The sequence below is a fragment of the Mirounga leonina genome, unplaced genomic scaffold (assembly GCF_011800145.1).
Source record: "Mirounga leonina isolate KUSES-001 unplaced genomic scaffold, KU_Mleo_1.0 Mir_166, whole genome shotgun sequence".
NCBI lineage: Eukaryota > Metazoa > Chordata > Mammalia > Carnivora > Phocidae > Mirounga > Mirounga leonina.
Genome location: NW_023270418.1, coordinates 565,068 through 709,246, shown reverse-complemented (window position 1 = coordinate 709,246; position 144,179 = coordinate 565,068). Strand labels below are relative to the sequence as shown.

Sequence of the window (144,179 nt, the reverse complement as noted above, 5' to 3'; positions counted from 1 at the left end):
CAGCATAGGTGAAATGATGTCACGCTTGGTCATCTGTCTAGTCTCAAATCCATTTCCTGCCTTCAAAGTACCCCTTTTCTGCTCTCTATCACAGGGAACTACATTTCCCAGGCTCCCTTGCCAACTGGCTTGGCCAATGAGAGGCACTGGGGGAAGGCTGAAGTGATGGAGCAGGAGAGAAGCCAGGGTATTTCTCCCTCTCTCATGCCTGCCTCAGGTGAAACTGTAGCTCCTCTGGTGGCTGTCTTTTGATTCTAGCTCCTGCCAAATGGCCCCTCCTATGCAGTCATAGAGCTCCAGCCAGGGAGCCTCTGCCATGGTTCTAGGCAGAGGGTTCTGGTTTCTGGTCTCTGTACCACCACCATCTTACTGTGTCCCTCCAACCCTAATGGTGACAGTAGCTTCCCTGTAGCTAGTCTCTTTCTCCATTTGGCTTCTCAGCACTTCCATAATCGATGCATCCCATTTTCTGTATTATGTTTGGCTTCTATTTCCTACCTGGACTTTGCCTAATGAGGATCAAAAGCCTCCGTCACCTTCAACTGAGCTCTTAATGCCATGGGAGACCCTGCGAATTTATCACACTCTCAGAGGGAAGGACAGAGGTAGAAGATTCTAAATCAAGTGAATTTACCCAAAAGAGGCCTAGGAAACCTTTGGATGATTAAGTTTCTATAGAATTGATCAAATTAGGTAAGATTTCATATGTGTGTGTGTCTGTCTTTGTTTTTGCCACCAGGTGTAAAGGAAACTCAAAATAGAGATTTAAGTTATAGAAAAGATAAAATGACCATCTTTGCACACTTAATATGTAACTTGTGAAATTCCTACTCACTACATTAAGTGTAAACATAAAATGGATATATGCCACTACCATTAGTAAGTAAAATGTATACGCATGTGGACAAAGGCAAGGAAGGGAATAGGACAAAGGAATTCCTTATAATGAGGTGGGAAGATGATATGTGATTTTTTTTAAATTTTATTTATTTATTTTAAAGAGAGAGCACATGCATGCATGAGCAGGGGAAGGGGAAGGGGAGAGGGAGAAGGAGAGAGAGAATCTCAAGCAGACTTCATGCTGAGTGCAGAGCCTGGCATGGAGCTCAGTCTCACGACCCTGATATCATAACCCGAGCCAAAATCAAGAGTTGGATGCTCAACCAACTGAGCTACCCAGGTGCCCCAGATGATATGTGATGTTTTAAAAAATCTATGTTATCCATTTAAAAAGGTATGTTTTTCAAAGAAAATGTTTAAGGGTCACCTGGAGCCTTAATAAAACAGACATCTCCATCCCAGGGTCAACATCTTTGGAAAGTGGTAAATGTTCTTCCTGTGGAGCAGCACCAGGTGATGGGGCATTTCAGCTTTTTGGAAAAGCTGAGAGAATCTGAAGTGTAAAGTTAAAAATACAGGCAAACAGCAAGGAATAGCAGAGGCGCTAATATAGAAGCATCAAGTGCAAGTGTTAGAACATTCCTAAAGTCACATCATAATGCAACTAGGTCAGATGGAAGGCTTTGACTACAAAAGACTGAGGAGGGGTGCAGAACCAAGGCATCCCAAGAAAGTGATGGCAGTTTGTCCAACTCGGGGCCATCTCCCTGCAGAGATTAGAGGCATGGTTCTGATAACTGACAACCCAGCCCTTGGCACTCCCTTGAAAGATACAATCCTGGACTAGAGGAGCTCATCTGTCCTCCACATCCTCATACCCAAAAAGGTTAGATGAATGGTCTCTGCATAAAATTTTGAAAAGGAGACACTAAGAAGTAATGACCCAATAGGAGACAGTTCAGTATAGTGGTCCTGACCATGGACCTGGACCCAGCTTTGATCCCAACTAACTCCACACTATAGATGGGACCCCAAGACAGCCTCCAACCTTTTGTAGCCTCAGGCTCTCCATCCATAGGATGGAGATAATAATAGGACCTATGCTCAAAGATTTTTAGGAGTAGTAAATGAGATAAGAATGGTAAAAAGCTCAGCACAGAAGAGCTCAATTAACATTATCTTCCATAATTATTTTAGAAACAGAGTCCCTAAGTTAAATGTTTTAGAATAAACTAAGGTATCAAATGCAATAGATATTGAGCCACAGACCCTGCGCCAGTCACAATGGAAGGCTATGAAACTCCTGGTCAACCTCTAGTATCTAGTGTTCACTGTTGACTGAGTGGGGGGTGCACACGGGGGATGAGAAACCATAAAACCCAATCAGAAAATCTGAAGACCCAACGGAGGGCCATTTACTAGAGTGACATGGGGAGACACAAGCTGCAGGTGATAAGGGTTTTGACTACCAGGTACCTCTGAGTGTACTGAGAGGTCCTCATCTATTTTATAAGCAGCTCTTCCCTCGAGAGTTGAGACAAAAAAGGATTTTCAGGCCACTCAGAGCAAAGAGTCTGGGTCCTTGGCCATGCCACTAAGTGTAAGACAAGCTCGGGTAGACACCTCTCCCAAGTCAACTTGCTCCTGTGTTCCCTCACCCAGGGCACCCTCCTGGACCTGAGCAGATAGCCTTTGGATGGGTAGGGAGAAGGAGCCACTGGGTAATTGGCTTTTTCAGGCCACACAGACATTCTTAGGACATGAAATTCCGGATCCAAGCCTAATGCTTCCCAAGCCTGTGATTCTTAACATTTTGGAATGTCAGTACTCCTGAAAATCTGATGAAAACTTTGGACCCTTCTCCAGAAAAATACACACATGCAGATACATATACCGTTTTACACATTATTTCAGGGTATCTATGAAGTCTAAAGCCCAGAGATAAACATATAGTTCATGGCAAGACTTTTTAATCCTTGAACAGAAAAACCCAAATGCCATCTACTCAGGATAGATGATAATGTAAACACACCCATAACACACACACGATACACAAAATGCATTCTTTCTATAGCAAAGACCAGCTGCTCTCCTTACCAGAGTTTTTTGTGTGACCCTGGCAAATTTCAGAGAGTCATGTAGTAAAGCCCAATTTCCACTCGCATTCCAAAATCCAATCTCTCCCTCATGTAATGGACTTCCTTCCAAGTGTTTACCATCCTGTGACATCCCCAGGGCACACCCCAGTTGTCCCCTCCTAACCAGCTGGGCAGTCAAAGCAAGCCTCATTGCGAAACTGTCAAGGCAAAGGCAAGAGGTTACATAATTCCAATTAGCAGAAGCCCCACCGATTCTAAACAGCTCCTACCACTTCATCATCTTTCCCCTCCAAGGAAATAATCACAATTGCCACCAACATCCTGGAAACAAAAGGCGACAGAATAAACATGGTGCTCACCCGGCAGACCCCAGGATTAAAATGTAATCTCAAAATAAAGTCTAATAACTTTCCCTCTTTTGAACACACTTGGAATAAAATTAGCATATAAATCAAAGCTTAATTAGGACATTGTAACAATGAACAGCACCGGCTGGTATTAAGGGTTTCAGGCCCAATATGATGCATCAAATAAACACCGTAATTAGAGAACAAAATCAGGGCAGTCTCCTGGTAATCAATCACCCAGCTAGGTTCAAGCCTTTCAACTTGAGGGTCACCTCTGTTTTTTGTCTTGTGAATCTTGCCTTCCAGCCAGACTCTCCCCAGAGACTTCATGCATCTTCCAGGCTGCTCTCTGGCACATCGCTCTAACTCCAGGCACTCGGAGGGGAGTCCTGGCACTAAACAGGGATGAAGAGACTTGTGGGTTGCTCAGAACAAAAGCCTGCAGGCTTCCAGAATGCAGGGTGTATCTGTTATTTGGGGTGTACTAGACCTTTTACCCGCTGTTTTTATCCAATCCAGACAAATACCTGTCTGAGGCAGAAAGCCAGGAGTTCTTAAGAAACATTTCTTCTACTTTTGCTATGTTCCAGCCATACTGGCCTCCTTGCTGTTCCACGATCACCCACCCCCCACCCCCAAGGAAATGCCTGCCTCAGGGCACAAGTGTTTCTTCTCCCTGGGATGCTCTTCTCCCACATGGCTTTCTCCCTCACTTCATTCAGCTCTTTCTACTAAAATGTCACTCCTTCAGAGAGGCCTTCCTCATCCCTCTTATCACCCTGGAATGAACGCTCTTTGCTGGAAGTTTGAGGGGCACCTTTCACCCCACATTAACTCTGATCCAGTAGCAAAGTAAGGGGGAAAAAAGGCAAAGCAGATGGGAAAACAAAATGCCTACATTTCCAATTGAACTGACATCAGAAAATGAGGCTTATACCCGTGGGCAAGTAGGCTTCTGGGTACCAAGCAGCAGACCAGGTGGATGGACCACCCAACCAGGTACCGCTGGCCTGGGCACCAGAGACACCTAAGAGGTAAGGCTGGAGGAGCGGGGCGGGCTGCTGCTTGCAGAGGGCAGGTCCGCACCCAGCGGAATGGGAAGGAGGAGAGCAGGACCCATTCTGTATCCCAAATCACCAAGAGTGGACCAGCCCCTCCTCCCTGGAGGAGTGTTCCACAAGGGCAGGTGCTCCCATCGCATCTCCTATACCCGGGCCCACTTTATTTTTCTTCAGAGCTCTTATCACCCAATGATTTATATCAGTATTTGCTTATTTGCTATCTTCCCACACTAAATGCAAACTTCAGGAGGGGGATACTTTGCTGCACCCTGAGACACTCCCAGGGCCTAGAACCATGCCTGATAAACCACAGGCTTTCAGTAAACCTCTATGAATGAAGGAATAAGTGAGGGACGTTTTTCTGGCATCTTTGAAGAAACACTGTATTCTGAGGCTGCCAAGTGCCTGGGCCGTGTCTGCCTTCCATCCTGTAGTCACCAGGACTTGTCTTTAGGGTCACTGCTGAAGGATCAGAGCTTTTCCTATGACCGCCTTGAATAGTGACCTGATTTCTCACCTGGCTCAGCTTTCCTGACCTCTAATCCACCTAGCTGAAGCTCCCTGAATGCAAGGCAATGTCTGTCCTGCTCGCTGCTTTGTCCCCTGCACCACGCATGGTATATAGCACAGTAAATGGTGGCAGCAGGAGGGAAGGAGGGAGGAAAGAAAGACAGAAAGATGGATCCCCTTTCTTTCTATGCCCCCTTCCCCAGGCCTGGTCCTCTCACCCAAAGAGAACAGGGGACCCAGCCCTCTGCATTCAGAGAGAAAAGACATCTTCATATAACAGATGAGGCCAGAAGCCCAGAGAGGGGAAGTCGCCTGCCCAAGGCCACAGGGAGGAGAGGTGGGAGGGACTGGGACCCAAACCTTCGGACTCTGAAGACAGTGCTTATCATGGGACACCGGCTCTCTTAGGACCACAGGTCACGAGTGTTTAGGTCATGGCACTGTCAGTCTGGAGAAGCTCTGATGAGGGTGCCGGGGCAAGCCCTCTCCAGTGTCCAGTGAGAGAGGAGTCCCTGCGGCCTGAAACTGGGCTTGGGACCCCGGCCCCCCCCCCGGGTCCGGGCCCGCAGTGTGAGGCCATGCTGGAGCACCCACAGAGGCTGCCTGACCTGACCTGCTCCCTGCCCCATCTCCTCCCCCAAGTGTCCGCTGGCCCCAGGCCACCAGAGCCCTGCGCGGAAGCAGAGATTCCTGCCCAAGTCACATTTCCAGAGCGTCTATCTGGACTCCATCCAGGCTCTGGCTCTGCTAGGGCTGGACAGACCCAGATGAAGTGTCACAGCCTGTGCCCAGAGGGGCCCAGCTTGGTGAGGGAGGCAGAGGGATAGCCAGCTATACTCTGGTCTCCAGCTCTTCCTCTTCTGCTTCAGACTGACCTACCCACAGCGCTGTTACTGAATATCCACCAGGGGCCAAACATCCATCCGCCCTGTCCATCCACAAAACCCTATGAAGCAGGTGCTATTACAGGTCCCATTTCACAGACGAGGAAACGGAGGCTGCAAAACATTCTGCATAACGTTTACCCATTGAAATACCTGCAGGTGGTGAGTAGTGAGGTCAAGCTGCAAGTCCAGGTCTGTCTAACTCCAAAACTTAAGCTCTTCCCACCTACCGTGTCCTCTCCCAGGTCTGCCTGCTCCTCAGGCTGCCTCTCCCCATGCCGACTAAGAACAAGGGATGAATGAGCAGGACTCCTACAGGGTGGCAGCCCTCCCAGCCTCCAGCATTTTCCACGTACATGGCTTTCCAAACACACACTCTCAACTCTCCACACCTTTGCTCACGCCTCATCTCTGCATGTAACCCCCTTCCCCATCTTGCAAAACCCTGCTCGTCCTTCAAGACCCACTTCAAATGTCACCACCAGTGGGACCACTCTCCCCGTGTCTAATCCAACTATGCACGCTGTCTCCCCCAACCATAGAACATGCCTCTATCCCAGTGGCTCTCAAGCTATAGTCCTGAGACCAGGAGGGTCCACTGTACCTAGGATTTGTTAGACATGCCAATTCTAGAAAGGCTACTGAATCAGAAACTCTGGGGCTGGGGCTGGGAATCTGTGTTTTAACAAATCTGCAGCTCACCCTGATGCAACCAAAAGTTGGAAAACCACTGCCCTATTCTAACACATGAGGACCCCTGGCATGTGTCTGAGAAAATTAATAGGCTGTGAGCTGACGGGCTGGGCCTGGGTGGGGTTCAGGGTTTATCCCACAGCAGGTGCGCTGTTGACTTTCCTAGCACTCTCCAGACCTTGTGACTTAGTCATATTAGCAATGACAGGCTCTCGGGCGGGCCGAGGGTGGAGGCGTTTCGTCGAGGGGGCCTTCCTGGGTTCACTGCCCCAGGCCTCCTCCCTCAGTACTACACCTGTTTGTTGGAGAAAAGCCCCATACTTCTTCATCCATTCCTTTCACAGAAATATGTTGAGAGCCTACCAGAGGCCAGACACCACAGAGTATCAGGGACATAATGGCAAGTAAACTATAGACTCTGTATCTCATCCCCATGGAGCTTAAGCTCTAGTGGAGGAGACACGCATTCATCAAACAATCATAGCTAACTTTAAGTGGCATTTACATTTATTGGATTGTTTAATCCTCACAACTACTATTATCATCCAATTGTACAGCCAGGGAAGTGACTATAGAAAGGTGAAGCACCTTGCCAAGGTTCATGCAGCTTGTAGATGGCAGAACTGGTATCCCCGTCACAACCTGATGCGGATCAAAGTAATCACAGAACCGTATCATAAACTTTGATAATCACCGTGAAAAAAAGGACACAAGCATGCCTAACAGGGAATAGTGGTATCGTGGTGGGGGAAGGGGACAGTCATGAAAACCGTCCCAGAAGAAGCAACACCTGAGCCAGGGCCTGAAGGAGAATTTGGAGTTAATAAGACCAACGAGTAAGGGGAGGGTGGGGTATGGGTGAGGTCTTTCCACATAGAGGAGGAGATCTCGCAGAAGCCACCAGGGCCCCGGCACTGGTGGTAGGAAGTCGGGGAGGGGGTGGCAGGAGATGAGGCTGAGGTGTGGACAGCGCCAGATCAGGCAGGCGCCTCTGTGCCACGTCAACAGTCCTACCCGTGGTCCACTTTGCCGACGAAATGTTGTCAAACCAAGGGGACCAAGTGATGTACAGTCTGTTATGTGTGAAAATGTGGTTGAATTCCAGAAACCTCATCATTCGCATTTCATTCATTTGGACACATGGACTGGGTGCCCGCCATGTGTCACACACACATTGTTGTAGGTGTTGGGGACATAGCCCCATCCTCCTGGAGCGCATCCAATTCATGACCAGGGAGAGAGAACTCTCCAGTCACTGACATTTACACTCCTTCACCAGCACTGAGCATGGACTGGGGGCCAGGCACTGTGCTGGGTGTTCTACTGAAGGGTCTGGTTCACCTTTTCATGACAAAGGCAAGCCATGTTCCAAAATCAGAGCTAGAGCTCCTAGTCACCAAATGGACATCTCTTAACAATTCCATCAGCCGCTTACCGTTCAAGGGATTTGAAACATTTATTAAGAAGCTAGCAGAGGGTAAATCATTTTGGGCTGCTTCATAAGGCGAACTTTGCTAATAGAATCTATTTCTATTGAAATGAGTGTCTACAGACCCGTAATTCATTCTGCATAACATTTACACACTCTACACCACCGAAACCTTGTTAAATTACTTCAGTCAGCAAAGCTCAGCCTGAAGAGGGGGTGGAGAACTAACACAGATTGGTTCAAAAAAGGCCTTCAGAGTGTTTTCAAAATCTGTCTGCATTGCCACTGGGTTTTTCTGTTTTTCTGTGGAACGAGACAAGTGGTATCATCATGCAGAGAGCCCTGAAACTGACAGCTTGGCTCCTCGTCGCCCATGGGATAAATACCAACTCCTTTACTTTTTCTCTAAGGCCCTGCATGACTTGACTGACCCCCATTGGTGATGCTACAATTTCCTCTTTGCTCACTTCTCCAAACCGAGCTTCTTTGTGCAACTCAAATAAGCCAAGCTCATTCCTACCTCAGAGCCTTTCTTTTCCCCTTGCTATTCCTCCTCCCAAAGTGCTATTCCCTCAGATTCTCACATGGGTGACCCCTAATCTTCATTAATGTCACAACTCAAATGGCACCTCCTCGGAGAGGTACTCACTGATTACCTCAGGTCCCCTACCTTTGGCACTTGCCACCTTGGGAAATTATCTCGCTTTTAAAATGTCCTTGTTTTTTTTCTTCAGTCTATCTCCCCTTACTGAAATAAAAGCACCAGGTTGAGCAAAGACCTTGACTTACCACCAGTGGAACATGTTAACCTTGAAAGCTACATGTGTAGCTTTCTGAGTCCCTGAGTCACTGCTTGCGGGGGAACTGCTACATAATTATACACGATCATTTCAGATTTTGCATGAGATTTGGGGGTTATCTGTTACATTTAGTGAGCATTCCTTAACTAATCCAATATTTTGGGGACATTTTCTATCAGATTCTTAGCACTTTTCTAATTGACTGCTAGGAATCTTTTATATCCTGGATAGAAATCCTTTCTCTGTTATACCACTCGCAAATATTTTCTCATGGTCTGTCCCTCATCTTTTATCTTTGTTTATGGTGTCCTTTGTTGTTCAGATACTCACAATTTTTACCTAACCAAATCTGTCGGTCTTTGGTATCGTATCAAGGACTTCAGTATATATATATTTTTTAAGATTTTATTTATTTATTTGAGAGAGAGAGAATGAGAGACAGAGAGCATGAGAGGGAGGAGGGTCAGAGGGAGAAGCAGACTCCCCGCCGAGCAGGGAGCCCGATGAGGGACTCGATCCCGGGACTCCAGGATCATGACCTGAGCTGAAGGCAGTCGCTTAACCAACTGAGCCACCCAGGCGCCCTGAGGACTTCAGTATATTTTAAGAGAGCTTCCTCCCTCCCAAGATTATAAAAAATACTCTCCAATGTTTCCTTCAGGTTCTGTTTAGATTTTTTTTTCCTAAGTGGACAGCTCATTGTCATAACGATATTTAAATTACCTATTCTTATCACCTCTGACTTAAAATTCAGCAATTTGCTGAATTCCTATGTATATTCTCTATTCTGCTCCACTAGTCTAGCTCATCCTGCACCAGTGTCATACTGTTTAAAGCACTAGAAATTTATGGTTTGTGCTACTATATGGTAATGTAAGTGTGCTTTTTCTCTCAGAGTTTCTCAGCTGTTCTTTCATATTTATTCTTCCACATTAATTCTAGAATAAAATTATCTACTTCACCAAAAATATCCCATCGGGTTCCTTATATTAAGTTAAACTCACGCACTAATTTGAGAAGAATTATTACCTTTATAATGTTGAGCCTTCCCACGCAGAAACATGGTGTGTTTTGCCATTTATTTAAGCCCTCTCGTGCACACATAAAGTCTATGATTTTCTTCATACTGGTCTTGAAATTTTCCAGCCAAAATTATTCCCATGTATTTCACAGACCATATCGTTGAGAACATTTTCCCTGTTGTGTTACCTAACTAAGGAGTACTAATATAGACAAAGTGTATGTTGTTTGTAGATTTCGCTTGTACCCAGCACTTCAACTAAAAAATTTTTCAGATAAAAAATACATAATTTTTTAAATTGAAGTATGATTGACATATAAATATCCTATTCATTTCAGGTATACATCCTAGTGATTCAATATTTTTATACATTATGAAATGACCCTCATGATGAGACTAGTTACCATCTGTCACCATACAATTTTTAAGTTATTACCACTAAAAATTCGTAATAGTTGATCTTAGATAGTTTTGCCATATAATCTTACTATGTTCAAATAATTATAATTTTGTCTCCTTCCCTCCAATATTTGTACCTCTCATTTCTTTCTCTTATCCCATTGCTTTGGCTAGGACTCCAACTCCAGTACCATCCTGACTAATCCCAGAGACAGTAGGTCCCTCATATTGCCCTTGTCTTTAAGAGACCTCTAATATTGTACCACTAAATATGATGTTTGCTGCTCACTTCTTATACTCTTTCTATTTTAAAACTTTGCTCCTCTTTAGAACTTAAGTTTTAATTAGGAAAAGATGCTGAATTTTCTGAAGTAATTTTCAGCACTCATTGAGAAAATCATATGCTTTTTCTCCTTTAATCTATCAGTAAAATTAATTCATTAATGAATTGCCTAATGTTGAGCCATATCGTCTTCCCTGGAACAAAACCTTACTCTGTCGTGGTGGTTGTGTTTTTAATATTTTTCTGGATTTGATTTGCTAACATTCTATAGAGAAGGATTTGCATCTGCATTCATAATCATAGGTAGCCATTTGGGGCCAGTCCTCCTGACTGTCAGAAAAACATCATATGGAAAATTAGGGATCCTTATGAATTCGGTGGTTTGTTAAAAAGATACACGGCAGAAAGTTACAACATTTGTAGGCATATCTGAGCCTGGTGGCCAAGTGTTCTGCCAAGCCAGTCTACTCTCTCACTTTAGAGGTGTTACCCTGACCTGCCGAACCTCTGGGAGACTGGGAGAGAGAACTGGAACATGTGAGAGATTTGAGGTTTGACGAATTTAATTTTGAAGGTGAAGAGGTATTCAGTCACTTCAATAAAAGCTAATAGAGGCTAACGTGACCAAAGAAGAAACCCAGATGGTATCCACTTATCTGAACAGTCCCTCTCCGGCTGGGAATGGGCAGAAAAAGAAATTGCAGAGAAGGAAATTATGGACCCTTTCCCTTTGGGATTTTATATGCAAAAGGAATTTCGTCTTGAAATTTAATTTCTCAGTGGAACCTTAAAATGGAAGAGAGTTCATGTTCAAACTTGGAATGTCTCATATTAATTTGGTTCACCGTCTATTTTTCTGCACTGGAGTAGATGACATAGCTGGGCAGAATTTAAGATGAAAAATATAAAAGCAAATTTTTAGATGATGTACGCTTACTTGACATGTTCCTAAGAGTGACCCCAAGTTAAAGAATGATCAGCTTTGATGCATTTCAGAGGCTGCACTGCCCAGCTGGTCCCAGCAGGACAGAACAGAGCAGTAGATTTCAGGTGAGCAGCCACACGGAGGCGAGACTAAAGCCCTCCTGGTGAGGACAGCTCTGGCTGTCCCTGGGCCTGCCTGCTAAGACCAGTGGATTAAGACAGAACAAAAGGAGAGGAATGTGGAGGAAGGGGACGCTTTGGCCCCTGTGCCCATGAATCCGAGCTCTGCCCACTCCCTTGTCAGCTTCACTGCTGACTACCAAAGGGGCTGTCAATTGTTGACTTGATGGGCCTGAGCCCAGAATCTTCAGTGGAAAATTTTTTGATGCAGTTACTTTTCTTTAAAGGTCAGTAGCTATTTACAGAGTTCTCTCTTCTATTTCTCACCTCCGAATGGGGCTTCCTATCCTGGGGAAAATCTGACCATGGCTTTCTTTTTCTCTATCATCTCTGCACTGGCAAAAACAATTAGGATGGAGTCCATTCTGCAGGCTGCTTGTTTTATCTATCCATCCATCCATCCATCCATCCATTCTCCTATCTATCAATCCACGCAATTCAACTTTTACTACAACACCTGTCTGTGAACACTTGCACAAATATTGGTAAGGTTATGCTTTGATTCTCATTCCTGTTTCCAGGTAGCACAGGTATCCTCAGTTGCATAAGAACAAGTCAGAGTCTAGCTATTGTCTGACTCTCCAATCATCTAGGACCAAACATCTCCAACTGCAACAGGACAAGAGCCAGGATTTGTGCCGAGGCCTGTGTCCCACCAGGGTGCACTCTCTCCATGACTGTGTAAGACCACAGCCATGCTTTGTGAGTTCCATCGCTCTTGACTGTTTCTTGTACGCTTGCCTTCCTCCTAGTTGAGTGTCTTGAACTAATTCTTTTCCTACTTAGCTGGAGAGCTTCCTTCTTTTTTTTTTTTTTTTTTAAGATTTTATTTATTTATTTGATCAAGAAAGAGAGCATGAGCAGAGGGAGAGGGAGAAGTAGGCTCCCCACTGAGCAGGGAGCCCAATGCGGGGGTCAATCCCAGGACCCTGAGATCATGACCTGAGCCGAAGGCAGATGCTTAACCGACTGAGCCACCCAGGTGCCCCGGCTGGAGAGCTTCCTTAAGGAATTATCTTTTAGGGGCGCCTGGGTGGCTCAGTCGTTAAGCGTCTGCCTTCGGCTCAGGTCATGATCCCAGAGTTCTGGGATCGAGCCCCGCATCAGGCTCCCTGCTCCGTAGGAAGCCTGCTTCTCCCTCTCCCACTCCCCCTGCTTGTGTTCCTGCTCTCGCTGTGTCTCTCTCTCTGTCAAATAAATAAATAAAATCTTAAAAAAAAAAAAAAAAGGAATTATCTTTTAAAGGTTAGGTGGGTGGCAAGCATACTTTGAGTCTGTCTTATATACTTTTTTCTCATGCCTCCACATAATAACTTGAGTGGTTATAGATAGGGTCCCTATATTTTCCCCTCTAACTCATATTCTAGCATTTAATGTTACAGATGAGAAATCCGCTGTACTACTGTGACCTTTCCTCCTTTGTAGCCAATTTACTTTTCCTGTTTAAAAGATTATAGGATTTTTCTCTTGGTTAGAACTCCAAAACTTCAGATATATACCAGTTTGTGCCTTGATAAAATTGAGACTTTTCAATCTAGATTCATGTATTTCTTCTATTAGGAAAATTTTTTTTTTCTGTTTCCTTGATTCACTGTTTTCTACTTCAGTATTCTCATTTTGTGGATCTTGGAACTGCTAGCTTAATTTTATATGTTTCTTACCATCTGTCATCATAATTCCCATCTCTGTCTTCATGCTCTGTATTCAGGAGAATTTCTCTAAGGTGTCTTTGAATTGAACCAATCCTATTTTCAGCTATAGCCCCTTCTGCTAGTCACTATTGACTTTTTTAAAAAAATTTTTTCTTAGAGCACTCATGTTTTCTGATTTCCTCTTTGTTTCAGCCTTTTCTTTATTGATTCAGTATCTTTTAAAATGTCTCTAAGAGGGCACCTGGGTGGTTCAGTCGGTTGGGTGTCTGCCTTCAGCTCAGGTCATGATCCCAGGGTCCCGGGATAGAGCCCCGCATCGGGCTCCCTGCTCCGCGGGGAGTCTGCTTCTCCCTCTGCCGCTTCCCCTGCTTGTGCTCACTCTCTCTCCCCTCTCTCTCTCTGTCAGATAAATATATAAATTATCTTTAAAATAAATAAATAAAAATAAAATGCCTCTGAGGATATTCATTGGACATTTAAATTTTCTCTTCTGTTTCGTACATTAATTCTGTTTCAGTCAGAAATATTTGCTCTGATTTTTCAGCCTGATCCCCCTCCTTGGAGTTGCCAATTCTCCTTGTAGTTCTGATGTGCTCTTTGTCTTTTTTGTAATTCTCAGTGAAGACCTATGCTGGCCAGGACTGGTAGCGGACCTGGATTTTGTCAGCTACTGTCCAGATCACTACTTGAGTTTCCCGACAAAACTCCCAGGTAGAGTTAGAAGGGATGGGTTTTGAGGTGGGCCTCTCTTTGGGTCACAGGACAAGGGCAGGCCAGTAGACAGATGACCCCCTTTAGACTCACGAATGGCATGAGCGACCCCCACCGAGCCCCCGCCACGAACAATAGTGTTCACACCTTGTACAGCCTGGGCATGAAGGCTGTGGCCAGTTTCTCTGTGCAAGGCCAGCACGAACCCCCAAATTCTTCAGCGTGATCCCTATTTCTGCACAATGACACCCTCGCTTCCCACTTCCCACGCCTAATGCTTACCCTGAATTTCACAGTTACCCCACACCCACCCTCAATGAGTGTGAGCCAGTCAACACGGACAAGCCATCTGACTCATGCAGCAGCTGACAGGCTTGGGAGGGAGCAGGAAAGCCACAGGGAGATGCTCAGTCTTCTCGCCCAGACAGTGGGTGTGACCCCAGGAGACTGTGGGCCAGTGGAGAGCAGACGGTGTCTTCTCTCCCTCCTGTGTCTAGTACCTAGCACAGTGCCCCCACGTGCTCAGTCAATGTGACCAGATGAAGGGCATACACTCCCAAGCCCGCAGGCTGTTGTTTCAATTTTGCTGTCGTTTGGCATGTCCTTCCCACCCCCGCTGTTGCTCACTCTCATGCCCAGGCTCAACCATCTTTGGTTCAGACTTCAAGGTTCAGCTCAAACAACACCTCGAAGGGACAACGTCTCTGGCCCTTCCCCTGTGCCTCCATCGCTCCTATCCCAGCACCTGCGGCACTCTGTACATGTGTAACACAGTTACTCAGGCTCGTGGCAGGTGCCACGCAAATGTATAAGGGATCAAATGCACAAATACGTCAATCCGCAGTGAGCTGTGGGCGCAAGGCAGGGATCACATCTCGTTCAAGTTCACGTCACTGGGGGGAGGGGCACCTGGCACAAGAACAGCCAAATATTGTGTAATGGAACTGAATGATACCCAGGGGATTCTTATCCTCAAAGTAGGGTATTTCCATATGATTATCAAACTCTAGGAGATCAAAAATTCCTAAGGGTGGAATCTTAGGCACCATAATCCCCCTGGATTCAGAAAGGGGAATGGAAGGAAATTTGTCACTGAGCAACTGAAAATCTGCCAGGCACTGTACCAGGTGCTCTCATCATCATAAAACAGGACCTGATGTTTACCGAGTGTTTACCTATTGCCAAACAATATTTTTTTTTAAGATTTTATTTATTTATTTGAGAGAGAGAGAATGAGATACAGAGAGCATGAGAGGGAAGAGGGTCAGAGGGAGAAGCAGACTCCCCGCCGAGCAGGGAGCCCGATGTGGGACTCGATCCCGGGACTCCAGGATCATGACCTGAGCCGAAGGCAGTTGCTTAACCAACTGAGCCACCCAGGCGCCCTGCCAAACAATATTTTGAGTATTTTACACTTGAAAGTGTTATGAGATAGATAATAATATTGTCTCTACTTTCCAATAGAGTAACTCAAACCAGGAGGCAATTAACTTGCTCAAAACTGCAGAGCTAGTAAGTGGCAGAGCTTGGGTTTAAACCCAGGCAGTCTGGTTCTAGAATCTGGCTGGGTCCCTGACCACTATGGTACATCACTTCATTCATTTAGTGTCCACACCAGCCCTGGTAAGTACTACTCCCCTGCTGCATAGGTCAGGGGACTGAGGCTCACATGATATCCAGATGACATTTACTGAGGTTAGACCCTGGCACAAGTTGGGAAGCCAGGTCTCTCTGACTTCTAAACTGATACCACCTCCAAACCCAGCCTCCCTGAAATGGGGGCACAGAGGGCAGCCTCCTGGGTGAGCATCACACCACAATCCCCACATGCTTTCTGTGGGATAGTGCCATGACAGTCAGGGTGCCAATGGCATCCCTGCATCCTAGGGAGTCCTGAGCAGATGGGGGACTGGGCACGTAGACACTTAAAAAGCCAGTGAGCTGAAGACTTGCCATTAAAAATGACTTCCATTTCCTGAGGGCTTGCCGTGGGCCTGAGACATTATTTACATTTGGCATCTCTTAATTCTCTCCACAATCTGCTGTGACAGGTATTACAAACCTACCCCCCCCCCCCATTTTACAGCTAAAACTAGGGCTAGAAAAAAGGAAGATCATGCCCAAGTTCCCTCGGCCAGTGAGCAGGAGAGCTGGATTTTGATTTCACGTGTGTCTGCTGCCAAAGTCGATGATCCTGACCAGGAAGAGTAGCCCGATTTCCCCTGTACCCTGAAGACATTACCCTGCAGACCTGGTTCAGAGCTGCCAAGTCTGTGGAAGTTGATGGGAAGAACGGGGAGGGGGTTCCGATTTGGCTCAGAGAGGAGTTAAAAGGACATCTCAGTCAAGAAGCAGGAAATGATGGGGCACAGGGAGAAGAGCTGGGGAGAGGCACAGAGTTCACAGGGGAATGGTGTGCATGTGGGAGCTTCCCAGGGCCATCTGCCTGTGGGAGGTGAGCAAGGGAGGGAGATGGGACCTAAGGGAGCCATGTTCCGATGTCTCGAATGCATAGTGAGAGCCTGCTCCTGGGCGCAGGTAAGGAGTCAGTGCCACAGGCCTTCATGCTCTGTGCAGAAGGAACCTCCCAGGTCTTGGGTTCAAGGTCAGAAGTCGGCAGATGTTCAGGCTTGCAGCTTGTTCAGAGCTTCTGCCACATAGCCCATGAACCCTGTTCAAAGGCTCCCTCGCAGGGACCACAGTGGAAGCACGGTTGGTGGGGGCCCTGGCTCCAACCATGCTGGGGGACACACATAGTCACGGAACCGCAGCCTGACCTCCAGCCCAATCAGCTGGTGCCCCTGGGACCAAGAAAAAATGAGGCATGCTCCTGACAAAGGAAGGCCACTCACCAGGAGGTTACTGTTCCCCACTCTCCCCAGAGCAGACACCACCCCCAGGCTGACCATTTCCTCCCAGGCATCTCCTCCCCCAGCCTTTACCTGGCAAAAAGCTGATTTAAAATCGACACACAGCAATTTACGGAGCAGTGCTGAAACGCCCAGCGTTGTGCAGCTTGCAATTGGGATAATCAGGGTTTAAGACATAATCCCTGCCCTCAAGGAATCTGCAAAGTCTTGGCACGAATAAAACCCACAAAAACAGCCACAACAATAGAAATCGTTACCATTCAGTTAGCTCCCAACTACTACACATTAGCACACATACTTAATCATTAAAAAATTACAGCAGAGACAGTCACCGGGGCTTCATGCCTCAGCGTTCTTGTCTGTAATGTGACTATAAGTCATGCTCAACTGATATCAGAGTTGCAAATTAATGAAGCATCCAGTCGCTTAGTGCCCCAGCAATCAAGAGATGGTAATCTGATAGAGGCCAAAACACTAAACAAATGAAAATAAACATAATTTAAAAATTAAAAACACCTGAAAGCCCTATCCACCCTAAATTAAGGTGAATCAGAAACCAAGCGATATAGAGAAGGTAAGCAGTAGATTAGTAAGAAATGCCTGCATGAGACTCACGTCACAGCTGGGTGGCCTATTGCATGAACTGATGCTCAGGACCCAAGAAAGATGAAGGGAGAGCAAACGCCAGGACACGCAGCATCAGCCAACCCAGGCCATCGGGGCCAGAGGCCTGTGGAGGCTCCTGCCAGCCCTGACTGGTATTGCTGAGATCAGTTCAGAAAAGCACACTGCAGCCGTCAGCCCTGGGAAATCATGGAGACAGCTGAGAACTTCAAGGGCTGATCCGTGGGAGCACCTGGCCCCTGGAGGCTTTGCACTGTAGCCTACCTCTCCATGACCCTCTCAGGGCTTCAGTATCTTCCCCTATAGGACAAAGGAACTAGACAATACCAGCAGTTCTTTAACCACCAGAGGTGTATGGATCCTTTCAGGAACCTGAAAGTTATGGATTTGCTCCTCAGGAAAAAAATACACATATATCTGGCATAAATTATCAGGGATGTTTCTGGCGCCTTCCACCCTACCCCAGGAGCCCAGGTAATAACCGTTGGGTAGGAGATCTCTAATGATGACTTGAGGTCTAGACAAGTCAGTTGAAGTTCTACTGCTAGCAGGCCTCGAGTGCCAGGCTCAAGCTGGGTTTAGGGCTCAAACAGTAGTAAGCCATGGAAGGTAATAACCAGGAACAACGTGATCAAAGTATCCACTCATCCAAGTTCTGTGTCTTCTTCACTAAGGACCCAGGACCAAGCAAGCTTCATTTACAACTGGCAGCAGGCAGATGCCCGTTTACTAAGGAAGCTGGAAGAAATCCTTGCTGTTGATCTGAAGTGACCCAATGGGCCCAAATTCCCCCAGAAGAATTGCATCTTTCTGACCCCACAACAGCAGGTAAATAACTCCATCTCACGGTGCTCACCAGCAAACGTGGGCACCTTGCCCTTTAGACGCAAGATGCTTCTTGGTTCTCTGGGCAGCTTGTGGATGCATATGCTTACCTGGCTGTCCTGCTCAGGAGACATCTGTCGCTCACCCCAGTCCAGACTGCCAGTTGGCCTGAAGGGTTGGAACAAGAATTCAGGACCCTGCTGACACTGAGAATTAGGTTTTCCACTTCCTGCTTAAGATATCAAGTCAGAACTGAAGTCTAGTCTTCGTGGAAACTCATCTCTCCTTCGGGATCATGAGGGAAAGGGGCCTGTGGGCTTCGAGAACAGACTGCAAGAAAAATCCCGTGTGGGGCGGGAGGAGGTCTCAGCCCATGGTTCTCACCCCTGGCTGCACGTTAGCATCACCTGGGGAACTTGTAAACTATACTGATGCTCATTCACGTGGCCAGGTGAGTCTAACTCTCTCCAGGTGAGTCTCATGTGCAGCCATGGCTGAGAACCACTGTCCTAGGCAATCCAAACATGGACTAAAGTGCCCTGAGGAGAAGCAGTCAGGGGTGAATAGCACGAGCTCTGTGCATTGCCCGGGGACAAGTTCACTTCCCACTTGTGAAGGGTAACAGAAAGGCTTCTTGGAAGCTGGGTCTTTCCACAGGCTGAGAAGGTGGGGGAGGGCACTGCAGACTGAGGGAATAGCTCAAGCAAGGATCCAAAGTCGGGAGAGCCTACTGGGAATCGAGGCCCTTTGCTCTTTTTGGGTCTTGTCTCACCAAATATACTCTAAAATGCCTTTTATAATAAGCCTGGCCCCACAGCTCCTACATTCTTTGAGGCAGAATGTTCCCACCTCCGTGCTTACTTCTTTGTTCTTATAAAGGACCGTTCTGGAATGGAGACTAGAGGTGAAAGAGGATGGGGTGGTAGATTTCTGAGTAATTTTACAAGCATTTTCACAAAGATTTTTTTTTTCATTCACTCCTGGGAAATCCCTGGGATGTGGGCAAGAGAATTATAACCAGCATTACTGAAAATTACAGATGAGGACAGGAGGAGAGGTCAGGTCTGCTGCTGAAGGCCACGCAGGCAGCAGCCAGAAGAACAGGGTCCAGAGGGCACCTGAGGGGCTCAGTTGGTTAAGTGGCCAACTCTTGGTTTCAGCTCAGGTCATGATCTCTGGGTCATGAGATCGAGCCCTGCATTGGGCTCCACGCTGGGCATGGAGCCTGCTTAAGATTCTCTCTCTCCCTCTCCCTCTGCCCCTCCCCCCACTCATGTGCTCTCTACATAAATAAATAAATAAGTAAACAAACAAACAAACAAATAAATATAAATGATGCTTTTGAAGAATACTTATTGACATTAACAAATGCTCCCTCTATAATGGTACATAAAATTAGATCTGAGTGCATGGCATTATGGATTAAATTCACTCGTTCTACAAGTGTGCCAGGCATTGTTCCGGGCACTAATGAATTAGCAGGGAACAAAACATGAAAATCCCTCCTCCTGTCAAGCTTCTTTTCTGGAAGGGGAGACAGACAATAACCACATAAATAACAAAAACATACGGGGTATCAGACAGTAGTAAGTGCAATCACGAAAAATGAATCAAGAAGGGAGCATGATAGAAGGGGATTTTTTTCCCCTTTATGCCTTAATATATTTTCTAACAAATATTGTATTTATGATCAGAAAAAATACTTTAAGAAAAAGCAACACCAAAAAAGTGATGGAGTTAGGAGCTGAAGTTAGCTCACAACTTGGACCTCAGCTGGGATTCAGCCACGTAGGTTCTGCTGGTAGACTGCTGGGTAGGGGAGACAGACACTGGCCGGCCAAAGAAGGCAGGCAACTGGTCTGGGGTGACCCAGGGGACGGGGCAGTTACTTGAGGCTGCAGCCCACTTCCTAGCGCCAGGCTTGGACACAGGAATGTGGCATTAGTAGAGTTCTCAGAATTGGGGGCAGTACTGACAGTAAGACACCCCTGGTGCCAATGCCCCCAAGTCACCCCCACAATTTCAAATGTGCATCAATATCCTCCCCTAAGTGAGGCCAGGCTGGATTTCTGAGCCCAGGTGGAGCTGAGCCTGCAAGGGGTGAGTGGGGTTCTAATCCCTGTTCTGCCCCTGTCCTTCCAAGGTGACATAACTACCCCCCAAGTGGGTGATGAAATCAGTAGCCTCCATGATGAGCAGTTCCTTACAAGTTGGAAGGTCATACAAGTTTCTACAGTCTTTCTTCCTATCTCTTTCTGGGACTGTCTTTGCCGTGGCTCCAGTCCACACACGGCAGATTAATTATTGAGGCCACTGAATATAAAATAAATGGATGCACAGGATGAGGGACATAATTGAACAAATAAGAGCTTCAAGTGGGTCAGAGGTAGGAAGGGGGTTCTAAGAGATGGCCGGCTCAGGGCCAAGTGCTTCCTACTGGTACTCTGCTCCTTCACTCACCCAACTGGAGGACTTCCTTGGGTGGACGTGCTTCCTTAAGAATACCAACTCACTGAGAGATTTCACTCCATCAGCATCACTCATGGGCATCCTCACTGTGGTCCAGCTTCTCACCCTGGCCCTGCCTGGGATGGTGAATGGATCCATAAGCCAGTGAGGTGGCTAAATATGGTGGGGTGTCCAAGGCCATCAGGAGAGCAGAAACAGCACCACAAAGGCTATTTGCTTTTTCTTAGGCCCAAAGAACTCCCCCAGGGCATCCTGATAGCATGTTTCTTTCCTGCCTCCTTCCGGGAAAGGCATCATAACTCAGAGGCTTGAGCAGATGAGAGTCCAAATTTTAGCTCAGCCCCTCCTTAGTCATGTGATCTTGGGCAAGTTACTTCACCATTCTGGGTCCCCATTTGCTCATGTGCAAATAAGAGGTTCATCTACCTTGAGTAGTCTTTGAGAAAGTGAGTACAAAGAGCAATCACTGAGGGCCTGACACCTTATAGGTGCTGAGTAAATAGTAACTGTCACTCACTCTTTCTTATTCTTTCTCCTCCTTCCTACTCTTGATAAGGAAAATCTGTGTCCTACGATGGCCGATGGAGCCAGTGAGAGTCCCAGTCCTTGCCCTGGGGCTCTTCCAGCTTCTTCTCCCTGCTCTGCTTCCCACGTGAACCAATCCGGGTTCTTCTCCCTGCCCCACTTCACGCATGCGCCAAAAGTGCCAAGTATGCGGAAGTAGAAATGTATAAATTGTCCCCTTTGTGTGTGCTCAGGGCTCAGATCTTTGGAGACCACTCTTCTCTGAGCCCGCCGGTATTAAATAAACATCGTGTCCTCCAAGATCTCCGGGTGCCACTTTGTTCTTCTGTTGGGCGATCCAGTCCAGGTTCCGTAACATTTGGTTCCCTGATTGGGAAACACAACCACGCTGGCCCATTGTTGCTACCAGAACGGAATCATAAGGGAGAAGGCGCACGCTGCCTAATTTTTGGCAGTCTCCCACCCCAGTCACCTCAGGCTGGTCCCGCTCCGCTGTTCCCACTGAACTCGAGGAGACACAATGTTGAGACCACTACGGCTAAGCCTCACCTAAGCTCTTCAGGATGGCCAGACAGGCATCTGATTGGTCTCCTCATCTCAGGAGGCACCCCCCCTTTGTCTGTCTCTGTGCCACCACACATGGGGACATCACCATGGGGTCAGGGCAGAGTAAACCTACAGTTCTAGAGACCATGATCAAAAATTTCAAGAGTGGGTTTTCAGGAGACTATGGATTCAGGATGAACCCCGGCAAGTTGAGAACCCTATGTGAATTGGAATGGCCCACCTTTGATGTCGGATGGCCTTCAGAAGGGACATTGGATGTCCTAACAATTCGTCGAGTATGGCGAGTTGTAACAGGAGAACGAAGACACCCTGACCAGTTTCTGTACATTGACTCCTGGCTAGGAATTGCTCAGACCCTTCCCCGCTGGGTCCGATTTGCTTGCAATAGTCAGGGACAGGCCAGAGTCTTAATTGCCTCATCCAAGTGACCTAAAGAAAATCAGCAAAAGCCCCAGTCTCCACAAATCCTAGCAGAGATCCCAAGGATGAACCAACCCTGCCCCCACCGTATGTACCCCCAAGACCACCTATACCTGGCCCTTCAGCTACAGACACTCTGCCACCATCCCCAGGCCCAGAGGATCCACAGGCACCCCCAGGCCCAAAAGATCCACTTTCTTCAGGACCAGCAGCCAGGCTGCACCCCAGGCTGGGTGCAAGCACCCTCCAAATGCCAGTATGAGAGACACAGGAACCCAAGAGGCACGATGAAGATGGGACGGTCCAACCCGGCCATTCCATGATGTATTATCAGCCCTTCTCCACCACCGACCTCCTCAACTGGAAACGTAATACCCATCCTACTCTGAGAAACCACAGGCAATGGTAGACCTCATAGAATCCCTCTTCCAGACTCATCGGCCAACCTGGGAAGACTGCCAACAGTTATTCCGCACCCTGTTTAACACAGAGGAAAGGAGGAGAATAATGAAAGGTGCACGGCAGTACCTGGAAGAGCATGCACCAGTGGGAGTCATCAACCCTGCTGCCTGGGCTAATATGGCTGCACCCGAAGAGCGCCCAGCATGGGGACTTCACCACAACTGAGGGACAGGCCCACATCCACCAGTACCCTGAGGCCCTCCTCTGGGGAATCCGGGCAGGAGCTAAGAAACCCATGAACATGACTAAGGTATCCTCGGTCACTCAACAACCAGGAGAGTCCCCCAGGGACTACTATGAAAGACTATGTGAAGCCTACAGGATATACACTCCATTTGACCCCCAGGCACAGGAAAGCCAACAGATGGTAAACACCTCCTTCATGGCTCAGGCTGCCCCAGACATCAGAAAAAAATGACAGAAACTAGAGTGTTTTGCCGGGATGAACATCATGCAACTAACAGAGATTGCCAATAAGGTCTATAAGAACAGGGAGGTCGCAGCCGAAAGGGAAGCCAACAAAAAGATGAAAAAGAAAGTCAGCCTCCTTGCCACCTCCCTGAAAGAAAAGAACACAAAGATGGAGAGACCCCAACAACTGAAAGGGGGGAAGCCCAGAACCCCCTTGGCAAGGGATCAGTGTGCCTACTGTAAAGAGGAAGGGCATTGGAAAAATGAAATGTCCCAACTGGGGAAAGGCTCAAAAGCCCAGCGGCTACAAGGAAGAACCCCGAGAGGAGGACCTCATAGGCCTTGTGGGAATGGACCCAGACTGAGGGGGACTGGGCTCTTTCCTCCTTGGCCCCTATGAACCCACGGTCAAAATGAAGGTGGGGGGCCAACTAGTGACTTTTATAGTTGATACTGGGGCCAAGCACTCTGTTGTCACCTCCCCAGTGGCACCTTTCAGCAAAAGGACTGCAACCATCCTCGGGGCCACTGGGACGTGGGCGATACAACAGCCCTTTTCCCAGGCTCGCCAGTGTGAACTCGGGGGCCACAAGGTCTGACACGAATTCCTTTATCTGCCCGATTGCCCCATCCCTCTCCTGGGCCAAGACATACTCTCCAAGCTTAGGGCTCAGATAACCTTTGAGCCCACTGGACACACCAGCCTCCAGCTGAACCCAAGGCAAGAGGAGATGGGGTCCCTAATACAAGCAATTACTATGCCAAGGGAAGAAGAATGGAGGCTATTCTGTGCCCAGGCCCAACCGAGCAGCCCGCCAGAGTTCAGACTTGCCTTCCCTTCAGTATGGGCTGAAAACAATCCACCTGGACTAACCCAGAACAGGGCCCCTATCATTGTTGGACTGATCCCAGGAGCCCAACCTCAGAGGCAAAGCCAATACCCCCTTCCACAGGAAGCTAAGATCGGCATCCAAGAACATCTGACCAAACTCAAAGAAGCAGGTATTCTAGTCGAGTGCCAGTTGGCCTGGAATACCCCACTCCTGCCAGTCAAGAAGCCAGGAGGGGGATACTGACCAGTTCAAGACCTGCAGGCCATCAGTAAGGTGACCATCACTCTGCACCCAGTGGTCCCGAATCCATACACCCTCCTCGGCCAAATCCCAGGGTGGGCCAGATGATTCACTTGCCTAGATTTGAAGGATGCCTTCTTCTGCCTCCACTTAGCTCCCCAGAGCCAGCCACTATTTGCCTTTGAATGGACTGAACCTGATACAAGGCGCCAGATGCAACTGACTTGGATGCGCCTCCCGCAGGGGTTTAAAAACTCACCAACCCTCTTTGGGGAAGCGCTGGCCGCAGACTTCACCAGCTTCCCAAGAGAGGCGGCACGATGCACCCTCTTCCAGTATGTGGATGACCTCCTCCTCGCCAGTGACACACAAGAAGACTGAACAAAAGGCACAAAGGCCTACAGCTCCTGTCTGACTGGGGATATGGGGTCTCATGGAAGAAGGCACAAATCTGCCAACAACAGGCCCTATACCTTGGTTTCCTCCTTACCCAAGGGAAAAGAGAACTAGGGCCAGAGAGGAAAAGGGTCATCATCTCCCTGCCACAACCCCAGACAAAAAGGGGCCTACACGAGTTCCTGGGGGCTGCAGGATTCTGCCACATCTGGATCCCTGGGTTCTCGGCAATATCAAGACCCCTTTATGATCTCTTAGGGGGACCAGATCAAGAACCCCCTGTCTGGACTGAGGAAGCAGAAGCCGCTTTCATAGAGATAAAGACCGCCCTGGGGTGGGCTCCAGCCCCGGGCCTACCAGATGTAGAAAAACCCTTCAATATCTTTGTGCATGAAAAGGAAAAAATAGCACTCGGGGTACTCACCCAAACTGTTGGACCCTGGCAACGGCCAGTTGCTTACCTGTCAAAGAAGCTGGACCCTGTGGCAGTGGGATGTCCACCGTGCCTCAGGGCTCTGGCAGCCACAGTCCTACTCATCAAGGAGGCAGACAAACTTACCCTGGGGCAAGAACTTAACATCAAGGTCCCTCATGCATTTGTGTCCCGCGTGAACGCACAGGGACACCACTTCCTTTCCAACTCTCGACTAGCACAATACCAAGGGCTCCTCTGTGAAAACCCGCGCTCACCCTCAAAACAGTAAGGACATTAAATCCAGCAACCTTTCTCCCCACAGAAGAGGGGGAACCAGACCATGACTGCTCCGAGGTGACTGATGAAGATCTGTGGGATCAAGCCATAAAGAATCCAGAGCTCACACTGTTCAGCGATGACAGCAGTTACCTACAGGAGGGTGCCCTGAAAGCGGGTTATGCAGTAACCACACCACTGAAGTCCTAGAAGCTAAGGCATTACCAGCTGGATGGTCAGCTCAATGGGCTGAATTATATGCCTTAGTCCGAGCCCTCACCCTCGGTGAAGGCAAGCAAGTCAACATCTATACTGACTCTCGGCACGCCTTCGCTGCTGTACATACACATGGAGCCATCTACAAGGAAAGGGGCCTCCTAACCGCAGCAGGAAAAGCTATCAAGAACAAGGAGCAGATACTGAGACTCCTCAAAGCTGTCTGGCTTCCAAAAGAAGTAGCAATCCTGCACTGTAAGGGATACCAGAAAGGAGACGACCCCATAGCGCGGGAAAATCACCTGGCAGATGAGGCAGCCAAGACCGCAGCCAGTGAGGACATGGACAAAGCCCCTTCCCTCACCATGGCCCTAACACCCCCAGAAGGAGTCCCTCTGCCCAGTTTCACTAAAAAGGAAAAGGAATGGGCCATGGCTGAGGGAGCCACCCTGACTGAAAAGGGATGGTGGATGATGCCAGACGGGCGCATCTTTGTTCCAACAGCAACTGGAGGGCATCTAGTCAAGGAATACCACCAACTCACTCATTTGGGACAAACTGCATTAGAGGCCTTTCTCAAGAAGCACTACTACGTCAGTCAGCTGCCACCACAGTGCCGAGCAACGAGTGAACGATGCATAACTTGTTCTAAAAATAATGCTCGGTCTGCACCACAGCCCCCACCAGGTGTCCAGAGGATGGGAGCAACCCCCTTCGAAGATCTAGAGGTAGACTTCACAGATGTGCAGCCAAGCAGGGGGTTCAGATATCTTCTAGTAATAGTGTGCACATACTCTGGTGGGTCGAAGCCTTCCCGACTAGGACGGAGCAAAGCCGGGAAGTAGCTAAAGTCCTCTTGTGCGAGATCGTGCCCTGGTTTGGCCTGCCATTAACAATCCATAGTGACAATGGACCCGCATCTGTGGCAGACATTGTACAGGTCTTGACCAGATCTCTCAACATCACCTGGAGACTCCACACCGCTTACCGGCCCCAAAGCTCAGGGAAAGTAGAGCGAATGAATCACACCCTCAAGGGAACCTTAGCAAAGTTTTGTCAGGAGACTAACCTCCCATGGCCAGATCTGCTAACTCTAGCTCTCCTGCATGCTCGCTGCACGCCCGGGACATCAGGTTTCTTCCCATTCGCATTAATATATGGACGGCCTCCCCCGTGCTTGGGAAGCCTTCCAGGAAACTTCCATCAGGTCGGAGATAAAGGGATAAAGGAGCAGCTTCAGGCCCTGGGGACCACCCTAAATAAATTACAAAAGTACACCATTGAGAGGGCTCCAATTTCCTTAGGGTCTCAGGTACACTCCTTCCAGACAGGGGATTCAGTTTGGGTCAAAGATTGGAAGAAAAACCCCCTTAAGCCACAGTAGACAGGGCCCCACACTGTTGTTCTAACCACTCCTACTGCCCTCAAGGTCTCAGGTGTCACCCCGGGGGTCCACCACTCCAGAGTGAAGAAAGCTCATCATTCAGACGAGGAGCCGTGCCAGTGGAGAGTCTAGCCGGACTTCACAAACCCACTCCGGCTTCACCTTCGATGAGACCCCACGGACTGATGGACACCTGCTCACTGTGGTTCCTGGCTCTCATCGGCGTGATTTCCCTCAACTTGGGAGTCGGACTCTATACTGTTGCCCCTCATGACTGGACTTCCCCCCAGAGGTTACTATTGTCACTGCTTACTGGGTGTCCCTAGGGTGTATTACTGCACTTACTTGTCCACGGGTTTCATCTGCTGACAGGTTAGCCACGATGGCTCCCTCTACCTAAGGTCATGGATCCCACTTTTACTGGCCCTCTGCTGTCTGCTCCTGAGTGCATTTCACCATAGTTTTTTCCAGCTTATTCCCCTCAATCCTGCACTAGCACCCCCACTGACTTCTTCCACCCGGGATGGGCACACACCAAAGGTTAACCTCCATTTTGATGGATGCCAGCTTCTTGATACATCCTGGGAACCTCATAGACGGTGTTCCTACCATGGCCCTCACTCAGGTTACCAGCTGGTAGATATCTACATCTGTGGGGCCCCCATGCCTCAACAGCCAAACACCTGCCCTCAGTTCTGCTCATAAGCCTGGGGATGTGAGTCATGGGTGGCGACTTGGCCGGGAATGGAACGATGGTCCACCAGGACAAGGAAATCCGGATTTCCTTGTCATGCAACGCCACCCCATCCTTTTGCCCTAACAATCACTGTATACCACTCATCCTCTCAGTCTTAGAACCCAATGCCACATCATGGGCTACAGGAATCATTCTCCTTTTGGGCCAATATCACCCTATGGGGACCAACCCCACGGCCAAATTTATGATTAAGTCCATGTTTGCTCCAAGCCTTACAGTCAACCTCCAGAGTCAGACAGAAAATAACTCGCCCTGGCGCATCCCTGGGTCCCCCATCCACATGCAGCAAGCATCTATAGTGTAACCGTTAGGTATGATTAACGCCTCCCACCAAGTGCTTAACCACTCAAATCCACCTCTAGCATCTGACTGCTGGATCTGTATGAAACCCAGTCCCGTCCAATACCTAGGTGTCATTCTCAACCAATCTACCATGTCATCTCCCACCTCAGCACTAGGGACCTCAGATTATCCCTTTCTGGCTCTGGTACCACTGTATGGCAACCCTTCCTCTCCCATCATGGGCCACAGTTGGGTCTGTGCTCCTAACAACACTTTTCTGGCTTGTGATCAAGATGTATACATCTGCATCACCCCGCACAATCAATCATGCACGCTGTCAGCCTCTTACCTGATCTTTCAGTCCTCCCCAGGAGCAATGCCCCACTCACATGGAGACCTCCTAGCCCCCCTGGATGTTCCCCCGTGGCCATCCCTCTTATCGTGAGCCTGCTGGCCGCATCAGGCATTGTCCTTGGCACCATGGGAGTCGGGATGTCTCAGGTGCAGTACCAGGGGTTAACTCAAGAACTTACGGTGGATTTTTCTGCCCTCACTCAGTCGGCCCTGGCCCTGCAGCGCCAACTCGATCCACTGGCCTCAGTGGTCCTCCAAAGCAGGTGCAGGCTCGACTTGCTCATGGCCACGCAAGGGGGGCTCTGCCTCTTCTTACAGGAGGAATGTTGTTTCTATGCTAGTGAGTCGGGGGTGGTCCAAGAAACTCTGACCCAGTTACAGGAACGAGTACCTCACCGGTGGGAAACACTCCAGCGGACAACTTGGTGGGATACCCTCTCACAATGGTTCCCTTGGTTCACCCCCTCATCGGCCCCCTCTTATTGCTTCTCCTCATAGTAGCATTTGGTCCTTGTATTCTTAATGCCCTTACTAGGTTTATCACTACTCAAATTGCTAAAATCAGACTCCAGTTACTCCTTACTCACTATCATCCCTTAGAAGATGAAAATGATGCCCTCTATACTAGGTGTTTAAAGGGGCATCAAAGGGGGAAATAAGGAAAATCTGTGTCCTAAGATGACTGACTGAGCCAGTGAGAGTCCCAGTCCTTTCCCCGGGGCGCTTCCGGGTTCTTCTCCCTGCTCTGCTTCCCACGAGCACCAATCTGGGTTCTTCTCCCTGCCCCGCTTCACGCACGCACCAAATGTGCCAAGTATGCGGAAGTAGAAATGTATAAATTGCCCCCTTTGTTTGTGCTCGGGGCTCAGACCTTTGGAGACCACTCTCCTCTGGGCCCTCTGGCGTTAAATAAACCTCCTGTCCTCCAAGATCTCCGGGTGCTGCTTGGTTCTTCCGTCAGGTGATCCCGTCCAGGTTCCGTAACACTCTCAGAGCAGCTTGGCATCCAACAAATGGATTTTCTCCACCTGAACCACGAAGAAAGTCGAGCCCTGCCTTGGGCCTTTCTTGTTGTGCCCTTGGACCACACCACTGTATGGATAACAGTTTCAGCATTGTGAGTCCACAAGGATTCTCTTTCCAAGGGAGAAGAAGATTGGAACAGTTCTCCTGGGGCCTGGGCTGCCAAAGCCAGACTGGCTCTTCTCTGCTCTCTGCTGCCCCCTGTTGGTTCAGAGCCTGAAGAGCCAGTTGCCCACTTTGCCCATGGGGTTATTGATACCTTTCACAGAGATGATGATGATAGAAAGGCAACTCCAAGCAGTTAAAAAAAAAAAAAAATTAACAAATAAAAAAACTCTCGAGGTCTGCAGACACAAGTCTCAGAACCAGTCCTGCCCAGTTCTGCTTGGCTGCTTTAGGGTACTAACCACTCAGGTACCCCCATGATCTGAGGCTTTGACATAAAGGGGAAACCACTTTGCTTTACCACTTGGGGTTCCTCACTACATCTTCCAGAGAGAAGGAGTTTGAATAAGTTCTGCAAGAACCTGGCAGGAATGTTGCCATTTCCTCCATGGTCAGGCCTGTGTCAGGCATTATCAACTAATGGCTTGCTTTCTTTCCAGCAGAACACAGACCCAGCCTCAGGATCCTTCTTAGCACTGCTGTACTCCAGCAGCCAGTGCTAGTCATTGCATGAGATTAAACCTGTTTTACATCTTGGGGTTTGGAGCTCGAGCCTGGGCTCTGCAGCCACGGAGTAGATATGGAACAGACTTCCTGCTATGGGCACACCCGCTCCTAGGTCACCTTTCTCCAAATGGGCTGAGTACTTTGTAGTTGCCACCAGAGCAGCCTTGGACTTCTGTTCTTGAACTATACTAGCTGTTTTATTTAGGAAATTTACTAAAAGCAAAGTACTAGTAAACTGACACTTAAAAGCATAAATGAGGGGCGCCTGGGTGGCTCCGTTGGCTAAATGTTCAACCCTTGATTTTGACTGGGGTCATGATCTCAGGGTCATGAGAACACCCTGCTCTGGGCTTGTGCTCAGCAGGGAGTCTGCTTGGGATTCTCATTCTCTCTCTCCCTCTGTCCCTTCCCGCCCCAAGCCTCCACCCTCCCATCCCTGCACTCAGATGTGCACATGCACCCACTCTAATAAATAATTTTTTTAAAAAAAGCATTACTGAGCCTAGGAAAGGCAAATAAGTGGGCATGTGGATCATATTGATGGATGGATTTCCGCTAGTATTTCCAGTTATCCCATTGGGGTAGCTAAACAGGAGCACGAGATACTTGTCGCCTCCTGGCTGGGTGACTACAGCAGAACAGAGAAGCAGGGCAGAACGGTAGGGCCAGATCCTTAGTGTTCGAGCTTCCAAAAGCCTTCAAGGCTCTTGAGTAATGAGACCTGGGATTTTGAGCAACAGTTACCTGAGTCTTGTAAGAGTCAGAGTGTAAAGTTTATTCTGTAAACGACAGATCTGGAAGAAAATGTGACCAGCCCAAGCCACTCCTTACCACTCCCCATCACTCCCCAGACTAAGCAATCTCACGTGCTCTTGTGAGAGGAGGAGGGAGAGGGTGAGCAGAGAGCTCAGATTTAGGGGGACCTCAAGAAGAGCACCTGTGTCCTGTCTGCCCCCACCTATGACCCAGGCCCCAGGGCAGGACACGTCAGGCATCTGAGAGCGGAGATCCTGGAACGCACTTTCCAGGTAAAGGCCTGGGCAGGTGACAAGTCTGGCTGTGTTTTCCCCTCCCAGAACTAAGGCAGGGAAGGGAAAATTAAGTAGAAATGGTTGCAAGAAATATGACCTGTGTTTTTCTATACTAAAGTGGCAGAAACCTAATCTCAGTGAAATTTTATTCACTCTGGCGGTTTTTGTTTTTTGTTTTGTTGTGTTGTGGTTTTTTGTTTGTTTGTTTGTTTTAGCTCTTCTCCTTTATGCTGTTGATTTTGTTTGGGGATACCAAAACACTGGGGAAAGAGGTGTCTATTCTCAGTCATCACCTGGCCCCCTGTCATCCACTGGGATGCTCCTGGGCCCATCTGGTCTCTGGGTGTCAGTCCACACAAATGGCTTCTCCAGTGGCCTTGGCCCAAGGCCTGCTGGGTCTCCATGTCCTGGTGTACAGGAGCACATTCTGCTGCGTTCCGTGCTTTGTGTGAGCCTGTGACGACCCCAAGGGGCTGTCTGTGACCACTTGTACCTAACACTCACACACAGTATGACCTTAGGTAACTCTCTATGCCTCAGTTTCCTCATCTGTGGAATGGGGATAATAATAGTATGTACCTCATAGAGTTGCTATGACAATCAAATGAACACATTTTAAACGTCTACAGCCCTACAAATGTATCCGTTCACAGGATTATTTGCTACTCATAATAAAGGGGGTGATATTGGAAAGGTTCTGAATACAAATAGCAAATGTGTAATATTTATCACAGGCATTCTGATGTGATTCCTGGGTGGGAGAGAAAGTGTGAGGCTGGGCCGGGGCTTTAGGAACAACACATCACGTCATACTGGAAAGTGCTGATATTCCAAATGAGACCCAACAGATCTGTCCTAGAGGTTGCCTCTGCGCTGGGCATGGCTTTCAGTTGCTGGATGAAGACGACTTGGAGGTCCTGATGTGAAGGGCAGGCGGCCACATCAGTAGGAGGGGAAAGAAGAAGTGGGGACCTCCAGGGTCTTGGGACACTGGCTCTTTGATCAACCAAGGTTAGATCCTTCCACTCTTTTGCAGCCAGCATGGCCTTACCCATGTGAGCTGGCTAGCTCCCTGCCCTGGCCCCGGGCAAACCCACAGGAGTGTCCCGTGTGTGTGAGCTCCATTGTCATGAGGCCAGACCCACCACAGAGAGCGGGAGGAGCAGAGGCTTGTTACCCTGCCCCATGGCTGGATGCTCGGCCAGGGTACCAGGTAGAGAGGGCACAGGCTTGAGTCCAGGTGGCCCCAGATGTCAGCCAGACCAAGTACCCTGAAGCCAATTTAGCAGTCCCCTTAGCGCAAAATCAGAACCCAGTCTGAATAAACTGGAAATGGGGCCTGTCCTGGATCAGCCGACCGCCTCTGTGGCTCTTAGATTCCACAGTCCTCACACCCAGGTGCTTCACCGGCTGAGTCTTACCTTCTGCACTTTGGTTTCCATTTACAGTTGTCTGTTGGGTCACATCAGCTTCTGGAGGAATGCCCCAGTCCAAAGATGGTAAATAGGCCTTATTTTTTGTGCCAGCTTGTATTGATTGATAGTACTTGCTTGGGATTCAGTGTTTGGACCATGGCCAACTCAGGGGGACAGGATCATTTAGCACTGACTGCCCCAGGGTCGGGGAGCAAGAGAGGCAGTAAACATGTGGTATGCTGGTCATCTCTGCCCCAGGCCCATCTTTCCAAATGAGGATTCTTCACCCCCTGTTGGAAGCATGGATAAAGAAAAGAGAAGGGACAAAATTGGGCTCTGGGGGGCTCAGGTTGTTGCCAGAGGTGGGTTCACAAACTCTAGGTGCAATCACCAGAGCCTTTTTGGGGACCATTAGCAATTTACCAGGTGGTAGCCTAGGACCACCTGTCTGGCCCCATTAGTCCTTAAAGGTGGGTTGGCCAACGCCCCAGCTGGCCTAGGACTGTTCTGGTTTGAACACTGAAAGTCTCAAATACCAGGAAACTCCTCAGGCCAACCAGGACAACTGGTCACCCTACAGACAGGCGATATAAAAGCTTTAACTGCACCCACGGGGCTGAACTGCAGCTTAGTAACCAGGAGCACACTCTCTTTAGAAAGAAAGATGTGCCAGGTACCTTTCAAGAGCTTATGCCTGGATGCACCCAGTGGCTCTTACATGAAGTGTTTATCCAAGGGCCTAAAGACTTTCGATTCCCCTGAGGCTTCCTTGTGAATGAAGATGAAGTACAGGGGACCTTGGAAAGAAAGCCATCTGGAGCCAGTATGCTCAGTGGCTCCTACCTTCTCCAGGAAATAAGACCTATGAGACGCACCCACACAGCACCTCTGCTAGCGACTGACTCATCACAGAGAGCACAGATAAAATGCCAGGTGCTCTGGCCACGGACTTGGGCATCCTCTCTCCCCTGCAGGGGGAAGACACTCTGAACCTAGCCTAGTTTCACTAATCTGCTCCTCCTTTCTCCAGCTCTGTTGAGCACTAGGAGACCTCCCAACGGCTCACACCAATAAGCCAGCTGCAACTAACAAGAACGCTTTTCAGGTGCTCACAAGACCTCTTTCTGTGGCATCCAGGAAAGAGGAAAACATTCCTTCTTGCTTGTCTCTAAAAGTGTACTTTTCAAAGCCAACAAAGGGGAAAGAGGGAGGGGGAGGGGTGAAATCAGGGCACAGAGTAAAATCATCTGCTTTGGTCAAATTTCAGAATTAGCTCTCCAAAGGAAAGGAAGAAATCTGAAAAGTAACTACGGCTCCCTGGTTTGTGTCCTTTCCACCTGCAACTTGCTGAGCAGAATCTGCACTTGTACTGGGCTATGTCTGCTCAGGGTGACATCTGTCAACCTGGGAGTTTAATTGTTGGTAATAGTATTTCCCTGTTATTCAGGCACCACACAAAGAGCATAAATATGATTTAACTACCCTTGCCAGAAATCACAAATTTGTGTCGTGCATGCTGAACGCTAAGGCTGATGAGCACAAAATTTAATTTTCGTTAATATCAGCCCAAGACAAGTAGAGCATGAAATTAACCTGATGTGTTAATACTGTGCTTCACAGTTCCCACTGTATCCTGTAGATGCTCTCACTGGAGACAGGTGCCACTCTGCATGGGGAAGCACTCTAGCATAATCAGCGCTGTCTAGGGGGGAGCAGAATGAGCTGGCCGGAGGTGGTGTTTCCTGCAGCCGCAAGGAGCTCAGGAAGATGCAGGATGCCAACGCAGGGAGGCACTAGAGGGCAGGTGGCTATTATGGTGGAAATTAAGGACTGGGAGCCTCTGCGGTCCTTTCCGATCCTGGGATCCTGGGGCTCGGGGAATTTAAATCTTAAGAGAGCTTCCACAGGTTGGTAGTATCTAAGACAGGGATTGACAAACTGCAGCCTGTGGACTACGTCCAGCCGGTTGCCTTTTTGCACAGCCCATGAGCTAAGAATAATTTTTACATCTTTAAATAGTGGGGGTGGGGGGATCAAAAGAAGAATTTGTCATGACGTGAAAGTGATATGAAAGTATCCATCCAGATGGTGGCTACACTTGCGGTGAGCACAGCAAAATGTACAGAGAAGTGAATCACCACGTTGTAAACCTGAAACTAATATAACAGTGCGAGTCTTCCATACTGAAACAAACAAAACACTTTGAAACACAAAGTTCAGTGTCCGTAAGTTTTGTTTGAAACTCAGCCATGCCATTCGTTTTTCAGTAACAGCAGAGCTGAGCAGTCACTGCAGAGATCATAGGAACTGGAAGGCTCTAAATATGTACTCTCTGGCTCACTACTGGAAAAGCTTGCTGACTCCTGATCTGAGACAATAATAACTTTCAAATGGGCCCTTTGGAGAATGGATCAAGGGCATCAAGGAGAAGTGGGGCTCCAGGCTTTAGCTCTTTATCAGTCATACCCAACATGCTTTTGTTTGAAGAAAAGGATTACAGCTAAAAGTGGTTCAGGATATGGATGAGAGTTCAAAATGTTTTCCCTTTGGAGGGGAACGTGTGGCCTGTGAATTATGGGCTGTAGGTGGATCTCCAGATCTCCAGAAGATCCCAGACTAGGCCAAAGTTGTGTGTGTGTTTGCACACATGTGCACTCGTGTGTGGACATGTGCATGAATGCATGTGTTCCTCCAACCAAGGAGTTTGGAGTCAGGGACAAGTATACAATGAAATACTTTATAATCCTCATGAAGCACATTCCAGGATTTTCCTGTATACACAGACTTCCCTTTCCCTGTGCCTAGCAAACACCTACTTAGCCATTTTTCATAAACTGGCACATATTATTAATTCAATTGAACCATTTGTGGTAAGCAAATGTCTACATCAAATCCCTGAAACCTGTGAATGTTGTTGTTTTTTTTGGAAAAAGGGTCTTCACAGATGTAATTAAATTAAGAATTTTGAGATGAAGAGATAGTCCTGAATTATCCAGGTGGGCCCTAACTGCCATCCCAAGTATCCTTATAAAAAAGAAACACAGAGGGGTGTCCGGGTGGCTCAGTTGGTTAAGCGTCTGCCTCCAGCTTGGGTCGTGATCCCAGCATCCTAGGATCGAGCCCTGGCATCAGGCTCCTTGCTCGGCAGGGAGCCTGCTTCTCCTTCTGCCTGCTGCTCCCCCTGCTTGTGCTCACTCTCTATACATAATCATGAGGATTATAATATATTTCATTGTATACTTGCCCCTGACTCCAAACTCCTTGGTTGGAGGAACACATGCATTCATGTACATTCATGATCTCTGACAATTAAATAAATAAAATCTTTTAAAAAAGGAAAAAAACACAGAGAAGAAGGCAATGTGACAACAGGGGCAGAACCTGGAAAGTTGTGGCGACAAGCCCAGGAGTGCCAAGCAACTGGAAGCTGCATTTTTCTCAACAACCTGCCAGCCTCTTCAGCCTTCTGCCCCCCAAAACTGTTGGAGAATAAATCTGTGTTGCATTAAACCACCAAGTTTGTGTTCCTGTGTTACAACAGCCTCTGGAAACTAATACACCATTACAAAAGGGTTTTATTGTAAACAGTCCCACAGTCCTGAAATAATTATTTTCCTTACATTGCATTGAATACCCACATATCACTCAAAAGCCCATTCAAAGCTTTCCTGTCTTATAAATTATGGCACAGGAAGAGAATGGCAGGACGAAATGAGGGAACTTATTGAAAGCACTTGGCACACACTAGACCCTGTGTACCTGTGAATTCCCTTCTTTCTGTTCTCCCAGCAGAATCAGTTGCCCCTTCCTCTGAGGTCCCATAGCACTTCATACGTATTTTTGTAATTGAAGTATAGTTGACAAGAAATGCTATATTAGGGGCGCCTGGGTGGCTCAGTTGGTTAAGCGACTGCCTTCGGCTCGGATCATGATCCCAGTGTCCTGGGATTGAGTCCCACAACGGGCGCCTGGCTCAGCAGGGAGCCTGCTTCTCCCTCTGACCCTCTCCTCTCTCATGCTGTTTCTCTCTCTCTCTCAAATAAATAAATAAAATCTTTACAATAAAAAAAATTTTTAAAAAGAAATGCTATATTAGCTCCAGTGTACAACATAGTGATTTGACAATTATATACATTACAAAATGCTCAGCACAGTAAATGTAGTTACCACCCGTCACCATAGAACAGTAGTACAATATTATTGACTATATTCCCTATGCTGTACTTTTCATCTCTGTGACTTATTTATTTTATAACTGGAAATTTATACCTTTAATCCCTTTTATCCCTTGTGCCCATCCACCACCCACCACCCCTCGGGCAACCATGAGTTCTCTGTATTTATGAGTCTGTTTGGGTTTTTTTTTTGTTTTGTTTTGTTCTTTAGATTCTACATGTAAGTAAAAAATTATGGTATTTATCTTTGACTTATTTCACTTAATACCTTCTAGGTGCATCCAGGTTGTCATGAATGGCGAGATTTCATTCTATTTTATGACTAATAGTCCATTGTGTGTATATATATGTATGTACATATATATGTGTATTGTATATATACATATGTATATATATACCACATCTTTATCCATTCATCTATGGACAGGCCCTTCATATATATTTTAATTAGCATTTACCTTTCTCAACTATACTTCAGTGGGGTTTTTTTTTTTTTTTTTCAAGGCTCTATGCCCAGCATGGAGCCCACCACGGGGCTTGAACTCCTGACCCTGAGATCAAGACCTGAGCTGAAATCAAGTGCCAGATGCTTATCTGACGGAGCCACCCAGGCGCCCCTATACTTCTGAGTTTTTAATGCCAGTTACCTCACTTCCCTCTACTGGTGGGCTCTGAACTTCTTAGAAGCAATGACCATACCTCATTCTTTTTTATTGTCTTTTGTTTACTTTTTACTGAGGTTTAGCGTACCTACAGTGAAGACCCTATATCTTCAGTGTATAGTTCCAAGAACATTCAGAAACGTCTACATCTGGGGAGCCACCGCCCAGATCAAGAGATAAAACACTGCCCACACTTCCATGCCCCTGCCAGTCAATACCTCCCAGAAGAGCCGCCGCTATGCTGACTTCTTTGACCATAGATCAGTTTTGCCTGTTCTTGAATATCCTATAACTGAAGTCATACAGTATCTAGTCTCTGCAATACGGCCTCCCTCACCCAGCCTAATGTTTCTGAGATGCCTCCATGCTGTGACACAGAGCAACAACATTCTTTTCTGTTGCATGAAATTACCACAACTTACGGACTCACTGTATTGTGAATGGATTCTCGGGGGCTGCTGGCGTGACTCTCACCAGCGGTGCTGCTATAAGAAGATTCTTGTGCACGTCCCGTCACCGAAGCAAGCATTCGTTTCTGTTGGGCATGAGCAGTATGCGCACGAGTAGAACTTCTGGATCACAGGGTAAGTATATGACCAGCCTTAGGACATAGTGCCAAATGGTTTTCTCACTAGCTGCACAGATTCTCACTTACTCCAGCAACGTATGAAATCTGGAGCGATGCACCAAATCCTCATGAAACTTTGTCGGTCTTTTTGATTTTAATCATTCTGGTAATAGCTACTTCATCTTCTTTTTTCTAACTTTACTGAGGCGTAATTGACAGGCAAAATGGTAATATCGTGAAAGTGTACATCATGGTGATTTGATATACATTGTGAAAGGCTTCCCCCATCTAGTTAATTAATACAACCCATCACCTTATATATTTATCTTTTTTTGGGGGGGGGACATTTAAGTTCTACTCTGTTAACAAATTTTAATTATAAAATACAGTGTTATCAACTATGGTCACATTATATATTAGATCCTCAGAACTTATTCATCTGATAACTGAAAATTGTACTCTTTTACCAACCTCTCTCCATCCCCCCGACCCCATTCCTGGTCCCTGGCAACCACTTTTCTATTCTCTATTTCTAGGAGCTTGACTTTCTTTCGTTCTCTCCTTTTTTATTCCACATATAAGGGAGGCCAAAATTTGTACTGTGTGATCCTGCCTTCCTTCCTGGCCAATAGTGGCCAGATATAAACCTTTGGCTGAAATCCCAGTAAATCATCGGTCAACTACCAACCAACACCACCTTGCATCAAAAAGTGAGCTGGACCTCTTGCAGAAAGTAAAGCAACAAATAAACAATAGAATAGAGCACAGCTTTCAACAGGAGCAAATAAGGAAAAGCTGGAATGGCTATGATGAATCAATATAAGCCAAAGATATGAGAAATTATGAGGAAGCAGAAACAATAACAGAGAGATGATATAGGGTAAAGGGGTGGGAGGCAGCTGAGACCAGGACAGAAAGAAGCAGGTACCATGGGAACAAGCAGTGAACCGGAGCATAAAGCCCAAGGCCAAGTTCTGGGGTCACTGGAGTAGCCTTGGATCCAGAACCACCCTCCTGCCCACAGCTCCATAATGCCCTGTGATAGGGCTTGTTCTAGAATCTCCAGGGGGCACCTGGGTGGCTCAGTCAATTTAGCATCCGTGATTTCAGCTCAGGTCATAATCTCATGGGTCATGGGATCCAGCCTCGGGAGTGCGGAATCTGCTTGAGATTCTGTCCCTCTGTCCCTCCCCAACTGGTGCTTGCATGCGCTCTCTCGCTCTCTCAAATAAATAAATAAATCTTAAAAAAAAAAATTAATCTCCAGGATAATCTACCTCCCTTTTCTCACAATAAATATCCTTAGCATAAACCCCTCCTCACTGTAGTTGAACTAACATGAGTGAGTGTCTGCTTCTTGCAACCCAAACCATTCAGCTGTCACACCTGGTATGCACTATCAGTGGTGTGCTGGGAAATGTTTAACAACCACCGCTCCAGGAATGAAGAGCCCTGAGTTGAAATGCTTGCTGATATCGGTGGTGTAAATACTCTAAATACGCCTTCCATGGCCAATTTCAATCTACCAACATGACACCACCGAAAACAAATGGGAAGAGATGGGAAATAGCACACCATTAGACAGTATTTTCACCACACAGATGCAATACATGTAAATAACCTTGAAAGCATAAATAGCAGTAGAATAATTAGTTGAGTATTGCTATTCAATGTGAACATCATTTTTGTTACCTTTATTTTTAATACGGTTTATTTAGTTATAAGTCTATCTAAATTTTTATAACGGCTGCATTTAATAACTTGCTTGCAAAGTTCCTGAAAATTGGACTGTTGAGCCAGCTCTAGCATATCACTGAAGGAGATGCTCAGTCAAGGTCTGAATCTTTTCCTGCCTTCTGTGCAAAATGCATCCTAGCAGACTCCTCGCTGTGTAGGCTTCAGCCACCTGGCTCCCAAACCAGTGGCATAGCCAAACATGAGTAAAACGAATCATGTGATAAAAGTCTTGTACCTCAATTTTCCACTGTAGATTTCCACCGGTGGTATTCTAAACCATGAAAATAGACATGTCATGGCTATATTTACCCAGACAAAAGCATCACAGCTTTCTGGCTTGTTTTGTTTATGTTTTGCCTAAGAGCAGGATGAAAGAAAGCATGTACTAGAGTATGTGAAACACTCACAGGAACTTGGGACTCACCGAAATGGTTCCTGGATCACTAACCCAGCAAATATCTAAGCTTCTATATGCCTACCACAGTGTTGGGCATCATGGTCATATAAGTGAAGTAAGAGCCGTAGTTTTGCTCTTAAAGGGCTTTCAACAATAATGATGCTGGTGATGAGAGCTGACATTTATGAAGTGCCCACTGTATAACAAGATTCCTTGAAATCTTGCCATTTGCAATGACATGGATGGAACTGGTCAGTCAGAGAAAGACAAATAAATGATTTCACTCATATGTGGAATTTAAGAAACAAAACATGAGCATAGCGGAAGGAAGGAAAAAATAAAATAAGATGAAATCAGAGAGGGAGACAAACTATAGGAGACTCTTAACTATGGGAAACCAACTGAGGGTTCCTGGAGGGGAGGTGGATGGGGGGACGGTAACTGGGTGATGGGCTTTAAGGAGAACACTCGATGTAATGAGCACTGGGTGTTATATGCAACTGATGAATCACTGAACTCTACCTCTGAAACTAATAATACACTATATGTTAATTAATTAATTTTAAATAAAAATTAAAAAAAGATTCTTTTCTAAGTGCTCTATGTGGATAAATCCAATTAATTCTCACAACAATCCTTTGTGGTAGGTATTATATTATCTCCCCAATCTTACAGATAAGGAACATGAGGCATAGAGAGGTTAAGTAGAAGGCTGAGGTTAATGTCTGAACCCAAGTATCCAACTCCAGAGCACATGCTGCTACCCACTGGGCCACCTCACTGCAGGAGAATAAGATACAAATGTTGTACGAGTAAACAAAGAAGACTTCAAGAAGCTATATATAAGTATATTAGTATCAGAGAAGGAAGTGGCAAGTGTAAGCTGAATTCTTCTCAAACTTTAAAAGTTCCATTAGCAAAAAAAAAAAAAAAAGGTTTCATTAGCCATTGGGGAGTTAAAGGAGAGACTTGAAAGATGGACAAGGAAAAGGGTGCCTGAGTGGCTCAGTCAGTTAAGCGGCTGCCTTCAGCTCAGGTCATGATCCCAGGGTCCTGGGATCGAGCCCCACATCGGGCTCCCTGCTCGGCGGAGAGCCTGCTTCTCCCTCTCCCTCTGTCTGCCACTCTGCCTACTTGTGCTCTCTCTCTATCTCCATTAAATAAATAAATAAAAGTCTTTATTAAAAAAAAAGAAAGAAAGATGGACAGGGATGGGCAGACCAAGAGGACGTGGTGGGTAGTTTTGTAGGAGAGCTTAAGAGTGGGAACAAGCCCCAGATGCCAGGGAGGGTGAGGGATTCTGCAGGTGTGCCCAGGGCAGTGGGAGGAGAGGTTGAGGAAAGGGCTGAGGCCAAATGACAGAAGGGAAGGATCACGAGGGAATGTGAGGACACCTTTAGGGCAGTGGCTATGTGTCCTATCTTGATTGTGGTGATGATATCAACAAATGTATACATATGTCAAAACTTATCAAATTGTATACTTTAACTATGTACGGCACATTATATGTCAATTATACCTCAATAACACTGCTTTTAAAACTGAAAAAAATAAAGGTTACATACCGTATGATTCCATTTATGTGACATTCTGGAAAAGGCAAACTAGACGCAAAAAACAGACAATAGTTGCCAGGGGCTGGGGATGAGGAAAAGGGTCAGTGATGAAGAAGCAGGAGGGACTTTGGAGGAGGAAGAGTTAATAGATGGGATGAGACAGTCACTTCACCTCAGTGGTCTTCCCTCCCCAAAACCCATAACCCCAGTCTAAGCATCACACAAACCCAAACTAAGGGATATTCTTTTAAATACCAATACTCCCCCAAACTGTCAAGGTCATCAAAAACAAAAAAGACTGAGAAATCATCACAGACCAGAGGAGACTAAAGAGACACAATGACCAAATGTAATATGGTATCCTAGATGAAATTCTGCAACAGAAAAAGGACATAAATGGACAAACTAATGAAATCCGAATAAAGACTTCAGTTAACACCTAGTAGCGTGCCAATGTTGGTGTCTGCCTTCCAGTGGATGTTCTAAGATGCTCACAGCAGGAAAACTAGGGCAGGAGCATATGAGAACTCTTCGTACTACCTTTGCAACTTTCCTGAAAACTGAAATTATTCCAAAATAAAAAGCATATTTTTTTTACATCTTAGTGGAGGCACTAGATGCTTTTGTTCTTCTAGTTGAATCTTCTCCCAAGAAGTAAAGAGCATAGTTCATTTTTCAGCCACGAATTAATTTCGGAGCCCAAGGCGGGAGCTTCTCTGCTTGGACTCCTAACACCCTACACAGGGCAGCCCGGCGGCCGCAGGGATCCTCCAACTCCTCCCCCACCAGAGCCCCTCCGCCTTCCCCCCTCCCCCGCCCAGCAGCCCCAGCAGCAGCTTGAACTCAACAAAGGCATCCTGGTCACACATGGATCCACACAGCCAAGGGTCAGAGGCCAGTGGTGCCCTGGCCACTGCTCTCTTGAAGGCCCACTGGTCAGATCTGGGCTGGGTGGGACCGCTGCTGGGGGCAGGGCTGGGGTGTCCCAGCTGAGGCCAGGGGATTTCACACTTGCTGTGTGTGTGTGTGTGTGTGAGAGAGAGAGAGAGACAGACAGACAGACCGAGACAGGGAGGCAGAGGAACTGAGCACAGAGTAAGGAGGTTACAGGGAGTGACCTGAACCAGGCTTCTGGAAATAATCTCTCAGCGGGGAAGCAGTGAGTCCTTTTGGAAACCACTGAAGCAGGAAAGTGGTGTTGACCAGGCTATTGTGCAGGCCTTTTTTATTATGTGTAAGTAAATGAAAGGCTGACACTGTCCTAATAATCTTCATGATGCCCTGCCTCTCCCCACCCCCAGCCTCTGCCAGCCTTGGGCAACCAGGCTTCTACCTGGCCTTCTGCAATACCTCCTCTCCAGAAACTGTCCTTTTTGACTCCAGTGGTCACAGCAGCTCTCCTCTCTCCACCAGACTTTCTTCCTCTTCCTTCTCCTCTGCGCCCGTCCTAAAGGATGATCCGGCTTCCCCAGTGTGGCCCTTCACATTGAAGCCTTGGCCCTCCTTGCCCCCTGGAGCAGCCCTGGCCCTGTGGAGCAGTCAGGGGCCAGGTGGTCTCTCACCCAGCTGCTTCTGCCGAGAGTCTGCACAGGGCATCAGGATGAAGAGCAGACTCCCAGCATCCTTTGTCCAGGGCAACACTGACATCTTTGCTCATAAAATGAAGGTGTCCCTCTCAAGGGACTCATTTAGGAAAAGCCGAGTTTATATGTAGTATTGGACAGGGCCTGGTAAAAAAAAAAAAAAAAAAAAAGGAAGAAAAAGAAAAATTAGTAATTTTTTAAACATTTTATTTATTCGACAGAGAGAGAGAAAGAGACAGCGAGGGCGCCTGGGTGGCTCAGTCGGTTAAGCGACTGCCTTCGGCTCAGGTCATGATCCTGGAGTCCCAGGATCGAGTCCTGCATCGGGCTCCCTGCTCGGCGGGGAGTCTGCTTCTCCCTCTGACCCTCCTCCCTCTCATGCTCTCTGTCTCTCATTCTCTCTCTCAAATAAATAAATAAAATCTTTATAAAAAAAAAAGAAAGAAAGAGACAGCGAGAGAGGGAACACAAGCAGGGGCAGTGGGAGAGGGAGAAGCAGGCTTCCCGCGGAGCAGGGAGCCCGATGCGGGGCTCGATCCCAAGACCCTGGGATCATGGTCTGAGCCGAAGGCAGACAGACGCTTAACGACTGAGCCACCCAGCCGCCCCGAATAATTAGTAATTTTAATAGCGATAATCTGGTATAAAAAGTTGTCCACAACTTATTGTGGTAATCATTGTAGAATATATACATGTATATAAGCATTACATTGTACACTTTAGACTTATACAATGTTGTATGTCAATAATCTCGGGATAAAACTGGGGGTGCAGATGGAGAATTGTTCTGTTCACCAGGAATTGGAAAATTGAGGCAGCAAAGAGAGAATGCTGAAGTTTCACCAAACTGGCTGCAGGGAGCAGCTCCAGCTGCCACGGCTGGAGGAGCAAAGGTTGGGGCTCTAGGACCAAGAAGCAGGAAGGAGGCCCCCAGACATGGAGCCGTGACCTCCGAGGAAGACCTGCCATCTGGCTGGGGCTAGAGTCTCCAAGGAGGGACAAGGAGGCTGGTTTTGAGATTGTGAGAAAAAAATGAAACCAGGGTCAGGTGCTATACTGAAATCAACTGCCATTGCCAAGGTGAATGGGCTGATGCTGACAGGAACTGGGCGCAAACGGGAAGTACTTTTTTCCCTCCTCCTGCCTTTGGTCCCCATCTACCACCCCCTGCTGGCAGAGCCTAATAGGGATCCAGCTGGCCAAGGAGATAGGGGTTTACCAGTCCCAGCCCCAGCATCACAAAGCCAAGCATAAAAAGTAGCATTGAGACACAACAGCATTGTAATAGTAACAGAAGGAAGAAGAGATATAAACTGATACTTTATCAAGTGACTGTTCCATAGATCAAGAGTGTGAATGTACAAGCAGGTGTGAGTATATGGGTAGGAGAAGTATCTCTAATTATGAATATCCTATTTGATGGCAGCTTCCATTTCTAATAATAGTACCTACTATTTACTAAGAGGTTGCCAGGTATGAGGCAAGTGCTAAACTCTTCACATCAGTGATCTAATTTAGCACTCACAGGAACCTAAGGAGGTCGATACCAAAAGAATTCTAATTTTACAGATGTGACAATCAAGGTGTAGAGAGGTTAAGTCGCTTGCTCATGAAGATCAGAGAGTAGCAGGTTCAAGACCCTGCTTCATAAAGCCCCTGTGCAGTCCCCACATCACCCCTTACCCACTGGGCACCATCACAGCAAAATCTACCCATCATCAGGAGCTCCGGCAGCAAAGGGTTAAGAGGCTCCTCACTTCTCTTTGCTTAGATGCTCTATACAACTCCAACTCCCTGGTTCACAAAAACACAAGATTAAAGCATGTGCAGCCTGAAGCATACACACAATCACAAAACCAGAGGAACAGCAGAAAAGAGTGCTCACATCCCAGTACAATAGTTCTCCATGCAGACAGTATAATTGTGAGGTCGACACGCAGGTATTGACACGGAAAGGTAGTAATTGCTAATATTTCATGAGAGGTTCCCATGTTCTGGGTACTGTATCATGGACTTTTTTTGTATGAACATATTTAATCCTCACAACTAGATGTAGCAGATCCCATCATTATCATGTCCATTTTACAGATGAGGAAATTGAGGCACTAGAGAGGTTATATAACTTGCCCAAGGTCTTATAGCTAGTAATTGGTAGAGTCTGTATTGAAACAAGACAGTCGAGCTTCAGAGTACATGATGTTGACACCACACTATTCTGACTCCAGCAGAGTGTAAAAATGACATGACAGACTATTCAGCTAAAAAGAAAACAGATTACAGACTAGCATGTATAGTATTTTGCCATGTCTATTCCATGTCTATTTCATATATACATATATGAATTATATATATGTATTTTATTTTAATTTTAGTCCATAAGGGAAAGTCTAGAAGGGTTTATAGTAAAATATGAACAATGATTACCTCAGAGTGGTAGTTTGATTTTTTTGCTTTCTTGTTTTTAAATAACCGTGTGTTCAGGTTTTTCTACAACAAACATATTCTTTGTTGGAATAAACTTGCAATTTTTTTTAGGGAATGAGTGTCATTTCAGGGAAAATGATCTGGCGGTGGGAACAGCTTCCTAATATTTTGGGTGGATAAGGAAGGGAAACTTGTGCTCCCACTAGATGTGTACAATAGAGAAGAGATTCAAAAGCATCCACTTCATCCTGGCAAGGCAATCAAATGTTCCCTGACAGTCGTCCCATAACCTGAGTAAGCGCAGGAGCCTCTTCCCAGGCATTGTTTTCAGCATGTCCCCTTCCCCACCGCACTATATGGAGGGCTTGCAAACGTATGGAGCATGGGCATGATTATTCCGCTTTGAAACTCCAGCCTCCTAGATCCTAATCAAGATGACTCGATCCCTCTGAACATCTGACATTTGCGCACAGGATAGCATTGTTGTGGTAGCTGTGATGTTATCCCTTTGCATTGAGAGTATTCTCTCCAATTTCCCCAAGCCATGTGTTGCCTTGGAAACATCATGATTCTTATAGAGATCTAAGCAAAGGGAAATAATAAAAATAATAAAATCTTACAGTTGAAGTCTATCTTTCATGCCACCAAGGCGCGTTGCTAAACCCTTCCTCTAGATAAAAAGACAGACAGGCAGAATGGCTCATACCATGTGTCATCCCGATAATTAACAATTAGAGAAAACACATTGATTTCTGTTCTCTGGATAATTCAGGTCAAAGTGGTTTTCTACCTGAATTAAGCAGATTGTCAAGGCCAACAATTTTATGAGTAGAAAGATTTAGTCCCATATCGAAAGATGCGGGCGTGAGAGAGGCCTCTGAGCTGGGAGGCCACAAAGCCTCTTGCCATCCTGGCATCAACTCACATGAAAGAAAGGTCTGAAGTAATGTGGAGAATCTTTCCTCTTAGAGCAGCACTTGGCTAACTTTTCTGTGAAGGCGCAGCTAGTAAAAACATTCAGCTTTGTAGGCACTATGGTCTGACTCACCAACTTAACTCTATTGTAGGGTGCAAACAGCCGTAGAAAATATGGGAAGGAACGAGCACAGCCATGTTCTAATAAAATGTATTTATAAAAACAGACGGCGGGCTAGATGTGACCCCAGGGCCATAATTTTGCAGACCCTTACTCTAGGGTATAGACTGAGGATCTTCAAGGTGTGCCTGCAATAGTCAAGGATTATCCTCAGAAGAAGTACGAAGTTGGCAAAGTTGTTCTCATTCATTTATTTAACGGATGTGTATTATATTCCTTTAGTGAGCCAGGCTCCAGCTTAAGCACTGCAAGTCAGAAGTACAAAAGCAAATAAAGTCTCTAGAGTTTACATTTGACGGAGGAAGACATACTAACCCAGTAAACAAGCAAATGAAAAAATTTCTAGTATTGATGAGTTATATAAATATGATCAATAAAAGAAATAGTGAGAGAGGGGAGAGCCCAGTTTGGCTAGAGTAGTCAGGGAAGGCCTCCTGAGGAAGGTGCTTTCTAGCTCACATCAGAGTGAAGAAAAGGAGCTCACATGCGAAGACCTAGACAAAGAACAGGCCATCAAGAACAGAAATGCCAAGAGCCTAGTGGCAAGAATAGGCTCAGTGGTTTGAGGAACAGAAAGGCCTGTCTGGCCAGAATGGAACAAGCAAGGACAGTATGGTTTGGGATGAGGCTAAGAGGTAGTCAAGGGTCACAGTAGACATAGCCTTCTGGGGCCTTCTGAGCCATAGGGCCTGGCCTTGACCTCACCTTGCCATTGTCCAGGAGTCCTGGCTCTCATTGTAACCTCACCTGGACGCTCGCAGCTTCTGGACTTTGCTCAGGTCCACTGCATTTATCAGGTGTGGCAAGCCTGGAGGTATTCTAAAACTGGTATGAGCAGGCTCCCCTACCAAGGAAAACACACCTATTTTCACTGATACCAATAGAACACAGATTAAAGTAAAATAAATCCATGCAGTAGTAAGATTTTAGGCACCTGATCAAGTGACTTCTTAGCTTCCCCTTTTCTTAAAATCAATGTTCAGACCAGGAAGAATAAGGAGGTGACTGGCTGAGTGTGTCAGGGCATGCTCACAGATGAAAAAAAAAAAGAAAGCAAAATCTACTCAACTCCTTTAGTTCTATCAAGGACTATAATTTTCACACTGGAAAGCATAGAATATACATGCTTAGGAAGACACTTGAACACAAGGTAAAGAGAACTAGTAAGACAGTCTTCAGCTATTTTAAATGAGCTGGATGCACCAAGCCCACACCAATGAACCCAGGGTAGGGAGGCATCTCCAGTCCCAGTGTTATAATTTGCTGGGTTCTGTAAGACCAGAAGAAAAGCCAGAAAACGTAGTGGTGTTCTTTTCGGAAAGAGTAAAAAGGCATGTTCCAAAAGCCACAACCCATGAGTTGAATATCCATCCCTACAAAAATCCTATAAGGGAATAATTAAATAATAACATTTCATGAGCGAGAGGGAAGTGGTGAGCACTACACCCAGCATGGGTTGCTGGAAACAAATCTCACAGGATCACCCTCATTTCTTTTCTTTGTTGTGATGGTTATATTCAACAAATGTTCATTATACAACCACTAAGTTCTCACCCAGAGGCTGTAGCATGAACAAGACAGACACAGTGCCTAACTCATCAGTGGAGGTCTTTAGGAATATGCCACTGGGCTTTCTCCTGGATCCTATCTTGTGCAACATTCTTATCCATTAGTTGGATGAAGACATGGGAGACATGACACAGTGGAGTCCAAAATGGGTTAAACCTAATGAAAAATGAGTAAATATTCAATCTTGTACAAGTTAACTCTGAAAGTACAGAGTGTAGACTTCTGGTTAAAAATGATCTGTTGATGATAAACATTTATCTGCTTTCCCTCCCAGACAAAGAGAACGGGAAAGGGAGCATCAGTGGATGAGAGATTTCATTAAATTTTTGAAAGGGGAGAAGTTATTGGAAGAGTGATGAATGATGGAGCAAGGCAGAGAAAGACACAAATTAATTAATTTGCAGAGGAGGCTAAGGGCAAAGAGCCCCAGTTTGCCTCATGGAACCCTAGAGAAGCTCTAGACTTGACTGAAACTGCCATGGAGGGGCACCTGAGTGGCTCAGTCGGTTAAGCATCTGCCTTCAGCTCAGGTCATGATCCCAGGGTCCTGGGATCGAGCCCCAGATTCCGCTCCCTGCTCAGTGGGGAATCTGCTTCCCCTCTGCCCCTCCCCACCCTCCACTCGAGCACTCACTCTTTCTCTCTCTCACAGACATAAATAAAATCTTTTAAAAAAAATAAAAAATAAAACTGCCATGGAGAGGGCAGGGGCAGTGCAGAGCTACAGACCTGCTGTATCTGAACACTGGAACCCCTTGTCCTGCTATCCCACTGGATATGCAGAATACCAGCAGCTAAATATGCACATCACCCTCCCCCAGGGAAGACATCAGGAAATTCTTCTCTGGAAAATCCAAACAGTCCCAAAGAAAAAATTTTCACAGACTGTTATTTGGGTTTCCTCCAGTGCCAGTCTCCCACCCAATCGCCCACATGAGGTCTGCCAATTGACAACCCCTACAACCATACGCACACACAGAGCTATCCATCAGCTTTGTAATGCCTTACAATTAGACAGGAATGGACAACCAACATCCTTGACAATGTGAAGAGAGGCTAAAGTCAATCAATAGAGAAAAGGAAACTGAAGGAAACAGATTTCAAACAGGAAACAAAGACTTAGCAAAAAAAAACAAGAAGTACATCTAGTCAGTATCCTCAAAATAACTGATTATTGCATACCAAAAAAAAAAAAAACAACAAGAAGAGAATATTATGAAAAAGACAATCAAAAAAAATAATGAGCTTTTGAAATTAAAACAATGATAGTACAGAGGTACCTGGCTGGCCAGTCAGTGGGGTGTTGACTCTTGATCTCAGGGTTGTAGGGTTGAGTCCCATGTTAGGGGTAGAGATTACCTAAAAATAAAATCTTTTTTAAAAAGATAGTATATAGGGCGCCTGGGTGGCTCAGTCGGTTAAGCGACTGCCTTCGGCTCAGGTCATGATCCTGGAGTCTCTGGATCGAGTCCCGCATCGGGTTCCCTGCTCAGCAGGGAGTCTGCTTCTCCCTCTGACCCTCCTCCCTCTCGGGCTCTCTCTCATTCTCTCTCACAAAAAAAAAAAAAAAAAAAAGATAGTATATATAAATAATAAATGATAACCTTAATAAATAAATGAAAGCATTGGAAGATAAAGTTGAAGACTCTTATAAGAAGTAAAACAAAAAGAACAGGCTGAAAATATGGAGACAAATGAACAACTCAACATATGAATGAAGCAGGAGGCCCAATATTCAACTAACAAGAACTCAAGAAAAAGAGAACAGAATAAAAAGAGGGGGAAGAAATTAATTAAAATGAATGAATGAATGAATGAGTCTCCAGGTTAAAGGACCCATTGCAGGCCCAGCACAATGAATGACAAAAGGCCCTCATTAAGACTTCTCGGTGAAATTCTGAACCCTAGGGATAAGGAGGAAACCCTAAAAGCTTCAGAGAGAAAACCTCGCTACTTAGAAAATACCAAGATCAGGGGATGCCTGGGTGGCTCAGTCAGTTGAGCGTCTGCCTTCGGCTCAGGTCATGATCCCAGGGTCCTGGGATTGAGTCCTGCATCAGGCTCCTTGCTCCGCGGGAAACCTGCTTCTCCCTCTGCCTGCTGCTCCCCCCTCTGCCTGGCGCTCCCCCCCCTCTAATAAATATATACTTAAAAAGAAGAAAACAGCAAGATCAGACTGACAAAGGACTTCTCAAGAACAACACTGTATGCTAGATCGGTGCTTCTCAAAGTATGAGATGGAGGCATTACTTTGTTTTCAATCTGTCACTGACTGCTACTTTTATAAAACAGAGTAGAAATAATTACTATGCAAAAAATTACAAATTAAAAGCCAAATTAAAACGTTATCATCAGAGATGCCTGAGTGGCTCAGTTGATTAAGCGTCTGCCTTCAGCTCAGGTCATGAACCTGGGACCCTGGGATGGAGCCCCGCATTGGGTTCCCTGCTCAGCGAGGAGCCTGCTTCTCCTTCTCCCTCTGCCTCTCCCCTCTGCTCATGTGTGTGCTCTCTCTCTCTCAAATAAATAAAATCTTTATTTTTTTTTTAAGATTTTATTTATTACTTGAGAGAAAGAATGAGAGAGAGAGAGCATGAGGGGAGAGGGTCAGAGGGAGAAGCAGACCCCCTGCTGAGCAGGGAGCCCGATGCGGGGCTCGATCCCAGGACTCCAGTATGGTGACCTGAGCCGAAGGCAGTTGCTTAACCAACTGAGCCACCCGGGTGCCCCTAAATAAAATCTTTAAAAAAATTTAAAAAATAAAATGTTATTATCAGCTTCAAGAGACCTAAAATGCCACGGTCAAATTAGTTTAAGTTTTGAAAAGCTTACTCTCAATTTCTGTACTGACCTCATCACAGATGGAAGGCAAACAGTTGGCAGACTGACACTGGTCCGTGGACCACACTTTCAGTAGCAATGTGGGACAAGAAATGCCTTCAAGATTCTAGTTCTCAGCCCAGAATTATATACCCTAACTATATCAACTGTGAGACAGCAGAACAATGGAATGTTGAGGCTGGCAAAAATGAAGACAATTTATCCTCTTGGATTCTTTTGTATAAAGCTACTAAGGAAGTGTTCAAGCAAAATGAAGGAGTAAATGCAGAAAGCGTAAGACAGGTCCAGTGAAGGGGATCTAAGGATGGAGTCCTATCCACGCCCACCTGGACTGCTGGGGACAGTGACACCCCCCCCGCCCCCCCCCCCCCACGAAGCCACTCTCTTCCTTGTCTCTTGGCAAGCATCTCCTGAAGCCTTCCGAGTTTAAGCCCGCAGGTGTGAACTTGTGATGGGGCTGAGGTATTCATACATGCATCAGAGAGAAACTATGACAACCAGGCAAGGAAAGTGCCAGAAAAACAAGGGTCTCGACTTCACCTGTGCCTTTTGACCTGCAAGTCTACCCAGTGATTCCAGTGGGCTGCCGTCCTCCGTGCTACCATCCAGGCTCAAACCCGGAGGTGGTTTCTTCTGGAGACGGTCAGAGGGGCCGGCCCGGAAGGTGAGTGGGAGGCTCGGCGCTCGGGGCCTGCTCTCTCCTAATGTCTGCCGGTGCTTATTTCACCCTCTTCCTTCCAGTCTGGCGGTCCTGGGGAACAATAAAAAAAATCTAAAATATTTGCATTCCATCCGAGTTAACACCACATTTTCTGTAATTATCCCCGCTGCTAAAATCATTTTCTCATGTGCTTTTTGAGCAAGAAGGGAGGGGCAGCGGGAGCAAATTAATTCCTTGGCAACAAAAATCTAATTAATCAAAAATGGTTCTGAGAGACTCGGAGCTTCTTCGGCCCATGAAAACAGCAGCAAAATGGGAGCAGGAACGCTTAGCTTAGTTAGTAAGAAAAAAAAATTAGGCCCTTCTTCAGAGAGTAGTTTTCGTGAATGTGCAAGTGAGATGTAAGGCAGCATGAGAATAAGAACAGGGGGTTGGAGTCAGTCTGATTGGGCTGGAATCCCAGCTCTGCCTTTTCCTGCTGCATCACCTTGAGCAAGCTACCTTGTCCCGTTGGGCCTCAGTTCTCCCATCTGCAAAGTGGGGATAACAACACTGTCTCATAAAGGCAGTGGGGAAACTGAGATGATGGCTGTAAAACCTGTGCGATGTTTGTCACATGGAAAATACTGTCAGTGATGATTTATTAGCATCCTTAAGCGCCAATGCTATTATATAAATTACAAACTTTCAGGAGACATTTTTTCAGCTCTTTCAAAAGCTGTTTTAAATAGCTTCAACTAAATGTATTATACTTTCAGGAAGACATGCTAAAGAAATAATAAGAGAAGTATGAAGACATTTAGTTATAGAAACGCCCATCATGCTATTCATTCTAACAGAAAAAACAAAACTATCTAAATGTCCAAAAATGGGAATTGGTAAAATAAATCATGGTACACCCATAAAATGAATAATCACTCTTCAAAGTGGGTATCAAAAGGGAATGCTGATTGATGGAGACGTGGGTGTTGGGAGGGGTAGGAAGGTGTAGGAAGCCAGTTACCAGTCTGTAAAGTATAAACCGTATTTATTTGCTTCAACACATTTTCTACCTGTGTGTATATATATGTACAGAGAAGAATTTCTGAAAGGATGACCAAGGCTTTTTTTTTTTTTTTGAGTATTTGCTCTCTTCCTTTAACCATCTGTATTTTTAAATTCCTTTGTTGTGAGCATATTCTTTGCAATTTAAAAAGTTTTGAACTTTTACTTTTTTTTTTTTTAAAGATTTTATTTATTTGACAGAGAGAGACACAGTGAGAGAGGAGCACAGGCAGGGGGAGTGGAGGGGGGAGAAGCAGGCTTCCCGCCGAGCGGGGAGCCCGATGCGGGGCTCGATCCCAGGACTCTGGGATCATGACCTGAGCCGAAGGCAGACGCTTAACGACTGAGCCACCCAGGCGCCCCGAACTTTTACTTTTTATAGAGAAACATAGATGTCCTAATTCTACCCTCAGCCGCAGAGCTCTCTGGACGTGACCCTTGAATGATGTAAAGGCCACCTGGAGGCTCTGTCAACACTGAAGATGCAGAGGTATCTGGGCCCCGGTTGTCAGCCGGGTGCCCCAAGGATGACCACAAAAGCGGCCAGGGCTGTGCCTCCCGGCTTAACAGGCAATGGCCCCCGTGAAAGAAATCATCTCAGGGATGTTGAGGGGTCACCAATAAAGCATGGGGTTTCTTTGCTGGGCCATACCTGCTAGCTTTGTCCTCTTTGGGGACGAGGAGCAGGGGACGCTGTCTGCCTGCCTTTTGCCTTCCGTTTACTCCCCCAGGGAAGGTCCGCTCTAAGGCAAGACTGGGCTGCCAGCCCCCCTGCTCTCCTTTTCCCCAGCCCTCAGCTGCCACCTACCTGCACAAACCCAGGGTTGCCAAGGGGGACCACCTCCTTCTCCCCTCTGGTCCTTGCCAGCCAGGGCCCTGTGCTCTGCAGAAGAACCAGCAGGCCTTTTCCCACCCTCCTCCCATGAAAACACACACCCGTTCCTGCCTGGGAGAAAAAGACAGCTGTGGCGTCCATCACCCAGAGCCACCACTGCAGTCTCAGGGGGGCAGCGACTGGAGAATCATACCACCGGCCCTCAGATGTCCCAAGACAAGCCTCAAGGCTACAGTTTCAGGTCCCCTGTCACCTCCATGTACAGTCTGTGGAAAGCTCAAGGGGGAAAAAATCCCCAGGCTTTGAGCATGGCTGGGCCAAGCAGAAAGGCGATGTTGCCCTAAGAGTTGAAGGCTCTGCCGAAGGTTCGATGACATGCCAAGACCAGTGGAACGAGAGAGAAGATGTGCATTTCCCAACACTAGGGGTATTTGATCCAAGGCAGGATGCCCTTGGAATAGACATGCAGAGCACCCAGAATCTTCACCTGAAGCACTGGATCCAAGGAATTTTAGACTATGACCCACCCTGAGACACCAACTGTCACCAAGCCACCCTGTCACTCTTCAGTATGCCACCCTTTATTAATGCTCAGCACCGCCTTGTCACCAGCTGATATTTTATTTCTGCATTTATATCTATTCTATTCATCTGTATTTATAGTTTATCATCTCCTCCCCCTACTACTATCATTGACTACATATCAAATTGTCCCAGAGTTTAGTGGCTTACAAATGACATTTACTATCTCACAGTTTCTGTGGGTCAGGAATCCAGGGTGGCCAGCTGGGTCCTCCGGCTTTGAGCTTCACAGGCTGCAGTCACGGTGTTGCCCAGGCCCATGTGCCCCTCAAGGTTGAGCTGGGGGGGATCGGCTTCCTGGCTCCCTCACGTAGTCATTGGCAGGATTCAGTTCCTCCTGGTGTTGGACTGAGGCCCAGTTTCTCAGGAGCCATTGGTCAGAGGCCACCCTTGTTTCCTTGCCAGGTAGGTGTCTTCATGGAGCATCTCACAGCATGGCAGCTTGCTTTGACAGAGTGAGGGAGAGGGTGAGAGAGAGAGAGCTAACAAGATGAAAGTCACAATCTTTGTAACCTAATCAGAAGTGTCCCCCCATTACTGTGGCTATATTCTCTTTCTGAGAAGTGACTCACTGGGTCCAGCCCACACTCAAGAGTGGCAATTTAGGGGCACCTGAGTGGCTCAGTCAGTTAAGGGTCTGCCTTCGGCTCAGGTCATGATCCCGGGGTCCTGGGATCGAGTCCCACATCGGGCTCCCTGCTTGGCAAGAAGCCTGCTTCTCCCTCTCCCATTCCCCCTGCTGTGTTCCTTCTCTCGCTGTGTCTCTCTCTGTCAAATAAATAAATAAAAATCTTTAAAAATAAATAAATAAAGAGTGGGAATTTATACAGAGCTATGACTTCTAAAAGTCATGGCTGCCATCCTCCATCACCCAGCCCTCCCTAAGTTCAATGACAACAGGAACCTAACCTGCCTTTTTCACCTCCTTATGCCAGTGCCTGAAACTTAGATGTTTGATGTACATTTTTAAATGAATGAACAAGCAAACTGTAAGCCCCATGGGCTCACAGTGCTGCACAATAGAACGCATGCTTGTTGAATGAATGAATGAGTGAATGGATGAGTGGATGAATGAGTGGATAAATGAGCTAAATGTCCCTTGATAAACATTTGACACAGTGCCCAAATCACTATTAAAAAATAAATTTAGGAGACTGAGTGGCTTAGTAGGCACCGTGAGTAAATGGGGATTTCCAGGCCGAATTACCCATAAGTCCTATTTCCAAACCATGTGTCCATGAGGCCATCTTGAAGACACGTCAGTAACTTAAGAATCCCTCCAGAAGACATGTGGCAAGAAGGCCTATTGCCTCGAGGGAGTAGGATGGAAGCAGACCTTTATCCTCTTGCCAGGTCATGGCAGGGGCTCCAGAGAATTTAAATTTGCATAATGGTTTCCCCCTTAGTGGTTCCCCTCCCTGCTAAGGCTGATGTCCTGGAGATGCCTTTCCCGTGACAAATATACTGTCAACGCAGAGCAGATCCGTGCACCAGGCCCGCTGATTGGCAGGCCTATCAAATCACAAAGGAGGCCCCAAAGGAGCAACTTGGGGGACCGGACCATCAGGAGGAGCCTGGTGAGAACATGTCCTCCCCGCCCCCACCCCACCCCTACTCTGGCTGTTAATTGAGAAGGGGAGCCTCAAAAAATTATATTGAAAACAGATAAACAACTCAAGCTGTGTTTATTAAAGAAATAGCAAATGGCACGATGCCAGCACAAATAAGCTTCGCTGTAATCAGTGTATTTATTTCACCAAAAAAAAGCCTGTCTGGGCTTCTTTTAAGCCCGATAAATTCATTATGCTAAGTTTCAGCCTCCATAGAACTGAGGCTTTTCTATATGTTAATTCATTTTAGTAAATAATTATTCTGTTTGGCTGAGGGAATGCATGTCTCTATAATTTAATAATTGGGAGGGTTATTACATGTGATTAATAGGAATCATAAGCAAATACTGAGAGTATAATAAAGAAGGTCAGTGGAGAGGAAAGTGGGAAAGATGCTCCATCCCCCACTCTCACCCTTTGCAGAGTTAGGGATTCAGTACTTGGAAGAGAGATTGCCTTCTTATCCATCTGAGATCCATTTCCAATACATGGCCCGCTTCTCTTTGGAGCTTTGCAAGGTGACTCTGTCTTTGTGTCAGAGGTGAGAAAGGAGGAGAGAGAACACCTGGAGAGAGAGAGGCAGGGCCTTGAGGGGCTGGAGCCTCCAGACCAGAGGCTCCCAGATACCCATCAGAGCCCTGACCTGTCTCTTCAACGCTGACCAGAGACGTTTTCAACAATCCTCAGTGAAATGAGAACAATAAAAACAATGTAATGGCTTTTCCACAGAACCAAAAGGTCCCCAATTTTTTTCAAAATTCTGGGATCATTCCTCACCCAACCAGAGTATTAAAAAAAATGTCCTTTTGTGAAATAAGGTTCACCAGTAACCTCTTTCTCTATCTCCTTACTTGGAAAAAATGAAGAGCTGGCAACTTCTGACCTTTCCCCTCCAATGTGTTTTGGCATTTTCAGATTAGAAATGTACCAGTCTGTGAAACCCCAAAGTCTTAGAACCTCTGCTTTAGACCAGAGCCCTCTGGCCTCAAGAGTGAGACCGTCCTGGGACCAGACTCCTATACCTGATTTTCCTGGGCTATTTCCTTGTTTATTAAATGGAGAAACTGATTAACCTATATGTGAGTCTAGCAATTCAAAAGTATTAACTGGGCGTCTACTATGTGACAAGCATTGTTCTTAGCACTGATGATAAAGCGCCTGATGTATTCTAGCAAATAATCTGTTTAGTTGAAGAAATGTTACCCCCATCAAAGTAGAGATTGGCTGTACATGACCGAAGGTAACAAGGGCAATATGTGGCTCTAGTAAGGGATCAAAAGTGTTTGTTGACCGCACGAATGACTGAACTATATTCATAGTTGTTACAAGATCATAGATACAAAGGTTCTTTGCATATTTCGATATTGTTGTTGTTGTCCTTATTGCTGCCACACAAAAAAAAGAAAAAAGGAAATGGACCTTTCGGGCCCAGCCAGGGCCAGCTGGGAAGCCCTAAGGAATCAATGCCTACTAGGAGCAACATGAGCGGGCACCCCACGATCCTTCCAGACATGACTAACGTGCTGCCCTGTCAGTTGGCTCCTCACAACCTGCTGCCCCTCCTGACCTACACACAAGACCTGCTCTCTGACCCCTGCTGTCCTGATCCTGACCCCAGCTCTCTCAGTCCTGACCTTTCCCAGCCCTGCCCACCCATGCCTGCTCCAGCTGATGGGTCCACGTCCAGCCTCAGGGTGCTTCCGCCCCTGCTCCCACCCCTGCTTCCCAGACTGGGACACAGTGGTTCAGGCAGAGGTTTCTGGGGCTGGGGCTGCCTCTTGCCAAACATGCTTCCTCTCTCCAAGGAACCAGCGAACCTCATAAGGTACAAGTCCTGCTGCCTCTTAGGAGCCGGCGAGCTAGGCCCGGATCAGTGTTCCTGGAACAGGGCACACCTAAAGCCATGGAGAGGCGAGAGCTTCAAAATATATTAATTCCTTCAAGAAATAAATTGGGTTTGTACCAAGTATATGCCAGTCATTGTGCAAGGTGCTGAGCAGACAGCAATGAACAAACAGGCAAAAGTCCCTGCCCCCGTGATGCTTAATTTTTAGCAAACAGATGCAAATATATGTGATAGAATTCCAGAGAGTAATCAATGTTACAAAGAAAAATAAAGCAGGAAAATGGGATAAGGGGGCAGAAAGGGCCTCTCTGAGGAGGCGACATTTGAGGTGGACGGCATAATATCCAGGAGAAAGGCCTTTCGGGCAGAGGGAACAGCAAATGCAAAGGCCCAGAGGCCTAATACCAGAACGTTTTAGAAATGGCCAAGAAGGCCAATACAATATGAACTGGAAGGACTACAGACTGAGAGAAGAGAGGATAATGGGCAGCCACTTCCATGTGGCACTTAAAGACAATTGTGAGGATTCTGGATTTACTCTAAGTATTTAAGAAACTGATAAGAAATTTTCTGATAAATCGAAAGTAAGGGGAGGCTCAAGCTGAGGCCAGGTCTGGCCAACTGCATAGTCATTAAAAAGGGTACCTGTCTTCAGAGAATTCCTTCTAGCCTTTTATTCCTCCTATACCCTCCAGCCCCACCTGACACCCTTCTTATCACCACCAGCCCCCACCCCAGATCTTCTGTCATCTCTCATTCCCGCTACTCATTTTGGTCACTGGCTCATCAGCAAATAATCCTGAAGGTGGGGATGGCCACCATGTGCTGAGCACCATGACATGCCCAGGGTTGGTTGCCCAGATGAACACTACCAGAAGATTAGCCTGGTTTGACAGTACCAGACATGGGATCAGAGGTGTTGGTTCTAGTCCAGCTCTGTCATTTAATTGCTGTGTGACCTTGCACAAGTTACTTAACCTCTCTGGTCTGTCTTTGTCTTTAAATGAAAATTGTAATAACTGCTCTGCTAACCTCATGTGGTGGCAAGGATCCAGTATGACAGTGCTTCAGGTAAACTGTAGAGCAGTTGATGTGGGGAAGATGGGAGATCCTTGGTTTGTTCATTTACTCAGTCTGGCAGTCAGGCAGGCAGTCATCAAACATCTGTTCTGGGCCAGGCTCCATGCTGGGTGCTGAGGCCCCACTGTGAGCAAGGCAGGCCTGGCCCTGGCCTGAGGGGAGCTTAGGCCAAGCTATGGTCAATCTACCAGCACCCAGGGAGCTACAGGCGACTGCATCCGTCCAAGAGCTCACGGCGGCCTAGGGCTCGTCTGAGGAAATGCCTGAGTCACCTTTCTCAAAACCGTGCTTACCATTTTGTGGAGCGGCCCATGGGACAAATGGCCTTTCTCCATGGGAGCGGCCACCCTGCAGCCTGGCAGTGACCAGGGATTCCGTCCTGGCTCCATTATGCCAGGTCAGTTTATAACTTTGGACACGTCCCTTCTGCTCTCGGGGCCGCCCGGTGCCCCATCTGTCACAGGAAGGGCTGCAGCAGCCAGATTCCTTGGAACCTTCAGATGTCCCGGAACCCTCCTCGTGATTTCTGTCCCATACACCCCTTCCACCTCCAATTCACTCAGTTTTAACAGTGACTTAGACCGTGCTTAGTATGCTCTGGGAAATGTAGGAGCTTTATATGTATTCACTCATTTAACTGTCTAGACACCCTTCTGAGGTGGCTCCTGTTTTATAGATAAGGAAACACAGTGTGGCAAAGCATTTGCCCGTCACCCCACAACCCCTAAACGTGGGGCCCGGAACGCCGCTCAAGCAATACGGCTTCGGAGCGCATTCTCTTAACTCTTATAGTATGCTACTTACTGCTCTTCATATTTTTCTTTCAACCGATTCGCTTTTTAATGTCAATTTCTTTTTTTTTTTTTTTGAAGACTTACAATCACGTCCATCAATGGGAAAACCATAATACTTGTCATAAATAGAAGAGACACGCTAAAAATGCATGACTATTCCATTGAGAACTCAGTATTTCTCCATGCGACTAAGATCATCTCTCAGACCACCAGGGGACACTCCGGGACACCTGGAGAGGACACACTGAGGGTCTTTTCAGTCCCCTTACACTGTGACTTTCTGTCACTTCCAGACACCTGCAGGCTTCCTGGGGAGGAAAGCCTCACAGCTCTCCTCCCCCGCGCACAGGATTGCCGCTCAGCCTTGCATGCTGTGAGGACTTCCAGGGCATTCGGCTACTGCCAGCCTGGGGCTCCCATGACTCACCTACCTCCTCCCTTGCGGGTAAAGCCCCCATGCAGGGGCTAGCGATGCCCCAGCTGAGACTCCCTTTGTCCTTTGATTTCTCAAAAGACAACCCACTGGAGGGGTGTTCAACCTCCTGGCAGAGTAACAGACGATTTTCTGTTGCCCTGGGTCCATGGGGGCCCTTCGGGGAACATCAGCAGCAACTGCAGGTGGGTGGGGGGGAGGGAGGCAGGGGGAGCCTCGCTGCCCGGGCCCCTGCCAAAGAAGGATTTGCAGGGTAACAGGTGTGAATCACACCTCTGCTGCTCCTGCACTTTCCAGACCAGCACATCTCCCACCACTCATCCCTCTGCCCCTGTGCCATGCTTTTTATAAAACCATGCATTTTCTTGAACTGACAGAAGGGAAAAGTGGGGAATTGATGGCCTGGGACAAAATGCCTCACATGGAACAGTTTTCTTTAACTTGGAGCATAACTTCACTTGGAGAAGATGGAATGCTTAGGGGAGCCAAATCCTGCAAATGCCAGTGAGCAGTGGGTTGGCTGCTCACGGTGCCCAGGCGGCTCTCAGAGGGCAGAGCTGAGTCACGGAGAGAAGAGAAATTGCCTTGGAATGCCCCCCCCAATAAAGTTTGAATCCTGTCTCTACCACTCCGGCAAGTGTGAGTGTGACCTTGGGCAAGTCATTTACCCTCTTTTGGCCTCCAATTCTTCATCTTCAAAATGGGGATAACATCTGGGGGTCTGCCCGGCTCAAGGGGCCATTGTTGGGGCAGAGGTGGCTCTGAGTGTGTGGTGCAAGGAACGAAACGCCCTGTGGATGTGGGACTGTGACATGATGAGGTGTCAGACGACCACCAGCCGGTGACACCAAACCTAGCGCCAGGGGCGAGGGGGCTTGGTTTGAGACGTGCCCTCTGAAAATGAGGGCACAGTCCTACCCACCTCTGTGGCTACAGGAATTTGTCAAATGGGGCATCATTTAACCCATAAAACAACCAGACTCTCAGGAGGGCAGGATGCTAATGAAGTGAAGTCTTGACTTAAGCAGGGTTGAAAACATTTTCAAACTCCTTATTTTGTTCTAGAATGAAATAAAGGGGGCGCCTGGGTGGCTCAGATGGTTAAGCGTCTGCCTTCGGCTCAGGTCATGATCCCAGGGTCCTGGGATCGAGTCCCGCATCGGGCTCCCTGCTCCTTGGGAGCCTGCTTCTCCCTCTGCCTCTCTCTCTCTCTCTGTCTCTCATGAATAAATAAATAAAATCTTAAAAAAAAAATAGAATGAAATAAAGGTTTGATTCCCATTGAATCTAGTTTACCAAGTAAAACTTGGCTTGGGCAGGAGGGAACAACTTTAGTTCAGTTGGAAATTCCAATAGATGGCAGATACTTGGGTTCAGTTTAGGTTCCAAGCAGGAGGGTTGTTTGCCCTCCTTTGGGTTTCAAGTCTGTTACTTTTGGGTTCCCTGGCCTTCTCTAACGGGGTCTGGCGAAGCAAATGATGTTCACCACACTGTGCTTTTCCAGTATGTTTGCAAGTCAGAATCCACTTGATAGACGACATTCAGATTTGGCTATCCCTACTAAGAGAATAAGCTGGTACAGCTGCTTACCCAGACAGATGGAGCATCCACCCACTGCTTTATTCATCCATTCACTCCTGCATTCTTTCAACAAGCATGTATTATTAAACTCCTCCTGTGCCAGGCCCTCTCCAGAATGCTGGGGAAATTAAAGATAGGACTTAGTCTCTGATCTCAAGAAGCCCATAGTCAGGTGAGAAACAAGCTTGTAGAGAAATATATTACAATGTAGCGTGTCAAGAGCACAGAACACAGGAAGAAGACAAGGACAAAGGATTAAAGCAGCAGTGTGGGCCAGTCTTCCTGAATAAGGTGGTCCCTGGTCTGGACCTTGAAAGATGAGTAGAAGTTCACCAGCTGCATGACATTTACTGCATTCGGATTTGTATTTATTTTCATGGATGTTTATTTCTGCACAAGCGCGCGCACACACACACACACACACACACACCACTAGATCATCAGCACCATGAAAGCAGGGAGTTGGTCTTGTTTACTGCTGCATCCCCAGCACCTAGACAATGAGTGGCACATATTTGTTAAGTGAATAATAGGTAGGAGGTATTCTAGTCAAAGAGCAAAGCATTTTCAAAGGGGACATTAAGAGGAACCGAGTTAAAAAGGATAGAGAAGGCAATTTCCACTGATGGTGGAAGAGAAAAGCTGCGGGCTGGCTCAGTAACGGGCAGTTGCTCAAATGTTCCACGAGTGGGCAGCCTATTTGCAAAGGAGGGAGTTACCTGACAAGGAACAGGTGGATATTGCCGAGGCTTTCAAAGTGGCTATATTTTTTACGAAGGGTTCGGGTACCCCACCCCACCCACACACAAACTCCATTTCTGCACAAAATTTGCCTGGAAATAGGCAGGCGGAGAAGGTTGGCACCAGCCTGAGAGCAAGAGCAATGACCAGTGAGGGGGAAAAAAAGAGCAAAAAAAGGATTGTTGGTCCCTAATAATGCTTCCTCCCCTGACAAGCCAAAGCCCTGGGATGGGCTAAGGTGACGGCTACAGACCTAAGGAGGCCATTCTCATCGAGCTGCCACTCGGAATGGTAGCAGCATGAGCCGACAAAGTTCATTTCAGACTCTACAAGCTTAGGACCGGCAGCCTCATGACAACCAAACAGCCAGGACTTGGAGGGAAAGCAGAGAGTCTAAACTTTAATACCACGCTTATCGCTTAGAACCGAACCAGAAAGGTCATCAGGGCATTTGGTCTTCAAGTGCCAAACAGCAAACTGACGCCGGACCTTGCCAAAAGGTGCAGATCATGTCATGAGGACGTGTTAGCCCCTGTGAGCTTGGTTTGCCTGGGATCAGAGGGGAGGGGAAGGAAAGAACTTCATTCTCCAAGGGGAGAGGCGGTGGCCCGACTGCTCACAGCGCAGCACAACTCCCCAGGGAAAAATGCCGGAGAGAAGGAGCACAGAGCAAGGGAGGGGGAGCCCCAGATGCTGTTCACAAAGGCAGGCAAGAACCTCCAGCTGGAACACAAGCCAGTGAGGCAAGGAGAGAGCGGCTGAAAGTCACCTGCGCCGTGGACGCTAAGGGAGGTGACGCTCGGAAGAGGTGAAGCCTCTAGGGACAGCGTCAGGATGGAGGTACTTAACCCACCAGCAAGATGCTCCTACTGAGTGAATGCGGTCCCCTGGCACACACCTCTTCCTCTTCCGGGGTCGCCCACTGCTACCTGGCAGGGGCTGGAGGGCCCTGGAAACCACTTGCTCACCTTACCCCAGGGACCACGGTGATGCGGGAGGAGGAGCACCGCGCTGGGAGTCCAGAGTTCTTCCTCCTGAAGCTGCAGTTCGCACATCAGTAAACCGGGAGCATCAAAGCTCATCCCGCTCACCCAGTGTTGTGTTGTGTTGTGAAGTTGTGTTGTGATTGTGAAGCTCACCCAGCAGGTGTGAGGTCGCCCAGAGAGGGCAGGCGTTTGCCTGTATTTTCAACAGGTGAGGGCACGGGGCTTCACAGGGATGAGGAGATTTAAGCCCAAGAAATCAACAAGTGGGAAGCAAAACTAAAATTCCTGTGTGAAAGAACAAAAATTCAACTGGGTAAATCTGAAGATCTAATTGGCTTTCTTAAGCCGTTCATAAATCGGGTAGCATCTTCCCATCTAGCAAGTAGGAGGGAGCTCCAGAAGAGCTGTATACAAAGGAAGACCTTTTTTTTTTTTTTTTTTTTTTTACAGGAATGAGGGTAGAGCAAGCAGTCACTAGCAAAAGAAAAGCAAGGATCTTTTCAGGCAAGTTCGCCTTCCCTTAGGGGTTCTTACTGGGTAGATTACCTCGTCTTTTTTTGGAGGATGGAGAGGGCCCATTGGGACAGATTACCTCACTGACGCTCATCAGAAAATTCCTGACGACCAGTTAAAACTACATTCCAGGCGGGAGATCGTAACTACAATTAGGTTAGGTATTAAGTCCTGGGTTTGTGACTTGGCCTAAGTGACGCCATTTCAGGCCTGTGATTTTCTTTTTAACACCTGACTGCTCATTCAGTGCTCTTTCTCCTAAGCCACGCCTACGGACAGGTACAGAGTTTTAATTATTTCGTGGGTGCACATCTTGTCTCCTCAGTAAGTTTCCCTGGGACAAGGATTACATACTCCACCCGGTTCCTGATACTTAGCAAGAGCAGCCAACAGGTATGGAGTCATTACAGAGCGTTGGGCTTTATCGAAGTGATTTTCCTGTCCTAACATCAAATCTACGAGGTTAAGTATTATTATCATCTCTGTCGTTACGGAGGGGGAAGTGGCAGCGCACAGGTTAAGAAACCAGCCCAAGATCACCCAACCAGTGGGCTGGTGATGTTTCCTGACGAACCAGGGCAGTCGGGCTGGAAGGCTCTGCTCTAACGGCCAGAAGCAGAAACACTGGTGTCACAGAGTTGGCTGTCACCCAGGGAAGCCTGGCGCAGCGTGTGCATGCCAGGGGCTCAGTCAGCTGTGGTTTCCCTCGACCTGAAGAAAACCTTGTGATAAAATAATTTGCCATGTGCAGCCCTGGTGCTGGCTTCCTGCCATTGGGATGACCAGGGGGCACCTCCATCCTCCCTTCCTCTTACAAAGGACACGAGGAGATTTGTATTGAAACGTGACAGTGACAAAGGGATGTTAACAAGTAAGGAGAAACCTTCAACCTCACCTGGGGTAAAAAAAACAAAAACAAAAACAAGCAAACAAACAAAAAATACCAAATTAGAATTAGGTACTCTTTTCACCCATCAAATTAGAAAAGATTTTTTTTATTTTTTTTAGATTTTATTTATTTGTCAGAGAGAGCACAAGCCGGGGAGGAGGGGCGGGGCAGAGGGAGAAGCAGGCTCCCCATGGAGCAAGGAGCCCAATGCAGGACTCGATCCCAGGGCCCTGGGGTCATGACCTGAGCCAAAGGCAGACGCTCAACCAACAGAGTCACCCCAGGAGTCCCGGAAAAGATTTTTTTTTAAAGATTTTATTTATTTATTTAACAGATAGATAGAGAGCACAAGTAGGCAGAGTGGCAGGCAGAGGGAGAGGGAGAAGCAGGCTTCCCGCTGAGCCGGGAGCCAGACGTGGGGCTCGATCCCAGGACCCCGGGATCATGACCTGAGCCGAAGGCAGATGCTTAACCAACTGAGCCACCCCAGGCGCCCCAGAAAAGATTTTTTTAAGTGGTATAATCTAATGCTGCCAGATGTGGAGTAACACATGCGTTCTCACACCCTGCTAGTAAGAGTACACATTGATTGTACTTCTCTGGAAAGTTACATTTCATAAAGGCACCACAAACACTGAACTAGGGAATACTGAACCACTGTTCCTAGGGGAAGGATAAGGTTAGACTACTGTGAGCCTCTCGTCCCAGCAGTCTGGTCCACCAATCAATACATACCTTGTTTTACATGTGTTTCTATTTAAAGACACCCTACTTAATATACTGTATATTGTTGACCCATTAACTCCTGAACTCACAGCCAACACTACTGTACCCCAGGCCTGAACAAAGCTTATCGAACACAGGAATTTTCCCCATGAGGCACGTCACAGCATTCCTGTGCTTAGAAACACTAACCAGCACTTCCGCACTATGTCTGAAGGCCATGTTGTGTTGTTGTTGTCATGTTGCTTGCTTCTCCTCTGCTCACCAGAAGGCACGTTTTCAGGACTACTCACTTCAGTTGAGATCAGTGGAAGATTTGGGAGGGCTTCTCATTTTTCTCAAAATTTTATTGAAATATAATTGACATATAACATTGCATTAGTTTCAGGTGTACGCGTTTCAAAATTTGTATACATTGCAAAATGATCACCATTGTATACACTGCAAAATGCTAAGTCAAAGTAACCTCCATCACCACTCAGAGTTACAATTTTTTTTTCTCCTGATGAGAACTTTTAAGATCTACACTCTTAGCCACTTTTTTTTTTTTTTAAGATTTTATTTATTTGACAGAGAGAGACACAGCAAGAGAGGGAACACAAGCAGGGGGAGTGGGAGAGGGAGATGCAGGCCTCCCGCTGAGCAGGGAGCCCGATGCGGGGCTCGATGCGGGGCTCGATCCCAGGACCCTGGGACCATGACCTGAGCCGAAGGCGGACACTTAACGACTGAGCCACCCAGGCGCCCCTCTTAGTCACTTTCAAATATACAATACGGTATTCCTAACTGTAGTCACCATGAAGGTAGTTTTAACACAGAAACTATTATACTTTCTATTTGAAAACTATTTCTCGTTAGCTCTAATTAAAAAAAAAAAAAAAAAAAACCACTAGGAAAATGGCATGGAAATGCTTCAACTTTTTGTATTAGTCGTATTGTTACTTTTGTTCCTACCTAATGCTAGGCTTTCGTAAGGCCCATCCTCAAAGAGCTTTCAGTATAATGGGGATAAAGCTATTGGCACTTTTCAGGTGTTACCCCCTCCAATAGTCCTTGGTTTGTGGAAAACACAAGGTGAGGGGAGTACGGGGGAATGAAGCTGCTGAGATTAGTAGATCGGATTCACTGGCTCAACAAAACCCCTCATCTTTAAAACTACTGGAAATAAATGAAGGATTTTAAACTGAGTCAATAATGTGATCATATTTATCCCTTAGAAATATAATTCAGAAATCACAAAGGAAGGATTAATGAGAGAAGACTGATGGTTGAGAAATCAATTTTTAATATTTGCATCTTTTTGAAGAACTGCTATATCGATATAAGATATTCTCTGTTCTCTAATTATATTATGTAAAACAGGTAGAATTTTTTTTCTTTCAACCTTTTAACCCCCTTCACCCATTTCTCCCACCCCCACACTCTAGCAACCACCACTCTGTTCTCTGTGTCTATGAGCTTTGTCTTGGGGTTGTTGTTTTTTTTCAGATTCCACAAATAAGGGATCATATGGCATTTGTCTCCCTCTCTCTGACTTATTCACTTAGCATAGTGCCCTTGAGCTCCATCCACGTTGCAGCTAATGGCAGGATTTCATTCTTCTTATGGCTGGATAACATCCCACTTATATATACACGATTTATCTATTCGTCTATCAATAGACAGTTTGTTTCCATATCTTGGCTATTGTAAATACTGTTGCAATAAACATGGGGGTACACATATCTTTTGAGTTGTTTTCCTTTTCTTTGAATATCCAAAGTGGAATTTCTGCATCGTAGGGTAGTTCTATTTTTATTTTGAGGAACTTCCATACAGTTTTCCAAGGTGGCTGCACCAGTTTGCATTCCCACCAACAGTGCAGGGGGTCGCCAACACTTGTTATTTCTTGTCTTTTTGATTCCACCCATTCTGGCAGGTGTGAGGTGGTATCTGATTTTGGTTTTGATTTGCATTTCTCTGATGATGAGTGGTGTTGATCATCTTTTCATGTGCCTGTTGGCAATCTGCATGTCTTTTTTGGAAAGATGTCTCTTCAGATCCTCTATCCATTGTTTAATGAGACTGGGGTTGTTTATTTGTTTGTTTGTTTGTTTGCTATTGAGTTGGAGTTCCTTATTTATTTTGAATATTACCCTTTTATCAGATATATGATTTGCAAATAACTTCTCCCATTCGGGAGGTTGCTTTTTCATTTTGTTGATGGTTTTCTTTGCTGTGTAGAAGCTTTTTAGTATGATGCAGTCCCACTGATTTATGTATACATTTGTTGCTTTTGCTTTTAATGTTAGATTCAAAAAATCTTCACCAAGATCAATGTCAATGAGCTTACCGCCTGTGTTTTCTTCTAAGAGTTTTATGGGTTCAGGTCTTACGCTCAGGTCTTTATCCATTTTGAGTTCATTTTCATGTATGTGTAAGAAAGTGGTCTAGTTTCATTCTTTTGCATGTGGCTGTCCAGTTTTCCCAACACCACTTACTGAAGACACATTTTGAGAAGCAAAATCACCAACAAAAAGCACAAAAATACAAAACACAGAGCCCTAAGTAGATTGCAAAAGGATACTCGTTTACAGTGTACCTGAAACAACCAGGCAGAGCTCCACCGTGTTCCACCGCACTGGGAGGAGGCATGATGGGCAACTTCACCACACAGGCACCCCATTTTTTAAAATTTTTATTTAAATTCAATTTAGTTAACATATCGTGTATTACTAGTTTCAGGGGTAGAATTTAGTAATTCATCAGTTGCATATAATCCCCACTGCTCCTTACATCACATGCCCTCCTTAATGCCCATCACCCAGTTACCCCATCCCCGCACCCATCTCCTCTCCAGCAACCCTCTGTTTGTTTCCTAGAGTTAAGAGTCTCTTATGGTTTGCCTCCCTCTCTGTTTTTATCTTATTTTATTTTTCCTTCCTTTCCCCTATGTTCAACTGTTTAGTTTCTTAAATTCCACATGAGTGAAATCATGTGGTATTTGTCTTTCTCTGACTGACTTACTTCACTTAGCATAATACCCTCTAGTTCCATCCACGTCTTTGCAAATGGCAAGGTTTCATTCTTTTTGATGGCCGAGTAAAGCAACCTCTTTGACCTCGGCTGCAGCAACTTCTTGCTAGACACGTCTCCAAAGGCAAGGGAAACAAAAACAAAAATGAACTATTGGGATTTCATCAGGATAAAAAGCTTTTGCACAGCCAAGGAAACAATCAACACAACTAAAAGGCAACCATGGGAGAAGATATTCACAAATGACATATCAGATAAAGGACTAGTATCCAAAATCTATAAAGAACTTATCAAACTTAACACCCAAAAAACAAATAATCCAGTCAAGAAATGGGCAGAAGACATGAACAGACATTTCTCCAAAGAAGACATACAGATGGCCAACAGACACATGAAAAAATGCTCAACATCACTCGGCATCAGGAAAATACAAATCAAATCCACAATGAGATACCACCTCACACCTAACAAGTCAGGAAACAACAGATGTTGGCGAGGATGTAGAGAAAGGGGAACCCTCCTACACTGTTGGTGGGAATGCAAGCTGGTGCGGCCACTCTGGAAAACAGTACGGAGGTTCCTCAAAAAGTTAAAAATAGAGCTACCCTACAACCCAGCAATTACACTACTAGGTCTTTATCCAAAGTATACAAACATAGCGATTCAAAGGGGCACCTGCACCCCAACGTTTATAGCAGCAATGCCCACAAAAGCTGAACTATGGAAAGAGCCCATCCATCGACAGATGAATGGAAAAAGAAGATGGGTTATGCTCATTTTATTGGTGAAGGCCCAAGGCACAGGGAAATTACATAATTTAATTATGGTCAACGAGGTAGAAAGAGATTGAGCTACGACAAAACCCAGATTTTTCTGATTCTATAGCTTCTGTGCCAGTGCTTCTCAAGCTACCTGGTGCGGAGGGGCCAGTTGGGTGATAATAGAAAAATGAAATGGGAAAATAATTATAAAATACCATATGTGCTTGGGTGTCATGACAATATCAGAATTTTTAAACACTTGCAGTGTTTGTACTTCTCTCACACAGCTGGTAGAAACACTTCGGTCCAGATTGGACTCTTGAGTTCCTCTGCACTACACCAAAGAATTAGCTATTCCTGACTTTCCAGGTGGTCTGGGGACTGGGGTTGAGGCTTCGGAGAAAAGTTCATAATCTCTTTCACCTGCAGGGAACTTGATAATTTCGCAAATCAACTTTCAGTCATTTGACCCCTTTCAGTTCTGGGAGGTAGGTTTTTCTGCCCCACCCCACCCCCCACCCGGTCTTCAGATAAGAAAACCTGCTTTTCCCTCCGCCAGGACACCCCTTCCCTGGGTTCCTCACCAGGTTGACTCCTCGTCAGCCTTGGGGTTTCTGCTCAGCATCACTTCCTCAGAACGGCCCTCCCCAACTACCTCATATAGATAGCACCTCTGACCCTTATGGTCACCATGCCCTGTTTCACTCCATCACCATCGAAAGTTGTCCCTTTGTCTATCTGCTTACCAGTTTCTCTCTTCCCTTTTTATAAAACGAAGTCCAGAAGGGCACAAACCTCAGTTCATCAGCTGTCTCCCTGGTCTCTGGCAGAGTTAGGCTCCCTGAAGGATTTGTTGAGTGAATGCAATAAGAACACAGAACTACAGAGTGGTAAAATACAGCTTACCCAAGGTCAAAGTCAAGTAAGGGCAGGGGCTGGAAATCAAATCCTAGTAATTCCCCGGATAATGTTTATGTGTCTCCTTCTCAGAGTCAGGCATCAAGCTGGGCCCCGGGGGGCTGGTGGAGGGTGAGAGGCCAGCTCCTTGTCCTGCTGGGGGCTTACAAATCCAGTGCCAAACCTCCTCTTTGCCTTTCTGGCTCTTTTTGGTTTCTTTCATTTGTACGTACTCTTCTGCCTACGATGAACACTTTCTCACAAACAATTGTGTTACCTTGTAAGCAGGGATTATTATTACATCTCTTTTTAGGGTTTCCAGTTAAAATAGTTATATTTGAATTGCAAATGAACGATGAGCAATTCTTTAGGATAAGTGTGTCCCATGCAATACTCAGGACATACTTATACTAAGAAATTATTCATCATTATCTGAAACTCAAATTTAACTAGATGCTCTGGATTTTTTCTTTCTTTTTTTCTTCTCAGTCTGGTAATGCTACACATTTACAGATAAGGAGACTGGGGCTCAGTGAGAGCACGCTGACTTAAAAGCCTTGCCCCTAGGGCACACAACCAGTGGGAGAGCCAAATTGGCTGACTCCTCATTCTCTCTCAAAGACCCTACGCTTCTGTGCCCAAGCCAATTCCTGCTGTCTAAATCCACGTACTCTGAGGATCATCCTGCAAGTTGAAATCTCTTTCACCTCCAGCAAAAAAGCAGTTTTCATGTCTATATTTGATTATTTTTAGTAAATCTTTTCTGATCAGAAAAACACATACCTGCAATACAGTCACACGATGGAACACTACCCCTCAGTGAAAAAGAAAAGGTTTCTGCTACATGCAACAACCAGATTAGAGAGTTTTGGGGTATTTATACACATCAACTTAAACAAATGATATTGAACAAAAGTCCAGATACAAGAGGAGATCCTGTATAACTTCATGTATATGAAGTTCCAAAATAGGCAATACCAACTTATGGGGACAGAATAATGATTCCTGGGGGGCTAGAGGGTGACTGGAAGGGACATGAGGGAACTTTTTGGGGCTTTGGTAATGATCTTAATCTTGGTGAAGGTTACACACGTGTAAAAAATATATAAATCCAAGCTATTTGGTTGAGATTTGCACATTTTTCTGCTTGTAGGTTATATGTCAATGAAAAACTAAAAAAATAATAATACATGCTCACTGTTAAAAATGAATAAAGTACAGACAAATCTAAAAGAAAAAAAGAAGTCTGTATTCTCACCACTGGGAGACTGCACAAGCAACACCTTAAAGTGTATCCTTCCAGATATTTTCCCAGCAGCATTAACTTTTTATGAGCACTTCCTATGAAAGGACTTCAGGAGCTAGTACCAATCACTAGAGATGCTAATTTATTTAGGAGTCTAAATTTCTGGACAAGTCTTTCACTTACCCAGGAAGCCCTGACACAACTAGATTTAATTTGACCATTTTTAGATGAGCATGGAACAATTAACATCAAATAAATGGAATTAAAATCAAATTGAACACAGTCTTTCAGTGATATGACTTAGAATTTGATTTTAAGTACAGTAATGAATATAAAATGAAAGCGTGAAGGCTGAAAAGAGCTGCGGGGGGCCTCCTGGGACCCGGAGTGCCACCTGCTGGTCAGAGTCTGCAATGACATCCCACCACTCAGGTAAAAGCATGGCCTCCCTGCTTATCAGCCCCAAATTTGATATCCCCTTTTCTTGTATAAGTTTGTATCTCTCCCAAGAGCTCCCCAGAAATCTTTGCTTCCCTGATGTATTACACAGTTCCTAGCACAGAGGAGTAAGTTAATATTTGGTAAAGAATGAATGAAAGAGGGGGTGCGCCTGGGTGGCTCAGTCGTTAGGCGTCTGCCTTCGGCTCAGGTCACGATCCCGGGGTCCTGGGATCGAGCCCTGCATCGGGCTCCCTGCTCAGCGGGAAGCCTGCTTCTCCCTCTCCCACTCCCCCTGCCTGTGTTCCCTCTCTCGCTGTGTCTCTCTCTATCAAATAAATAAAATCTTTAGAAAAAGAATGAATGAACGAAAGGATGGATGAATGGATGGATGGACAGATAAAAGGACAGAAGGGCATTCTTGTGCCTCATTATGAAATGAGGGTGTGATTTCTGCCCTACCTATCCCTTTGTTTTGTTTTTAGTAAAAATGATGATTTGATATACATATATATAGTGAAATGATTAGTAGTCAAACTAACATGCCTTTTCACATAGTTACCTTTTAGTGATGAGAGCACCTGCATTCTACTCTGTTAGCATATTTCCAGTATTGAATAGTCTTAAGAAGAGCCATCATGCTGCACATTAGGTATCTAGACACAGTCATCCTGCATTACTGCAACTTTGTGCTCTTTGACCAACATTTCGACCTCCCGGCCCCCGGGAACCATGGTTCTACGATGCTGCTTCTATGTTACTTGACTTCTTTAGATTCCATATTTAAGTGAGAGCATGCAGGGTTTTTTTGTTTTGTTTTTCTTCATGGACTTTTTTGGAAAGTGGATAGCCACTGGGGGAAACCAGATGGATGTGAGGGATTATTATGACAACCCAACAGCAGGGGGTGGAGGAGTCAAATGGTGACCAGGCTGAACGGTGAGGCTGCAGAAACAGGCACTGCATTAATGACAAGAAACAAATCTATGAAATGTCTCGAGCCCAACACTTAATAGGTATCTGACAGACGTCAGCTCTTTTCCCTTTCCCCTTCTTTGCAGGCCAGCTCACAAATCCCTTCTGCGGGACCCAGTGAGCTAAGGACGGGGACTTGTCCTCTCCTGGGCTCACTCAGAGGCGAGGTGATGTTCGAGGTTTGTCTGGTACCAGCTCTGAAACAGGCCAGGGTCCCTCGCCTGCGAGTGTGAGCTGGCCTGTAAAAGCCCTCCCGAGTTAGGAAAGGTGGTTTGTGAGACATCGCTCTCAGGCTGTCTGATAGCGAGGTGCCCATCTGAGCGTGTCCACTGTTGACAGCACTTGACAAGCGTCACGCTGGTCCTGCTTCTAGATGCGGCACAGGGGGGCTCTGGCCTGCATAAAGGCAGTGTGGTGCAGTGGAAGGAGTGTGGACAAGGGGTCAGAAGGCTGGGCTCTGCCGCCCGCTCGCTAGGTGACCTTGAGCATGTCAGCTTGCCCTTGCCGGTATATAAACCATCTCATTAGGACAGCGTAATGAGATAATGCCTGGGAAAACGCTATGTAAACTAAAGCACTAGACCTAGGTTAAGGTGTGGCTGTTAATAAAACCCCAACTGAACATTATACCCCAGATGTGACCTGAGTGAGCTCAGAAACTACAGGGAGTGTTGCCTGCATCGGTCTGGATCCAGCTTCACCTTATAGAATCCAGTCCCATTTTAGCAGTTACATCACCATCTTAATCACGTGGAGCTTCTGGCCCACCAAGACCTACTCCCGCTGGCTTCTTAAAATCTGGGCTGCGCCCCATTTACCACTCTTTGTTTGGGCAATCGACCTTTCAAAACTAAATGGAGACTTTGTGTTCCATTTGCAGCGGGTAAATTTAATCTTACAGCTCTGGCCCATCTATACAGGCTATTAAAAGGTTTTTCATAGTCCTTTGGCAATTCCATGCGTTCTCTCTCCCTGCCAACTTGACGACAGCCGCGCATTTCAACAGTGTACAATCCATGCATTCGTTCGTTCAATATACATTTGCTGAGCACCCACTATGGCCTAGACACTGTGACCGGAGTCGGGAGACACACGGGGTCTATCTGATAGAGGGTGGCGGGTGCCAGGGGGTGGGTGCCAGGGTACTGTTCGCAGCGCTGCAGCCACTGGAGGCTGAGAGAGCGGGGCATTCCCAGGGCTGCCAGCAGCAGTGGGAAGGTTTCCCAGTTCAGAAGATTTGGCAGTGGTCAGTGGCCATTCTCCTCTTCTTTCTGAGCACACCCCTGGACTCTGCTTTCCAGCCCTGATGATTCTTGGTGCTTCCACAGGAATGACCAGGTCTTTCTTCCTGGGCAGGTGAGGAGAGGAAGTCCACTGTGACGAGTCTCTCGTGATTTCCTCTGCCTTCCCAGCAAAGAAACTACAGGTAGAATAGCTAGCCTCCTCTTCCCTTTCTAGCCTCACCCCATCCTCATCCCCAGGCCAGTGCACACGCTCATTCTGCAAATATTGGCAGATTTCCCGCTCTGGACCAGCACCATGTTGGGTTCCACTGCATTCTCTTAAATCCTCTCTGGGTTCAGAATGCTCACAATGGGGACCAGGGTGATCCTTCTCTACTGGGGGTGGGGGATCCTCTTCCCTAGCCCTTTCATCCCAGCCAAGATGAAGATCTGAACCTCTGCATCCCTACACCCCTGGCTTAGGGCTCCCAGGCAGGATGTAAAGGTGCTGAGGGAGGGAGGAAAGTGTGAGGTGTCAAGGCACACCTTGTCCTCTCGGTCCCTTCCTTAGCAGAGTGCTGTGATTGAACTCTGAGTAAAGAGACAGACTTGCCTCCCAGGTCCGCCACCGACCAATAGTGGGACTTTAGACACACCCTGTCCAGCCAGCTCCGTAGACCAGGTCTTTGGGTCCCCATTCAGCTCTAATATTCTGATTCTTTCTAGGCTAATCCCTAATTCCTGGATGGATCTCCCACTCTCTTCTTGTCTAGCTTTATAGAGGAATAAAAAAAAAAAATCTTACAGAAAGAGGCAGAAGGAAGGGAAAGGAGGTTAGCCTGCTTTCCTTACAGTGAGACACGTGCTGGCAGTAAGCAGCCCAAAGCTGAAAAACAATCGCTAAGGGTTATAACTTCAGAATATCCTAAGATTCTGCCTTGCCAGAAACTTGATTTCTTTTAGGCCTGGCCTAATCTTGTCCAGACTCAAGTTCCAATGCTAATTGTCAAGACTGGTTTGAATTATTCATGGAATTTTCTACACTGGAATGGTTTGGGGGGATATCCTTTGCAGATGTGTTCATCCTTCCGTGCCTTCAGGACTTCCCAGGACTGAGCTAACTGGATAGGAGTCCCTTCACTCTCTCGGGCCTTGTTTCCTCACCTGTAAACAAGGAAGGCGGTTCCTCCCAGCTCCAGAAGGCTTTTGGTTCTGTCATGGCAGGTGCCTCAGCCTGCGATTCCACATGCCGCTCCCAACCAGCAGCAAACCATGGAGACACACACACACACATACACATAAAGGATGCCTTCTGACAAGTAAATGCAAAAGGAATTATGCAATTAGCAAAGGACGTTGATCACACAACATGGGAGTCTAATTGCAGCACATGCAAATGTTCGCTAAATTAGATAAATATGGGTTTGCCATCACTCTGGTACACAGATTGAGTTGTAAAGTTAAGGAAAATATAGAAGTTGATTATGAGACAGGAGTGATAAACATAGGGTAGTGCACAAGGCCAATTAGGATTATTAACCAAGTAATCATCTCATGCTTAACGTGGACTGTTCTAGGAGCCCCAGGACCGTAGTCTGACGGCTGTGTAATCAAGTTACCATGTTTCCTAGAACATTAAACGTGTCCTTCATCTTTACATAGCATCTGTCACCTAGGGAGCTCCAGCACCTGGGACTGGTTGTATTGGCTCACCAACTGGCCCAATGCACATTGCTGAGGTGGGCAAGACTTCGTGTAGTGACAAAGAAGAGGAAGCCTGGATCTTAACCATTCTCAGACTCTCCTGAACCTGTCACACATGATAAATCTTTAAGTCCGTAAAGTAGCTCCTATGTGAATGAACCTATTAGGGTCAGGACCGTCCACGGAGAGGCAGCCATAGTGAGAACCTAGGTTCTGGAGACAGACTGCGTGAATTTGAATCCTGGGTCTATCATTAATTCTTTGACAAGTCAGTTCAGCTCATTGGGCCCTGGTTTCCTCATCTCTGTCATGGGGACAATAGTATCACCTATCTTTTGGGGTGGATGCAAGGATTAAAGGAATTATTACCTGTAAAAGTACTAAGAACACTGTCTGGCACACAGTAAACGCCCAAAATGTGGCTTATTTCTTCCCAGTTAGTTTCCTCTCTTCATTAGTTCATTCATTCAACCAAGTAACGGCCCACTATGCACAAGGCACTATGCTAATGACAATGACCGTAGCAGGGGATGCACGCGCACATGCATGCACGCCTTCCACCATCACGCTGGGATTAGGGAGGAAGGGTTACATGTGACACGTACTACTGAAGCGCTACAAAATGCTCCGGGGGGCATCATTCCTGCAAGGCAACCAGAGAAGGCTTCACTGAAGACAGGCCACGGGGAGATTTTAACAGAGGGGAGACTGAGTAGAAAGATGTGTAACATTCTAGGCAGAAGGTATAGCATGTGCAAAGATCCTGAGTCAGAAGATCCAAGGCAGGGGCACCTGGGTGGCACAGTCCGTTGGGCCTCCGACTCCTGATTTCAGCTCAGGTCATGATCTCATGGTCGTGGGATGGAGCCTTGCATCGGCTCCGCACTCAGCATGGAGTCTGCTTGGGATTCTCTCTCCCTCTGCCTCTGCCCTTTCTCTCTAAAATAAATAAATACATCTTAAAAACAAAAGATAACATTAAAAAAACAAAGACCCAAGGCAACATCAAGTTATTGCCGGAAGTGATGGGTAAGGCCAGAAATCAGTTTTGAGGTCATCTGTGTCTGGGGGTGGGAAGTAGAGAGGTGGGTCTCGATTTCAAGCCTTGAATATTAACTTTATCCTATGAGCCATGGAAAGTCCCTGGAACATTTTAAATGACAGATTTTAGGACAAAGCAGTGTTAAAGGAAGATGATTCTGGCAGGGTGAGCAGAAAGGATGGAAAAGGAAAAGACTGGTGACAATGTGAACTAGGAGGCTACTGCAGCCATCCAAGCATGCAGTACCAGGGGTGAGAATGAAAAGAAATGCAAGGGACATTGGGAAAGGCAAAGGACAGGACTCAGTGACCAAGAGGATGTGCAGAGCAAGGATAAAGAGGAGGAGGAGATAACTGTACGGTTTTGAATATGAGTAGCATGGACAGAAACGGAGGCTTGCCGGTCCACGAAAGATTCTGATTCCCAGTTGCATAGAGTAGAAGTTCTGAACATGGGCTTAAGGGTGGAACAGTTAGGTATACGTGCTCTGCTATTTGCTAGCTGGGTTACCCTCAGCCCGTTTTAACCTCCCAGAGCTTTTCTCATTTGCAAAATAGGGGTAAAAACAACATACTTCTCATGGATGTGAAGATTAAGTTAAGAGAATAATGTGATGAAAACGTAAAGCACCTGCAAAGTACCTGTCCAAAGAGAGCGCAAAGTAAATGCCAAACGAAAGAATGCCAGGGCCCCAAAGAGAGGATACAAAAGTATTTAATAATACTCTGCACTCAAATTCCCCAGAACAAATATTCACATTTTGATGATTCAGAAACTCTTTCCAGATCTTGCAGAAGCACCAACATCACAACATACTGTCATTGTGTTAAAGCCCCCCCAAAGCACTAGTTGGCACATACTTGGATCAGGTTAAAAATAAACCAGCTCAGTGTATGGCTTTTGAGCCAGAAGGAGAAAGAGCAGCGAGGAAGAATCCCCGCTAATGGAATTGGACCACTGAATTTGGGTAAATTCCTCCCATATTCTCATCAAGGACCCCATCATCTTCCTTCCCCCGCCTCTCAGGCAACACCAGCTTCCACACGCCTTTCCTGATTTCCTGTGACAAGCGTGGTGAAGATGATCCCAGGGGCTGCTGACCAGTCAGCTGGGGTGTGTGAACTTCAAAGGCCTACTGACACAGCTGCAGGCCCCTGAGCCAGGGGCCAGGGGGGCAGGCCTGTCTGAAATGCTTGAGCCATACCTCGAGAGCAGCAAAAGGGCAAAGGGACCAATAAGCCATCCCAGTTCTTGGAGGGAGCGCTGTTATTTAGGCAACAAAAATTCAACGTGCCAAAGCAAACCGGTTCTATCAAATGGGCCCCTGGGGTTTGGAAACTACAGGCCTAAATCTTGGTCTCATCCATTTTCTGTCACTGCAGAGGTCTGCTCACAGCTGATGTCTGATTGCAGGCAAAACTGCCCTTCAGCCAAACTGCTGTGAAGTTTTCAAAAATACCCGGGACCCTCTGAGACAATCCTGTAAACGTCCGAAAAAAACAAAAAGACAGCAAGCTCTGAAGCAGTCTGTCAGTCTGTCTGTCTGCCAGACTTCAAAGCCTGTGCCTCCTCCAGGCTCCAAGGGAGTTCAGCGTCAGCATTGAGTCATACCATGTTGGAAGGTTCAAGGAAGCAAGTCTGCTCCCCCCATATCACAGGGGACACATGCAGCTCAGGAGTTGGGTGGCGTGTCTTCGATCACACAGCACGTGACGGTTCCTATGGTGGAAATCAATAAGCTAGCAAGATGTTGGATCCTATTAAAAAAACGATTTCCTTATAATCAAATAACAATGTTTTAAAACTTTTTTTTTTTTTTTTTTTTTTTTTACATTCATCACCTCAGTTGGTCCCACACCATCAATGAAGTCTTTATGGTCACTGACATTTCCAGCCCCTTTCACAGAAAAGGAATCTGAGTTTCAGAGAGGTCCATGGCTTGCCCTAGGTCACAGAACTAGCAGGTGCCACATACAGGGCTAGAGCCAGAGTCTTTGGGTTCTAAGCCAGCTGGCCAGTATTAACCAAATCCAATTCTATGTCCTGGGCTGTGCTTAGAGGAATTAAGATGTGGATGTGCTGGGAGAAGAGATACAGAACAGCAGAGAGCAGGGAGGCAATATGTACTAAAAGAGCCAACAAACTCGATGAGAAACCTTAAATGATGATGCACTTACTAATTCTACTAAGAGATAAAAGTATGTTATCGTAGAGGATTTTTTCTTGTTCAATGTATTTTTCTCAAGCATTTCTATAAATTCAGTCCAAAAAAAAACCTGAAGCAGACTAGTGGTTGTAGGTTTCCAAAGATCTGCCCCAACAGCTGAGCACTGACAGAGTAGCAGGGGATGGCGGGAGGTAGCAGAAGGGGGCAGAGAATGCAGACCCGGGTGGCCAGGAGGAATGATTTCCTGGCCAAATAGTCTGGCTCCTAGGAATCTTTTTCCCCAGAGGGATTACAACCAGAAAAAATAAAAACAAAAATGAATGTTTTCATTCGTTCAAATGTTTTGAATATTTTATTCATTTCAATGTTTTATTCATTCAGAAATGCCTGGATTATAATAATATACAGTAACTATCACTTAGTATTTACCCTAATGTGCGAACGTTGTGCTCAGTCCTTTACGTCCATTATCCCATCTTACCCCCACAGCAACCTGATTTCAGTGAGGAGAATGTGGGGCTCAGAGAGGTTAAGTAATTTACCTAAGGTCATACAGATGTCATGATGAGGTAGGTGATTCTGAACCAAGATCTCTTTCCCTCCAAAGGCCTGATTTGTATCCACATCCTATCCTCGTTCCAAGAAGATAATGGAGTAAAAGATGACTCTCCTGCTCCCTTCTCCAAACCCTGAGTTTCCCTCAGAGGCGGCCGTCTAGGATATGACACAGATAGGACATTTTCACAATGACATCAAGATAACAAATACCTCAAAATTTTGGTTAACCAATATCTTGCCCTTTTTTAATAAAAGTGTCATTTTGCATTATTCAAATAAGATTCTTATTTCAAAGACTGAATTTGGAACGAAGCTTAGCACTGATTAAAAAGCACATGTAAAACGATCCATTTTGTGGGCAGATTCTAATGCAATTACTGCAACCGATTTCCATACTGAAAAATACTGTGTTTTTATTGAGCATTTGCAGTTAAAGCTGAGAGGGGAGCTATCTACATCTTTTCAGAAGATCCCAAGTATTTTGCCAACAAAATGAATTATGTATGTCCTAGTCAATCTCTGTTTAGTATGATAAAGCAGCACAGTGAGCAGCTGAATTTTACCCAATGACATCTGGGTATCGTGGGATATATTAGGTCAGACCAGATCCTGGAAACCAGAAGTTTAAGGGGAATTCACAGGTGCCAAGGAGGGAGAAGATACCTGCTAGAGGAAGAAATGGGATGCTGGCAGGCCCGGTGACTGCCTGTAACCCTGTGGGGCAATGTCCCCCAGGCTGCCTTGGCTGATCAGGAACCTGCTCTGTCTTCCCGGCTCCCCACTCCAGGACACAACTGCGAGCCAGCCCAGCTTTAACTAACTCACTTAAGCTGACTTCACTGATCATTCCAGGAGACAGCAGGCCTCCTCCAGGGACTCTGAAGCAGCAGTCTGAAAGGCTCAGAAAAGCAAACAACTTCTCCAAATGAAGGCCATGTCCCTGGAAAAGAAAAAGAGAGAAAGAAGAGTGGTAAGTGAAAATTTGGCCTTGTTGCTCTGACCTGAGGGCAGCTACCGTACCCAGCAGTCCCTGGGCTCAGAGCAAGTGACCCATACATGTGGCCCAAAGGAGGAAAGAACAGAACGTGGGTTCCAAGGGAAGAAAAAGACCTACAGAAAACTAACTAAATAAGTAAGTACAATAGAGGAAGAACATAGAAAAAAGTCATATTTGCTAAATTGAGGGGTAGCAGAGAGGTCTCATATTTATAGGAGAAAAACAAGATAATAGTAATAATAATAGTAGTTAACACTTTGTGCCAGGCACTGTTCTACTGCTTGACTGTAAATTCCAAAAGTGCAAGGACTTTGCCTCTTTCACTCACCTGTATGTACAGAGCACCTCATTTAGGGCTTGGGAGCAGAGTAGGCGTTCAGGATATTATGCTTTAGTAAATGAATAGAGAAAACAGAGTCATGAGTATGGGAGGGGTTGGAAATACTATTTAGCTAAAGTAAAAAGAAAAAATTTAAAGGGTGGTAATTATGAGTTCATTTTCTCCAACACTGAGAACTAAGTAGGTGTCAGGCATTGAACTTGGCCCTGATGATAAAGAGGTTAAAAAACAAGGCATCCTCTGGGCTTGGTGAGATGGCACTCAAAACTAGGGCCTTATTCAATGAGCCAACATTTATCAAGCCCCTGCTATGGGCCAGGCACCCAGCTGGGCACTGGGGGGAGAGAGAGATAAGGAAGTCCCTTTCCCTGCCCTCCAGGAGCTCACAGTGGTATAGGCGGGCTGTCTGTAACAGAGATGAATGGACAAGGTTGTGATCAAGACAGGAGGTGAGGAATCTGCCTTCTGAAGGGGATCAGAACAGTTACCCTTTGTTACCAGACTTCAAACAAAGGGTAATAATTGCTGATCAAGGAGGTTATGGGATTCCTCCACTGACTGGGACTTTTTCATGTAAGAAATCCCACCCACCCACCCCCAGGAACCTGTATATATACACTTTTTGGTATATATATACATTTTTAATGTTCTAGAACCTGGAAAAAAATGGGTTCTTCCAATCTACAAATAAGCACTAAGACTACATGATCCTCAGCTCTGTGGCAATTTTAAGATCAGATGCTACAATAGGGGTGCCTGGGTGGCTCATTCGTTAGGCATCTGCCTTCGGCTCAGGTCATGATCCCAGGGTCCTGGGATCGAGCCCCACATCGGGCTCCCTGCTCCTCGGGAAGCCTGCTTCTCCCTCTCCCACTCCCCCTGCCTATGTTCCTGCTCTCGCTATCTCTCTCTCTGTAAATAAATAAATAAAATCTTAAAAAAAAAAAAGATCAGATGAGGACAGAACTCAGACTCCAATTCTATAAAAGGGTTCTCCGTATTTTGTGTTCAGTTATCCCCAAGGCATTTAAAAAATTTAGATGCGGTAATTGCTCGATATATGGCAGCAACTGTTGCTGCTGCAGCTGAGTCCAGGGCTGCAAATATCCATCCAGGGCTCATCCGCTGAATGAGGTTTCCCAAAGGAAGTCAAGGAGAGCTGACAGGGACTTCTTACCCAGCCGCCTGCCGGGGCCAGCAGGCTCCGACCAAATCTAGCTCCACGGTGGGCACAAGCCAGCTCCAGGCTGTCCCGCCTCCTGCGTCCCTTCTATCCACCTGCTTTAAACCCTGCCCAGATTGGACCCAGCACAATTCATCTGGAGACAAAGTAACTAACTAGTTAAAAGAATCCGGGAGGACCGAGATCTGGTCGGGAGCAGCTGCGAGCTAATCCAGCACACGGGGCTTTGTGCCATTTAAAGCCCTAGACGGCTCTTTTGCGGTGGCTATGCCAACTCATGCTGCCAAAAAAGCACAACCCCGCATTGCCCCACTGGGTCGAACTTGGGAGGTGGGGCGGCAAGACGAAAAAGGTCTAGGAGACGAGCTAGAGCACCTCCCTCTCTAGCCCTGGGCCCGCCTGGTTGGGGGCGGGGAGCTGCTCTTTCCACACCCCACCACCCTTGCGAGGCTCTGGTGATGATGACAAAACAGGATTCCCAAATCCTGAGCGTGTCCTTTGAATCTAGACACCTCAGGTGACACTCATCTTTCCCCCTTACTTCTTTCCCCCCTCTTTAGTGCTTAGTGTCTTACACAACACCTCACCCTCCACGTTGTGCAAACCATTAAGCGCAGAGTTGAAAAACTGGTCTAACTTCAGCGAGACACAGATTACACAACATGGTGAACGAAGGACCCAAAATGAACGAATGAATATTCCCTTGGATTTTATAGCTAGTGAACGCAAAACACGTTGGATGGGGAAGTAACAAAAAAGACTTCAAACCTGTCCCCTCCTCCTTCCTGCTCGGCTATGCAGTGAACAGTAAAGTTTCCCTTTATATTCGTGCTGAATTTCACATCAACACATGAGGCAGTGTCGAGTGGAAATACTTCAGCTTGCTTTTTCATTACCTTTACATAAAAGATCTGTTACGACTTTAAAACTCATTCATTTCACTCTTAGTAGAGCTACTTTTCATCAGTCAGTGACTTGGATTTTAATTTCACATGTTTCAGTAAGATACGACAGTTGGCATCCAAACAAGAATGGCTATATCCCACTTTTCCTATTATTTGGTTATGCTGGGGGTATGGGGAGGGGTAGATGCTTACAGACTGGTCTCAGGCGTCACCAACATTGTTTCCAGAGGAACTTCCAGAGGCAGTGAAATTGGATATATGAACTGGGAGCAGGTAGACCTGGATTCCAATTCTGACTCTGTAGTTAACTTGGCCATCACTTAACCCTTTTCGTACCTCAGTTTTCTTCTCTATAAAGTGGGACACAACTATCCTGTGAAGTAGGCGAGGCCAGCACCAGCACCTGAAGAACGCAGCTTTCAGTGGAAAGCCCTTAGGAGTAAACAGACTTGGCTTCCAACCCCAGTCCTGCCGCTTAGGGACCGTTACTGTAAAATGCGCTACTTCACTTTCCTGACCCATGGTGAACACCTGTGCTGAGTATTAAATGAGATGCCATCTGTGCATCACAGAGGTGGCTGCTCGCTGCACTGTTTGCCTTACAGGTCCTTGGCACTCAGACCCCTGGGGCATCAATGGCCATGTAGATCAGGTATGAACCGGTTAGTCACCGCCTCTGAACACAGGGAAGCGGGAGCACCCTATAAGCGCTGGGGATGGGGGGCAGGGAGGGCAACAATCTGAAACAGATAGTGGCTAAAGCGGAAACACCATCCGCCCCCCTTCTGCTGAGGAAAAGGGGTACCTGGGCTCAAGAACAAGCAGCTGCTTAGTGCTGTCGGTGGTGAGACCTCTGCCCAATGACCTTCGCTTTAGTTTAAATCTGAGACGTTCTGCACAGCACCCGAAAGGCGGGCTTTCAGGTAGAAGTGCCTGAAGTCGATGTGGCCCGTGCCCCGCGGCTGGCGGCGAGGGGAGGACAGGGGCACCACAGCCCCTGCGCACCCCAGGGTCGCAATTCGCGGGGAGAAAGAACCACCGTTCGCAACCCGGACCCCAGGCCCTACGGTCGGTCGCTGCGGCTCGGCGACCCCAGCCTCTAAATCACAACATCCCCGCCCTTATACTGCGTTCGGGAATATGGGAATGTCCCGCGCGGCAAGTCAGCCTTGGTGCTTCCCTGACACATGAGCGAGCCTGGGAGATCCTGGACGTGGGCCTTGCTGGAACTTAGAGACGCGAGACTACAAAAGAGGGGAAAGAGCTCAAACCAAACCGTCGGGAGATGCGCGCCCTGATCTAGGCGCGGTTGGGCAATACATGCCGGACCGCAACTCCAGCACGGGTCCCCAGAAAAGGGGAAACGCTTTAAGGCAGAGAACCGCGGGGCAAGCCAACACGGGCGCACACAATCCAGGCACCGGCAAGGCAGCTCTGTCTGCAAAACGAGGGCTTTGGACTAGAGCGTCTCCCAGTCCTGCTATTAATCTAGAACTCTACAGTATTCCATGCTGAAGCTGTCTGAGGCTCGGAAACCGGAAAAAGAGGGGAAAGCGAGGGAAGCCGGCGAGGGGGGGGAAAGGGAGGAGCGGGTGGAAGACCACGAGAGGGAAGACTGCGGACGCCCGGAACAGGCTTGGCGGGTTTTCAACCTTACTACACCTCCTCCCCACCTGAGTTCTCACAGCTCGGCCGAGACCCCACGCCCATCGAGTTTGGGCACCAGTTAGTCAAGCTTCTCCTTCTACACACCAGTTTCTAGAAGCCATGGGGCAGGTGGTGGGCAGCACAATAATGCATGCCAGAGATGGAAGGGGGAATGGTGCCGGCTGGGGTCCGGAGGGCAGGTGAGTAGATCTGGAGCTAGGCAGGGAGTGGGACGGCCGGACTGGGAATCGCAGAGCGCCCGCGTCTCAGCCCTCATGCCCCGGCAGGGCCAAACTTCATTCCCCAACTTTAGCAAGGGGAGGGGGTGTTCGGAAAAAAAAAAGGGGAAAAAAAAGTTGCTGAACTTTTCCCCCAACTCTGTCGTGGAGGCGGGACCGGAGGGCGGTGCCTACACCCTGATTCGCCGCCGGCTCTTGTCTGGAGGCTCCGATTGGCGCGCGGGGTCCGGGGCCGGGAAGAGCGGGCGTGGGGGAGGGGAGCGGCCCTCCCAGCCCGCGGGATCGGCTCGCGCCGGGAGCGGGTTAATTTCAAATCGGGGGCTTGACTGCTCCTGGACGGTCACGCTCCCTCTGCCCGCCCGCCGGCCCGCCAGTCCCGGTCCCGGCGTTTCCCTCCGCGGCACCCACCTCGGCGCTGCTTGAGGACCGACTGACGGCCCGACACGAGGGCTCCCGGACCTGAGCGGGGAAGGGGCGCCGAGGAGTCCCCGCTCAGCCCCCGCCGGCTCCAACCGTGAGGTGAACTGACAGGTCAGCGGGACGCAGAGGGATGCGGCGCCCAGCCGGCCCGGCACCGGGAGAGGGCTCGGGAGGGCAGCGGCAGAGACGGCCGTTTCCCGCCTCTCGCTCCGCCGGGGGCCGTGGAGGGAGGAGCTGAGCTCCCGCGCAGAGGGGAGGGGGCGAGCGAGGGGGAGGGGCGGGGATACCGTGGTTCCGGGCGCGGGTTTGCCCGCGCTCGAGCCCCGCGCAGCTAAGGGGCGGTGCCGGCCGCGGTCCGGCTTTCCGCGCCAAATTTTTAAATCGAAGGCGGAAGGTTCGGACCCGCCCCTGGCGCCGCCAGCCAATCGCAGGCCCGCGTCCAGCTCTCTGATTGGTTAGGAATCGTTGCCCTGGGAACCGCGAAGATGCTGTCCGGGAACTGCAGGGCTGGTGGCGCGCGGACTGGGCCCGGGGGGAGGGGTAGTTAGCCCGGCGAAGAGGGAAGTGCGCGGGGCGCGGAGCGGGTGGCGGCAGGGGGACTGTACCTGGTTGCTTTACTGAACAAATGCAGCCTCCTTGGTAAGATCCAAGATCGTGGCGTGAACTGGCCAACCGAACTGAGAGCACCCAGCGCTTTGCATCTTTAAGGATGTCTTTAAAAAAGGGGAAAGTCTTAATCATAAGGCGCTCTTTAAATACCCAGAGTACTTTTGGAGCTTAAGGACTGAATTTGGAAGTTTCCTATCAAGCTATTTCCCGAGACTTTACCGCTGACCCTGTGCACGTGTGTGTCAGGGGGAAAATTCAGGCATCTAGACGCAGATTTTGTCGAGATGCTTGGGGTCGTGTCTGCTCAGCCGGAACCAGGGCTGGGGCGCTGAGTCCCGAGCCCTGACCTGTGAACAGGTGGGTGCTTGTGCTTACTAAGGTCCATTTGGTGGGGTCCGGAGAATGGCGCGCCTTCTCTAAAGGTGGGAGAGGACTGTCACTGGAAGTTCTGTGGTTTCCTTTAAGTCTCATGACAGCAGATCGGTTTGCTGAAGGAATTTACTGGCGTTTGATGGAGTTCTCTGCCCAGGAGGACTATCTCTGGTCGGGAATAAAATGTAAATGTAATTTGTCATTTTTCGTTAGTCTTTGTTTAAGTGGCCTGTGGTGTCCATGAGGGAATATTCAACGGATCTCCTGGTTTTATTTTTCTTTAACTTTTTCTATTTCCTTTTCTTTTTAAGGAAAATAAACTTTTTAATAGAATTGATTGGACTACTTAAACCATCAGGGTGTTGGGAGAAACTCCAGATTTTTCATTTTTAAAGAAACTCTAAATGTATGAAAAATTTACAGAATGGAGAATGAAAAGGTACCTTTTTAATTTAGTATTCATCATCCCAGTTTTAAATGCAATATCATCCTGATTTAACCCCATAATTTTTCCATATCCAATATCTTATTAATGCCACATCCCTTTTTAGTTACCCTCTGTAAAAACCCAGAAGGAAGGGAAATTTAATTTTTAACGAGGTGAAGAGTTTGGCCAGAGGTAAAGTAATCCAGAGTTTTTAATGGTTTGATTCCAAATGGAAGTCTCAAAGAGATAAGCAGAGAGAAAAGGTAGTTTTAAGAATAATAAAATTTGTTAGCTGCATTATGATATTTCTCAGAATTCTTGAACAATTAGAATTCAGAGAGGGCATTTGACATGATTTGAGATCAGATTCCTTTTGAAGATAATTTTCTACCAAATCGGCAGCTTCTTAAACTTGGGGGCCACAACACTCAATTTGTGAGCTAGACATTTTGTAAAATAACAAAAGAATTTTCAGTAGGGGTGTCTTGACTGGTGTCCCACTACTGATAGGTTAAAAAAGGAAAAATGCAAAGTTCCTCGAAGGTTTAGATATCAGTCAAGTAAGAGAACTGCTATCTTTTCTGATAGTCTGAGGCAAAGGACAGCAGCCTTTAGAAAGATGCCATTCTTGGGTCCGCACCTCCCAGGTGCATTTGCTTAGGAGGGTCCCCCATTGTATCCATCACATTGATTTCCATGTAAGAACGCCATAGTTGGATTGAGGATATTCAGGTTCAAGGCCTGCACAACCTCTCTCAGCCAGGGTCTCCTCTTCTGCAGAATAGGACTACAGGATTTGATGAAAATTACAAATGGAAAAGCACTTGATAAATCCCAAGGAGTCGTAGACATGTTAAACAGTCCCATTAATCTTTGTTCCTAAAGTCACTGAGGAATTAGTGAGTCTCTGTGTTCTTTCACTTATTGCCATTCCAAACATTTTCTCTAAAATAGCCATAGGTAGTAAGAATGTGTGAAGTCCCCAGTGGCCAAAAGTAGAAGAAGAAACATAGTCTCATTCGTCTTATTTGTGCTGCTATTAATTTACCTTCATGTCTCAGTGGCAGTCCTGCCTCTGCCAGGAACTAGTTTTGTGACTTTGGATAACTAATTTTCTTTCTCTGGGCCCCATTTTTCCTTCTATAAAGTGAGAGAGTTAGGGGCGCCTGGATGGCTCAGTCAGTTAGGCATCTGCCTTCCGCTCAGGTCATGATCCAGGGGTCCTGGGATAGAGCCCTGTGTTGGACTCCCTGATCAGCAGGGAGCCTGCTTCTCCCTCTCCCTCTGCTCCTCCCTCCTGCTTGCGCTCTCTCCCTCTTTCTCTCTCAAATAAATAAAGTCTTAGAAAAAAAATAATAAAGTGAGAGGGGTAAATATTGAAAGAGAAGACTTTTCCTTTGCTCTTAGGCACTCTGGATTTTGCTCCCTACTAGGTTTTTGTTTTTGTTTTTTGTTTTTAAGATTTTATTTATTCATTTGAGACACAGAGATAGAGAGAGAGCATGAGCAGGGTGAGAGGGAGAGGGAGAAGCAGGCTCCCCGCTGAGCAGGGAGCCCAATGCAGGGCCCAATCCCAGGACCCCGGGATCATGACCTGAGCCAAAGACAGACACTCAACCATGTAAGCCACCCAGGCGCCCCTCCCTTCTAGGTTTTGCCTGTAGGTATGACCGTAGGCTAGCCCTCACCCTTGTCTCCTTGGCTTTCTGACTCTTCCACATCAATGGTGTTTGATTGAGCATTCCATGCATGCAGCCATTGGGCCAGGCAGACACACACAGAGGAATGGGACTTGGTTTCTGCCATATAGGCCTTATTGCAGTGTCATGTGTGCAAGTCACTCCTAGGAGTTTTGGATCACCTAAAATTATCAGTCCTATTAGGGGAAGCTGAGTGAAAGGTATATGAGAACTCTCCATACTACCTGCAACACTTCTCTACGTCAAAAATTATATCAAAAAGGTTTTAAAATTAGGCCTTCAAGGTTTTTTTTTTTAATTCTTGGAACATAAGAAGAAAAATTTAAGTCTGTGCTTTACTGCAAGATTAAAAATGGAAATTTAGCTAGTAAAAAGACAGTAAGTGTCAAGCGATCATTGGAAGAGTTACTAATTTAATCGACTCTCCAGCCTCATTAGGCATGTTTTCCTTAGCAATATTCTATTTATTGTACAATTTCTGAAATCGAAAGCTATCTGATAAATCCTGTTTAAAAGTGGATTTAATTGTTTACTTGTTTTAAACCAGGAAAATCTCTTTTTTGAGCCACATAAAAGAGGACTCATGAAAACACCTCTGAAGGAATCCATTGCAGCAAATATAGTGTTGACGGAGATCCAGCCTGACTTTGGCCCTTTGACCACACCCACCAAGCCCAAGGAAATCTCCCAGGGAGAACCGTGGACACCAACAGCCAACCTGAAAATGCTCATCAGTGCTGTGAGCCCCGAGATCCGAAACAGAGATCAGAAAAGGGGGTTGTTTGACAGCAGGAATGGATTACCTGAGGCCAAAGATTGTTTACATGTAGGTTTGCAAAAGACTGGGTGGAAACTGGTGGGCGCGTGCACCTCTGTGTGTGTGTGTGTGTGTGTGTGTGTGTGTGTGTGTGTAGGGAGTGGTAGCTGTTACAAAAGTGCCAGCAATATAAAGTATTGCCACCTACAGACTGTTACTAGCCTGCTTCTGAGCACAGGAAAGGTTTGGACTCCACCAAATACGGCAAGAGGAATTCTGAGCCTTTGACTTATTTTCAGTTCAAGCTTCCTTTTTAGGTCTGCCAAGCAGTTTTATACTGGCTCCCACCTTTTCCCCCCAAATTTTGCAGTTGTTGAAGCTAAGCATGTTAGCCCTCAAGTGCAGAGGGCCCTAATAAACCTGTCAAACTTTATTTCCGACTCAGACATTATTTACCTCTTCTTTTGTAGGAACACTTATCCGGAGACGAATATGAGAAATCCCAACCAAGTCGAAAAGAGAAAAGTTTAGGATTGCTGTGTCATAAGTTCTTAGCACGATATCCTAACTATCCCAACCCCGCTGTGAATAATGACATCTGTCTTGACGAAGTCGCCGAGGAACTGAGTAAGTATGCAGAGCGTTCACAGAGACAGTTAGTAATTAAAGTGATTCCGTGGACTTGCTCCCTCAGACCCACACTCATCTAGCCAGGGTGTGTAATGACATGGTAAATCTCTGAAGCCCTGTTAATTTAAGAATGAAGGCAGAGAGTTTCCAATTTCGGTGAGTCTTCAAACAGAAGGAAAAATGACAATGGAGATTTGCTTCTGATTGCATTTCAAAAGCTTGGAAGCTGTAAAGGAAGGCAACATTGTTTTAGGACTTGTTTCATAAACAGCTACAACTTTGAACTTCTGACTCGGTTCCCTCCTTGAAGAGCTGGGCTGAGCAACTAGGTATCTCCACAGTTTGCAATGGGGATGTGCTTCTGTGAGCCGAAGCCGGGCTTTAGCACTCCCTGCCACTCAATCGACATGTTTGTGTTTGGCAAAAGTTACTGTGTTCCTCCCGCCCCTTTACTCCTTTCTCCAGACCCTTGAATCTAGTGACAGCTAAAAAGGGGTCTGTGGCAAATTTGGGATACCTTTGGAGTCATGAAAATGTTATAATCTGAAACTGAAGAGAGGATGCAGGATATTTTAACGTAGAGCTATCACTTCTTCAAAGAAAGTTTTACTCTTCAAATGCATGTTTATAAATATCAACTTGATTTCACATTTTAAGAATACGCCATTCAGATTCATCTACTCACATATCCTTAATTATAGCTACGTAAGGTATACCTTTAATTCAGCGGGTAGCTGTTCACACCAGTATGTGCCAGGCAATGTTGTAAAAGCTTGGGATGACATCAATGAATGACAAGAATAAAATCTTCCCTCCTATGGAACCTACTTTCTAGTGGGGCCTAAGAGATAAGTATGCAAAGGACAGACAATAAGGGGAGATAATTATGGGTATTATACAAAGCACATAGTAAGCAAGTAATAATAATGTATGTTAGAAGGTAATACATGCTGTGGGAAAAATAAAAGGTAGAACAGGGTAAAGGGGAGCCAGGAGTGCTGGGAGTGTGCTTTGCGACGTTAAGTTAGGTAGTCAGGTCAGACCTTGAGAAGGTGACATCTAAGCAAGAACCTGACAGAATGGAGGTGGGGAGCAGTGAGGGCATCGGGAGCAGGGATTCCGGGCAGAAGGAATAGCCCACTACAGAGGCCTTAAGACAAGGGCGTATCTGGCAGGTTCCAGGAACAGCAAGAAATCTCAGTGCTTTGTGCCTGTCGTATGACGGCTCTGTGTGCGCATGTTTGTTCATGCGTGCGTGTGTGTTTGCATGTGCGCACATGCTTTGAAGAATAATATAAAAAAACAGGTTGTAATGTGTAGAATTTAGAGTACTGAAGACTTGTTTTTGCCACTTACTGGCTCTGTACCTTGGGGAGGCTACTTAGCCAGTGTGAGCTGCTGTTCCCTCATCCGTAAAGTGTGAAATAATAATACCTGCCTCACCAGTTTACGATAGACATTTCCTCCAGCTGTATGGCCCCTAGTAGTCCTCAATGAATGTTACCTCTCTAATTCGTATTCTTGGTATACCCTATGAGAGCAGAAACAGGTCTTCCTCATCTTCACATTCTTCGTTGAGTGTAACTGAGTTCTATCATCCACACCCACTGATCAATAGACCATGGAAGAAAAAGTTACTCCGTTCTATACACCTTACAAAATCTGATCCTGGTACCAACAATTGCTCATTCTTTGCAGACGTTGAGCGGCGACGCATTTACGATATTGTGAATGTCCTGGAGAGTTTACATATGGTGAGCCGCCTGGCCAAAAACAGGTACACTTGGCACGGACGACATAATCTCAACAAAACCCTTGGGACTCTGAAAAGCGTCGGGGAGGAGAACAAGTATGCCGAGCAGATCATGATGATCAAAAAGAAAGAATATGAACAAGAGTTTGACTTCAGTAAGACTTACAGTATAGAGGATCAGATCATCAAATCAAACACGGGCCAGAACGGACACCCAGACATGTGTTTCGTCGAACTTCCTGGAGTGGAATTTCGGGCAGGTGAGCGAAGGTCGGGAGAGCCGGGCCGCATAGCACTTCTCACTAGAGGCAAAGGTTCCTTCCAGAACACTGTTCTAACACTGCTGCTGCCTTTTAACGTGTTAAAAAGCTGCAGTTGTCAACTGTCTGATCAGGCTGTGGTATTTTTAGCCTTGTTACTTTAGAAGTCACTTGTCCCTTCATGAATTTTAATTCTCTAATCCTCATCCTTCTCCAAAGCTTCTGTAAACAGCCGCAAAGATAAGTCGTTAAGAGTGATGAGCCAGAAATTTGTGATGCTGTTTTTGGTGTCAACGCCTCAGATAGTCAGCCTAGAAATCGCTGCCAAGATTTTAATTGGGGAAGACCATGTGGAAGATCTGGATAGAAGCAAGTTTAAAAGTAAGTGTCATGACTGCCATGGACTTTTGGGCCTCTTCGTAAACCATAAAATCTTACTTATGAACGGATGGCCAAATACATTTGCTATCCTGACATCTTCTCTAATTATGCTTCTGTACCTTCACCTCCCCCCAGAAGCCAGGATTACACTGTTTTTCGCTAACTTGTAGGATTCAAAGATATGTATGTAACTACTCTTGTTTGTCTGGCGCTCGGGCTTATAAACAGTTCCTTAAAAGTTACCTCCTTGGACACTGTAACATTGTCCCCACTTTGCACATGTGGACTATGTGGTACCCGAAGTCTAAGTGAGCAGTAAATTGTAAAGTGGGTCCAGAACCCAGGTCTCTGCTCTCAGATGTAAGCGTATAAATAACTCTTCTAAAATCGTTCCTAGAAGTGACCTACCTGCAGCACCATTGGCTTGCTGTTTTTAAAGAATGGTTTCAGCCAGACCCACTCAAAGTAGGAAGGGGGCCTGGACTGGGTTCCTGATGCGGAGATCTGCCCGCGCCTCAGGGACCGGCTTTGCAGGAGCCTCTAGGAAGAGAAGCATGTGGAAAGAAGGACTCAGCAGATGGGAGGGGGCTGCTGTGCGCCCACCTCTCCCGGGGCCACGTCCAGGCAGGGCACGAGGCTAGCCTGACCAGGGGACCCGCTGTGGGGAGTGCCCGGGAGCTCAGACTCCTTCCCCATCCCTGTAAAGCTGCGCTAGTTCCTTGAAAGTATATTCCAACATCCCCAGCTTGATAGTGACTCTATAAAGATAAAAGTAAGTCAAGGGTAAAGGCAATAATACCAGCAATTGGCTTGGGAGATGTGCAATTTCAGAAAACAGTCCCGGGACTACTGACAGGCTGCCTGATTTTTCTGACTCACCAGGCAGTTTTCAGCTCTCCATTTCACTGGTTAGTCACAGCGTCAGAAACCATTCCAGGAACTGCAAATGGGTCATTTGCTGAATCCCCAGGGAATTCAGAACCCTCTGGCCTGGCTGTGAAGAAGGAGCCCAATTTATGATTTTGTACTATCAAGCTGGAAGTAGAGACAGACCTCTTGTAACAAAACTTTTTAAGATATGTAAGATTTGTAGAATTCACAAATCTCTGCTTTGCATATAACTTTAAGGACAGTATAAAAATTTACAAATTTTGATGGGGTAGAGAATCTTCCATGCTTATGAGCTAAGTAAATCTCATTGTTATAAACTATCACAGGCAGGAAAGCAGTACACTTTCTATCGGTGCTTTATTTGTTCATAAAACTCTTATGAATCCTCATTAGAAGATGCCCAGCAATGGGAACTTTTTATTAAAAAATCTGTAACGTAGGGCCTCCTGGGTGGCTCAGTCATTGGGCGTCTGCCTTTGGCTCGGGTCGTGATCCCGGGGTCCTGGGATCGAGCCCCGCATCGGGCTCCTTGCTCAGTGAGAAGCCTGCTTCTCCTTCTCCCACTCCCCCTGCTTGTATTCCCTCTCTCGCTGTGTCTCTCTCTGTCAAATAAATAAATAAAATCTTAAAAAAAAAAAAATCTGTAACGTAGTTCCCAATAGGGTGATCTCATGAAGTCTTTTTTCCTTTTTCAACCGTTGTCATTTCAAAATTCAGTACCCGCAGCAACTGAAGTCTTTTCAATATTTAAAACTATTTTTTGTTTGAATTAAAGCAGTCTCACCAGAATAACTTAAAAGAGTCACATTTTCCTCTGTCTGAGGTTGATGGCTGGGATAGCTCTCTGAATATACATGAAGTCTTTTTTTTTTAAAAGATTTTATTTATTCATTTGAGACACAGAGATAGAGAGAGAGCATGAGCAGGGGGAGAGGCAGAGGCAGAGGGAGAAGCAGGTTCCCTGCTTAGCCAGGAGCCCGATGTGCGGCTCGATCCCAGGACCCTGGGATCATGACCCGAGCCAAAGGCAGACACTTAACCATCTGAGCCACCCAGGTGCCCCTATACATAAAGTCTTTATGAAGCAAAGTCCTTTGATCTTTCATTATTCCACTAAGTGGTATATATACCTTTTATTTTCCAGCAAAAATTAGGAGGTTGTATGATATAGCTAATGTTCTGAGTAGCCTGAATCTTATCAAGAAAGTTCATGTTACAGAAGAAAGAGGCCGAAAACCAGCTTTTAAATGGACAGGCCCAGAAATCAGTCCAAGTCCCTGTGGTATGTATTTGCTTCCCTTCATTCCTTGCTTCGTTGTTGTGAATTAATGCGCATTGAGAGATATTCTCTCTTCCCCTCCCTGCCTACACTCCCACATGGAAAGGATGTCTATAAGTTGTTGGAAAGACAAAGATGACTGCCAATACAGAAAGTTTGGCAATGGGTTCCATCAGCAACCCACAGTCCAAAACACCTCCTACCCTGTACCCAAGAAGCAGAATCTGTGTGAAAGGCCCTAACAGCCTACACACACTGAGAATATGAAATGAATTCATTCCAGTATTAATATTCTAGTCTCCATCTCACCTCTGGTGTTCTGACATTTTATATTCCACCAAAGATCCCATGCCGAAATGTTTAAAGTGGCAAGAACACGGGCCATGGCGGCAGAGGGAAACTTAGCCACTTATTAGTTGTGTGGCCTTGAGCAAGTTTTATCTCCAAGGCTGTTTCCTCACCGGCAAAATGGGAAGAACAGTGGTGCCTTTGCAAGGTTATTGCGATTTTGAATATACATTGACTCTTGAACAACGCAGCATTTAGGAGTGCAGTCGAAAATCTGCATATGACTTTTGACTCCCCCAAAACTTAACTACTAATAGCCTATTGTTGACCAGAAGACTTAACAATAACATAAAGTCACTTAGCAAATACTTTGTATGTTATATGTATCATATACTATATTCTTACAATGAAGTAAGGTAGAAAAAAAATGTGACTAAGAAAATCATAAGGAAAAGAAAACACATTTACAGTACTACACTGTAAAAAATCCATGTATATGTGGACTCGTTGCAGTTCGAGCGTCCACTGTAATCTCAAGAGAGAGGTCCCTTGGTGCAGGGATTCTGAGTGTAGGCTCAGGGGCCAGACTGATGGGTTCATATCCCAGCCCACTTTCTACTAGCTTAGAGACCGAGATCAGTGGGTTAATGTCTCAGAGATGGGGATGCATTTCCAAAGAAGTACCTACCTGGTGGAGTTGTTGAGAATGTCTTACTCCATTCAGGCTGCTATAACCGAATACCATAGAGTAGGTGGCTTATAAACAACAGAAATTTATTTCTCACAGTTCTGGAGGCTGGAAAGTCCAAGGTCATGGCACCAACAGATTCATTGTCTTGCCAGAGCCTGCTTTCTAGATGACCGTCATTTTGTCATAACCTCACATGGTAGAAGGGACTAGAGAGCACTGTGGGGCCTCTTTCATAAGAGCCCTGATCCTATTCAAGAGGGCTCCACCGTCATGACCTAAGCACCTCCCAAAGGCCCCATCTCCTAACACCATCACATCAGGGGGGTTGGGATTTCAACCTGTGAACTTGAGGGGCCCAAATATTTAGTCCATCGCTGTGAGAGTTGCCATATTTCATTGGGTTAGGACTCCACCGATTAGAAGATGCCCAATTTTGTGTCTGTATCTGTAAGAAAGAGAAACACTAATGATTACACTCCAGCACATCACTGGTTGGTTGTAAGACGCAGTGGGTTTCAGAGATGTTAACGTGTGAAATCTTACCTCCGAATTCAGTTAAAATAAGATTAACAAGGTTTTGTACCAAAAGCCCTTCAGACAGTGTCTGTCCCAGGGTCGGTGCTCTGTAACTGTTGATGCTTTCATTCCTAAAATCTATCTCAGACTACACTTAGGCTTCAGCTCCCATAAGAAAGTAGAGATTCTGGCCAGATTCTGACCCCCCGCCCTTCTCTCTTTCAGGCCTTGGCCCTGTTCTTCCTCTCCTCCCCTCCGATCTGGAAGAAAAGCGTCCTTCGAAAGACAACTGTGCCAAAAACCTCTTTTCCACGCGTGGGAAACCAAACTTCACTCGACACCCATCTCTTATCAAACTGGTAAAGAGTATAGAAAGCGACCGGAGGAAGATAAATTCTGCCCCCAGCAGCCCCATCAAGACCAACAAAGGTATGTTTTCAGTCGCATCGGGCTCTGCTCAGAATTCCTTTTCTATCTGATTCTTTAGCTTACTTGATCCCTATGGTACTTGTTAGAGAACTGTTTCAATACCCTTATACCCGGACCTACTTGAAGCCTAACCCATGTATGAATGAAAGGATAAAAAGTAAGTGGTGGGCTTTATCGTTTCATTGCTGTGTGATTTGGGGGGTGAGGTGCATGTGTTCTGTTCCTTTGACTTCAGTCATGTTTCATCTGTGTGAGCATTTATTCTTTTGCTTTGACCAACACCCCCCCACCTTTCTGTTTTACCAGCTGAGAGTTCTCAGAATTCGGCACCCTTCCCAAGTAAAATGGCTCAGCTCGCAGCTATTTGCAAAATGCAGTTAGAAGAGCAATCAAGGTAGGTTAGCAATACTTTTTGGTGGCAGGATGAATTACTTTTACATTGCATCATTAGGATTACTTATTTTATGTAAGAATATGCGCTAGCCTTGGAAACCGGCGAGATAATCTTTTCTATAACTCTTAGGCAGTCATTACAGACACTATCTGCTAGTTTCATAAACGCATGGCTTCCATTCGGGCCAGTCTAAAGTGGGAGAACATTTTAGAGAAAATGCATTTCCACTGTGTCATGTTTTGAAATCTTGTCTCTTAGTGAACCCAGAAAGAAAGTGAAGGTACAGCCAGCAAGATCTGGGCAGTGCAAACCCATGGCCCCTCTGGACACCCCAGCAAATGCTGAGCTGGACCTGACGGCACCGTCCCTCATCCAGCCCCTGGGGGTGGTCCCCCTCCTCCCCAGCCCGCTGTCACCCGCAGTGCCAGTGATCCTACCTCAGGCCCCTTCGGGCCCATCGTATGCCATCTACCTGCAGCCTGCCCAAGCCCAGACCGTGACACCACCCCAAGGCCTGAGCCCCACAGTCTGCCCCACCCCCTCTTGTAAAGCTACAAGATCAAAAGACGCCGCAGATGCCACCACCGAGAAGGCCACCAGTGATGCCACCAAGTCCAGTGCCTGCGCCAGGCCCGGAAGCTTGCTGCCAGTGCCCGAGAGACCAGGTGCCAAGAACCGAGACAAGGAGCCTGCTGGAGAAAGAGGCTCAAAGAGGGCAAGCCTGCTCGAGGACAGTGGTTCCAAAAAGAAATTTAAAGAGGACCTAAAAGGACTTGAAAATGTCTCCGCAGTAAGTAGAGCCTTGAACTGTGTAAAGCTTTGGGAACTCTGCAGCTGATCAGAGGAGAAGGCAGTAGCTCTGAAATTAACCAGAGCAAAGGGCAGTTTCTCAGAAGACAAGGAACTGTTCCTTAGCATCCCATAATCCAAACAAAGCCCCAGACAGCTAATCCCCTGACTGGGATGACGGCAGGGATATATTTAACCTTTGGATGAAGGGATTATTTGCTCTCTTTTTAAAGCACCACAGGTGGTTGTCCTTAAGTCCATTTCTCTGTCACATACTGGAATGCAAACACCTGTCATGAAAGTCTTAAATAATTTACAAGCAGACGTAACCTCAAATGAATGGATGGATGTATAGGGTTCCTGTGACTCCTGCTTTCTGAGTCACTACCTGATGTTTGTTTGAGGTCATGTACCTGGCATCTGTTGCCTGGATGAGAAATTGCTCCCTCTGTTTTTACTTTCCACCTAAAATTTAACCCCAAATTTCTGTTCTGTGTACTAGAAAAGTCAAGCTTATCTTGGCAGACTGTAGGTATATTTGGTGCATTGGCTTCTAGGGATTTTGATGTTCCAGATCATTTTTTTCCTAGGTGGAGTTAAGTTTAGGAAGGAATTTATTAGATGCCTACCAGAAGTATTAGGCACTTTTATATACGTTATCTCATTTTTCTCCCTTGGGACAATTATATATGGAGGACATTATCACCAAATAAACCACCACTAAACGTGGAGGCAGATGTTAACCTCTCATTTTGTCCCAGCTCTTAACTCAAGCTATTTTATTTCTCTGCATCTTGTTTTTCCACCTCTATCAAGAATTTATTCCCCCAGTTTTTTCTGATCATCTCCTGGGTTGTAAAGCACTGTACTCTGGATCAAATCAAACCCAGCACCTGCCTTTGGTCACTGTTGCTTTTGAGTTCTTGCCCCAGGGCCCCGTTACAGGTTTTGTGAGGTTAAGTGCATTTATTACATGAGGGGCTTGTGATCCTTTTAAGGCACCGTATAAGCTGAAGGGTATTATCTGTAACTGTTGTTATTAAAGAGGCCTTAGAGTTTGTCAAATCTTCCCTGAGGATGGCTTCATGGTAACCATTCGAAACATCTATTATCTTAGCATAGTATCATTTTGCATTTAATATACATGCTAAGGGGGAAATCACCAGGCTTTGGCTTGACTCAATTTTCTGGGAGGTCCATAATCTCTTCGGGCCAATGGATATGATTTAATAATGGTCTCCTGTTGCTCACTTAGTCATTCAGGATTAGGATTTTCAGTGGATAGATTTTCCACATCCCTCTGCTTCTTTTCTCGTCTCTCTGACTTCATTTTGACCATTTCTTTTTAGCATGGACTGAGCTGAACAAAGAAAATGAGAGATTCATGTGTCAATTCATTCATCAAACATTACTGAGAATCGACACTTCCATGGGGGGAGAAAAGGCAGTGTACAAATAAACACAAATACCTCAGGTAGTGAAGAATAAGAAGTAGTAAAAATAAAACAGCCTGATGGAACAGGAAGGAAGGGGTAAGAGGGCTAATGTAGGACTGACTAGATGAGAAACGTGCAAGCTGAAACATACCAAATTCATTCATCCTGCTAATTAATAGTTCTAATATAAAAAGACAAAAAGGAATTGGCATTATAGGTTAAAAGATTTCGTAAAGAATGTAGTTTGTAGAAAATGGAAAAATAATTATTAGAGTACTATAGGTTTTGCTGAAGATTTGAAAGAATTAAACCAGCAACCAGAATAACTTGTACTATGAGAGAGTATGATTAATGGTTAGCAAAGAACAGCTCTTTGTAAAATGCCTAAATCCACCCATTAAAAGTTTCTGTTCCTGTAGCTTTCAAGGAACCCAACCAGTAAAGTTATGGAAACAGTACCAAACCTTTAAGAAACAAAATTAATAAATAAATAACCGTGTCGTAGAACAGTGTGAGCATTGCGGATTCTGAATTCACTGGTTCCCAAGGAAAAGATGGGACCTATTAACAGCTAACTCAAAGCGTAGACTATTGTTTGGACAATGGCGAGAAGAAAGATCTGGAGGAAGATAAAAGGAGGGCCCCCAGGTTACAAGAGCTGCTTTTAGCTTTTGCCAGGCCTGCTCGTGGTAAAGAGGAAATGGACTTTTCAGACAGTTCAGCCACCCAGGCAGGCTCTGTTTGGTGAAATGCAGAGACCAAGCAGGCTTGGTGGGGGATACACACAACACAACACTGGCCATTTCTGTCGCAAATATAACTTTATTGCCTAAAGCTTTTGCTCCATGACATTTGGGTCTGCGATATGAATTAATCAGTTCTCTTTTTTATCTATAGTTTTTGAACTCTGGTGCCCTGCCCTTTAGTTTGTATGTTATTAAGAGCATTTCCTCGGTATCACTGGAACCTAAAGTACTAAGGGAAAAAAAAAAAGCATAGTTGTATAATTACTTAGTTCTCAATGAGGGGTCAACAAACTTTTTTTGGAAAGGGCCAGATAGTAAATATTTTTGGCTTTGCAGGCCATATGGTCTCTGTGCTAACTATTCAACCCTGTCATTGTAAAAATACAAGAAAGCAGCTATAGACAGAACATAAATGAATGGGCATGGCTGTGTTCCAATACAATTTCATTCACACAACTAGCCCGGAGGTCACATTTTGGCCTGTGATTTTGGCAACCCCCTTCTCTAAATCACCATTTCTTAATATGTTTCCCTTGAATACCAATACTACCAAAAATTTAGCGGCCAAATCACCCAGGAAATGCTACATGCTGGGTGCCCCCTGGAAATTTACAATGCGTGCCATCATCAAAGCCCCTCAGGAATTCTCTAATAAAGACCCCATTTTCCTTCGTTCAGTTCAGCATTCCTGAGACCTGTTCGACCGTGATTCAAGTAGGGCCAACTTGCATCCCATGGAACCAGGGTTCCTCAGAATACTCTAGGAAATGACCATCCTACATGATTCAAAAACAATCCTATGGGGCGCCTGGGTGGCTCAGTCAGTTGAGCGTCTGCCTTCGGCTCGGGTCATGATCTCAGGATCCTGGGATCGAGCCCCACATCAGGCTCCCTGCTCGGCGGGAAGCCTGCTTCTCCCTCTCCCACTCCCCCTGCTTGTGTTCCCTCTCTAGCTATCTCTCTCTCTGTCAAATAAATAAATAAAATCTTTTTAAAAAAAATTAATTAAATCTTTAAGAAAAAAATCAGGGGTGCCTGGGTGGCTCAGTCGTTAAGCGTCTGCCTTCAGCTCAGGTCATGGTCCCAGGGTCCTGGGATAGAGCCCTGCATCGGGCTCCCTGCTCGGCGGGAAGCCTGCTTCTCCCTCTCCCACTCCCCCTGCTTGTATCCCCTCTCTCGCTGTCTGTCAAAAAATAAATAAAATCTTAAAAAAAAAAAAAGAACAATCCTATAATAATTCGGCAGTGCCATGATGGTGCCCAACTGCATTAAACGTGATTCTGATGGCACCACATCATACCAAAAAGTCTGCTGGTGGGACTTAAGATGTCAGTGTGTGGGGGGGTGCTGGGCAAATTCTACCCTTAAGCAGGCTCACTGCTAGCTTTAGAACACTTCCTAAGACCACAGACAGCATTTAAGAAACCTATGGCTTATGATAGTCAGGACAAATGTTGGACTAGGAGGGAGGGATATTGTCTTCTGCTAGCCAGAGAGCTGGCCCACCTGTAGCCCATACTGTTGGATGCTTTGGTCTTATAAGACAAACCGCCACTCGGGGCGCCTGGATGGCTCAGTCGTTGGGCTTCTGCCTTCGGCTCAGGTCATGATCCCAGGATCCTGGGATCGAGCCCCACATCTGGCTCCCTTCTTGGTGGGAAGCCTGCATCTCCCTCTCCCACTCCCCCTGCTTGTGTTCCCTCTCTCGCTAGCTCTCTCTCTGTCAAATAAAGAAATAAAATCTTAACAAAAAAAAGACAAACCACCGCTAAGGGATATGAGTCCTGGCACATGTGCATTGTCCTTCCATATTTGTGTGTAAAATAAATCCTTCCTCCTTGTTTTCTAGACCCTGTTCCCATCAGGATACCTAATCCCTCTCACCCAGTGCTCATCCCTGGGGACAGAGTCCATTCTGTCTAGTAAAGAAAACTCAAGTACGCTTTCCCCAAACCACAGGATCTACAGCTCCCCAATCACAGGTGCGTGTACGTAAAACACTATTCAGATGAGTGTCAGGCTCAAGTTCATGTAAGCCTTATAAGCTTCTCAGACAAATGCCTGTGCTTTTAAGATATCTTCCCCCCTTTTCTTTCCAGGTGTTATTCCAGTGACATCATCCGAACTCACTGCTGTTAATTTTCCCTCTTTCCATGTAACACCTTTGAAGCTAATGGTCTCACCAACTTCCGTGGCAGGCGTCCCTGTCGGGAACAGCCCGGCTCTCACTTCGAGCCACCCCGTTCCCGTCCAGAACCCAAGCTCAGCCATTGTAAACTTCACCCTGCAGCACTTGGGACTCCTCTCCCCCAGTGTGCAGGTGTCCGCCAGCCCGGGAGCTGTTCCCGTGTCTCCAAGAATAGAGGCTGTTAGTGTCGTACCAGACAATGCAGGCACTCAGCAAGGACGGGCCACCAGGTACGACTCTCCAGGCCCTGGACAGAACCAACCGAATGGACAATCAGTTGCTTTGACGGGGACACAACAGGTGAGAGCATTTCCAGTTAATGGATTTTTTTTCCCCTTGGGTTATTAAGGCCCAGATATCAGTATCATGGAAGACTTGCTTTTGCTTCTCTTCCCTGGAGAGGGAAAGGATGGGAGGAGGAGGAGACTGAAGGCCTCGCTGCCTTCCAAACCCAGGATGAGTACCCAAGGAGTCCACAGTCCTCCCGGCCCATTGCAGAATATGCCAGGCACACAGCAGGAGCCCTCGAGGCTAGTAGGCCATACCTATCTGTGTGGATTTGACGTCTTTTTCTTATTCCTCTCTTTCCAATCAGCCTGTTCCCGTGACACCCAAAGGGTCTCAGTCAGTGGCCGAAAGTTTCTTCCGGACCCCAGGTGGACCAGTGAAGCCGACAGGCCCATCCCACGTGGATTTCGATGGTGCTAATAAAACCTCCGTAGGAACTCTCTTTGTCCCACAGCGAAAACTGGAAGTCTCAACGGAGGATGTCCGTTAATTGACATACTGGGCTTCATTTACTTTTCTAAAGAGTTGTTTAATAGAGAAGATGTGATCAGACTGGTTTGGAGAATACATTCTCTGAAAATACTGTAAATATGTTGGGAGTTTACTTAATTTCAAAGCAGACACTTGTTTTCCTACACACACACATACATGCACACACACACAAACACATATATTTGTACTAAGCTAATTTCAGCCATCGGTCCTACCAGGTAAAAGCAAAATGTTGAACTAAGGTGTATTAACTTCTGGAGGAAAGGGTTCATTGTCTCACTGTGCCTATAATTATGCAATGTAAGCGTATTAAAGTTGACTTCCTTTTGAGTGACTCTGTGACATGCGCAATGCAGCATTCTTGTCACCTTTGCACAATGAAAACGCTGTGATGTATAATGTATTTTTAAATGAGAGGGCTATAGCTATATTTTTTGTAATTCCTTTAATCTGTTCTTGTTGCCATGTGTCCTTTTGTAAAGTTTGCAGCAATCCTCAATCAAGTCTATGGAAAAATTATTTATAAAGCGTATTTTTAATCATAAGTTGTTCAAATTAAAACTTTTCTAAAATGTATTTCACATTTTCATTTGGCCGGTTCGGGCACTGCTGGGAGAAAATGAAAGCCTCACTAGCTGGGGAGGCAGATCCTTGGTAAGGACGGTACCTCCTGAGTTCCCGTAGATGCGCCACGTTTATAAAATGTTCCTACATTCCTTCCCACTTTTGATCCTCGCTGTGGCTCTACTTTTCAGCGGTTAAAATGGCTTTGGAGAGGCTGTTGCTGGGCCACGGACTCCCAGCTGAGTCTCCTGCACTTTCCATCATGCCTGGGGAGATTAGAAATGAAAGAGAGGAGCAGGGGCACTTCCTATGCGGGCCTGACCCGACCCGCATCCAGCCTGTCTCCTGCCGTCTACAGAGGAGGGGCTGCAGTTCAGTCCTCCCACCACACTTTCCAAACAGCCAGGCTTCGGGGATAGGAAAGCAGCAGTAGGGATTCTAATTTACTCAAGGAACTACCACAGTAAGCCCCCATGAGCCCCAAGAGAAGGAACGAGCTACAAGGGGTTAAGCGTGCATCTCCTTGACTCGTTATGGGAACTGCACCTTCACAATTGACACAGGCCTTCACTGGTCAGGGTCTTAAAGGATCATCACGCTATTTCCTATATATTTACAATATGCTAGCTACTGTGCTATACATTTTAAAGGCATTATCTCCACAAGCTAAAACTGAGGTCACCGAGGCTGACAGGGATTAAAGCAGTAAGTCCAGAATCACACTGCTAGAATATAGAATGACTCAGGTGTCCTGGTCCTTATCTGTCACCCATCTGCTAACACACGCCCACCTAGCTGCTGTAGCAGGAACCAAGCACACTCGGGGTAATCTAAGATCATCCCTTTCAAATATACATGTTTTGTTTGCACAACCAAGTACAGCTAAGAGCAGATTTTCACGCTGACCTAGAGACTCCCCTTCACCCTAGAGAACCAATATGAGCTATTTCTTCCAAAGTACCTCTGCCTTTGCTTTTATCCTCCATTCACTTGGAGGTCATGTGAATGGCTCCTGATATAAGAAATGGCTCCTGCCTTTAAGGTGCTTATAGTTGAGGAGGACAGTATGTATGCATGCATAAATGAAAGCATTTCCATCCAGTAAAGAGATGGTAACTTGCCAAATGGTAAATACCGGCAAAAGATACAGTTCAGTGGAGGCCACTAGATTCAACTACACACAGACAACTGAGAGAAACCAACCCAGTCATGGTAGCTCTGAGGCAATGAAGCTCCTTGCATCCCCTCTTCCACCCCTAAAGCTGAGCCAGAGAGATCGGAGGCCAAGATTTGGTTCTGCCCCCTATCAATTCACATGAAGAAGTACCTTCCCAGCACTGAGGTTTGGGGAAATCAGATGCACAGAAAGAACAAGCTATGTTCGACTTCAAGACAGCTCTGGGGATCATCCCACTCAGTTCTTCCACTTGGACAGATTCATAAGGTTGCCCCCAAAATCCCCACTTTCTGGTGTTCATGCCCTTGTGCGATCCCCTCCCCTTGAGTGTGGATGGGACCTATGTCTTCCTTCTAACTAATAGGCTACAGTAAAGGGATTGGTGTTTGTGTGATTATGTGTCCACGGTTATGTACTTACATCACATAAGATTGTAGTGTAACCTAGTTAGGGGAACCCAACACAGCAAGGGACTGTGGTCAGTGTTCTTGGAGCTGAGGGGAGCCTGCAGCTAAAACTAACAAGAAACTGAAATCCTCAGTCCTACCTAGAACCACAAGGAACTGAATTCTGCCGACAACCTGAGTGAGCTTGCACATGGATCTTTCCCCAGTCAGGCCTCAGATGAGCAACTCTAAATGACACCTTGATCACAGCCCTAAGAGACCTCAAGCAGAGAACCCAACTAAGCTGCTCCTAAGCTCCTGACCCATAGGAACTGTGAGATGGTAAATCTGTGTTGTTTTAAGCTGCCTTTTGTGCGGGGTGCCTGGGTGGCTCAGTCATTAAGCATCTGCCTTTGGCGCAGGTCATGATCCCAGGGTCCTGGGATCGAGCCCCACATCTGGCTCCCTGCTCGCCGGGAAGCCTGCTTCTCCCTCCTCCACTTCCCCTGCTTGTGTTCCCTCTCTGGCTGTCTCATTCTCTGTCAAATAAATAAATAAAATCTTAAAAAAAAAAAAAAGATGCCTTTGTGGCAACATGTTATACAGCAATAGATAAGCAATACAACCACTATTACACAGGGATGAAGTCATCAGAAGTTGGACAACTAATAAACCACTTGTTCTCCTAATTGTCTTCTTCCAGTTTGTCTTATTACTGTTCATTGGTTTTATAGACATTCATAGAAGCAAAGAGCACAGGGACATGGTAACCTGAAAGGCTTTCATGGGAGAAGCACTGTCTGTTCATCTTAAAGCGGGAATCAACTTTCAAGATGCCAAGTAACACCACAGTAGTGGTCAATTACCTGCCCAGCTTGCAATTTCTTTTCCTCAGCTGCCTCCTCATTTCCTCTTGAGGAATTACTCAGTGGAGCCCACTGGCTGTAACTGGGGGCCCCGCCCATATCTAGCAAGAGTGAGCATGTCACCCAGCCTCAGCCAACCTCCCTGGGATTTGATGTTCCATTTCACCCTAGCAGGGACCTCTCTCCCCATGCCGTTCTGGCTGCAAGTCTATTGCTTGGGCTCCTGTGTCCCAGCTTCTGGAAAGGTCATGGTACCCGCTCCTGTTGGAGCCTGATTTTCAGCCATCCACTGATTCTGCGGGCCTTTGGTGTCCTTCCAATAAGTTTCCTTGGCTTAAAGTTGCCAATCATTTCCACACCTGGTAACTAAAGGGCTCTTACCAAATCACAGAGGGAACCCAAGAGCCAAGGCTTCCCAGTTCTCAGACCAGACAGTTCCCTGTTCGCTGGGCCTGGCGGAATGCAGCTGAATGCAGCCGAGGAGTGAATAGATAAGATGCTTATCTCACCCAAAATTTGAGCAACTCACCTATGTTCAAGTGAATGCCAAGTGCCATTTAAAATACCTGAAAGGGAACAAGTTGAAAGAAGAGATGAAAGGAATCCAGGAAACTGATGGCTTTGAAACAACTTCCCTCAGCCCTGTCCTCTTCAAGCGATTAGTGCTCCTGCAGATAAAGGATAAAGAGATTTTCAGAACTTAAGCAGATAAGCTGTCTGAGCAATCCTATTAATTATACAGAGCAGTGTGGGTTGACTGCAGATTCCCTACAATGTGTATCACCGACTGGTAGTTTTCAAATCTTGAGGGCCTAAAATAAGAGGTAAGTTGGAAGGAAATGTGTCATCATTTTAGGTTAAAAAAACTATCAGTATTTAAATCAATGTTTAAAGAAGTGATTTTACATCTCAGTGGCCTATTTGAGTACATTCAGGTCAATTATTTGCTCCATCAGATCAGTAACTAAATGAGGACCTGTCATAATGGCCAACAATTTGTAGGAAAATACAGGTAGGTCATATATTATCAGTGTCCTCTGACAGTCAAAGTAATTAACTGCATTTCTGAAAGGCTACAAGAGAATCTTCCATAGTCCATGAGTTAGGCTCAGAGTCTGATTTGCCCTGTATAAACCGAATTCTATTTAAAAAAGTATTTTTCCCAGTTTTTACCATTTGCCTAGCACTGTGTTATGCAAAACAATGCCTATTATCCTACTTTGGATAAGAAAAGATCCTCTGTGTGTGAATCGTCTATAAGTTTATCCTGAATGAAACTTCTAGTTACTATTGACTAAAATCTTTTTAAAATGATAATATAGCTCCCTAGATTCCTAAGTAGAGTACTTGGAAATAAACTTTTTCTTCATGTTTCAGAAACTCATGAGCACTATTGTTTTGTTAAATTCAAAGTCAACCAACAATGTAGACCATCTATGATAGAGTAATATCCTTGGCGGCTGGCTATTTGACATGTAGGTAGATCTATATGCTCCTAAAATAAATGGCTCCAGGGTATTATGCCTTTCGAGCTCTATTGTTATGGTTCTCTGCCTCCAACTTTGATTTTAGCTTTTCCTTGCCTCTTCCCTCTACCCTCACGATAAATCTCTTTTCTAACCCAGAGAAACTAGAAGATTCCAGGGGAACTGAAGTCACCACACTCACTTTTATAAACAATTCCAAGTTGATAGATTTCTAACTACTTAAGGAATGCTCTATCTTTCTCCTGGGGGAAGAAGGCCATGAGCTTCTCCTCAGGTGTCCCGTCCGCCTTGCCAATCCATTGTCTTTCTCACTGTCCACACAGATCCAAATTTGTTGATACTGAGAATCTGGGACCATGATGGAATGCCAGGAATGTTGAATAGAAATTATATACCTATATTCATTATCAAAATCTAGCACTTAGACAATAAGGGCATTTCTGCATGAAGATATTCTTAAGAAATAGGACATGTCCCAGATGCACAAGGGGAAAGAGTGGGACTCAAGAGTTAAAAGGAATCATTTTTATTGAGTATCTACTATCATACCTACTTCAGAACAATATTGTCAGGTGGTTACTATTGGCCCCATTTTACGAATGAGGAAGCTAATTGCAGAAAGCAGGAAGAACGCATCCCAGTCACAGCCTAAGGGTGCAGAGCCAGCATGGATGAGCAGATCTGCCTGGCAACAGCACTGCACTGATTCCAGAATACCGCACTCCTGAGTGCCACCATACTAAAGCTGTCACACATTTCCAGACTCTGGTAAGACGGGCTGATTCCAGATTATTCACTGGCAAATGAGAACAGAGCTTCAGGAGCATTACTCCTGAGGCGTCTCTATTTTTCAGGCTTCCACCTGTAATGCAGAACTCTACTGAGTTCTGTAAGCCAGAAGAACATTTCACAAAAACCCTTTCATGTTATTATGCTTGCGCTTTTGAGTTGGCCAACAGAGGAATGCTTGGTTTCTCAGGTTGAGTGGTTGGTGACTGCTGTGATTCTCCAGCTCACCCTTTCAAACGTTTACTTCCCCAGCTCCTCCTACGATTGTGCACAGTCTAGTTCCTATAAGACATCCCTTACATCATAACTCATCACGGTTCTGCTTCCCTGATTAAACCCTGACTCTGCAGGTGGCACTTTGGGGAAGAAATGGGAAGGGGGGTGTTCCAGAGGTGGCCAGGGGCTGTCTGCTTCCCAGTGCCCAGAGAATAGGATATGCTAGCAAGTGGGCACTTTACAATCTGTGGGTCATTTTGGTTGCCAATATTTTCACAGCCACAAATCTAGGAGCTAAACCATTTTTAGGTCATAGTGTCCTTTACAAATGCATTGCATGGAACTCAGCCACTGCCCAGTACAGCTGACTGACTCAGCTCAGTGATGATGCCAGGACACTCTGCATCCAAGGATTCACCTGATTGAGCTCAGTCAGACAGAAAATGCATGGCTGAGGAGCCAAAGGCCGGCTTCTAGCCCCAGCTCTGACCCCCCACACAAGACACTTCACTTCTCAGGTCTGCTTTCTTCTTTCATAGATGTGAGCTCAAGGAAATAACTTCTGAGGTCCCTTAGAAATAAATTTTCATGAAAAGCAAATTTAAACTCACCAGTGATTCCTAGCACATAAGAAACTGCACTCAACTGAAAGAATTTTGTCAAATGTATGGGAAAGGATTAATCCTAGGGAGGAAAGGAGGCTCTTAATGAATCCACTAATCCTCAGACTTCAGTATATCCCATATTCCTCCTGGCTAGCACCAAATAGAGCAGACTTCAAATTTATTGCTGCTATTATTCCAAGAAGTTGCAATTTCCACAAAACTAATTTTACAGGTTGGGAGTCCATTTGGTCTGTTGGTTTTAATATCTGCACTTTGTCTATTAGTTCTATATATATATATTTTGTCTGCTTTGTGACATTATTTGAGATGTCCTATGTCATCTGTAGCTTCAGTTAAAAACTTGAGGGAAGTGAACAGACTGGCAAATCACTTAACAAGCAGCTTCGTGAATGGAATATTCTGAATATGGAGCTTGGGTGTCTCCAGGTTGGAAAGAAACTTGGAGATCATCTCATCCAGGGGTTCCCAAACTTCCAGCGTGGACTCCCACTATGGGCCCCTAAAACGGTGCCAAGTTGGCTATATCAGAAACCCAGAAGCATCTTCTACAGATTCTTGGGCTCCTATCCTCAGAGATGAGTCTGGGGTAGGGCCCTAGAATCATTGAGTTTTTTGTAAGTTTCCTGGTTAATTCAAATTGGTTGCTAGGTTTGAGAATAACAATCTGGAAGAATCGTCATCCGGTATTTAAATTGTCACTATAGAACTTCTGGTACGAATCAAGACAGAGTAAGCCCATTACAACCTATCTCTCCCATTGATTATAAATAAAACCTCTGGACAGAATACAAAAGCAATTAGCTGAGGACTCTGAAGAGGAAACAGTAGCAAACAGATTGAGAGGGGAAGTCAAAACTTGAAGAACAACTCGTATGGCAGTGAACTTAACTTAGTTTTTCTTTCCTTCTTTATTTCTTGGCTTTAGTCAGAGGGTGGCCTGAGGCCTGGAACTGAGCCACAGTCTGACAGCAAAAAATCTTAAAGGCACCCCCTTTTCTAGCCAGAGGACCAGGAAAGGGGGCCCCTTAATCTGAAGATGGGGAGAATGCCTTTCAGTTTTTGATTTTTTATTCTTCTTTTTCCCCTCCCAGTCCTAGTCCTAAAGCGGCACTGTCATGGCAACAGCAGCTTGCGCATGGGCGCTTAAACCCTACCACAACCCTCCCTCAGTGCACAGGGATTGGAGAAAGGAGTCTCAAGGGTCCAGAGAGTATGGGATTCCGATTACTTTCTTCTCTTTTTTTCTCTTCAGGTTGCCCCAACCCACCCCAGATGCTCAGAACTGTGTCCAAGGGTATGAGCTAAAATTCTGAGAGAAATACTCACTTTCTAGCCAGAGGGCTAGGAAAAAGGACCCCTGGGAGCCAGAGAGTGTCAGGGAAACTCCAAGGATGAGAAACTTGGAGACGGAAATCCTTTAATTTTGTATACAAACTACCGTTAGTGTCTGATTCACCCCTAAGTGATGCATGCACAAAACAGACCCAAACAAGAATAAGGAAGGCTTTGAGAACCAAAAGATGATAGAAATCACTGCCCAAGTAACAGATTAAGACCTGAATGGGGTATACGTTGGGCAGACACACACAGCACAGCAGAAGCTTTGAAAACTGAACTGACATTAGAACCACCACTCTCAGAAGGCAAGACACAACTTGAGCTATGAGCCAAACCAGGTACACTGCCTGCTAAAATAAACAAACAATTAATGTAAAAATTAATGTTCTCCAGAGGATTTTAATAGAACCCAGAGTCTCACAACATAATGTTCAAAATTCTAGGATACAATCCAAAATTACTTGACTTACAAAGAAACAAAAACAAAGAAAAGAAAAAATCTGCTCAGTTTTCAAAGTAAAAGATAATTGACAGACGCCGAACCCAAGATGATCTGGGTGTTAGAATTACAAAGATTTTAAAGTGACTATTATAACCATGCTCTATGAAGTAAAGGTAGACACTCTTGAAATGAACAGAAATATAGATGCTCTGACCAGAAAAATAGAAACCATAAGTAAGAACAAAGTGGAAATTTTAGATCTTTTTTTTTTTAAGATTTTATTTATTTATTTGACAGAGAGAGAGAGAGAGAGAGAAAGCACGAGAAGGAGGAGCAGCAGAGGGAGAGGAAGAAGCAGATTCCCTGCTGAGTAGGGAGCCCAACATGGGCCTTGATCCCAGGACCCCAGTATCACGACCTGAGCCTAAGGCAGACGCATAACCAACTGAGCCACCCAGGCATCCCAGAAACTTTAGATCTTAAAAACACAGTTTCTGAAATAAAAAGAAATTCATTGGATGGGCTCAATAGCACAAACAAAAAATGAACATTCTCCAGAGATTTTAGTAATACCAAGAATCAATACAGAGTCCAGAAATAGACCCATGCAAATACAGTCAATTGTTTTGTTTTGTTTTTTGACAAAGTGCAAAGGGACTTCAATGGAAAATAGATAGTCATTTCAGCAAATAGTGCTAACACAGTTGAACATCCATACCCACACAAAAGTAAACACCAACATATACCTCACACCTTACATAAAAATAAACTCAACATGGACAGTATGCCTGAATGTAAAAAGTAAACCTATCAAACATTTAAAAGAAAACATAGGAGAAGATCTTTGTTACTTTGAGTTAGGCAAAAAGTTCTTGGATACAACCCTGAAAGCATGATTCATGAAAGGCAAAAATTTTTTTTTACTTTTATTTATTTATATTTTTAAGTAATCTCTACACCCAACATGGGGCTCCAATTCACAAACCCAAGATCAAGAGTTGCATGCTCTACCAACTGAGTTAGCCAGGCACCCCAAAAGATAAAATTATTAAATAGGACTCCATCAAAATGAAAACTGTGTACCCATAAAGAGGCTTTAAAAATATTTTTATTTTTATTTTTTTATTTTATTTTTTTTTAAAGATTTTATTTATTTATTTATTTGAGAGAGAGAGAGAGAAACAGCATGAGAGGGGATAGGGTCAGAGGGAGAAGCAGGCCTCCTGCAGAGCAGGGAGCCCGATGTGGGACTCGATCCCAGGACTCCGGGATCATGACCTGAGCCGAAGGCAGTCGCTTAACCAACTGAGCCACCCAGGCGCCCTTAAAAATATTTTTAAAATGAAACGACCAGCTGGCAAAAATATTTGCAAATTACACATCTAACAAAGCACTGGTAGGCTGGATATGTAAAGCATTCTCAAAAATCAACAATAAAAAACAATCCAGTTCTTTTTTTAGCTTAATTTTTTAAAATTTTTATTTATTTTTTTAAGTAATCTCTACACCCAACATGGGGGTTGAACTCATGACCCTGAGATCACGAGTTGCGTGTTCCACTGACTGAGCCAGTAGGCACCCCAGAAAGATCTGATTTTTTTTTAAGTGAGCGAAAGATTTGAAAAGTCAGTTTACTATAGAAAATACATGGATGGCACACAAAAAGATTCTCAACATCATTTTTCATTGAAGAAATGCAATTTTAAACCACATTAAAATACCACTATTAGAATGACTCAAATTTTAAAAACAAAAAATTGATCATGCCAAATGCTGATGAGGGTGCAGAGCAACTGGAACTCTCATTCATTGCTGATGGGAATGCAAAATGACCCACATGCTTTGGAAGGCAAATTGATAGTTTCTTATAAAGTTAAACATGGACTTACCTTATGATTCACAAATTCCACTCTGAAGTATTTACTTCAAAAAATGAAGAGTTATGTTCATACAAAAACCTTTATATTAATGTTTGTAGCATATTTATTCCTATTCACTCAAAACTAGAAACAACCCAAATATTCTTGACATTTATCCTTTGTGGTGTTCTCTGAGCTTCCTAGATCTGTGGTTTGGTGTCTGACATTAATTTGGGGAAATTCTGTCATTATTCTTTCAAATATTTCTTCTGTTCCTTTCTCTCTTCTCCAGGTATTCTCATTATGCGTACATTACAGCTTTTGTAGTTGTCTTACAGTTCTTGGGTATTCTGTTCCACTTTTTTTCAGTTGTTTTTCTCTTTGCTTTTCAGTTTTGGAAATGTCTATTGACATGTCCTCATGCTCACTGATTTTTTCCTCAGTGTGTCCAGTCTACTAATGAATCCACCAAAGGTATTCTTTATTTCTTTATAGTACATTTGATTTCTAGCATTTCTTCTTCATTCTTTCTTAGAATTTCCATCTCTCAAAGGGAACCCTCTTACACTGTTGGTGGGAATGCAAGCTGGAGCAGCCACTCTGGAAAACAGTATGGAGGTTCCTCAAAAAGCTGAAAATAGAGCTACCCTATGACCCAGGAATCGCACTACTAGGGATTTACCACAAAGATACAAATGTAGTGATCCAAAGGGGCACCTGCACCCCAACGTTTACAGCAGCAATGTCCACATTAGCCAAACTCTGGAAAGAGCCCAGATGTCCATTGACAGATGAATGGATAAAGATGTGGCATATATATATATATATATATATATATATATATATATATATATGGAGTATATATAAAATGGAGTACTACTCAGCCAACAAAAAAATGAAATCTTGCCATTTGCAACAACATGGATGGAACTAGAGGGTATTATGTTAAGCGAAATAAGTCAGTCAGAGAAAGACAACTATCATATGATTTCACTCATATGTGGAATTTTAAGAAACACAAAACAGAGGAGCATAGGAGAAGGGAAGGAAAAATAAAACAAGATGAAATCAGAGAGGGAGACAAACCATAAGAGACTCTTAATCACAGGAAACAAACTCAGGGTTACTGGAGGGGAGGGGGATGGGGGATGGGGTAACTGGGTGATGGATATTAAGGAGAGGACGTGATGTAATGAGCACCGGATGTTACATAAGACTGAAGAATCACTGAACTCTACTCTGAAACTAATAATACTCTATATGTTAATTAATTGAATTTAAATTTAAAAAATGAAAAAAAAAAAGAATTTCCATCTCTCTGCTTACATTACCTATCTGTTCTTGCATATTGTTTACTTTTTCCATGAAAGCTCTTAGCATATTTACCATAGTTATTTTAAATTCCTGGACAGATAATTCCAACACTCTTGCCATATTTAACTCTTCAAACTCTCTTTTTTGTCTATTGATATGTCTTCTAATTTTTTGTTGAAATCTGGACATGATATACTGGGTAAAGGAAACCCAGTACTGGTTTACATGGATGTTTCTATTCCAGTAAATTGTGATTCTCTGTATCCACCTGACTGCCTCTCCAATTTTGTCATGTGATCTCGATTCTCTAATGGATCTAAGAAAAGTTGTTGATTTTCAGTTTGTTAAGCTTTTTACTTGCTGTTAGAATGAAGTGATGACTTCCAAACTCCTTACATGCTGTACTAGAAACCAGAAGTCGCTCAAATATTCTTCAACTAGTGAATGGATGGACACTATGGTAGATCTATACAATGGAATATTATTTAGCAACAAAAAAGAACAAACCATGGATGAGTCAATAACATGGATGAATCTCAAGTACACTCGGTAAAGTGAAAGAAATTTGACTCAAAAAGCAGTACACTGTGTAATTCCATTTATATGACATACTCAAATAGGGCAAAACTATGGAGATAGAGAACAGATAGGTGGCTGCCAGTAGTTAAGGTTGGAGGTGGATTTGACTATAAAGGGGAAGTACAAAAGAACTGGGTGGGAGGATGGTGGAATTCTTCTGTATCTTCATTGTGGTAGTGGTTATGTGAGTCTATGCATTTTTCAGAATTCACAAAACTACATAATAAAAAGTATATAAATTTTAAAGGATTTTTAAAAATTGCCATTACAACATTCCATCTGAGTTCCTTCCTAACTCTATTTGAAGATTTCCTGTGATGGGGAATTTACTCTTTTCAGAGACCATTGATGCTATTATTACAGAGCCTCCCAATCACTGTGCTGCGAAAGGGTCACAGGAGGCTAAGATAGTAAAAATCTCAATCCTCAGGCATGCAGGAGTCATTGGGCTACTCTTATCCACAATGGGCTGTAAAATTCTTCCATTTTCTATTATTGCCATAAAGTGGAAAAGGATGCACTATGTTATTAGATAACTCAAATTTTCTTATATGTTGAAACATTATCAGTCTATCTGCAAGGTGTCCCCTTATTGGTCCTAGTTTTTCCCTTTCTTGGGACAAACTTATTCCTTCCTTATATATATGACAATCTACCAGATATTTGAAGATTTGCTATCCATTTTCATATTCCCACCATCATCAACTCTTCTCTGAGTAAATGTGTCTGGTTCTTTGAGCTGTTCCTCAGATGGCACGTTTTTAACATTCTTTATTGTCCCCTGAAACATATCTTTATGTTCAATATTTCTTCTCAGTCTCCAGAATAGAAAATGACATTTAATTTTCAGCTTTATCATAGGATCTACAAAGAGAACACTTTTATTGAAAATGGTCCCATGATTTCTGCCTTCACATACCCAACACAGAATGTATAATGCAGTCTTTCTTTGACTGAAAATATTACAGGGTCTCATGCTTATCAAGTTCTGTGGTCTAACTGAACTGCCTCTATACCATCTGAGAGTTCTTGGAGCATTTTCAAATTCCGGTGTTTGGGGACAACCCAAAAGAAGGAATTCATAGCCTTAAAATATCACCAAACAAATCAACAATAACTACAACACAACCACCAGCACCATATCTCAGCATCTATAAAAGGATCCACATCTATAAAAAGATCCACAGTTGTCACACCATATACTTGGCCCCTTCCAGCAATATGTCATTCTGTGACTAGAGGTCCTTATTGCCCTGACCACATTCTCTCAACTACTCATGAGGCCAAGTCCTCCCATCTTCCAGGAAATAAGAGACGTTTCTTAGGTCCCAGCAAATATGAGGAGATTGTTCCTCACTTACAAGGCATCTCACCCTCTACTTTCAGGGGACAGAGACATTGCTATAACAGCATGTAGAGTCAGTAAGAAATAAATTTTATCTCCTGTGGGTTTACAGAACATTAGTTGAAATCTTTTGGTCAGTGACCTCAGATGTGACAAAAACTGGTTTAAGAAATTGGGTTGAAGTCAGCCAACCCCAAGACATCCCCTCAATGGATATTTGAGACACATATTGCAAGTTATATCTCAAATTTGACCACAAACGATTTTTTTAAATTCTATTTCTATTAATTCCTAAGTCAAGGAAATACAGGTAAAACAAAGTGTATTTCTATAGGCTAGAAGGAAGTTTCTGGTTAAGTGGTATTTCTGCTAAAACAGTTTAAAAGTAGAATTTTGTTTAAGTGTGTCTATGAAAAATGAGAATAACAGGGGCACCTGGGTGGCTCAATCGTTAAGCATCTGCCTTCAGCTCAGGTCATGATCCCAGGGTCCTGGGATCGAGTCCCACATCGGGCTCCCTGCTCTGCGGGAAGCCTGCTTCTCCCTCTCTCACTCCCCCTGCTGTGTTCTGTCTCTCGCTGTGTCTCTCTCTGTCAAATAAATAAATAAAATCTTAAAAGAGAAAAAAAAGAAAAAGAATAACAGCTCTGTGAAAGACACTGACAAGAGACGAAGAAGACAAACCACAGACTGGGAGAAAATATTTGCAAAAGACATCTGATAAAGGACTGTTATCCAAAATATACAAAGAACTCATAAAACAATAGGAAAATGAATAAATTCAATTAATATTGTTAGATGCTAAAAAGAAATGAGCTATCAAGCTATGAAAAGAAATGGAGGAAACTTGACTGCATCTTACTAAGTGAAAGAAGCTAATCATGAAAGGCTACATACTTTATGATTCTAACTATATGACTTTCAGAAAAGGCAAAACTATGAAGACAATAAAGGGGTGCCTGGGTGTCTCAGTTAAGCGTCTGACTCCTGGGATCCAGCCCTGTGTTGGGCTCTCCCTGCTCAGCAGGAAGTCTGCTTGTCCCTCTGCCCCTCCCCCTGCTCATGTTCTCTCTCTCTCAAAGAAATAAATAAAATCTTAAAAACTATGAAGACAATAAAAAAAAGATCAGTGGTTTCCAGAGGTTAGGGGACAAAGGGGGATGAATAGACAGAGCACAGAGAATTTTTAGGGCATTGAACCTATTCTGCATGATAGTTTGATGGTGGATACAGGTCATTATATATTTGTCAAAGCTCAGAGAATGTAAAACACCAACAGTGAGCCCTAATGTAAACTATGGAATCTGGATGATAACGATGTGTCAGCGTAGGTTTGATTGTAACAAAGGTACTCCTTTGGTGCAGGATACTGATATTGGGGGAGGCTGTGCATGTTTAGGGGCAGGGGACATATGGGAATTCTCTGTACCTTCTGCTCAATTTTGCTGTAAACCTAAAATTGATTTTTAAAAAATAAAGCTTATTTAAAAAAATGGGTAGAACAGCATTTCAGAATACTGAGGGACTTTCAGGTTATACAAAAGGAAATTGTCACAGCATCTAGTAGGAGACAGGGACACAGCTGTACTCTCCATCCTGAAAACTTCCAATTCTCTTTGTACCTGTGACACATTAAAGAATGCTTTCCCTAAAAACCTGAGTTTTTTTTTATCCATTCATCGACAGATGAATGGATAAAGAAGATGTGGTATATATATACAATGGAATATTATGCAGCCATCAAAAGGAATAAGATCTTGCCATTTGCAACGACGTGGATGGAACTGGAGGGTATTATGTTGAGCGAAATAAGTCAAACAGAGAAAGACATGTATCATATGACCTCACTGATATGAGGAATTCTTAATCACAGGAAACAAACTGAGGGTTGCTGGAGTGGGGGGTGGGGTGGGAGGGATGCGGTGACTGGGTGATAGACGGTGGGGAGGGTATGTGCTCTGGTAAGCGCTGTGAATTGTGCAAGACTGTTGAATCTCAGATCTGTACCTCTGAAACAAATAATGCAATATATGTTAAGAAAAAAAAAAAAAAAGAAGAAGATAGCAGGAGGGGAAGAATGAAGGGGGGAAATCGGAGGGGTAGACGAACCATGAGAGACGATGGACTCTGAAAAACAAACTGAGGGTTCTGGAGGGGAGGGGGATGGGAGGATGGGTTAGCCTGGTGATGGGTATTGAGGAGGGCACATTCTGCATGGAGCACTGGGTGTTATGCACAAACAATGAATCATGGAACACTACATCTAAAACTAATGATGTAATGTATGGGGATAATATAAGAATAAAAAAAATTAAAAAAAAATAAAAGAAAACTCAACAACCAAGTACCTTCTCCTTCCTCTGCAAACCATCTTCATGTATGACTTGACCACTTTACTCTCTCCTGCATCTTTATGAACCCAAGATTAGATCAACTCATCTTTCTGAGGTCTTTTAGCCTGATGCATGGTCTTTCAAATTTAAAGGGGCAGAACCCTGATGCTTTAGCAGTAAGGAGTTTTTTATTTGTTGTTTTTGTTTTTTGTTTTTTTTTAACATTTATTTATTTGAGAGAGAGTGTGTGAGTGGGGGAAGGGGCAAAGGGAGAGGATCTTCAAGCAGACACCCTGATGAGCATGGAGCCTAGCCTGGGGCTCGATCCCAGAACCCTGAGATCATGACCTGAGCTGAAATCAAGAGTTGGATGCTTGACCAACTGAGCCACCCAGGTGCCCATATTTTGAATTATTTCTAATATCCAAATTTTATGTAATGGGGCCACAGTCAAGTAAAAGTGTTTTTATGACAATATAGAATATCTCCTCTTTGCTAGGGGACCATCACACTCAAAGGGAAATAAAGACTTGGTTTTCCTAACTAGAAAATAAGAATCGTCAAATTTTAGAATTAGAAGATAGCTTGAAAGTCATTTTGTTCAGCATGAGCATTGTACAGATAAATCAGAAAGGGGAACTGAGCTGTCAAAAGTCACACGGCGGTCAATAGCAGGGCTGAAACTAGAAAGAAACCCACATCTATCCATTCAAACCCGCTGCTATTTCCACTTTAGGCACAGTATGAACGTTTTGGGGAAGGCAATAAAAAGCTTCCAACTATTCTAAAAATGCCTCCAGTCCTTATTTTTAAATTTTAGATGGAGTGGACATAAGTGGAAATAAGTAATTTCTTCTTGCTGAATTTGTGCTTTCTCTTCTGCTGCTTATTCCAGTCTGATAGAAATTTAGCCCTTGTGAGATCTCTCAAAACCATTCAGTTATATAAATAAATTCCACCCAAAATTTTCAAATGTCTACTAGGTGGCAACACCAAGGACACAAAAATAAATCAGACACTCTCTGTTCCCTTAAGGAGTCCACCAGCTAATGAGCCAAAAGGACATGTGAACAACCAGCCAAAGTTCCTTGCAACGAGAAGCGTGAAGTGTTTGGGGGACCCGGCACAGAAAGTGGCACATACCACTTGGAAAGGGCTGGGTGTGGAAGCCTGCACTGAAGAGACAGCATTTGGCCTGCTTATGAAAGGATAAGGAAGATTCCCCCCCAGAGGGGGAAGGTTAAGGAGGCGGAGGACATTCCAGGCAGAGGACAGAACATGAGCAAAGCAAAGAGGCATGAGAATGCTGGCTATTTTTGGAGAACAGTGATTAGATTGGAGAGGCTGGAAGATAGGAGAAAGGCAAGTGGGGTGGTGGGAGAAAAAGGTGGAAAGTTAATTGGGGCAAGATGAAGAAACTTGAATGCCGTGTCAAAATTGTTTAACATGATCTCGTAGTAATGGGACGCTAACGGCAGTCTTCAGGCTAAAGGTGCCATCATCAGATGTGGTAACGTGTGAGAGATGGAAAAGAGGTGAAGAAATCTACGTGGTTGGAGGCTCCTGAAACTAGGCAGATCATCTGAACCTGGGCAATAAGAGAAGCAGGGATAAAAAGAAGGCTGGATTCAAAGGCATTGTTTAAATATCTGTTGTTGACACAGGTGAACAGTCATAGACTCTACTCAACCCATGGAAATATCTCCTAAGAATACAATCCCATTGATCCGCTTCTGAACCTCTGTGAGTTGATTCTTGCATTTGTCAATTTGCTGGCCCTGCGATTCCCACCTCAGGAGCTTGCACTGCTCTGGCTTTGTACTCGCTAAATAACAAATGTAGGAACACCATCTACCAAACCCGAGGGACCACTGATGTAAAGCCCTGCTAATCTCTCAGGGCAGGATGAGGCTGAGTTGGTCCTTGGGTTGTGGAGGTGCTCAGACCTGTGGTGATTCTCAGGCCTTCAGTGTCCTCTCTTCCAACTACTTAGAGCCAACCAGATTAGTTAAAATTGCCCTCAGAATATTGGCTCTAGAGTAGAGAACCTGGTTCAGGTCCTGACTTTGCCTTATACTATCTGTGTGACCTAACCTCTCAAGCTGGGGTCTTCATCTGGAAAGTGGGATAATAATATCCAAATCCTCCCACTGCTTGCAAGAGACAGAAACAGAGAGAGAGAGAGGGACAGAGAGAGAGAAGAAAGAAATCACCCCCAAGAGAATGGTAGTGCTTTTACGCTGAAAAGCATTATGTAGGGAACAGTTACTACTATCATCAGCAAGTGATAAATGGCTATAAAAACAAGAAGACCAATAAAAAAAACCTGGATGATGCAAGTAAATCGAGTATTTGTTTCACTAAATCTTACTACATTTCAGTGAAGACGACAATATTTGTTTTTCTTTTTCCTCCCTTGGGAAAAAAAGAGCCCTTTTGATGAGCTCAAGTGTTGCTTTGCCCATTTCTTTGCCTTTCATGGATGGGACACATGGCCAGGAGCAGACTTTGAATGGTAGTTTAAAATTAATTCTCTCTTTGAAATAAGAGCCAATGACAAATGTCAGACCACTGGTGCATAGAAATAGTGAAAAGCCCTAGTTACTCCAAGAATGTGGCTGACATTGAATACATTATGGTCCAATTATGTTTCTTTTCAAGTAGTTTGGATGAAGCAGATGAAAGTGGAGACACCCAGGCCTGTAATTTCTTGCATATTCTCTCTTTGTGTGGCATGGTTCAGAGCAGGGGCTCCTGAAGTGGAAGGCAGGCCAGGGAACATGCGAAATAATACTGGAGTATGAGAAAAAGAATCAGAACTTTTATTACATTTATTACTATCTTTTTTAGTGTGTAGTTTGGAATATGTTTCATAAGCACATATTATTACAGTAATACAGTTGATAATTTATAAATAAATATACACATGTACACACATACACATATTTACTTATAAGTGTGTGTGCGCACGTGTGTGTGTGTTGCTCAAACTTGTTTACTGAGGGACCGAGATCAAACAAATTTGGGAACCACTATTGTAGAAGGGTTTTGGAGTTAGATCTGGGTTTAAATTTCCCTGCCACCTCAGTGATCTGTATTTCCCATGACTTACCAGCCTTCAGTTATTCAAGAGGAAAGAAGAGTAGGAAGCAGTAGATTCTAGTCCTGACATTGCCATTGACTCATTGTTGACTCAGCTGTCTAGCCTTGGAGGAGTCACTGAGCTTTCATGAGCTGCATTTACTCCATTTCTCACTCAGACAATAGGTATAATAATACCTTCTTTACAAAGTTATTGAGAGGATTAAATAGAATAATGTTTATTCTGATTTGGGGTATAAAAGTAGTGTTTTAAGGCATGTGTTTAATATTGCCCCCATTGTCCCACCTCACTCTCTTGCCTGGTCTTCTTCATGTCCTATGTTTCACAGTGGCTTACTTATTTATAGTTGTTCTGCGGGAACAGTGGGGCAGGAACAGTGGGTTCTAGTCCTAATATTACCATACAGTTACTGTTGAGTTAACATTCAGCTAGTATTGAGTGAGTGCCCTGCTATGTGTCCAGCACATGCTTACTATTATCTATTCACACAGAATCCAAAAGAAATGTGCTTCATTTTTCAGATGAAGAAACTCTAGAGCACTGCTATCCAATAGAACTTCTACAGTGATGGAAACATGCTATATCTATGCTGTCAATGTGTAGGCACTAGCCACATATGGGTATTGAGCACTTGGAATATGGATACCGTGACTGAGGAACTCAACTGCTAATTTCATTTTAAATAATTTCAATTTAGGGGCGCCTGGATGGCTCAGTCAGTTAAACGTCTGCCTTTGGCTCAGGTCATGATCCCAAGGTCCTGGGATCAAGCCCACATCCGGCTCCTTGCTCAGCAGGAGTCTGCTTCTCCCTCTCACTTTCCCCTTTTCCCATCCCCCAACCCACCAACACTCATGCTCTCTCTCTCTCAAATGAATAAATTTTTAAAAATCTTTAAAAAAAATAGTTTCAATTTAAACAGCCACATGTGACTATGGGTTACTATATTGTACAGTACAACTCTAGAGATTGCTGAACTAGCATTCAAGCATAAGGTAAAATTAGGACTGTTATGGGACAAATCGTGTCTCCAAATTCCTATGTTGAAGTCCCAACCTCCAGTACCTCAGCATGTGACTATATTCGAAGGTAGAGTTTTTAAACATAAAATGCGATTATATGAGTGAGCCCTAGTCGAATATGATTGGTGTCCTTATAAGAAGAGGAGATTGGGACACAGACACACACATGCGGGGTGACCATGGGTACATCTGGAGAAGATGACCATCTACCACCCAAAGGGAGAGATCTCAGAAGAAAGCAACCCTGCTGACACCTTGATCTTGGACTTCAAGCCTCCAGAACTGTGAAAAAATAAATTTCTGTTGTTTAAGCCACCCAGTGGCTTGTTAAAGCCACCCAGTATTTGTTAAAGCAGTTCTAGCAATCTAATACAAAGGGCTTTTCAATTATGTGATAATTTACTTCATTTACAACAGATATCCTCAAGGAATTCATCAAGAATGCATTCTAGCATACATATAATCACAGAATTAAAAATGGAAGATACAGAAAACATGCAAGAAACAATAGTTGAATGAAGAAAGCAGTAATATTTATAATTAGGTTTAACAAGTACTGATGCATAATGAACAAAACTAATTACAACCTGGAAGTAAAATCCCAAATGATTTACACACAGATTGTGGTGGCAGGTATGTAAGTACAAGGCCAACGTGAAGGGAGAGGGCGAGGTGGTGATAGTAAAGGTGTGCTGAGGTTCTTACAAGTTTCTCATCTCATGGAAAAAAAAGAATAGAGCCAGAAAAGAAGAAACATTATAAAAATAAAACATAAAATGAGGTGAAGTTGGATAAGTCCATATATATCCAAAATCCCAATAAAAGTAAATGGGCTAAAATCTCCTTTTAAAAGATGACTCAAATTAGGTAAAACTAAAAATATTGTCAGTTATTGGGCGCCTGGGTGGCTCAGTTGGTTGAGCGACTGCCTTCGGCTCAGGTCATGGTCCTGGAGTCCCGGGATCGAGTCCCGCATCGGGCTCCCTGCTCGGCAGGGGGTCTGCTTCTCCCTCTGACCCTCCTCCCTCTCATTCTCTCTCTCTCAAATAAATAAATAAAATCTTTAAAAAAAATAATAAAAAAAATAAATAAATAAATAAATAAAAATATTGTCAGTTATTAACTCTGGGAAAAAGAGTAGGCTTGTGGGAGGGCACTTCTACATTTTACCTTAAATTCATCCTTCTTGTTTAGCCTTTCACAATAAGCATGCATTCCTATGTTATTTATGTAATTTAAAAATATACATTAGACTCAACCCCAGATTTTCCGGCTCTGGAAATAATTTGACTATATATATTGCATTTCCCCTTGAACAAGTCAGATCCCTTCTTTGGACCTTAATATCTGTATTTATAAAATGAAAGTGGTGGGCCACACTTGAGACTTTTAAATTTTGCCCAAAGAAGTATTTTATTTGTATTTATTTATTTATTTTAGATTTTATTTTTAAGTAATCTCTACACCCAACGTGGGGCTCAATCTCACAACCCCAAGATCAAGAGTCTCATGCTCTACTCACTAAGCCAACTAGGCATCCCCCAGAAAGTATTTTGTTTTATTTTATTTTATTTATTTTTTAAAGGTTTATTTATTCACTTTAGAGAGAGAAAGAGACAGAGTGAGCAGAGGAAAGGGCAGAGGGAGAGGGAAACAAGCAGACTACCCGCTAAACAGGGAGCCCGTTGTGGGGTTCAATCCCAGGACCCTAAGATCATGACCTGAGCCTAAATCAAGAGGCATTTGTCCAACTGACTGAGCCACCCAGGTGCCCCACCAAAGAAGTATTTTAGAAGCTACCTTAGGGGATTCAGGAAAAGGTTATGTGAGTAGGATTCTAAGACCACCTACTTATTTCAAGCAATGAATTTCCTCTTTTATCTGCTTTATATATTGATGTTCCATTTAAGATTATCTATAGAAAAAAGTATTATTATTCTAAAAAAAAAAAAAAACCCACAAATGTTTGCAAGCTGCTATCTTAGAAGACTTCTAAAGTCCCTTCTAACTTTAACATTCTAGAGTACTTGCCCTTTCCCCATTTCTGTGATGAATACTTTTGCATGTAAATGTAGATCAAGGACATTTCACATGAGGTTGTGCTGTGTCCATATTTATGAAATTACCCCAACCTTCTTTACGGTGAAGTATTCAATCACTCAACCAACTGCTTTGTGGGCATGTAACTGAAGGGCTAATATGGCTGCTCTGAAGGGCTGGATTTCATACACCTCTTAGTTGGGTACTACCTACACCTAACCTCAACATCCAGGTTAATGCTGGTATAAAGTGCCTTTGGCCTGAGAGATGGATGACCTGAATTTCAATCTGGAACCTGCCAATCTGCCTGGAACCTGGCCTGAGCAAGTTAGGTGCCTCAGTTTCCTCAGTGACAACATAAAGAAGTAGTCCATTAAAATCTGAACTTCTTGTCACCTATCAAATTCTATAATTCATGTGTGTCCTTGATGCTTGATCAAAGCCAAAAATATGTACGTATCAGGCAAAGAGAAATTAGGCCTCCAAAGAAAACGTGGTTTCATAGAAGCTTATCAAGATTTGTCATAAATATGACACACTGCCATGTTAAATTCTTAAGTAGAAAAAGATGATGAACATAGCAATTCAAAACTTCTGATGGGGCGCCTGGGTGGCTCAGTTGGTTAGGCGTCTGCCTTTCGGCTCGGGTCATGATCCCAGAGTCCTGGGATCAAGTCCCGCATCGGGCTCCCTGCTCAGTGGGAGGCCTGCTTCTCCCTCTCCCACTCTCCCTGCTTGTGTTCCCTCTCTCGCTATCTCTCTCTCTGTCAAATAAATAAATAAAATCTTTAAAAAAAAAAAAAAACTTTTGAGAGAAAACTTCTCTTTGTAGGATAGCGGACCATGGAGTGCCAGGACCCTGATGATTAGCTGACCTTTTTTCCTCCAAGCTTCTTTGAAGAGATTATCTAAGTATCATTTCAGACACCCATCACTCTTATTTTTAGCTCTGAGTTCTCTTCACGAGTGTCGTGACCTGTGTCTCAGAGTTCCAGAGGGCTCCCAGATATGGTTCATGATTCATTTGCAGGTACCTTGCATTGTTTTCCAGGAAGGTCAGGGGAGTAGGAGCCTGGAAAAATGATTTTCGATATAAAATCCTTCTTTGCTGTTCCGACCACTTGATCAGAAATTTACACTCCACAAATTGATCCCTTAGTGCCATAGGCAATTGGCAATTAAAACAGAACCCAAGCAATATTGTTCTCTAAGGGCCTCACAGCTGGCGTGGGGGGAACAAAACTCAGGGCTTTGGTCACAGGCTATTTTCAGCCTCTGATAGCAGTTGTGTTACTCATGTCTCATTCACCCTCTCCCCTCGGCCTCCCTCCCACCCTTCCCTCCACAGGCCAATGCTGGGAACGGCCTCCATGTATTTAAAGAGGACGAGAGCCCCCATAATCAGTTGAGCCGACAGAGACCACACAGGCAGGTATGTGGAGCAAAGCAGACATTTGGGCTGGGGGTGGGCTGGCTTGGTGGCTGGTTGGGACTTGGAAGGGTCCCCTAGAGTAAGGCTGTGTTTCACGTCCCAGGGGCCAGCGTCCAGTCTGGTTCTGTGTGAGGAGGCTCAAGCTGTGCTCAATTCTGGTGTGGACTTAGCAGTTGTTAAAAAAGAAACAAAACAAAACTCCTAAAAGGGGGATTTAGCATTTGGGGGCTCAAGGGAACCTTCCAGAGAAATGAATAAGGGATAATGTTTGGCCTAAGACTATTTCCATGTTGGAATGTTTCCCAGTGTCTTAGTCAAAAGACACGATACCAGTTCTAGAATTATCACATAATGACTGGACGTGGAGCTCAGGAAAACTTGCGGCCCTCAGGTCTGCTCCGTGAGGCTCAGTATGGAAGCAGTGATATTTTTCTAAAGTTACAAAGTGGTTGTTTTAGATACAATACAGCGGAAGCCATCTTTCCAATGCTCAAAATACAAGGCATTGTGCTATTCAGAAGGTGTGGGCGAATAACAGATTTCTATAGTTCACCATACCCTGCCTTGCACATGGGAAATACTCAATGAAATTTGCTGGTTTAAAATAGATTTTATATTTCAAGGATGCTCAGCAACAGGCTTGCTTCTAACAATTTAAAATTAATCAAAACCCATAAAAGGACCCCAAAAAGACACTGCTAGACTGAAAAATCCATTAAAAGGTCTATTTAATCGGAGGAGAATTCCCTGCGGAGGGGGAGGGGTGATTCCCAGTGTTTCCTCCAGGTTTCAGTTAAGCATTTGAATGACAGGCATGAGTGTGACGAAGAATGAGAAGTGGTTTTAAGCAGTGGTCTAAGTGAAGATGCTGCCCAAAGATCAGAGCTGCCACCTCTAATTTCTGTTCCCATCTCTGAGCTGGGCCAGTGACATCCCCAAGGAGGAGGAGTTGGGTGACAGGTCTGAGGAACTTTGCCTCTCTGCAGTACGATTCAGTGCAGTTGAATGAGCTTGTGTTGACCATCTTCTGTGTTGGGGCTGGGCTGGGGGGGGGTGCGGTGCAGAGAGGCAGCGCTAAGGCAGGGAAGGGTGGGAAAACAGGAGAGGCTGTGTCCTCGGTTTACTTTTGGTACCGAAATCTCAATGCTGGGTACCTCCAACTCATCACAAACTACATAAAACTGCTGTATGACCCAGAAAATGTAAGGGATTCTTCTGACCTGGCTTTGGTTCCATTCTGAACAAGTTGGTCATTAAAATGAGCCCGACTATTGGCAGGGAGGGCAGTTTACCCCCAGGGCCTGGTGCTCCCTCTGGCCAGGCAGATAGGTGCTCGGCAGCCCAGGCACACAGGCCATCCATTAGAGATAGGGGAGGGAGGCCAGGGGGCAGGGGAAGGAGACAGACAGACAGAGATACAGAGACAGAGACAGAAAGAGAAGGAAAGTGTGAGCATGATCACTCAGCAGGCAAATAGCCGTAATCCTCCTGAAAGAGGTGGAAACAAAATCTTGGAAGAACACAGACTCAGAAATCCTGGGAATCTGAAGAAGGAAATAGAAGAAAATAGCCTCTGTCTTTGAGATGGTTCAAAACCCAGCTCTGGATATCACTTAACTTCTCTGAGTTTCCATTTTCTGCACAATCAAATTAAACTAAGGCCACCTATCCCAAAGGGATTTGTTAGCATCCGAGGAGATAAAGTATAGGAAGTACTTTGTAAAGCCACAAAGAACCATACAAATAAGTGGGGCCTTTGAGAAAAGGCCCAGGGCCAAGCCCGGTGGGCCACAGGCGGATTTCCTGCTAAGCACAAGTGTAATGAAGAAAGTCCAGAGGTCAGAGTGGATAACAAGGTGCCCAGGAGTTAGAAGATGGTTAATTTGCTTTACAAGAGGAAGGACACAGACAGGGAATATAACACACAGGAAACACAACTCCCGCGGCCGGCAGACTGCCAGGTATAAGCCCGCTGCTCAGATGTCTGGGCATACTGTAGCCAGGGCTGGGCTTCAGGGCCAGAGACAAGTGTGACGGCTTCGAGTGTGAAAAGCTGCAGTTACTCGTCGCAGTGAAGAAAAGCAGGAGGGGAGGCAGCGATGGTCATGAGGACCACGGGGCACGGGAGCCTTTTCTGAGCCTCAGTGTGGACCTCATTGTGGGAAAGGATTGAGCACGATTTGTGGGCTGTTTACTGCCCTGTGCAGGCATGGAACAATATTCGCTTATTTGACTGTCACAGAAAGTCCCGTGAGTGGTCATTCTTCTGAGGAAGAAACGAAAAGAAAGGAAAGGAATTACTCAGGGTCACTTGGCCAGAAAGTGGGAGAGCCAGGATCTAAACCAGGGCGCAACGTGCTCTTTAAAAACACGTGGTAAAAAAAAACAAAAAACAAACAAACAAAAAAACACGTGGTAAGGGCCAAAATAGAACAGAGTGAGTTTCTGAAAGTAAAATCCGGCCACACATCAGAGATAATTTCAGGAAGGGTGCAATGGAACCCGCGTGTCACAGCTGTGGGTTTGGTGGGCAGGTGTGTCTACCCAGAGTTTTAAGGGGACGAGTGCCAACACTCGGGCTTATTTCTGTGCTGGGAATAAGCAACCTTGGCTTCCCAGGCCTTGCGGAGGGGCCTCTGGATAGGGGACTTCATTCATCTGTTCAGGAACATAGGACGAAGCCACTGACCTTGAGTATCCCACACAGGGAAGCTGAAGGGCATGGTCTCCCCGGGGCCATGAGGACTCTGCTCGGGCTGGCTGCTTCCCTTCCACGTCCCCATCACCAGCCAGGTCAGCTGGTGTCAGGCACCAGGGCTGCCAAGTGGAGGAAGCAGCTGTCCTGTGGCTCAGGCTTAGGACTTTGCCTGACTTGCCATCTCTGGCTCCAGGCACCCTGATCCCCACCCCCTGAGGGAGCTCTCTCCTTGGCCTGGCTGCATCTGCACCTTGGGGCAGCACGTTCCAAAGGCCGAGAAACAGAGCTGGTTCACAGTCTGAGCCACGAGGGCCACGGAGAAGAGGCCAGGAAAGATATGCTTGTTTTAAGAAATTGGATTTAAAAGATGATAAAATAATAATCATCATCATAATAGTAATAAGGAAAGCAACAAAATTATTAGACACCTGCCATGTATTACACATTTGTATATTTAGTGCCTTAGCTATTATGATGATCTTATCTAACCTGGAAACAACCTTTGACGACAAGCCTTCTCATCTGTCTTTACATGCATGAGGACAGGACACTGGGCTCAGAGATTTTGAGCATTTTGCCCAAGGTCCAGCAGAGAGCACTTTTTTGAGCCCTGGCTTGGTTCTCTCCAAAGCCCATGATGCTCCACTCTGCTCTATCGTCTCTTCTCCCGGGATGAAGAGAGTAAAGAAGAGACAGTGTTTGAGAGGGGACTGTCACTGGGCAGCAAGGTGAGGCTCTAGTCACTGTTCAGATCCCGACATCTGTCTCAGGGCTTGAAGGATCCTTGAAGGGGCTTCACAACATTGCAGTCACATGGGCAACCATTCCCAGCTGAGCTAAAGTCAAGGTGAAAGGGAACTCTCCAGCCTCAACGGAGCGCTCTCCGTGTCTGAAGAGCAATGACTCTTAGGGAGGCTTTCATTTTACTGAATGAAAGTCAGGTTCCTGGATACTCCCACCCATGAGTACTCTGTCCCATGGAGAGACAATGGGGCCAATCAGAGCCCAGTGCCCATTAACTGGGAAGTTTGGTTAATGGAGGTGCTGACCCTAGCCCCTCTCCAGCGTATTGTAAGCAAAGACATGGGATATAGAACGAGCTTCACTCGGGTCTGGATTGCAGCTCTGCGGCTTACGAGGCTGTGTGATCTCAGACAAGTCACTCAAGTTCCCTGAGTCTCAGTTTTCTCATCTGCAAAATGGAGATGACTAATTTTGCTCTGTGGGGCTGTTGTATTAAAGATAGTACATACAAAGCAACCAACACATGGTAAACAATAAATAGTAGCTAATGTTAATATAAGAACACAGCTTTGGAGTCAGAGACCTAAATTCTAATCTAGCCATGTGACCATGGGCAACATAATTTCCCTAGGACTCCATTTTCCCAAAAGTTACAAAAGGCAACTTTTGTAAGAGTGCCTACCTTGAAGGTCTGTGAAGACAGAATGAGATAAACCACAGTGCCTGGCCCAAGGGACCCCCACACACTTCGGCTTCAATAATAACATTATTAGATTGGTAATGACTATCCCTTACATTCCAGATATAAGCTCCTATGATACAAAATCTTGGCCTCAGCCAGTGTAGACAATTTAATTCGCTGTGCAGAATCAGGCATCTAAAAGAATGACCACATGAACCAACACTGAGCTGAAAATGGCATCGTCACTAATAGTCTCTGCTCAAAGTCATGGCCTAAGGCTCCCTCCCACATTCTTTAATGGACCCCTACAAAGAAGAAACTGAGTCACTCAGTGCCCATTTTATCTCCCCCACCCACTTCTGCCCTAAGGGATCACCTTTCAGCTCCCTCATTGATAAGCAAAAGACAAACAGTGAGTGCTGCAGTAGGAAGACGGAGCCAAGATGCACGGCACGGTTATCTTTTAAAAGTTCAGACTGAGAATGTGACAGTTCAGAGTTATTGCAGATCTGATTAGCTCACATTTTAGAATACTCGATGGTTTACAAAGTGATTTGATGTACTTGAACTGTTTCAATCCTCCCAGCAATATAAAACAGATGAGACTCTTATGCCCATTTTAGAGAAAGGTTCCTCAAGTTCAGAGAGTTTCGCTGATTTCCCCAGATCACACAGCTTTGAGGAGGCGAGACGGAACTAGAACTTTGGCCTCCTGCATCTGATCCAGCACTTTTCCTAGTGCCCACTATGGCACATGCCCAGTATAACTGTTCCCACAGTATTATTCATGAAGAAACTGACACAGGTAGTCTCTCACTGGGATCTGGGTATCCAAAAGTCTGGAACCCACCCTCTTCCTAGCTGACGTAGTGAAGCTTGCAATCAATCTCATCGTCAGGAACCCCAGACTGTCCCCCATTTCAATCCTGACCCTCGACTTCATCAGTGACAACGCAGCCATCTCCAGGACCGGCCCCAGGGAGTAATGCCAGGTGATGTGATGGAGATGTGACCCAGGTGGCAGATGGGGCTGAGTAACGTGCAAGCCTATATTTGGCATCCTACCTTCAGTGACCCTTGTCTGTGCCAGGCAACACCGATAAACAAATGACCCATCCCTTGGTATCTTGCCAGTATAGACTCACATTCTGGGCCTGGCTAGTGGAGTGTTGAGACACAGGAATTCCAAAGCAATGTGGGAGGCTAAAAAGGTTATGTATGTGAGCCAGGACTTAAATGGGCTTTCAAATCACAGTGACTCAATTAGCAGATTGGTGCTATTTGAATAACCTGAAGTAAAGGCGGTAATGATGCCTTGTCTTTGACTAGCTCCTCGATACTACTTTCAATTCCATCATATTTCACCCAAGTTTGAGGTCACAAGGTCAAAATTAGAAGCCATGTCTTCCAATTCAGGATGCTTTACAACACGCTCTGCCTTTTGGCCTTTGAGCAGAAGAAGAAATCAGAGATGTCATCTGTGTTTAGCCTCCGTAGCTACATTTCCAACTTTAAAAATGGAACTCAGCACCTGTTTAATAAAATGCTTACAGATTTCTATTCTGGGTTTCAAGTCCTAATATATGTATGTCAGATATTTTATGATCATTTAAAAAATAACCTGTGCTAGGATCCATTACCTTGTGAAGAAGGTATTATCTGTAATCTTTCTTATCCTCACTTTGAAAAGTATCATGTGTAGGCAATTGCTGAATGCACATGCACACATCCTCCCAAGGGCCATCTCTGGCTACCATTAACTTGCAGGACATGCCAATGAGATTTCCACACTTGCAGGACATGCCAATGAGATTTCCACCAAAGATGTGAGGTAAGAAATTTGACCTAAGCTTGTTTTCATTGAAATTTTCCATCTCATTAATTTCACAAGTGTCACTGTCTCATTCCCGGATATATATTACATTTCTCTTCTATTTTATATTATGTTACAATCCAGGATCAAAGTGAACATGAACAAAATTATGTGATTCTACTCTTTTCCAAAGAATGTATCATCTTTAATCAGAGAAGGGTGAATCTTAGTAAAAGAAATTAGCTAAGAAAATACTCCCAAATGTTTACTTCTTTTGCCTGACCTGGTTTGTAAATAAGTTCAATCTTGAAGATCTATTCCAACCATAGAGACCTAAAATTTTTTTTTTTAAGATTTAAAAAAAAAAAAAAAGATTTTATTTATTTATTTGCCAGAGAGAGAGAGAGGGAGAGTACAAGCAGGGGAAGTGGCAGGCAGAGGTAGAAGCAGGCTCCCCGCCAAGCAAGGAGCCCAATGCGGGACTCGATCCCAGGACCCTGAGATCATGACCTGAGCCAAAGGCAGACGCTTAACCATCTGAGCCACTCAGGCGCCCCGAGACTTAAAAGTTTTAATGGAGTCAAAAATAAATAATTTGGGCTCTTTTAGGAGGTTTTAAGATATGCCTTTCTGTGTGCTCTTTTCTCTGCCTGAAATGTCCTTCCTCCTTTTCTCTATCTGGTAAACTCCTATTCACCATGCAAAACCTCATTTGGATGTGACAACTGTGATCCTCTAACAACTCACTGCTTTCATCCCCAGTCTAAACATGGGTAGCCATATTCTCCTTTGAGTTTGCATGATACTCTCATAAGGTTCTTTTTTGGTACAGAGTATTCTGGTTCCTGCCTCTTCCTCTAGAATGTGGACTTCTCATTCTAGGTGACACAAATTACTTATTTTTATAAGTTTTCTTCCCCTTGATCCGTACCAAGTACCCAGTACAGAACTTGACACATGATCGGTAGGTAGTAAATGCATGGTAAATGAATGCATGTAGACTTGATACCAAGCCTTTTCATTTCAAAATCCATTATTCTTTCCTCTAGACTAAACAACCTGAACTACAGAAATAGATGCACTAAATGTTTCCTTTAAAAAAAAAGTTTAAAGTGTATTTTCTGAAATTTTACTGAATAAAAAGAAGAGCCAGCTTCTACAAGAGGAAGCGGATAGGATGTTCCTGGCTAATCTCACACTGTTTTTGTAAGTGGGAAAGCTCCTTACAGGGACATTTAGGTAGGGATGTTCCCTTCGGTCCTGGTATCAGATTCAGTGGTCTGTTTGTTATTTACCTTCTGTTTCTTAGCAAAACCTGTTTTTGTTATGAGGCTGGAAGGCACAGTCCAGACCAGTTGACATAGGAGGGCTTAGTGTTAATCGCCAACTATTATAAGAAGGTGACTGGCTTCCCAGAAGGGAAAGAGAAGGTCAGAAGCAGCCACTTGGAAGGGCCTGATAGTGCTCGGTGTCAATGACAAGATGACATACCAGGCTTCTCAGAAACCAAAGGATCTCAGAGAAAATTCAGACCCCTGGAGCTGGCAGGATTTCAGAAATGTCACTGAGTATGGATGCCTGATTTTAGTTCTGCTCTGGGAAAACTGACAACTGGATTCATACTTTGCACAGACGCAGAAAGAGAGGGAAAGTTGTTTTTGGATGCCCCTACTTGTCTGGTATCTCTCACACAAATGTTATCTTGAGGAGACAATGAGGGTCTGGGGCTGTGACTATCAGCCGCTCCTGCAGCCGAAGGTCCTAGAAGGGTATGGGAGGACACGCAGCATCATCACCTGGCTCCTGTGATCACACCTGGCACGGTGAGCTCTGCCAAGTACCTTCCTGCACATCGTGTCATTTGGTCCTCTATACACACACGGAAAAGAATGACCCTCTTCATAGTATAGGTGGGGAGACAGACGTAAGAGAAGCCACGCAGTTCACCTCTGTCCACAGCCCGCGACGGTAGCCCCAAGAGCAGAAGGCAGGTGTCCAGACTACCTGCCATTGTAGCTTATTGCTTGGGTCTGAAGGATAGGAGGATTCTATTTATCATAGATTTTTATCAGCAAGATTAGCTAAGGCTTTGCTACCCAAAGGGTGGTCCCTATGAGTAGCATCAGCACTGCCTGGAGACTGTTAGAAATGCAGAATTTCCTGCCTCACCCACATCTACCAAACCAGCATCTGCAGAGTAGCAAGATCTGATGTGATCTGAGAAGCACTGAGCTAGATAAGAAGATACGCCATTTTCATAGATCATCCCCACTTCCGATGGAATGTTTAAAACCTCAGATGCAAAAAAATATTTAATATTTGTATATAATTTCATATACACAAAATTAGCTCATCTATTCCTTCTAAGAACCCTGTGTGGTACATAAGGGCTGGCGCTACTGAAATTTGACAGAAGAGGAAACGGAGTCCTAAAGTAGTAATGTGACTTGCTCAGAGCCATCTGAGTGTCCGAGCTTTTTTAGGGATGTACACACAGTAACTATTTGCTGAACGAATGGATGAATGCATGCATGAATGAATGAAGGAAGGAATGAGCCACCAAACACACCGGGGCTGGATCCTGGTCTTGAGACCACAGTACTACCAGGCACTTGCTCCCTCCTGAGGTTACCTACATTCAGGGTATTTGCTTTATATCCTGTTAGACTTGACCTTGGTCAGAGGGTCTTCAAGATGCCAAACTGGGGCGGAGGAGCAAAATGTGGAGCCTGCGAAAAGACAGTCTACCACGCAGAAGAAATCCAGTGCAATGGAAGGAGTTTCCACAAGACCTGCTTCTACTGCAGTGAGTTTGGTGAACACCACGAGGGCCCCGCAGCATCCAGAGGGCTTTGCGAAGTTCACATGTACCCACAGATACTGTATATTGGTGGTCCTCAGGCTCTGGTCCCGGGACCAACAGCAGCAGCATCACCTGGGAACTTAATAGAAATATCACTTTGGGGGGCGCCTGGGTGGCTCTGCTGGTTAAGCGTCTGGCTCTTGATGTCAGGGTCATGAGTTCAAGCCCCACATTGGGCTTGGGGCTTGGAGCCTACTTAAAAAAAAAAAGAAGACGAAGAAAGAAAGAAATATCACTTTGGGGCCCCTCATAAAAGGATGGTGTTCTCCTGAGCACCCTCTTGCCAGTTGCTTGCCCAGCAAGGGGCCATTACCCTGCCACTCAAAGTCAGAACAAGCTGGCCTGCTGCTGCCACCACGGTGAAAACCTTGACCCAGTGGCAACATTTGCAAAGTGTGACCTGGCAGAGAAAGGAAGCCATCGCTTATCTGGAGCCAGGATGGATCTGGCTCTATGTTGTTCCCACAGGCCAGTGTTACTGAAGCCAGCTGCGACCGGTCTTTCCAAAAGAAAGAACCTGAGTCAGGTGAGGGGCAACGTATGGCAATTCTGTAATAGTCCAAAAGGGAAGAGTTTGGGGCCTGGCCACCAGTAGCCTGACAAAGGGTATCTTCACCATCACCTGCTGGACACAAATGCACAAATGTCAAAACTGGGGGGGAGTACAAACCCCGGGGTCCACCTGGAAGTCTGGCTTTGCCTGACCCATGACTTTGGACAAATCATTTCTCATCTCTAAGCACCTGCAGCAAAGCCGGGAGTAGAACCTGTACCTTAAGACCCTCGGTCCAGTCCCTTCAACATGACTTCATTCTAGAGTTTTCAGTGGCTAGTCCAGGTCCAGGAGAACAGTCTTTTTTGGCCACTTACCTTCCTTGCTTTGCTCCTGTAGGTCTGGCTTAAGGGGTAGCTTTTTTTTTTTTTTTTTCCCAAAGATTTCATTTATTTATTTGACAGAGAGAGACACAGCGAGAGAGGAGCACAGGCAGGGGGAGTGGAGTGGGGAGAGGCAGGCTTCCCGCCGAGTGGGGAGCCCGATGCGGGGCTTGATCCCAGAACGCTGGGATCATGACCTGAGCCGAAGGCAGGCGCTTAACGACTGAGCCACCCAGGTGCCCCAAGGGGTAGCTTTGCTGGACATTTGGCAGGCCTCCTCCCCACATGGTCCCCCACACCACTGCCATGATTTAGCCCAGTGGCCGCAAGGCATCACACTGCCCCCAACTGTTTCACACAGAACTTCAAGGATTGGGCTCCATCTGTTAAAGCATGGAGGTACTTTGTCCTGAAGCTGCCAGAAATAATAATGTTTTACCTGCTGCAGGAGTTTCCATGATCTCTTAGCTTCCGCAGCAAACAGAATTCTTATGGAAGAGCAGCTCTGAGTGACTCGGTTGGCGGATTTACTAAAGCTTTGGGTTCCAATGATGGGTAATTTTTTTGAGGTGGGAAGGGGCAGAGGGAGAGGGAGAGAGCGAATCTTAAGCAGGCTCCACGCCCAGCATGGCGGATCCTGATGCGGGGCTCAATCCCACAACCCTGAGATCATGACCGGAGCCGAAATCGAGTTGGACGCTTAACCGACTGAACCACCCAGGCACCTCAATGGGTAATTATTTTTAAGTCATCATACACATCCATCAGATTCAACATTATTACCCAGAAGTCACTGCTCAAGAGTCCCTTCTATAACGTTCCGGCTTTTGTCCAAAAACAGCTAGTGCTCTTTAAAACGAGTAGGCGCAAGGAGTAATGGAAAGACCACTGGAATTAGAGTACAAATGACTAGGGCTTGAGTCTGGGCTGTGCCATGTAATAACTGCGTGATCTTGGGCAAGTGATTTCACCACTGTGAGCCTCAATTTCCCCATCTATAAAATGGAGATGACGGTATCCACCACACAGGTTGTCACAAGATGAAAACTGGGGTTCTCGATCAGGCCTCTATTCTCCTCTGGTCAACTTTAATACCTGAGTGAGAACAGGATGTGTAGGGAAGTTTTCCATGGTCAGGGGTGTCTTGTTTTCCTCAGGTAGCAGGAAGACCCCCTGTTCAATGGAGCCATGGTAGAAGGGATGTGAGTATTTACTGGTACATCCCTTTTAATCCTTTGATATTTTCCTTAGAACTCATGGGTGGGATGAGGCTATGAGCAGTACACATTTTTGTGGTAGTGGACAGAAGGATCCCGGAGAGGAGCATGCTTTTCTATTTTATCACCCCAGAACTTGCCTGTCTACAGGCCAACCTGCAGTTGTCATAAATAGGCTTCAGAAAAGCAGAGCCTACCTTAGCTTGTCCCCTGGCCAGTTCTCCAAACTTCTAGACAAATCTTAATCCTCCTTAACAGTGCAGTCCAAAGAAATATAATGCAAGCTACAAATATACATTTAACATTTCTAGTAGGCATATTTTTAGAAAGGTATAAAGAAGTGACATTAATTTTTAAACATTTTTTTAACCCAATATATCCAAAAATTATAATTTCCACATGTACAAGATACACATTATTCATGGGATATTTTGTATTCCTTTTTGTTTGTACTTAGTGATGGAAATCGGTGTGCATCTTGCACTGACCACACATCACGTACATGGCGGTGAATGGCTACAGGGGTGGCTGGGTATGGAAGCTGGTCAGGACCCAGGACATAGCTATAGGAAGGGCCCAGGCATGATGGGGCATACACAGTCCTGGAGGGATGGACTGGAGCAGGGGGTCAGAGGACCTGAGGCCAGTCATGGCTCTGCAACTTACTGCTGTAGAATCACGGACGAGTCACTGACCATTATTCACACGTGCATGCATGCATTCATCTACTCACTCATTCATTCATTCAACAAACGTTTACAGAGGACTAACTCTGGGCCAGGCCCCATGCTATGTACTGAGGTTATTAAAATACAAGTGTTGCCCTCAAGGAACTCACAGTCTAGAATATCAATGAATATTAGAGATGTTTTTCTGGAGACTTGTAGTGATAGTAATAAGGGTGGAGATAGGTCATATACAGACTTTTTAACACATACAATGTTGACATAATTGTTTAATGAATTTCCATTCACTTCCCCATCCACACAACCACCAACCCCTCATCCACAACCTTCTCTTCACCCACTCTCATATTCAATTACTTTATGTTTTTAAGTAAAATACCATTTGAGGAAGGCATATTACACTGCAACAACTTCATTCATGCTGGATTGCTTATAAAGGTCACTTGAACTGGTTAAAAACAAAAAAGGAGGCAAATAAATCGAATGCACATGTGTTGTTCATTCTTGGGGCCACGACCTCACTATTATAAGCAGTGAGTACCACAATAAACAACCTTTAAAAATCACTGTTACAAAGCAGTGCAGCAAGTTATTAAGTTATAGAAATCCTACATATCTTTTTTTAAGATTTTATTTATTTATTTAGAGGGAGAGAGCACGAGTGGGGGTAGGGACAGAGGCAGAGGGAGAGAGAGAATCTCAAGCAGACTCCATGGCGAGCGCCAAGCCCAATGTGGGGCTTGATCCCACGACCCTGAGATCATGATCTGAGCTGAAATCAAGAGTCAGACGCTTAACTGACAGAGCCATCCAGGCGCCCAGCTACATGTTCTTTAAAGCTGCTCAAATGTTATGCTAATAGGAACTTCTGGTTGAGATATAAATTCCCGGTGACAGCCTCCTGCTCAGGTACAAACAGGGCTGCCCCTCAAAGATGCAGACAGAAGTGGGGAGCTGGAGAGCTGAGTCCACTGCCTCAAAAAGACACTGGTAATAGGGAGATGCTGATGGTGAAGACGCAGAGGAAGAATTTGGATACAATCGTTTCCTGAATTTGTGTGAGGTTAGGAAAAGGAAACTCTCCAAATCAACATATTATTGATCTATATTATTAAATTAAATATTATAAGTAGATTTTTAATACTTTGATGTACATCCTTAAAAGTTTATTTTATTTTTTTAATTCAATTAGCCAATATATAGTACATCATTAGTTTTAGATGTCAAAAGTTTATTTTTTTCAAATTGGCAAAAAAAACCCTTTTCTATATATCTTCTTTTTGGAAAATGGAGGCTTGTCTTATACACTTTATATTATGGGGGATACTTTATATTGGGTAACCAGTGACCAGGGGGCTTAAGCCAACATAAGTCTAAGGGTCTATGAGATAGGTCTACCCCTTCACCACCTCCTGCTTCTAGAACTGGATCAAAAGTAGCCTCAGTGGTAACTGACTCCTTGCATATCATAGTGCTCTTCAAAGTAGGTAGAGAAACTGCTTGCCACTGATTCTGATATGATTAAGGAAAAATAAACTCATCCCCAGCCTCAGCGCCTTATCCTCGATCCACACCCGCACACACAAGACACACACTTTCCTGGTGTCATCTGGGCTGAGACACTCAGGGATTCAGGTTGTTTGGATTCAGGGACAATATTCTCAGCTGGTCCAAGACCACACAGTTGGTTCCGATCCTGGCCTCCCCCTCTTTCTAGCTGGGCTCCGCTGAGCACAGTCTGTCCCTTTTCTGCTTCCCAGCTTCCTCACCTGTGAAATCAGGGGTGCCATGGAGCCCACAGCTCAGAATGCTCTGGTCAGGAATCAAAGTTGTGCTCCTGGCCGGGGGCCCCTCTTGCTGGGTCTCTTGGCCCTGAGCATGGCATCAGGGCTTCAAGGAAGTGGGGGAGGAACCGTGGCCCCAGCCCCCTGACCCTCCCTTCCCCGGCAGTGGCCTGCAGGAAGGCTCTCGACAGCACCACGGTGGCAGCTCACGAGTCAGAGATCTACTGTAAGATCTGCTACGGGCGCAGGTATGGCCCCAAGGGGATCGGGTACGGACAAGGCGCCGGCTGCCTCAGCACGGACACAGGAGAACACCTGGGCCTCCAGTTCCAACAGTGAGTTACTGCCCCGCTTCTCCCAACCCGGTAGAGCCCCAGTGATCAGGACAGTTCATTCTGTTCCTATAGCAACGTTTTCTGCAAGTGGGAGAATGGACTCTATTGTTGACTTGCCAACAATAGGAATACTCAGTCTGACCAAGTTTTAACAATGTGTCATCTCTCCCAAGACTCTCTTCAAATTATCTGCCTTTCTAAAGGGCAATTACTTTTATACCATGGCTCTTGGTTTGCATGTCAAGAGAAAACCCAGAAAGTGCAGATTTTCCATTGTTTGACCTTTGCTAAAACTGCATGGAGTCTCTTTTCTTCCCCTTTGAGCGTTTCTGTGTAAATCACATAAATATGGCAGGGAAGCAATGGCCATTCGCTGTGGGCTTGTCACTAAAAGATTTCTTCCCTCGGGTTGTAAGATGACTAATGTCCACATCACAGGAAGGGTGGGTCTGCAGGGAGGGCAGTGGGCCTCAGGAGTAAACAATCAATTATGACTGTCCTCTGGGACCCCTAGCTGCCCGCTGACAACACAGTGCTGACGTCCCCCCAGCATGATGAAGGGAAGCTGGGCTACCACTCCGTACAACCTCCATCTACCAGGCTGGTCTACTGTCTCGATGATCTTGCTGACTTCCCGCCTGGAACTGAGTACAGACTGACAGCCACTTGCCCACAGTGTTGTCTGGCCAGCTGGTTTCCAGGCTCAGCTCCACAGTGGGACTAGGCAGAAAGGCCCACACGAGCCAGTGGCCCATCGAGGGTCTCCCCCAGAGGGCAGCAGTTAGACCATCTAAACTGTCATCTGGCCCCTTCCAAAGAGAGTAGCCCATGGTACAGCCTGGGAAAATGATGCAGCGATGTATGATTAGTCATTTGAATTTTTCTCATTACTCGATCCCAACTGGACACTGTTTAGTGAAGAAAGATACCGACCGCATTCTGGGCCACGCATTGCCCGAAGCCCACTCTTCTCTGTTATGGCTTCCTTGTGACGTTACACCAAGAGGAATAAGAGTCCACAGACCTGGGTTTGGTCCCACCTCCACTAGTCATGAGCTGCCTGACCTTGGGCAGGTACCCCTCAAACCCTTGCTTTCCCCCAGCTAGCCCTATCTTAGAGGTTATGATGAGATGCAAGTGGTAAACGTACAAGGAAACACCAACAGAGATGGAAACTATGGGGGGGGGGGTTCCTGTGGCTTCTATCTTAGATGTTGCTTGACATGGGAACAGGTGACCTTTTGAGGCAGGATGACAACCTGAACTGTGACAAGGACGCATCAGCGTATTGGACTGTGGTTTGTTTACTATCAATTGTCGAGATCCCATCTTGCTCTAAAGTATCTTCACGACTCACTCAGTAAAGCAGACCAGTAGGCTTCGAGATGGTACAGAAAAATCTAAACACTAGCAACAATACTAACATGACAACAACACAAGCTAATGCACATGGAACACTAGCTAAAGGCTTAACGACAGAAAGATTTAAGCCAATGAGAGCTAGGTTTGCTAGCCCTTACTCCATACCAGGAGACACTCAGACTTCTGAGGGCTTTCCTCACGTCCCCTCATCAAACCCTCTCAACGACCCTGTGAGGAAGGCAGCTCCTTTTTCCAGATGAGGAGTCTGAAGCACAGAGAAGTTAAGTAACTCACTCACGGTCACACAGCTAAGTCCTCTTTGCCAACAAGGTCTATAGGTTTCATTCATTTGTCTGTTCCCGCCAGGTCCCCAAAGCCTGCACGCTCAGCCACCACCAGCAACCCTTCCAAGTTCACCGCAAAATTTGGAGAGTCAGAGAAGTGCCCCCGATGTGGGAAGTCAGTCTATGCTGCTGAGAAGGTGATGGGAGGGGGCAAGGTAAGGATTGCCAGGTGAGCCAAATGGGACTTGCTCATCTGCACAGGATCAGTTGGGAGGAGTGAGAGAGGAGAGTAGGAACTGTGCGCAAGTGGGAGCCAGGCCCTTTATTCTCCTTTGCTCCCAGGAGCCACATTAGGAGCCACCCATCCTCACCCACTTTCCTGGGCTGTGGCTGCCACTCAGCAGAGCCCTTGGAAACTAAACCTGGTGCAATTCGATGCAACAAGCCTCAGTCCACTAGGCGGAAGGCACCCAGCCAGAAGCTCGGAGATACAAAGGTGCACAAGCCCCTTGTCCTTCAGTGTCCAAAATCCTTCCAGAAAGGTGTCAGACCTGTGAGCTCGTCACCACTGCATAACTCAATCAGCACCAATGGGTAGAGCAGACCCCTCACGGCAGCGAGAAGCATCCTTGCTCCCAAGCGTCTTGGCAGTCGGGGGAGTCATCCGATGTCTGAGACAGTCACGCACACTTGGCTCTACACCTCTGGCTTCAGGGTATTCACCAGAGGGTTTGGGCCCAACAAAGGAAAAGGAAAACCCGTTTATACTAAAGTGGAGTGGGGTGGATGGAAATAAGGGCCCTGGAGAGTGTCTGACTTCAAATATGAGGGCAGTCTCCACCATCCAACTGACTACTTGAAGATGTATGAGAACCCCTAGGCCATGCCTGGTGGACAGGTGGGGTGTGCAGAAGGAGGCCATCTTGTGACGATCCAAGCCAGGCAGCTCTCTTTCATGACATACACAGAGTTCAAGCAAAGCCGAATTACCTCGCTAATCGCCTTCTTTCTTCACTTCTTTTCTTCTTTAACTTTATATTCAGTGTAAATGAATGTATTCAGTGCCCCAAGTCCGAGTTCCTTTCTACTTTATTCCTTGATCTTCTAGAAGGGGGAAGACCTTTTCTATTTAGTCTGTTCTGAAGGAATACATAGGGTGATCACTTTGATAAATTTATTTGTAGGGGTTCTAAGAATTGCTGGCCGAATCCATAGCATCTCATTTTCTTTGAACCCCTGGAAAAATTATTCTGGGGTCGACTAGATACATGAGTGGTTAAGACAGTGGCACTCCTTTATATGCTGCTGGTGAGATTTAACACGGACACAGAATATGCTGCCCCCCACACTTACGTAGCTCTCCCGCTCTCCTGCACCCCTCAGCCTTGGCACAAGACCTGTTTTCGCTGCGCCATCTGTGGGAAGAGTCTAGAGTCCACGAACGTCACTGACAAAGATGGGGAACTTTACTGCAAAGGTGAGTGGTTTGGGGACTCTCTTGAGAGGTTTTCCCAAGAAGGATCCTTAGAGGGTAAGTTGTGGTTGCCAGGTGGCATGGCTGCTCAGCCTGAGCAGAGTTTGGGCTCTTAGGATGGGGAGCAAAACCACCAAAGGGAAAGAATTCTCCCCGCCCCCGGCCCAGCTCTGGTCCTCCATTAGAGCATGTGGCAGGGACCAGATGCTTGCAGATGCTCAGTGGTTCAAGGCAGCTGGGTGCCTAGGGGCAGAGAAAAGGAGTCCTGGAAGAGGCCACAGGACTCAATCAACAGCATCACATTCCCTTCTGAAAACCCAAATGCCCTCTGTCTACCCAAGTGGTAGTTACGGGCGACTGCGGGAGGATGAACTCTCTTTAGTTCATTAGATTAAATAATAGTTCATTAGTTTAGAGAGTCTGACCTCTCTTTAATTAATCAAGACATATCTAGATCCTTCCCTCCCTCCCTCCCTCCCTCCTGCTCTTGCTCTCTCCCTCCTTCCTTCCTGACGTTTCTGTTTCTAATGTTGCATATCACTTAGTGATCGCAGGGACAGAACTGAGAAACAGGTTTTCCTTCTGGTTCTCACAGCTCTAGCCCCAGATGCCTCCACGGTCCCTTTGTCTTGTGGAGAGGTAGGAAAGGTTAGCTCTCTTCTGATGCTACAAAAAGGAAGGGATGCATTCGGGCCAAGGCAATGTGACCTCAACCTCAGAGCCTCTCCGGGGCCTATTGTTTCTCAGTGGGGCCTGCCCACCCTTGCAAGTAATGATGGTATCCCTAGGTCTCCAACTATGTGTGTTGGAATGGAGTGAGAGGAGCAATGGGAGAGGGGCAGAGGCAGGCCATTCCTAATCAAGACTGGAGGATGCCAAAGCTTTGCCCACAGGGAGACAGAATGCGAAGGAATGCACTATCCCACGGGAGATGCCTTTTCCTGACAGCGGAGGACACAGAGGGTCCTCAGCATTTACAGGACAAAAACCCTAAAATGTTGCTGCAGCCAGCGGAGAGATCAACCCGTAGACAAATAATTGCATTGCCAAGGGAAGAAAGCTCCGGTAGTAATACAATGCAGTAGCATACAAAGAGGCAAGTGAGCAGTTTGGGGTGTTAGGGAAGGCTTCTTAGAAGACAAGACTCCTCTGGTCTTAAGGGTGAATGTGGACTTTGGTGGGGGACAGCCGAGGAACGGGGAGCAGTGCGTGCAACGGCACCCCAGCCAGGGCACCGTGGTTCATTCCAGGGACCGCGGGTGGTTCTGTGTGCCTGGGGTGGCGGGAAGGAGGCACTGGCAAGAGGGGACGAGGCTGGGCAGGCAAGCAGGGGCCATTTTATCTTGACTCAAATGACAAAATGCCTGTGAACACTTAGTCCTAAGTGCCCGTAAGTATGAACAATTTTTATCAGCAGATCGAAAGTCAATGTAGTTCAATATACTTCAAAGTTAACTTACGAACACAGGTATGACAAGGATGCCTCTCACAGGTGAAAGGACTGTCAAGACCCCAGGAAGCGCAACTGAGGTCTAACCAACCCATTCTCTCTCCCTTTTACCCCCTTCTCGTTCACAGTTTGCTATGCCAAAAATTTCGGCCCTACAGGTATTGGGTTTGGAGGCCTAACACAACAAGTGGAGAAGAAAGAGTGAAAGGTGTGCCAAACTTCATCGGCCTCGAGCATTTGCCATGTTCTCCTACAGGACGGATAGCCTTGCCTGATCATCCTCTCGTGGAGGGTCGGCCAGTATTTCTCTTCAGAACTGATCACAGTCTTGACCCAAAGTTAGAAAACACTTTTGGAAGAAAAGTATTAAAAGTTTAAGCTGTAACAAATGTTTTATTATTTCTGATACCTGGGGTGGGAGAGGCAATAAATAAATGTTTTAGTGGCACTTGATGTGTCTCTGGATCTTTTCTTTAGAATAGAGGGAGATTTGAAAAAAAAAAAATACAGAGGGGTTTGCGAAAAACTCACTGCAAAGGATGTCATGAATCCTGGTGTCACCTGGGGAAGGCGTGAGGAGGAGGAACAAGAGGCCAAGGAGAGTGGGCTTCCAGAATCTGTCCGCTGAGCGGCTTTCTCGCTGCTAACAGAGAAGGAAACGGGGTTCCAGAGGAAGCAGACAACAGGAGAGCAA

At 45.6% G+C, this 144,179-nt stretch overlaps 2 protein-coding genes and 1 long non-coding RNA gene across 4 annotated transcripts; 2 read left to right on the top strand and 1 right to left on the bottom strand.

The window, feature by feature from the left end:
- Positions 1-71,956: 71,956 nt before the first annotated feature.
- LOC118015684 lies at positions 71,957-105,956 on the bottom strand. The gene is made up of 13 exons (XR_004680681.1): positions 105,859-105,956; positions 95,019-95,466; positions 92,752-92,866; positions 92,281-92,412; positions 91,398-91,850; positions 89,305-89,704; positions 85,589-85,696; positions 80,578-80,638; positions 80,078-80,192; positions 79,237-79,408; positions 78,139-78,246; positions 74,946-76,128; positions 71,957-73,906 (listed from the first exon to the last, which is right to left on the bottom strand). It is a non-coding gene; the product is annotated as an uncharacterized LOC118015684 (long non-coding RNA).
- On the top strand, positions 85,792-102,863 carry E2F8 (E2F transcription factor 8). The gene is made up of 13 exons (XM_035012437.1): positions 85,792-85,949; positions 86,276-86,403; positions 88,639-88,917; positions 89,319-89,475; positions 91,177-91,491; positions 91,711-91,872; positions 93,908-94,045; positions 95,763-95,966; positions 96,273-96,360; positions 96,619-97,150; positions 101,181-101,313; positions 101,431-101,819; positions 102,115-102,863. Exons 2-13 carry the CDS (start codon positions 86,389-86,391, stop codon positions 102,295-102,297), a joined length of 2,595 nt encoding a protein of 864 aa, XP_034868328.1. The 5' UTR covers positions 85,792-85,949; positions 86,276-86,388; the 3' UTR covers positions 102,298-102,863.
- A 19,137-nt stretch (positions 105,957-125,093) lies between the features above and the next one.
- On the top strand, positions 125,094-143,933 carry CSRP3 (cysteine and glycine rich protein 3). 2 transcript variants are annotated; one of them, XM_035012440.1, is made up of 6 exons: positions 125,094-125,217; positions 133,821-133,960; positions 138,747-138,915; positions 140,644-140,790; positions 141,945-142,038; positions 143,614-143,863. In XM_035012440.1, the coding sequence occupies exons 2-5, from the start codon at positions 133,849-133,851 to the stop codon at positions 141,991-141,993; spliced, it is 477 nt and encodes a 158-aa protein (XP_034868331.1). In that variant the 5' UTR covers positions 125,094-125,217; positions 133,821-133,848; the 3' UTR covers positions 141,994-142,038; positions 143,614-143,863. The 2 variants fall into 2 exon arrangements, with proteins under 2 accessions (XP_034868331.1, XP_034868330.1); XM_035012439.1 differs by having other exon boundaries at positions 125,098-125,217; positions 140,644-140,776; positions 143,614-143,933.
- Positions 143,934-144,179: the final 246 nt, after the last annotated feature.

Coding starts and splice junctions, on each gene's coding strand:
- E2F8 (XM_035012437.1), top strand. Junction 94,046..95,762: donor AATCAGTCCAAGTCCCTGTG/GTATGTATTTGC, acceptor TCTCTCTTTCAG/GCCTTGGCCCTGTTCTTCCT. Junction 97,151..101,180: donor GACTTGAAAATGTCTCCGCA/GTAAGTAGAGCC, acceptor CTTGTTTTCTAG/ACCCTGTTCCCATCAGGATA.
- CSRP3 (XM_035012439.1), top strand. CDS start 133,849: ATGCCAAACTGGGGCGGAGGAGCAAAATGTGGAGCCTGCGAAAAGACA. Junction 138,916..140,643: donor CTGGGCCTCCAGTTCCAACA/GTGAGTTACTGC, acceptor TGTTCCCGCCAG/GTCCCCAAAGCCTGCACGCT. Junction 140,777..141,944: donor AGGTGATGGGAGGGGGCAAG/GTAAGGATTGCC, acceptor TGCACCCCTCAG/CCTTGGCACAAGACCTGTTT.